This window comes from Passer montanus, unplaced genomic scaffold (genome assembly GCF_014805655.1).
Source record: "Passer montanus isolate IOZ18808 unplaced genomic scaffold, ASM1480565v1 scaffold33, whole genome shotgun sequence".
Classification (NCBI taxonomy): domain Eukaryota; kingdom Metazoa; phylum Chordata; class Aves; order Passeriformes; family Passeridae; genus Passer; species Passer montanus.
The window spans coordinates 9363187-9507365 of record NW_024368041.1 but is presented as its reverse complement, the minus strand read 5'-3'; the positions used below and the strand labels follow the sequence as shown (position 1 = coordinate 9507365).

The 144179-nt window shown below is 43.6% G+C and overlaps 1 protein-coding gene and 1 long non-coding RNA gene across 5 annotated transcripts; one reads left to right on the top strand and one right to left on the bottom strand.

The window, feature by feature from the left end:
• Positions 1 to 39137: 39137 nt before the first annotated feature.
• Positions 39138 to 60938, bottom strand: LOC120505165. The gene is made up of 4 exons (XR_005628173.1): positions 59465 to 60938; positions 56201 to 56614; positions 49102 to 49403; positions 39138 to 41236 (listed from the first exon to the last, which is right to left on the bottom strand). It is a non-coding gene; the product is annotated as an uncharacterized LOC120505165 (long non-coding RNA).
• Positions 59100 to 138564, top strand: ST3GAL1 (ST3 beta-galactoside alpha-2,3-sialyltransferase 1). 4 transcript variants are annotated; one of them, XM_039715426.1, is made up of 8 exons: positions 59100 to 59413; positions 76455 to 76695; positions 112184 to 112988; positions 122789 to 122985; positions 126352 to 126531; positions 131346 to 131391; positions 133585 to 133704; positions 135121 to 138564. In XM_039715426.1, exons 3-8 carry the CDS (start codon positions 112677 to 112679, stop codon positions 135292 to 135294), a joined length of 1029 nt encoding a protein of 342 aa, XP_039571360.1. In that variant the 5' UTR covers positions 59100 to 59413; positions 76455 to 76695; positions 112184 to 112676; the 3' UTR covers positions 135295 to 138564. The 4 variants fall into 4 exon arrangements, with proteins under 4 accessions (XP_039571360.1, XP_039571361.1, XP_039571363.1 ...); XM_039715427.1 differs by lacking the exon at positions 76455 to 76695; XM_039715429.1 differs by lacking the exons at positions 59100 to 59413; positions 76455 to 76695 and adding an exon at positions 82520 to 82538.
• Positions 138565 to 144179: the final 5615 nt, after the last annotated feature.

The following is a 144179-nucleotide window of genomic DNA, read 5'->3' as shown; positions in this document are numbered from 1 at the left end:
TCATCCTCTCTCTATACTACTCTATCAGTGGGTAGGATAACACTTCCACATGGGCCAAATTCTAAGAATTTTGTCAACCACATATCGTGTCTACTTGGCCCTCAGAAAATCCTGTCAGCTCAAGACAGAGAGGGATCACAGAAGGAAAAGGACTTCTAAAGTTCTTGGATAAGCCCCAGGATGTTCATCTATTCACACAGATACACACACACAAACAGATGGGGTGACATTAGGACTATAAACTTAGAATTATAGAATGGTTTGGGTTGGAAAAGATTAAAGATCATTGAGTCCCAACCTTCCTGCCATGGGGAGGGACACCTTCAGCTAGACCAGGTTTCTCAAAAGCCCCATCCAACCTGGTGTTGAATACTGCCAGAGATGGGGCTCTGATAAACCTGTTTCAGTTCCTTACCACCCTCAAAGTAAAAAAATTCTTCCTAACTTCTAATCCAAACCCACCCTCTTTTATTTCAGAGCCATTACCCCTTGTTCTATCATTAAATGCCCTTGTTAAAGTCCCTCTCCAGTTCTCCAAAGCATCCCAAAACATTCCAGTGTGTATCCTGAGTGTGCATTCTCAAGGCTCAAAGCCTGTCCCTTACTCCCTGTGCTTGCAGACTGTGTAAAGGCAGCTGTAACAAGACCAAGAGAGAGTAGACAATCCAAGTCAGGTTCCTTCACATTGGGATGCAGCTGTTTCTCTTTGCAAGGCACATATATTGTGGATGGCTCTATATTGCTCTGTGTTGGTTGCAATGAGAAGGGAGCTAGGCAATCCTAATCCTGCTAAATCACAATGTCACAGGGGCCAGCAAATTGCCTTGTTTTACTTGCATGTGTAAAGGGAGCTGTAACAAGACCAAGAGAGAGTGGACAATCCAAGTCAGGTTCCTTCACATCCATCGGGATGCAGCTGTTTCTTTTTGCAAGGCACACATATTGTGGATGGCTCTATAGTGCTCTGTGCTGGTTGCAATGAGAAGGGAGCTAGGCAGTCCTAATCATGCTAAATCACAATGTCACAGGGGCCAGCAGATTGCCTTGTTTTACTTGCTGTAAAATACACTGAGGTGCATTCAAAACACTGTTCGAGATTTCTTCCCGTTTCAGGCTTTTCATGTCATTCAAACAGGAAACAGATTAAATTGAAGCGCCCCTCTGTTCCACACAAAAACAACATGCAGCTAAAAATGACAAAGTCTGAACCTCCCCCTGTGCTGCACAACCCCACAGGTGGACTAATTTTCCTCTCAAAATGCATATATGAAAGCTCTAAAACATGTTTTGAATGGACATGGATCATTTGAAGGTAAAGGTACTATATGAAAATACCTGAGACAGCAGCTTCTACTTTCTGGTAATTGGGCAAGTTTACCAGAGGTGTTACTTGCTTTCCAGGAATTTTGGAAAACTTGTATCCCAGGGAACACAGTCCAGTAAAAAAAAAAAAGAAAGAACAGAGAGCATTTGGCTCAAGAGACAATATGAAAAATCCCATGAGGGGAGGTATTTTTGTTTGTTTCATTTGGGCAGAAGAAAAAAAACAGATGAAGTTTGTATTCAGTGCAAACATGATGTCAGTAGCAGTAGCCTACAGACTGGAATCCCCCCATGTGCTGTGTGAATAGTAGCTACTTTCTGTGTGTTACTTGATGCAATCCAGCTTTTGCTAAACAAAAACCACCTGGACAAACTGGTTACTGTTCACATTCTGTAGACATTAATGATTTATAGATATTGCCTACATCCCTCTCATGGTCTGTCATAGGATGGGTGTCAGAATGAACTATATACAAGTTTATTTTCCTCTATAGCAAAGCAAATTTTCTGTAGAAACATTAACAAGGCAGTTGCAAGAGAAGCTGTTCAGGTGCTATTTTAATGCTTGAAAAAATTAATGGTTGGCAAATAAAGCAGTTTTCTGCACACAGTTTGTGTCATATTGTTTAATGAATGTAGGAGAAAAAAAATGGTTCACTTAATGACTTGAAATCCTGAGGAAATTATGCAGAACTAGGTAGAAATCTGGATACTGTGGGCTGGAAAATGTAAACTCTGTAGCTCCAAGAGAAGCAATGAGAGTCTAGTGTTGGCCAAATTATCTTCAATAATAACTGAATCATGCTCAGCCTATGGCTACAGACAGACTTTAAGATGTTTCTGGTGTGATTTAGAAGTCAGTGTCAACACCATTCAGTTAGCAAATTGCTTCCTCAGCCTGTACAGGCCTATATGTAGGTACAAAGTGTAACTCTGCAGTGGTACCCGGGGTTTTCTGCCAGAGTCACCTCCAGGGTTAAAGCCCAAGGTGTGTGTATATAGACAGGCATATTCAATCAGATGTGGTGCTCTGGGGGCTTTCTGGAGTGCCAGCTGCACTGCAGGTCCCTCTCTTGCAGCAGTACCCTGGGTTTTCTGCCAGAGTCGCCTCCAGGGTTTAAGCCCAAGGTGTGTGTTATATAGACAGGCATATTCAATCAGATGTGGTGCTCTGGGGGCTTTCTGGAGTGCCAGCTGCACTGCAGGTCCCTCTCTTGTCGCTCCTGCCAGCTCACACAACCCAGCCAGTACTGCAAGCAGCATCCTGTTTCAGAGGAAATCCAGTGTGCTTCCCGGGGATGTGTGTCTGAAGTCAGAAAGAGACTGTGGAGAAGATAAATGAGAAAAGAACCTCAAGAAAGTGGTGCCGTGGTGGGTGGTTCTCTCCAGAGTGCCGTGACCTTCCCAAAAAGCATCTTGAGAAAGCCACCCTGGGGGCACAGGCACATTTGGGCTCACATTGAGTGATTTCAGCAGTTCTGGAATCTGGGGGACACAGTAGGAGACACAGGGCCTTCATGTGGGGTTCCAAGGAAAGCTTTATCAAGCTTCTCCATAATCTTCCCAAAAAGTATCTTGAGAAAGCCACCCTGGGGGCACATTTGGGCTCACGTTGAGTGATTTCAGCAGTTCTGGGATCTGGGGGACACAGAAGGAGACACAGGGCCTTCATGTGGGGTTCCAAGGAAAGCTTTATCAAGCTTCTCCACCAAAATGATCCACAGCCAAAGAACCACTCAAAGGGAGAAAGCAGGGTGTTTTATATAGATTTTGAGGGGCAGGGCAAAACACCAGGGCCAATGGGATGAGGGCACAGGGGTGGAGTGAAGGGGAAGGGCCAATGGAATACAATAAATCTGCATTTCACAACAAGGCATGCTGGGAGAAGCCTTTTTTCCTCACCCTAACAAGGGTGGTTATGGCTTGAGGGGTTTTTTCATCCAGAGAAGGGCTGTGTGGTCTTTCTTTGTTGGCCCAGTGGCCTCCACAAAGTGGTGCAGGGGTGCCTCTGCAGCTGCCATTTGAGGAGTGCCAGTGCTGAATTCTGTGCCAGTGTTGTCATTTACCTCAGCTGTACATTTGTGGTTGTGCTGCCTGGCTTCTTTCATTCCTACTGCAACTGCAGGCTGCTGAGCTGCTCCTGCCTGTCAAATCACTTCTTCCCAGGGCTCAGAAAGCTTTCAGTCCACGATAGGAGCCATGCCCATGCCCAAGCTTCCTTGCCACCGCTCTTGTCACTCCTGGGAGCAGGGCTGTCCTTTTACCAGGCTGCAGAGGGTGGAAGGAGAAGTGGCAAGTGGCCAAGCTAGACTAGATGGCATAGAAGGGGGGCTTGGCTGCAAGGAAGGAAAAGCTGAAACAGTCAGGCAGGAAGCAAAGTCTGGCAGCTCAAAGTGTAGTTAAAACATCAGCCTGCAATGATTTCTTACCTCACAAATATTTGACATTGCTTCCCAGGAGGGCAGATATGAGATATCCTGTGTTGTTTCTGACGAGAGAGAGGAACTCTGTTCCTGGTTGAATAAGCTGTGTTTGCTTAGAGAGAGAGAAAAAAGAGACTTTTAAAGCCAAAGCTGTAATTAAATGTGCAGCAATTCTGAGAGTATTCATACTGGTAAATGTTATTGACATTTCCGTTCTGCTTTTTCCAGCGGAAACAAATTATTAATACCCTATTGTTGCAATAATGAGTTCTTGATAGACATAGAATTTATTTTTTATTGTACTGCTTCAGCCCTGAATCTGTTCTCACAACTGAAAAATACAGATAATTTTGTTTTAGCATCACTGGCAGTGACAGATAGAGGAGCACAATGTGAGAACACCATGAAATGTATGGCAAAGCTGTTCTGGTACCAAGGAACACAAGGCACCTGTGCCAGCTGCCACCTTCCAGTCCCTGGAATGGGATGGGATGATCTGGGTAAGCTGTGGAAGCAGTAACTGAAAACCTGAGCTGAGTCACTAATGATCTAGAAACCAGTTTTTAAAATATTTCCCTTCCTACTCCAGGTAGTTGGTTAGATTTGGAGTTCCAGTTGCTAACTTGGAGCTCCAGGATCTACTGCCTCTCTGGTGCTTTGGTGTCTCAAGTATTCTACAAGTAGTTACTACACCTGTCCCCTGAGCAATTACAGGCTTGCTTTCTCCTTTACTTTAAGGTCAGTTGGTTTTCTTTTTTTTTTTCATTTTTCTAGGTACAGGTACTTTAGAACATTTATCAAAGAACTCTGGAAATCTGGATAACTGCTAAATTATACTGCTCAGCCTTTCTCCAGTTTACCACTAATTAAATGTTCTTATGATGCACTGGGACAATTATAATAATTGATGGGTTTTTAAAAGGAGCTGAATTGAAAATACTTTTCTGCTGGAGCATGCCTCATTGTGGAGCTGGAAAATGAAAGGAAATAATGTGATAATATTTTATCATATAAGAATATAGAAAATAAAAATGTCTCAAATAAAAAATACAAAATTCAGCAGTTTGATCTGACCAGCACAAATCATATCAGTAATGAAATGAGGGTTTTGTTGTTGTTGGTTTTGAAAAATATTTCATTTTATGGAGAAGCATGACTTGTATGGAGAATTAATGTCTTTTATTACATTGAATGATGCAGGTGGAAAAAAAATATTTCTTGGGCATGCAGTCCTTCATTTTCTTATAAAAATTCTAACACAGCAAAATAAATGTTATGTCAAAATCCAAACAGATTGTTTCCACTTCTTTGAAAACTAGACATTCAAAATCAGCTGAATTCTCCTTCAGCCTGATTGCCTTCATTGCTGGTTTGGAATGGAAATAAGTGTTACCTGGGGAAAAAAAAGGGTTTTCAATTCAGCCATACCAGTACATTAGGGATGAAAAATTCCAGACACCAGCTTTAGATCAAACTGGAACCCTCTGCCTGGCCACTGAGCTGTCTGCCAGCAGAACAGCCTCCTCATGCTTCGATCCATTGATTAGGATGTTGGCAACCATGATCAAATGGCCTGACTGAAGTGCAGCCCAGGAGTGTCATTCACACGGTGTCTGTGCCCTCCTGGGGCTGATGGACAGGGTGCTAAATGTGCCTTGGCACAACACACACCCTGACAGCCTCCCAGGCTGCTCACATCACTGCCTCCTTCATTCTGCCCTGGAGCACGGCTCTCCTGGGCTGCTTGGGAGTGTTTACACTTCCCTGTGAACAGAGGCCCCCAGTGTTTATCTACACAGTCAGAAATAAAGGCAAGCAAATAAAAAAGAGCCTGGGACTGTTTCCATCTGCTCTGCCCCAGAGCATGAGCATCCTGCATGCAGCACAGCTGAGACCTGCTGCTGCTGCTCGTCTCTGCTGGGAACAGCTTGCCTTGCAAGGGCATCAAGCTGTTTAGGAGCTGGTACCCACACCACACAGAAATACAAAGTCCTTTGTGCCTAATTTACCACTGTGCCTGGCTTTGAAGAAAAGTTGGATGTGGAGATTTTTGCACAAGGCACTGTTTTCTTTTATCATTTTCTTTATTGTGTTCAGGTTGATTTGAGGCATTTCTGGAACTTAAAAATCCCAAGAAGGAATTTTTTGCTCATTTTCACTGTCTCTAATTAATAACTTCCTTAGAGGGGAAAAAAAAAAGAAGAAAAAAAAGGAAAAAAAAAAAAAGGAAGATTAAAAAAAAAGAAAAGAAGCTTGGAAACTGTATTTCTCTGTGCATTGGAGACTTGTTTGACACAGGTAAGACATCACTACCTGGCTACTATAAAGCTGCATGTATTAATTCTTATTTCCTCTCTAGTCCAGACTCCTTTAGGGCACCTTGGGAATAGCTGGGGCTCTAGAAGATCACTCAGAGCTACTTGCAAAATGACTTGTTAGCCATGCTGCCCTGATGACCACACCCCAAAGTAATTTTCCTCCTGTTCCAGGTCCGTGTCCTTTGCTCTCCTGATGTCGTGGGAAGCAAGAAATAACAGCACAAACTTGCCCTGACTTGCAACCCTTTGGGTTGAAGGCAAATTGAAACCATCTTTGTTCCATGAGGCCTCGGCTCCTTTGGATGGACCATCTCTTACTGTGTTTCTTTCCATGTGCTTTGAAAGCTTTCCCCAGAGATGCCAGAATATATCAGAAATAATTACTAGTTTTAAAGTGATGTATATTTTGGGTTTGAGCAATGCAATTCAAACTGTATCCCACAGCTTTCCCCCGGAAACAGATGACAAAATGTGTGCAAAGTGCAGCATGAAGGCACTGCCAGGATCCTGCTCCAGTGGGTCTGGTGGGCCTCCTAATTAGCAAGAAAAATTGCTGAGAATGAGATTTTGGTAGGTAAGCCTGTCTTAGTGCTGGTGAGTATCTGTAGACACAACTGTGCAGAGCGCCCTGTGTTGCAGAGGTGCTGTTACATTTGCATTCAGTCTGCAATGTTATTTACATCTAAAACTCAGCTCTAAATTATTTCTGGCTGCCCTCTCTGCTTCAGGAGAACACGTGGATGCCCTTCCTTACCCACAACATTAAACCACAGTCAGGGACTGGGCAGTGCAAATGTGTTTGGCTCTCATTTTGAGGTCCCCATGGTTCATGGCATCTGAAGTGATGTGATGAGTCCCCCAGCCATAGGGAATGCAGCAGATATTGTTTGACCAACCTAGAGGCTTGGAAAGGGAACAAAGTAGCTGTGATGGGAAGAAGGGAGGAGGAGAGACATGAGGAATTGCAGGTTATTTCTGTGTAGAAGAGATGGGCACTGTGCTTGAAGAAAAAGCCGGTACATACAGAAAAGGAAATTATGGCACAGTTTTGAAGAATTGAAGACATTCAGGGAGGTACACTTAAGACCTTCCTCTTATTCTGCTACATGGTGCTAATGCCAAGGAGGACAGATGTTAAAAATGTGGGTGCTAATATTTCTACTGCTGTGTGGAAATATGCAGCTTCTTGTTCTCTGAGGCAACTGGTGAGGACAGAACTCAGCAGGTTTTCCTGGAGCAGACCCACCACACTCATGGGCAGAGCCAGAAAATTTCTCTATTCCCAGTCCAAGCTTCAAATCAAGAGACACTAGAGAGAATATAGGCGCGTGACATCCTCTCATCCATAACACATCAGAAATTTTAGTGTGTAACCTAAGGTGCCTGCTATGTGATAGAGAGAAAAATAATGTTGGTTATGCTTTACTGAAAAAAACCCACACTTTTAATATGTTTGTTCTGTTCATCTTTACTTAAAAGGAATAAAACCTCAGGGATAATGGGGACTGCCTGCCTGTACAGAGTATTTTGTGCCTAATTAATTTTATGTATGGACATGAGCTGCTTTATCTGCTAGATTAGGTATCAGTTCTAATGTAACATTTCTTGCTTGTAGTTTGGGGCACAGGGCACCATTTTATTAGCTATTTTAGATTGCTTGTTTCATTTTTTTATACTTCAATAAAACTTCTGGCATAGTTGCCATTTTCCCTTTTCTCATAGTTGAACAGACAACAATGTAAAGTTTTCAAACAAAAACCCTGGAGGTTTTACTGAGCTCCCAAAGACGAACAAAAGCAATGAGCACAGTCAGACCTGTCAGCAGTCTTGTTTTGTTTCAATGATCACTCCACCATGTAGAATTCTTTCCGCATAACAAACTCAAAAGAAGCATCTCCCAGAGACTCTCTCTGACTCCCCCAAGAAGTACCCTAGGAGAGGTGGAACAAGATTAATGGTTTGTACCTTACCCTTAAAGAGAGACTGGTGATTACCTGGATGGGACCACAGAAAGCACTGACACTCAAAAATCTTCCTGCAGCCATCCCACAATCTCTGTGCCAATACCCTTTTGAGGATAAGCCAAACCCTGTCACTCACCGAAAGGACTGAATAGCTCAATAACAGCTTTTACTTAAACTCCAATACATGGAAAATTGTGCATAAGGAAAACCTGATGTCCAACATCACACAGAGCAGCAGCAGAAGAGTCCAAAAACGCTGAGACCATGGCAGGCCAGAGGAGGCCCTCCTTGCATCCAAGCTCAGCAACAATTTCTCAGAGACACACTCACACCACTTTACAAACTGATCAAAGAAAGAGCTTTGACATCAGCAGAGCTTAAGGGCTTGGGCTGAAACTGAGCTTCAAATGCTCATCTCTGAATTGAGGACAATGAGGTAGTTTAGGAAGCAATATGAGCTTGAATATGATACACAATGTGATATAGACTTAACCTAAGAAAACCAGAAGAGCGGCAGAACTCCCACTGTATACAAATTACTGACTCTATATATGCCAAGTATGACCTCCAGCTAGGATATAATAACCAGCTTTCATGAGCAGCACTCATTATATTGTGTCCATTATAAAAGTGCAGCTACATGACAGTGCCATAGGCTATGATGTTCTCACTTAGAAGAATTTCAATTTTCTTCCAAGAGACGTCTCCCTTTTGCAGGCTTATTTTGTGCATCCTGTGCTCATTTTTATTTTATGGGATGGGATGTGGGGTACATTTTTGAGGGTTTTTTTCTCCTAAAGAAACAAAGGAACTGCACACAAAAAAAATCTGTCTTGATTTGGGAGGAACAGCAAGGCAAGGATTCAACCAGTGTAAATCAGCATGATGAACACCAGCTGAGGACTTTTGCCAGACAACTATAAATCTGCTGGATCAAAGTGTTTGTCAATGACCAAAAAATATCTCACAGAAATGGCCTGGCTGGCCCTCTGTTGACACAACAGAAAGATATTGCTAAATCAGCAAGAAACCTTGGATTTGTTGTGTGATGACTTAAAAGTTTTCTCAGTTATTCTCTCAGCTCTTCTTCCTAAGTGTGAGATAACTCAAGGAGCACAAGTATCTGGCTAAGGAGTGGGAGAAATACCTGTGGGATTTTGGATAAAATACTGAATGGGATAGGCAGATCCAGGCAGTCTGGCACAATTTATCAGCTGTGAGTTACTGCACTTCATCTGCTCCAACAGGGCCAGGAAGCCACAAAGACACCTCCACATGCTGCTAGGTCTGTCTGAAGAGAACCTGCAGATCTCTACCATATAGAAAGCTACATCTGACAATCTTCCTCAGCACCCTTCCTCCAATGGTGTGGAGATGGAGATAAGGGAGAGCAGGATGCCGCTCATCTAACCCTGCAATACCTAAAAACAGCTGGACAGAACAGCATCTCCCCACTGCCTAGTTCCTTCTTATTAGCCATAAAGGAAGTGGAAAGGAACAAACTCCAATAGTTTTGATGTTTTGATAAAGGTCTGAGGCCTGGCAGTCACTTTCCCTAAAGAGATAGGTGAGTTCATGGCCTATATTTTCACAGTGTGGGGAAAAACATGAGGAAGTCTTCCCCCAGAGAGACAAGACAAGCAGGTTTCCACTCCAGGTGCAGTAGCTGTTATCTCTTGGTCCAGGCAGATACAAATATTCTGTGATGCATCTTGCACTGAAGGCAAAGAGCCCTCCTGAGGACTCTCTCTAGGATTCTAAAGTTTTCCACACAGCCAAGAAATATTGTCCAAGGCTGCCTTGAGGGCACATTCCTGCAAAATCCAAGGCAGAGTTCACACCAGTCCCTGTCTTCAATATCACAGCAGGGAACAAGTGCTGCTCAAAGCCTTGACAGGGATGGTAGCTGGGTTAAATCTGAGGAACAGATTTCCCAGACCAGCTCACTGCTGCAGCCCCCTGCTCAGCCTGGCTTCTCTGTGGGGCTGTGGTGGGTCTGTCTGGGCTGGAATTAACCTTCCACACAGCAGCCCTGCTAGTGCTGTGCTCTGTGTTTGTGGCTGGCACAGAGCTGACAACACACCAGTGTTTTGGCTGTTGCTGAGCAGTGTTCCCACAGGATCAAAGCTTTCTTTTAATTCCTCCCTCCAGGACCCATAGGCTGGGTGTGGACATGATCCAGGGCAGTGACACAGCCAGAACAGCTGACCAAGATGACCAAAAGGCTGTCCCATACCATAGGATGCCATGTTCAACAAAAAGATCTTATAGAAAGGGTAAGATCAGGGCATATGTTATGAAGGTATTTGTGTTCCAAAGCAACCACTACACGTATTAAGATCTTCTTCCCAGAAAGCAGCTGAACATCATATGCTGATGGGGAGTAGTGATTTTTTTTTTTTATGTCCTCTGCTTCTATACTTTGTTTTCTTTTATAAAATTGTCGTGACCAACAAGTTTTTCAGCTTATTTTCTCACCCTGTTCTGCTGAAGAGAGGACTGAGAAGGGAATTGGGTGGGCACCTGACAGACACACAAGAGTAACCCACCACACAGAAGATGTTGTCAATGAATGGTGCCAAATCTTCACATAAAAAAAGGTTGTAAAACGTGAAATGGCCAGTGGTGAATGAACCTGTCAAAGAATCAAAAAATCGCTACAAAGGAAGAAGGAAAGACTAGAGAAGGTGGTCTCACCTCTAAATCATCAGTAGTAAAGCCATTAATGGAGAGTTTGTGGTTTTCTGGGTCATTGCTGATTGGAGAGTTGCAAACAGGCATGTTATAGAGATATCACATTGTTGTCTTCTCCTCTCCAGGATGTGAACCTTTCCCTGCCTGCTTGGTGGTCCCACTGACCTCTCTCTGCCTGGCTTGTAGGACACATCCCCAGATCAGATTTCTCTGTTCTGTCCCATGCTAGCAGCCCTTGCCAAAGTATCCCAGCAACAACCATACAAACTGGGGAGTGACGGGAAGACCAGAGAAATTGTCTCACACTCCCTGAGTAATACCAGTCCTTTCTTGCAGTCCAAATTTCCAGCTAAACATTTTTTTGCCAGTCTCTACTTTTCTTTAAAGCCCACTATTACCAATGCAATTCAGTTTTTCTGATTAGGCTCTGTGTGTCTGTGTGATTTGTACTAACAACCTCTGAACCTGCTGGCCAAAAATATTGACAGATGTCAGAGCTGTGAAGTTCTAACACTATGAAAACCCTGTCAATCCTTCCAGTGAGAAAATCTTGGCATGAGGCTAACCTTAATGAATAAATGCTTCAAAAACCTTTGCTGGGCCACTGTTGGGTTTTTATTTCACTCAAGTCATCTCCTTCTTTGCAGCATGTTTGGGTAAGATTTTGTTTTTCCTCACTGAGCTAAGAACTTGCTTGTGCAAGTAACCCTGTGAAAATATTAGGAAATTTTCATTATGGCAACCTTGTGGAAGGACACCCCAAAGATTCCCCATACTCTCTACAGGTGATGTCAGAGACATAGAGGTTTATATTATGGTTTTTGGCTGGTCTACCCATCTCCTTCATGCAGGAGGATTTTATTTACAGACTAGGTGAGATGGCAGACCTTTAGCCCATGGCTGACCATTAGAATTCATGGTTGATTCAGGACACAAGATGAAATTAAAAACCATTTCCAGTGTTCCTGAGCTCTACCTCTCCTACATTTCCCATGATGGTTGTTACAGCAGTACCTGCCCTAGTAAAAAAGCATCAGCTGGGGGTTCACTAATAAGTTCAAGTGCCCAGGAGAGGTGTGGGAGGATGTGCTTGTTGCAGGTATCTCCTGTCTCCAGGAGGAAACACACCAAATGCATTTCAGAAAAGGTCTTTCCGTGCATTAATTAGAGCAACACTGAGTCATACATCTCATTAAACTGCTGACAGAGATCAGCAAATACTTCCTTCACAAGCTTTTGACATCTTCCAGGGCTGCAGGTAACAGTACAAAGAGTACATATATATACCCCCTCTTTTACTGAGAACTTCTGAGAACTGTGTTCTGATGGATCTAAATGTTTGATGTCAGCTTCTGCAGGATTAAACATGGAGGCTGGATCCTCTTCCCTGTATCCAGGACAGATTCTTGGGAGCTGTAAGTTTGATGCCCTCCCCATCTGTCCTGGTGGCACAAGGATGTGAGTGCAGTGGGATGTTTAGTTGGTAATGTCCAATTCCTGTAGATTGTTTCAATCCAATGGCAGGAGGGAAAAAAAGGAGGAGAAAAAAAGGCCGTCAACAACATACCCTCAGCACTCTTTAAGTGATAGTGTTTCTCTATATTTAAATGCTAGGAGAAGTGAAATGCAGATTTATGAGTCTCAGGCCTTACTGATGAAATTAACCCCACTAAATCTTCCAGGCTGGCCAGAAGGTGAGGAATGCTCCTTCCTCACACCTCCTCTTGCTACTGCAAGGGGAGCAAAGGAAGGAGACTCACTGTCCCTTCTTTAATCCTGGGCTGTCTGCAGTTTCCTTAGCTGAAATTCTCATGTCAGATTTGATGTCCTCTTTGACAGCTGGGAGATTGTAAAACTGCTTTTCCTAGTGAAACATCAGACTGTCTTGAAAAAACTTAAATTTTTCAATGGAAAAAAAATTCATTTGACCATGTCTATTAGAAGTTTTTTAAACAAGTCTAACAAAAATAGAAGCTGGATTTGGTGATTTCATTTCTTATACATTTTAAACTTCTGCTTAATTTACAGAATGAGTGATATGCTATTATGCAGAAACTGAGGTCCATGTCATACCTCATTTAAGATTTGGTTTAGTATTTTAGGAATCATGAAGTTGTCAGTGTTAAAAAAGAGTATTTTCATAATGGGCAATAATGTGCTCTTGAGTCTCATAGGGCAGCACTCATCTGTGTGTCCCCCACCCTTTTTTTCTTCTTATAAGTCAAAGCACAAGCTAGACAGCCTAAGTTTCATTTCAGAACATCACAAAACTCCCTTTGGCAGACAACTTATTCACACCAGAGAAAAAGCACTTTGCCAGGTTCAAAAATTAATTAAAAATGCCTAATGTGACTCAAGAAATCACACACTGAACCCCTGTGATACATTTTTAATGAAAAAATACTCCTGAAATTCATTAAATGTTATAGATTTATACCCTCCAAATAATTCAAAGCAACATCTCCAGAACTACCAATGATCTAATCTCCCAAACTGAATATTATATGAAATAAGGCATTTGACATTCAGTAAATACTCCAAGATATTGTTAAAAAAAACCTAAAAAACCAAAAAAACAGGGAATAAAAATACTGGTAATTAGGAAGACTGAAGGGGAATATGCCATTTTATATAAATCAGAAATATTACAGTTCACAAATAATTCAGTGCTTCCATTATTTCCATTATTACACTTTAAAGGTTTTGTAGAGTGTGCAGTGCTGCTTGCTACCAAATAACTCCACCCCAAATGCAGTTATTTGGGATAGCAGGTGTGGAGTTTCTGTATTGATTTGGTACAGGATGACAGCAGCTATTTAGAAGCAATAAAAGATCTGTGAAGTGACTTGTGCTCCAAATTGACTGTATTTTTTGATGGGTGTCTTGAGACACCTTGGAGGGACATGGGTTTTAAGGATTCACCATGCTCAGTGCTCTCTCAAGTGTGTCTGATAAAAGAAATTGTGTACCCAGAATTGCTAATGAAGCTTTGAAGACTTGGAATAGAAATGTGCATATTAATCCTTAAAAGGGCTCCATTTTTAAGTCTAGCATTGCTGTCTTCTTCTAGAAAAACATCAGTTTCTCACCCTGAAAAATCATGTAATGTGTTTTTTATCATTCATGTTCTTCAAAAAATTAAATTTAGTACTTAGATTCCAGTGTCATTGAGGGGTTAGATGTGTCTTTTAAGGAATCCTTTAAAAATTTGGATCCTGGTTTTGTTTTGGCACCAAGAGAAGCAATGAGCATCTACAGGAATGAATGGAACTCCCCTCACTGAACTTCAGGGGATTCCTTCCATGACACCCTGCTCCCCAGCACAGGGAAAGGATGCATAAATGAGGGAATGAACTGAACTCCCCTCACTGAACTTCAGGGCGATTTCTTGCATGACACTCTGCTCCCAGCACAGGGAAAGGATGCATAAATGAGACTTTATCACAGGAAAAGACAAATATTTGCAAAATGTGGCCAAGATGACAATATTTGGGAGTTACATGCTGGCTGCAGGTGAGTTACTGGCATCACACTCAGTATAAATGGTCCCTGGTTAAACAGGGCTTTGCAGCATCTGTCAGGGTTGCCCCTACACATTCCTGGGCAAAGCAGGGCAACGAAAAGGGGCTTGAACATATTGTTTCCTTAGACAGATGTAGTGCTACCCTCTGCCCTGTTTTTGCTGCCCATGCACTTTTATACATCAGTCTTGCACTCCAGTTAAAAACTGACAATCCAGTAGAAAATCCAGAATTCCTGGGAATATTTGTCTACGTGTATGGTGTTCCTTTTACTTTCATGCATATTCTTCTCTTTAAAATGTTGATAATATCCAATTGAAGCCATATGTTAAAGATAACTTCATGTTCGTCATTGCTACTGCTAAGAAAGCCCAGGGTTTGAAGTGATTTTAAGTTCTCCTGTGTAAAAGATGACCCATCTGGCATTTAATCAAAAATCAAAATTTTTATGAGCTATTATGAGTCAGGAAAGTGAGAAAGAAGAAAACAGATACATATACACAGTGGCTTGCAGCATGTGACATGGGTTGCAGTCAGGCTGGTGGAACATCCTGACCTCAATGATGTAAGTGAGGCCACAGAATTTAACCCATGAAATGGCTAAGATCAAAATGATAAAGAGTATAGGGGAAGAAGAGAAACCCCCAAACACTTCCCTTCTCAGAAGTGGTGGGACAGGAAACTACTGGGTAAAATTTCACCTTTCACTGCAGCAGATGCAGCCTTGCTGAACATAGTGACAATAGTGAAACTGTGCACAGTGTGCATGAAGGGCAGTATGTGCCATTAGCTTAGTAAATCCAGGCATAAGAGAGAGGTAAGCAAAGGGGGGAGAAGAAAATAGAAATACAATTCCCATATGTCTGGAAGTAACAATTTTTAACATTTATTTTGAATAGCAACAAAAAAAATCACCCTAAATCTTCCGCATTGAGTCAAAAGAGCAAGACTCAACTTTTTCTGCAAGGAGATTAAAGAACCATCACCAAGAAGGCAGAGCTGTTGTTTTTGGCCTCCCACAGAGTGTGAAGCAACTTCTCAGCAGGCAGGGCACAAGCAAAGCCCAACCCACCTGGTCTGAGAATCTGTCCCTGCTCCCACCAGGGACCTGGACAAACTTCCCTCCAACCTCACACTAAATCCCAGGCAGAGCTGACCCTGCCTCCATGGCAAGCAGTGGGCATTAAAATTCCCAAGATCTCAGCTGGCTCTGCTGTGTGTTTATGCCAGCTGGAGATCATTTCTCCATAGCTTTCTGATCCAGAAATATTCAAGTTTGTAACTTCTTGAAATCCCCCTCCTCCTATTGAAAAATGGCATTTTAAAACCCATTTCCTTTATCTGGAGGCCTCTGTGGGTTTTGAAAACATGCCATGGGTCTAAAATATTTATTTTAATGGTTATTGTTTTTTTACTGAAACAAAAGTCAATTTTCACAAAACCACAAATGTCTGTGGTCACTCAGGCTTACTAATACTTTCCACAAATATCTCAGACAGTAGTTAAAATACAGGAATTTGTTTTAAATCCTGGCACCTGAAAACAGCTGCTGTGATTTTTTGATATTTTTCATTAATTGCTTGTGAAAAAGAAATTGGATGCAGTCATTTGCAGTATTTCTTGAAGGTTCTATCAGCCTACCAAGTGATAGCAGATTAATAATTGTGGAAAATTCAGTGCAAATTGACAGACAATATTTAATTAGCTCAGAAGGTCACTTCCTAGAGTCAGGTATTAGAGGAATACATTGTTTATGCTGCCTGAGCAGGACAATGAAGGAGTGCTTGTTGCTTTGCTGGTAAACAAATGTCATTTCTGGGATGAAAAAGCAAAAATCTCTACATGGAATGGAGTGGGCTGTGCAACAAAGGATGCTGGCACAGCCCGGCCCTGCTGAGCAGGTGGGAGGGCAGTGAGCATCAGTCCAGGCGCTGAGGGAAGTGTGGTGGTGGCAGAGGACACTCCAAAAAAGGTGTCACCTGAGAGCCCCTGGTGAAACCCTCATGGCTTCTCCTTCACCCCAGCTGCTGTAGGCAGCAGGGAAATGCACTTCCCAAGAAAGCAGGACTTGACACAGGTGATTGACTCTGGGCTGTAAATCCTGGGAATCCTGCAATGCTCTGTTGCTTCAGCTTGAGCACTAACCCAGAAATTGAAGTGATTTATGGCAGTTTCTTGCACAAGACAGGGACCAGGGGCTGAGGAGCCCCTCTTGAAGGAATCTGGGCTGAATGCAAAGCTGCTGGGGGTGCTGACTTGTTCAGAGCAGATGACCATAATGCTCTTTCACAGCATTACTGATCCTCAAGCTTTTGTTCACACATCATGTGGTCTTCATGACGTTTTTACTTTGTGTTATCCCTTCCTGTAAAACTGAGCTCTAAAAGCCTCTCTTGTTGTAACCAGCTGCCCTGGGTTACTGCAGGGAGAACCCCTTGGGAAAGAGCAGCACATGATCTCTGCTCTGGGCAGATGTGAAGGTCTCAAATTTGTGCCTGCGTCCACCACAGCTGTGCTGCAGCTGCCACCACCAGCATCCAGCACTGCTGTCTGCAGCACACCAAAAGGGACCCGTCAGGGAGGATAGACTGAGGCTCAGTTTGAGCTGACAGCAACATCTTGGACTGATCTTGGGCTGAGAGGGTGCTTTACTTGAAAACTTCCTGTTGAAGAAACTTGTTATTCCCTTCACTACATGTGCAAACAGTTCTCATGCTTCTATTTCCAGCAGGCAGCTCCCACTGTCAGCCCAGTGCTGCTGAGCAGAGGCTGCCACTCCACAGAGCCAGTGCTGCAAAGTCTGTTAGTCAGAGAGGAGCCAAGGCCTGGCTGGCTGTGAAAATTGAATTGTTTCATCATGCCTGAAGCATGGACAGCTCTCTCAAAGGCATGGTATGGGGAAGAATGTCTCTGCCTCTGGGAATCTCTGGCTGCTGCCTATTCATAAGGAATCTTTTTCCATTTATTTTTTCTTTTAAAAAGGAAAAAGTGCAGAGCAGCACATGCATTTCTACAGCCTGAATCACAGAACCACAAAAAGGCTAAGGTTGCAGGGGACTTTGGGAGGTCATCCAGCCCAAACCCCTGGCTCAGGCAGGGTCACCTACAGCCAGTTCCTGAGGACTATGCCCAGATGACTCTTGAATATCTCCAATGAGGTAAACTGCCAGCTCAGCCTGGGTAATCTGTGCCAGAATTCAGTCTGCCTTGCAGTAAGGAAGTGTTTCCTGGTGTTCACAAGGAATCTCCTCTGTTTCGGTCTTTGCCCATTGCCTCTGGTCCTAGCACTGGGCAGCATGGAAAACAATCTGGCTCCATCTAATTTGCACCCTACCTTCAGGTATTTATCTGCATTTATAAGATCTTTTTGAGCCTTCTCTTCTCCAGGCTGAATAGTCCCAGTTGTCTCAGCCTTTCTGCATATCAAAAATGCTGCCTTGCTTTAATCATCTTCATGGCCCTTTGTTGGACTCTCTCGAATATGTCCATGTTTGGCAGCTCAGCACTGGATACAGCATTGCAGATGTGTCTCAACCATTGCTCAGTTGAAAAGAAAGGTCACATCCCTCATCCTGCTGGCAGTGCTCTGCCTGATTAAGCCCAGGACACCATTGTCCTCTCTGTTGCAAGCACACATTGCTGGCTCATGTTCAACTTGGTGCCCACCAGGACCCCGCTGTAGTCCACAGGTGATTTCCATCTGTGGTTTCCATGCTGTTTTCCACCATGAATTGGTGCATGAGGTTGTTCCTTCCTTTTATAGAATAACTGATCCCATCTTTCAGAAATTACTTCTATAAGTAACCTTAAAACAGAGAAGAAACTCAACAAGAGGCAGAATAAAATGCTGGGGAAATAATGGAGCATCACTGAGGGCATCCCTGCTGGGGAACAGAGAGAGTGAGGAGCACAGAGGAAGAGAGGCTGTGTCCCTTTCCCTGCCCTGCCGGGTCCTTTCCAGTGAGCTGTGGTAAGGCTGCAGCCAGACCACTCCCTCACAAGAAATGACATGAGGTTTGCTCCAGGACAAAAAACTTGAAGGTCGTGAAAGTTTTCAGCACCCTTCCACTACTTGCTGAGATTTGCAGGGGTAGAGCTGCCCCAGGCATGCAGCCAGATGGAAAAAAAAACAGGGAGAGCCATGAATATTGTCATGGCTATCTCTGCCTCGGAAAGTCCTCCTTGGAGCTGACTCTGGAGGAGTTGTGTACAACTTCCCTGGCAGAAAAGGTGTTGCTTTTCCTTTAAATAAAATATTTCACAAATGGTCATCAGTTTACCATATTACCAATTTTGAAGGCTTTTTTAATGTGAGAAAAATAGAAACAACTTTCACCTTTCCAGTACTTAGTCATCCTGCGTTGACAGATTAGATGAGTTTATATCATATTTTATTGTGCTGTGTATGTGTCAGAGCAATATTGCAGTAATCTGGGCTATAAACCCTTTGCTTTATCTTGTTTAATGTCCTACATGTTTGGGAGTAGAAATGTCAGTTTAGACCAGTCCAGAACATTTCCCATTAGTCTCAGTACCTCCTCTGGGAATGCTAAATGGAGTCAAGGAAGAGAGAGAGAAAAGAGCACAGACCCAGTTATAAATATAGGACATTCTTTTTTCTTTAACTGTGAACTTTTACACAATAAATGATGCTTTTTGAGTCTGGTGTGGTTTATATTGGGCACATATATTGTCAGTAAGAGGAACTCGAGTTTTCTGCAGGGAATTCCTCTGCTTTTATTAAGATTAAAAGAAATTCACTTATAACTATGCTTAATTGCCTGCTGTCTTGACATAACCTTTGAGAAGAGTGAGGGTTCCTCTTGCTTTCCAATAGCAGAGAATCCCCAGAGACTCTACTACCACGTTTTCCTTCATCTGCAGAGGTGTACTGAAAATTGAGGATAAGAGCTTTCAGAGTCAAGCTATGCTATAAAGAAGTTGAAAGCTGAAGACTAATGAGGCTTAGGGAGAACACCCTGTGCCTTGGTCCATAGATCTGAAGGGCTAAAAAGATCTAAATTTCTTCACTAAGTGGGGAAATTATGCCTGACCTATCTAGTGACATTATATGATGGAGTGACTGCAGCAGACAACAAGGGAAAACTGATTGATGCCACCTGCCTAGAGTTCTGTAAGGCCTTTGATACAACGTGACATGGTTATCTCCAAACGAAGAGACGTGGATTTGGTGTGGATAAGGAATTATCTGGATGGAGACAGCCAGAGAGTTGTGGTCAATGGCTCCTATGTCCAGGTAAAGTCTGGTGATGAGTGGTGTCCCTCCTGCTGTGTCTTGGGACTCTTCCATACCTTCCACACCTTCATCAGTGACACAGAAAGGGAAATAGAGTCTACCTTCAGCAGATCTGCAGATGACACCAAGCTGAGCAGGACAGTTGACACTACAGAAGGATGAGATGAACATCCAGAGGCACCTGGGCAAACCTGGGATGTGGGCCCACAAGAACCTCATGAAGTTCAACAAGTCCAAGTGCAACGTGCTGCAACTTTGTTGGGACAATCCCAGGCACAAGTTCAGACTGGAGGAGAACCCAGTGAGAGCAGTCCTGCAGGTTTTTGGGTTCCTTTTGGGTGAAAAGCTGGACATGACCTGGCAATGTATGCTGGCAGTCCAAAAAACCAGCCACATCCTGGGCTGTAGCCAAAGCACCAAGGGAGGGGATTCTGTCCCTCTCCTCTGCTCTTGTGAGACTTTCCTCTGGACCTGCTCTTACAGGTCCTCAGCACAAGACATAGACCTGTTAGAGCAGGTCCAGAGGAGGGCTGCAGCACCTCCCCTGTGAAGGTAGGCTGAGAGAGTTGGGGTTATTCAGCCTGGAGAGGAGAAGGATCAAGGGAGACCTAATGGTAGCTTTCCAGTACCTAAAGAAAACTACTAAAAAAGTTGAAGAGAAACTCTTTACATGAGCAGATAGAGACATGAGAAGGGGAAATAATTTTACACTTTAAAAGGGGAGATTTAGATTAGATGTTAGATAAAAACTTTTGCTGTGAGGCTGATGAGACTCGGGATCACGCTGCCCAGAGAATTGGGCATCCCTGCAAGTGTTTAAGACCAGGTTGGTTAAAGCTCTGAGCAACCTGGTGTGTTGGACTTTGTCCTTGCTCTTGGCAAAGTGGTTGGAAGTAGCTGATCTTCAAGTTTCCTTCCAACCCAAACCACTCTATGATTGTAGCTGAGCAGGCAGATGAGGCTCACCTGGAGAGGCAGAGGGCCAAGAGATGCCTGAGAGACACAAAGCAATTGTAATTTCATCAGTCTTCCTCCAATATCTAATAAATACACTGCCTCAATGGCTTTCTGTAAATGTTGTACCACTTGGTCCCCTGCAGAGATTTTTCCCCAGAGCTCTCTGCCTGTGCATGCCCTTCATGTGAGGCCACACTGTGAAAATGTCGATTTTCCAGGACACCTGCTGCTCAGGAAAGCTCTTTGCCATGGCCAGGCATTGTTCTGCAGCCTGCCCCTCTCAGGTGAGTGTCTTCACAGAGAGCCAGGCAGACTAAAACTCCCTTCAGATGTCTCCTTTTCCTCCCATGATCCAGTTGTTGAAGGAAGTAGGTTGCTCCCACTCACAACTCACAGGGAAAGGGAGAACAGGCTAAAAAATCTGAAGCTATAGATCAGACAAGGAGAACTGCAGCAGTTAACTGGATACCTCTGGTGACAGCTTAAGTGACCTAGAGAGACAGGTCTCCAGAGGCAATTGAAGTGTCTGCTGTCACAAGTGAAACATCTAAGTCTTAAGATATCTCTTGCATCAAACTTGGATCTCTGGTTCCTCTGTAGAGAGGTCAGCTGTGTTTCAAGCCACCAGAGAAGCTGCAGCAGAGACAGCGATCTGCACCAGGGGAGGCTGGAAAGAAGTGGTGAAGAGGACTGTGCAGAAGACAAAGTTGATAAAGAGAGATGGGAGATCAAAGTGAGAGGACAGAGGGAGGAGCACAGCAAACCAGGGCAAGAAACAAAAAGGCAGATTTGTTGAAAATGGGAGGGGACTGAAAGAAGATAGAAACTGGGGCAAGAGAGAGGGGTAGGGAAATTAATTGGAAAAGAGTATGAAAACGTGCTGCCTGAAAAAGGAGATGGAGAAAGGAGCAGAACACAGTGGACCAGAGAAGAAAACAAAAAATATTTCCAGAACAGAAATGTTTCCACAGAAATAACATGTAATTGGAGAGGGGTATGGACCTTTACTTGTCCAACAGTTGAATTAATAGAAAGATATGCCCTCCCCAGCAACAGTCCATCAGCAGCAAAAAGATATCTTGGGCCAAATCGTCATAAATGCTTCTCTTGTTCTCTTGTGCTACAGGAGAGGCACTGCCTCTCCTGGGAACAAAACAGTCAAAGCAGCCTCTTTGAGACTTGAGAACACATTTCAGCCTCATATTTCTATGGATTCAAGAAGGCAGGACAGAATGAAATTAAAGCCCCTTCTGCCCTCAGCAGGAACTAGCAGACAATTTTTCCTGTAGGGGCTTGGTTTCCTCCTAGCTCTTACACGCATCTGGCATCATAGTGGCAGCAGGACGATTACAGTTGATTGAACCCATTGCTATTCTGTGTCAGAGATGGTTTAAGGTCTTGCAATCATTTTACTCAGCACAGTTAGGAGGTGAATTACTCCAGGGTGGGATTCTTTGATAGCTTCAGTAGTTTTAGTTTTAGTAAGAACCTCTCTTCCCTATGACAGATGCTATTTCTGTTCTTTCTTCTTGTGAGCAAACCCTTGCCATCTTTTTATCCCTCCCCTTTCTTTGTAGTCCTGGTCAGGAGGTTGAAGTGAAAACCTCCCTCTCTGGCTCTGGTTGCATTTCTCCAATCCTTCCTTGCTCCTGTCAAAGACAGAGCATCCCAAAGCTTGTTTCTCTCCATCTAACAAATCTCATACATCAGTCAGGTGTGCCGACCTCCCATCTCCATTTGCTGTTGCCTTTATGCCCTTTTGCTCCTCTTCTCTTTGAACTTTGCTGCCAGGTACATACAGGAACCAAGTCATGACTGATAGAGCTTGGAGCCCAAAGCTTGGCAGATCTGTCTTCCTCCCTGTGCTGCCCAGCTCTGTGGCTGGAGGCAGAGCACATCACTGCAGCACAAGTCAAGAAACATCCTCCACTGTTGATTATCTGGTTAGAACTACCCAGTACCAAGAAGTAGAGCAGTGATGTCTACTCACTTCTTAGTTTATAGTCTCCCATACCAATTCTTTTTTAGGATAACTAATTACGTGGTGTTTTCCTTTTCCTGAGTTCATTCCCTTCACCCCAAGACTGCAGTAGCAGCTTGAGACACACATGAGCTAAGCACCACATCATCTCCCTCAGCTCCATTATCCTCTTTCATACTGCATCATTGTAGTCCAGAAATCCACCTTGCTGTTCCTCCACAGATATCACCCAACAGAGTAGATCCTATAGAAAAAATGTCAGTCTGTCATCTCAGTCTAGTTGAGGAATCAATTAAAATTTCAATGACAGCTGCAAGTAGCAAAGAGCACTGCTCAAAACTCCACCTGCAAACAAGGCTGAGCTAGAGCATGCCCTACAAGTTGTATGGTTTATCTCAGGCCTGGTACAGCAAATGTAGGTTGCATAAACATATTGCACAGCAATAAAGCCTTTAGTCCCAAATGCTACGATCAAGAAAGATGGCAACATAGTGAGGCCACAAAGAAGGAGGGAATTTCAGAATTAAGAATGGGACTACAACAAGCCACTGCTTTCTTGCTCACTCCCCCAAGTCAGTTAAAACTAAGCAGAAATGCCTACCTGCACAAACACCCTGGCCATTAGGTTTAGCTTTTCAACCCACCTCTCTTATTTGCTGGATCTAGTTTCAGACACTGACAATTTCTCAGCCATGTTTTCTCTCTCCATCTGTATAATTATTCAGGCTACTAGGTGCATCTGGTATAGATATACCTAGTCTTGTAATTATTAAATACTTAAATATATTCTCTTCATTACTCCTATTTTTTTTTTCCTGCAAAGGGATTGACATATAGAACTTATTGAAATTCAAATCTACAATCAGTTTAGATTCAGGTGCTTTAAGATGAAAAATCTTAAGTACATTGAAAATTCTGTCCTTCAATCTCTCTACAACTACAGTTATGAGGACTGTTTACTGATGGAAAGGAATCCACATGTATCCTGGAATGGGCAACAATAGAAATTAAATATGTCTCAAAATAGGTCATTCAGGTCATTATTTTGTTTTAAACAATCAAACAGACAAACACCACCACCCCACCAAAGGCAAGTCAACAGCAACCACACCAAATATCAAAATACAACAACAACAAAACCAAAACCAAAAACCCTACTAAAAAGTTTGCAGATCCTAAATAGAATTCTTTGTTTTGCTTCCAGTTCAGAGTAGCTGGGTGGCAATGACCAGTGCATCCAGCTTGCTGCAGCCTACAACGTTACACCCATTTTCTATGTGAGGACACTGAAGAACACATCAGATTTATAGTGCTTTGAAAGCACACACAGGAGATTTTTAATTACCAAGGCCCCAAAGGAGATATAATTGGTTTCAGAATTTATGTGCAATAAATCCTTCTGCTTGGTTATAAATATGTCTCAAAATAGGTCGTTCAGGAAGCGGCCATTATTTTGTTTTAAACAATCAAACAGACAAACACCACCACCCCACCAAAGGCAAGTCAACAGCAACCACACCAAATATCAAAATACAACAACAACAAAACCAAAACCAAAAACCCTACTAAAAAGTTTGCAGATCCTAAATAGAATTCTTTGTTTTGCTTCCAGTTCAGAGTAGCTGGGTGGCAATGACCAGTGCATCCAGCTTGCTGCAGCCTACAACGTTACACCCATTTTCTATGTGAGGACACTGAAGAACACATCAGATTTATAGTGCTTTGAAAGCACACACAGGAGATTTTTAATTACCAAGGCCCCAAAGGAGATATAATTGGTTTCAGAATTTATGTGCAATAAATCCTTCTGCTTGGTTATTTGTTAACAAGTTCTGTTGATAATACTTTGCAGTGCCTTTAGTTCCTCCTCTGTGTGTTGTGACAGTGAAGTCCAAGTTTTGTGTGTTGGACAGTTGGGGCATCATAACCCTGCAAACCTAGGTATGAAAAGGATGATGTCTCATGCTGAGGCCAGAAGATAATGGTTAGGAGGGGTCAGAGAAAAGTCCTGCATCTCTGCACCTTTCTGCTGTGCCATGGTCTGTACAAATGGTGAGGCAAAGGATCAGGTGTTTATTATTTTGGGAAGGCACATGAGTAGGCAGTGTTGGAAACATCCAGCTGTAGGAGGAATGGCTTGTTTTTCTGATTTTCTACTATTTCTACTGACTAGATCTGTAAAACAAGTCACATTTTTGCACCCCTGTATCTGTTCTACCATTCGGTCTGCATGAACTTCTCCAAGCAAGTCCATCTCACGAGCAACAGCTCTCTATGAACTGCTGCAAGGTGAGTCCATCCCACAGGCAACAGTGGGTACCTAAAGTGTCTTAACAGACACTGTCAGTCTGTCCAAGCACACCTGTCCCCTCCCGAAGACATTCTGAACCCCAGGAGAGAATGAACAGTGATGTTCACATGTCACTGAGCCCCCCAGGTGGGGTGAAGAGCACACAGGTCATTCTCTGGCTGCTCTCTCTGTAAGGGTTAGACAGAGCCACTATCACAGAACAAAACCATAGCAATCACAGGTAATTTCCAGGTGAAGAATGCTGTGGCTCATCATCATCATTACATCAGCAGGGAATCCCCTGGGGGATCAGACCTGACCAGAACACAATTAGATGACAAGGAAATCCTTTATCTGAAAAAGGGTTTATTAGGGTTGGTTTAAAAAAGAAGGTGCAATGAATTGTAAGGTTACATTCAAGAATGTTTTCCTGAAATCTGATTCAACAGAGGTTTTGATTATCATCTGTTACCAAATCACTTCTTATTTGTAACCTTTTATATCTATAGCATGCCCTTGCCAAATTTAGACTAGAAGATCACTTATATTTTATAAGAATATATGACAGGGCAGGCAAAAACTGGATTTTTATGGTGAGTTACAGCCTTAAAATATTGGAAAATAAATGGATGATAAAACCCTACCACTGCACATCTATCACTGCCACCCAGCCTAGGAAAAGGATCTCACTGCCTCGACATTGTTCCCTGCAGCTCTTTCTCCAAACAGCCCTTTGTGCAACAGGAACCATACTCACTGGTAAAACAGCAAGAATTTGACTTTTCAGAATCTAATTTATGGCTGCTAGTAGTGCTCTTTCACTAGTGAACCTTTTGTTTCACTTATGTTGGAAAGGGAAAAAATCATCAGCTTCTTGTGCTGCAGGTACATCTGTGAAAGAGGGAAGGGAAGGGAAGGGAAGGGAAGGGAAGGGAAGGGAAGGGAAGGGAAGGGAAGGGAAGGGAAGGGAAGGGAAGGGAAGGGAAGGGAAGGGAAGGGAAGGGAAGGGAAGGGAAAGGAAGGGAATCAGCAGAAATTTCATCTTTGTAGAAAGTATATTAGGGAAATAGTGTCTCCAAATAAAACCTGTGAGACCTTATTGGGGTATTATGAAGGACATGCCCTCTCTCATTGCCCAGCTGTGTGTGGTCCCTTAGTCTCCTTTGCCCATTCATTTTTAGAAGTGACATATGGCAGTAGTCACAGACTCTCCTTCAGTATCAAATGCTTCTTTTCCTTTGGTCTTAGAGATACATATTTTGAATTTGTTTCCCATATATAACTTAAATGACTGAAATGTCATTTGTCACTTCAGTGTGAATTGGGCTGGAAAGATAGCCTTCAGTCTCACCAGTGCCAATGAAAAGGGAAGGAGGACGTGCACAAGGCTCCCATCAAAAGACTCTCATACCATTCCTTGTAGTGCAGCTTTGCAATACATTTGGAGGTGAGGTGGAGATGAGACAGAAAGGTCCTGATGGGATTTATATTCAGCCTAGAAAGGACATAGTCTCAGAGATTTGTTTCTGTGCTGGTAACAAGAGAGCCTTGTTGTCATAGGTATGAACATTAGCAATGGCAAAGGCTCAAAAGGGCTGAAGCCAGATCAAGTGGTAATGTTGTTCAGCTGTATCAGCTGGCTTCTTCAAACAAAACCTAAGCCACCTGCAAAACTCAGTCAAAAGAGGGCACAGGAAGAAGAAAAAATGAATCTTGCTTAAGTAAAGTGTAATGTAAAGAAAACAAACCCTGAAAGTTCAGTCAAACACAAAGGCTAGGGGCTTTTACTGGACAGTTGTCAAATCCTGATCCTCTTTCACATCTACAGCTGCAAAGGAATTGCCAGGTGCTCTGACCTGTGCCCTGAACCACATCAGTGGGCATTGCTCACAGCGTGCGCCTCCAGCACCTGGACCAAGCTGATTTGCAGGAAGGTGAAGCTTAATCCTCTGTCTAATGAGCTGAAACAGCAGAGTGCTCCATTTCCTTCAGCCATAATCCAATTTCCACATATGGGATAATCCACTTTACCTTCAGACAATAATTTTATCCATCAAGGGTGAAAGAATGAAGCAGATCATCACTTTCCTGAATTAAACAACTTATTGGTCCCTAAAAAAGCCCATGTCCACATGTGGTCCTAGCTGTTGGCTGCTACCAGAGAATGACTCTTTGTGACTCTTCCTGTCTTTTAATGCATGTCTGTATTCCTGCTCCACTGTGATGTCACTGTCACGTATTTCCCAGACTCCCTTTTAATCTTATTTTCAAGAAAGAAGCTTGATCACAACCCCCTAAAGTAGATTCTGGCTCCTCACTCAACAGAGATCAGGATGTTGCTTTATCTATTTTGCTCAAGACAACTGGCAGAACTTTGTTTACATATTGGCTAAGAAGCTCAGAACCCCCCCGGATGTCTGAGGTTAAGGATGGGGAGAGTCAGTGCTCATAACTAACAAGATTATTTTATCCACCTGCCGTTCTCAAGGTGCAGACAATGAGAAGACCAGATTGCTGTGTGTCCTAGAGTTTATCTACTGCTGTTGTATAGAATTTGTACTGTGCGTCAGAGACTACTTAGAATAAAACAGAGGCACTCCTGTCTTCCTTTTGCAGAACAGGATATATCACTAGGGTGTGGGGAGTGATCCAGGACTTTCCCCTTCACAGAGTGACAATGGTTTTGAAACTTCAAAGAACTGTCTCCAAGAGGCTTTGCTGCAATTGCTACAACAACTAAGAAAAGGGGCTGCACCACAATTTTCTTCTTGGAAACAAACATGGATACATTTGTAGGGTGTGCTTTAAGGTGTCCAGGGAGAACTACATCTAGGTTAGTTCAGGCACTGCTTCTAGTTATCTGGATGTATGCCATGGTTTTAAAATCCATACAATACTTCTCCTTTGTGTATAACAACATGAGTGCAAGAAACAGCTCGCTGAACTTTGATTAAAAGGGAGCATCAAACACATTAAACTTGGTTTGGGGAGCTTTGGCATGAAAGTCTGTCACACAGTTGTTCAGATTCTTGCACCAAGTCTCAGCTGTTGATCAGAAAGTCACTGTGTTATTTTAAAACCGTTAATCTATGTCCTTTGAAGGAAATGAATGACTCATAAGCTTGGTCTGGGCTCTGTTTCTACCTAGTATGAATTTTTTTAATATTGAAACAACCCATAAGTTCTAGACAGGATGGCTGGAGATAGACTGAATCATGAACAGATATACAGAGATATGAGCTGCATAAATGTACACAGACCTGTATTTTTTTCTTCCATAATGCTCATTACTTCAGTTTCAAAGCACTCATTTGCTTAGCAGCAATTCAAAGACCTGGAAGATCTTTGAAGGAAGCAGGGAACAGGAGATTTAAGAAACTCCATTGCTGGAGGACATGGAGAGAATTGGTTCCAGTCACCTACTTCTCAGAGGAAGGACCATGAGGAGCATCATCTTAATAAGGAACCTATATAGTTTGCATTTTATATTAGCGAAATTACACTGCAGTTGGAGTAACTTAACCCTGTCCTGACCCAGTGTTGTTGTGTATGAGCAATGTGGCACACCAACTTAAAGAACAAGTGAGAAACTTCCTCCTCACTCCATGTGCCTTTTCCTTTTCACACAGGAACCTGGTCTACACAGAGTCAGCTGGTCCCAAAGCAGCAGTGGTGGAAACCCTGGCAAGAGTTGCAAGTGGAAGATTAGATTTAATTGAACGACATTTTGATTTGTAAAGATCACACAGATGGAGAAGCCTGATTTAAAGGAAAGCTAAAGGTCATGCACTACTTAGGCAGCAGTGGAATTTGTCCATCCTGCTAACTCTAAAAATAAACTTTTAAGAATGTAATAAAATTGGATTTAGGACTAGAGGCATTTTGTATATTTTGAAATGCTTATGTATGAGCCATGTGGGACAGATGTGCCTAATGAAGGGAACAAGGAATTTGCATAATGATTAAAAACATGGGCATAAACACTGTAAGTCTGCAAGATGGAAACCACATAGCTGTCCCAAGTTCACCTATAAACTAAGACAATGATTTCACTGCCCCTGATTTGAGACCTCTCAGCACCAGATCAGAAACAATGTTTGTAACCTTTGAGCAGCGGGTGCATATGATCCAATCACTGAGACTGAGAAGGGTTATAGGACCTCATCCATTGACTTCAAAGGACTTAGGAAAAACCCTTTTGAGCTTGTGTATGATTTTTTTTTCCTAATTAAATTCCATGATAGATAAGATTTGGGATAATGAAAAAACTTAATCTTCCACCCCCAAAGGACAATATATGACCCCACATCAGTTTCAATTAGTGTTACCAGGAAAGGCAAGCCCTTCTGAAAACCTGGCTCAGGAATACTGCTTTCTCTATAATGGCTAATGACCATGAAAGGGTGGGAATGCAGCTGGAGAGCAGACTCAGAGCACTGCTCAACTCATGACTGAGGTGGATGTGCTAAGTCTAGTGAGCCACAAGCCCTGACAAGTAAAGGCAGAACCCTGAGTGAGGAAGCAAAAGGTGTGCTTGATATGCTTTGAAGAAATATGATTGTTGCTAGTTTTAGCTGTAGCTGAAAAGCTATATATTGAGCTTTTGGAATCAATAAAGTTGGCTTCATGCATCCAAACCATGGAGTCCATCTCTCTATCAACTGCCATCATAAAAGACCTCAGAGCTCACAAAATTAAAACAGCTCTTTTTCTAAGAGAAATATTTACAAAGTTTCTGCAGCTTTTAAGCCATGCATGCATTGAGTGATAGTATGGATATCTTTATTTCTCATGCCTACTAATCTTGCTTACCTCCTTCTGAGCCCCAAGATTATTACCAAAGGCACCAATGACACAAGATTTGGTGGGAGAGTTGCCTGAGCCACCAGTGCAGGTGACACGTAAGTGCCACCTACCTCCTTGTAGGTCCTGTAGGTGATGAAAAAGTAGGAGAGCTTAAAGCAATTCTCACTGTCATGATAAAATACGAAGCAGTCATCACACGCAGTACAACCCCTTCCTTGAAGGTTATCAATCCAATGTGATATTTTGAGAAGACCAGCTGCTACAGAGAAAATTAGATATATTATATCATCAGAACAGACTTCCACCCTAAGGGAAGCATATTGTTACCAGTTGTTTGAGGAAAGAATAGCTTAATGCAAAAAAAAGTACTCTAAGGCCTTTTAATATACAAGCATGAAGTGAGGCTTCATCCTCCAAGTAAACACCAAGCCATTTTTATTCCCTATGCCCTCCAGTGAAAGCTGAGGGCCTCAATTTACTTGAGGAGCTTAGTGTGCATACAGAGGAGGGTTGCCAGTGTGGGGATGGACATGTGTTCAGAACTGAATTTTGTTTCTCAGAAGCAGAAGGACTTTTCCTACACAAGTAGGACTTACCCCAATCATGGTTTGAAACCCAGAAAGCAAATGCCAGTGAGATAAACTGGCAAGTGCTGTCTTTCAGCACACATTACTGTGGGAAGAAGGGTGATATTTTGAGTGGCATAAAACTGCCTACAGACCTCAAATATGCTTCTTTTTCATTGCATTCTAATTTGTCTATAACTGTTCAATTCAAGGAGTCACTTCACCATGCATGAGAGAAGTATAAATCAGACTGCTTCAGGAGCAGGTTTGATGTGAAACTATGCTTGAGGTCTGTGCAACAGAAAAGATGGGTTCTTAAAGCAATTACAAGTCCATAGAAACTATTAAAAAAAATTCACATTGTTGAGTGTGGGTTTGCTGCACAACCATCTTATTGCAGATCTTTCTGTACAGAGCCCAGGCATCCAGTGAAATGTAGATGTACATGGAAACATCTGGCATCTGAGAAGAAACCTGCAGTAATCCAAGGCAGGGGATCAGCCCAGTGGGACTTCTCTATGCCCCTGTGACTCTGAACACACAAAGCTCCCTTTCACTGCATCTGATCTTTGCCATGAAACTCACAAGGACATCAGTCTGGTGGCAAGCAAGAGATTGGAAGGCTTCCAGATTCAGAAATCATGGTTTTCATCCTGGCAGAAGCCAAACACAGTAAAAGCAGGCCCAAAGAAATTATAGCCAACAGGAAATTCCAATCATCCTTTGGCTATATCTATCAGTTATTCAGGGTCATAACCCAAACCCTTGTGTGCATGTAACAATTCTAGCTGTCATCTTCCAAATAATTAGCACAGACTGGATTTACGTGTTTTGCTCATTATGGGGACTTACATTTCATAATAAGCATTTTGCAAGCTCTTAGACTTCTAAGTAGCAAATTCAGAACTGAATTTAAGTTAATTCAAGACTGAAGGTTCCTTATATGGTCAAATTGTTTTAGGGTCTGTATCTGTCTGATTTTAATACAAATTACTCCCTTTGGATTTTGCTCTCAATGACACTTTTAGTGCTAGAATCACAAGAGAGTCTAAGGAATTCAGAGGGTGAACTCCTCAGTCTGTTTGGTTAACAGTGTCCCTACAAACACACAAAAGGAATGTAGAATGGAAAACTAAGATGCATTCCTGTTTCACTACTCATTAGTGCTGCTTTGGGGTGAGAATAGCTTCTCACTTGTGCTATGCCAGAGCAAGGTGTGAAGCAATTACCAAAAGAAATATCTTCTTTTAAAATAGAGCCATCCCATCTCCTTGCTAACAGCTCCCCAAAAATCTCTTCCCCTGGTCTCGTTGCTCAGGAGCATGTCCTGCATATACAAGCACACCAACTGGCGCCCTATTCACTTGGGACTGGCCACTTAATCCCCTTTGCCCTCTATTTTCCCACATTTGTTCCTCTCTAAACCAGTTATATCCTTCCCTTTCCCTGTCTTTGGTTTCTCCCCCAGCCTATCCCATACTAGGTCTTATGGAATCCCCAGCTGCTCTTCCTCCACATCCTACCATCCAGGCAGGATGCCTCTCCCAGCTGTGAGGTGAGCTGGGCAGCTGTTTCCCCTGGTAAGGGTGTTACCTCCTGCCCATGAAGCTGAGGCTCTCCTGGAACAGCCCCTGCCCAGTTTAGAGTCTTGTGTGTCTGACTGGGATATTGTGGTTCCTTGGCTTATCCTTCTGCCTGTGTGTGTAGATGAGCCTTCAATCACACAACATAATAGAATTCTTCCAAAATAAATCACATCAGATGAAAGAAGATCCTGAGGACAACCCTCTGCCTCTGCATCTGTAGATGCAACTTTTCTGCATGGCTTTGAATAAAACACTTTCTTGGTCTGTACCATGGGACATAACACACTGGGTGAAGTGGAGGAGGGTGATGATGTTGGGCACTTTTTTAATGGTTGTGCGATACTGTCAAGGACTTGGTTGAGAAAAGGTTTGAAGAAGGGAACACAGAGGGCTGTGCTTCATCTGGACTATGTTAGAAACAAAAAGGGAAGAGAGAAACACGACTGTTCTGAGAGAAGGATACTTTGTGGGCACGTGGGACATCTGTATTAATTTAGAGAGCACTGGAAAATCTTGGCTGTATGGAAGTGATCTGCACTCTCTGCATCATGGAATAAGCCTCCATGGGGGCATGGAACAAGAGAAAACAGAACTCTGGACCTGTGCTGCCAACAGCAGCCTTGCTGCCCTGGAGGGCTGTAGTCTGTCCATCTTCCTCATTGTGCTATCACACATCCTTTACCCCATACAGCACAACTGCCAATAGCAGCCTTGCTGCCCTGGAGGGCTGTAGTCTGTCCATCTTCCTCATTTGGGGCATTAAATGCAGGTATTGATGCTTGTTTCTTCTTCTCCCTTGAGGCCAAGGTAAAGCACTACTACACTTGCTGAATTCATCACTTTGTGCAAACTACATTTATATGACAGCAAATCTATATCACTTTCCCGTGTCCATTTACTCTGTTGTTCAGCTGTCAAGAAAAGGCAGCCCATGAGGTCCTTGCCAAAGGGCACAGCAGCTGCATCTTTCTCCTGGCTCAGTAGGATCCTCTGCCCTACAGAAAGCCAGACACCAGAGCAGAAGCCTCCTTGGGATTTTTCCTCAAAGATTTAAAAAAAAATAATAAAAAAAATATATACAATCCCCCCCCCCAAAAAAAAAAAAAAAAAAAAAAACACCCCCCCCCCCCAAAAAAAAAAAAAAAAAGAAAACAACAACAACAACAACAACAACAACAGAAACAACACCAACCCCAATGCCCCAGATCTCTAGTCTAATACATTTTTGGGGTTATTTCCTTTCTGTAGTTCATCTTTAACTTTTTTTAACTTTTGACAATCAATCTGGTTCCACTTTATATTTCCTGCTTTCCATAAGCCATAAACATGTATAAAGCAGGAAAATAAAAGGAATGGAAGAGGAAGATATGTCCCAAGAACAGGTACCAATGTGAGGGAGGGAAAATCTTGGTCTATCTGTGCCTTGTTATCAGTCAGGAGATGATAAAAAACATCACTGTGAAAATGGGCTTTGAGTCTAATGTAGTCTTTATAGGGGGATGGAAATAAAAGTTGCCCAGAATAGAAATCTGAGATTGCCTGATAGGTTTGGATTCAAAAGAGGTCTGGTAGACCTCATATTAACCTGAAGACACTTCTCTTCCTAGGGAATTCACAATACCGTAGAATTCTGTAGTTGTTGGTCACTTTGGTGTTTCCACACCATAACAGAAGAAGAATATGGTTTAGTGTTTTAAACAGTGCAACCAAAAGAAAATAAAGATGATGCTGTTTGTAGTGAGTTTTGTTAGAAAATGCTGATTTGAAATATCCATGGGAATGTATTCATTGCAGCAATCTTCCATTAAACTCTAAACTTGCATGGTACCTTTGAATTTGGAAGCCACAGGGGGTCCCAAGGCTCTCCCCTCTACTATTAGGTATTAGGGTCTGTAACCAAGTATCAGTTCCCAAGTAGTTCCAAATCCTTAAAAACTTCATCCTGGATTTTGGTACCATCCCCAATTCTATCATAAAAGTTTGGAAATCACGGGCACCCCAGGCTGACAAGGGATTTTCAAACCTTCTGTGTTATCTGAGGTGGATGGAGGAATCTGGAAACTGAGACAATATTCCAATGGGAAGGATCAGCAGCAAAATCCAATCAGGCTGAAGTTGATTAACTTGAGCATTACCCTAATATTTACATTTTTTATGAGGAATAACATGTCTGGACCCTGCATTGTTAAATCCATCCTATGCACAGCCTAGAGTTATTTGAAACAGTTAGTTTTAATTAGAATTCAGTAAGCATCTCTTCACAATTTTTCTAGTAGCACTTTAAGGGAGAAGATGCTGGCAGGACAGTAGATGTTTGGTTGTGGATTGGAAACAAACAGATGTGACCCAGCAGGCTGCTGATCCCTTTTCCCATTCCTTGTTATCTTGCCCATGTCTCACAGCTCAGCAAAGAAATCCTGCATGGATGGAATGAGGCAGAATTTTACTGGTGGCCAAATCTCTTCTTATGCAGTGAAGAAGACTCAGAGACAGCTTTTTAAAGTCATTTTTTTAGTGAAAGTTTAATATCTAAACATCCTGAAAATTTGTCCTAAGCTAGTGTGAAAATGAGCCTTAGTCAACCCAAGTTTAACTTTGGCTTGCTGCAGCATACAAGGGAATAGTTGTAGGCTCCAGTTTTAAACAAAACAATACAGAAGTCCACAAACCTCAGCTCTGCTCACAGTGTCCTATTTACTCCTGGGATTCCTGTTCTTCCCATTTTCATAATTAATTTTCTCCACCCACCTCACAGCAGCAACACTGTCAGGTGTTGGGAGGAAGCGCATTTGCACAAAAGCTACACAGCACTGAAGGATGATAGCCCTTGTCATCTGAGACCAAGCAGGAGTGTGGAGGCTCAGTGGGTTGGGACAGTCAGACCCTTCCCCAAAGCTCTTATGATTAATGAAAAAAATTTTATAAATGTGCAAGCATGTTTTTTTGTTATAGTTGTCGTTGGTGCTGTTTTTGTTTGGTTGTTTTTTAGAGGTTTTTGTTCTTTGTACTCCATCTTGGATTTGCCATTATGGTGACCCATGATCAGTGCAGAACTCCCATGCTAGGACATTCAATTCTTGCCTTCTTCCATCTTCTCCTTGCAACTGTTCATCACAAAAAGCTCATCTCCACACCCACAGGAGGCACAAGAGATATAGGGGAGTCCCAGTACCCCAGCCAGAGGCACAAACACCTGCCAGGGCTGTCCAAAAGGAGCTTTGGACATAGATTGGCATCCCTGTTGTGGGCAGCACCTCTCTGGGTCTCATTGATTGAGAAGGGTCTCTGCATGGGAACAATATCTTTGGATTGTGCAAGGCTTGTTAGGGGGTGCTGAGAGGGATAACCAAAGGCAGGGAAAAGAAAGAATTAGCAAGGATTAGGGAGGAACAAGCATTGGAAGATAGATGGATACGGGGATAAAGTGGCTAGTCAAGTGTAAACAGGGCACTGGACACTATGCTTGCCTGGCCATGCTCTGTGCCTCATGAATGCTATCTCTCCTGTCTTCTCAATAAACACCATGTCAAACCTCAATTAACCCCCCTTTTTCTGTGTGAGAGACTCTCTGCTTGTATATGGGGACAGCTCCAAGTGCAGCAACTTGGAACAGGACCAGGACCCATGGCATTCCCATGTCAGTGGTGCAGGGTTTGGAGTCTGTGGTCACCAGGGAACCTGGAGCTGGACCAGCCAGGGAGCAGATGACATGGCCTGGGAGCAAGTGGACCAGCAAGCCTCTGAGGTCAAGACCAAAGGAGTCTGGAGAGACCAGGGGAGTCCCAGAGAGCTTTCTGTGTGAGCAAGTTGGTCTGTGATAACAACTGAACTGGGGCTGTGATCCCAGCGACTGGCATCTCCAAGTGCCAGCACTGGTGCTTACTGTGTTCATGAGTGCTCTCTGTGTGTCTGTAACCTGCATGTCCAGGATTTATGTGCCTGTGTAAATATATGGTGTGTAGGTGTGCCCTCTGTGTGTGTGTACCTGCAGGGAATGCATGCCCAGGGATGCTGCTGGGAGCTGGGGCACGGAGCTGTGCCAGACTCTCCTCCTCCTGACTGCTGGATCCAGCCTGCCCCAGCAGCAGCCACTGCCACTGCCATGACACCTCTAGGCACAGATGGGAAATGATTTCCAGCTCTAGGCACAGATGGGAAATGATTTCCAGCTCTCTCAGCCCAACATCACTGCCTCAGCAGAAAGGCCACGGAAAGAAGGAAAGGGAGGGAAATGGAGAGCCCAGCTATAAACCCCAGGATGCTGTATCAGCTGTATCCATCAGTCCTGAGTCTGTCTGATCTGTGGATTCCATAGCCCGTCTTCCCTTTCTCTCTCCTCCATTTACATCCCACCAATCTCCTCTCTTCTGAAGGGAGAATGTGTAATTACTCCTCTAATCTAGACAACATTTTGCTGCCTTCCTCCTTCCTGCCTTCTCAAACCTAACCTGTGATCAAATCCACCCACCAAAGTCAAATGTCTTTCCAGGGATGAACTTTCACACAATATTGGGAGCAGTTTTCTAGTTTTGTGGTTGGTGAGAATAAAAAATTAATGTGGGTTTGTTTTTTTTTTTATCCTGTGTAGAAGCATCAGTCACGCATTGTGTGTAGACTAAATTCACAGGGTCATAGAAATTAGAGACTGGAGAGCCCAGGGGAGGGAACTGCTCCAGCTAAGGAGCTGTGCAAAATTGTACTCTGCATTGCATTAAGGTGAGGAAGGTCTTTGAGCATTCCTGAACTGTCATGTCATCCTTGTTTTCTTATCACCTTCATCCTGAAACACAGGTGTGGGCATTGTCTTTCCCACAGAAAGTAGCTTATTAATTTTAATGAGCAAGGAAGATATGTACTGTTGAGGAACAAGCTCAAATTAAAATATTATTATTATGCAATCAAATATGGGCCTTTCACAGTGACATTTAAAGAGCAATGTCCTTATTTTTAATTGAAACCTGCACTAAACTGGCTTATGATCCATCAACATCCCTGTCTGAGGATCTGACCCAGATTAGATTTATTTGATTCTATTCTCAGGCTATTATATACTCTCCCATTATGGATCGAGTCTTAATGCCAATCAAATGGCATTGGAAAACCTCCAAATGGTTTCAGCTGAGTGGCAATGGCCCTGTTCAGACCATGTGCTTAAGGTCAGTGTCTGCTCTCAGGTATAAATCCAGCAGAATGTCACTGAAATCAATTGAGATATAGCTGATTTATAGAGATGACATTGGCAGTAGCAATTGACTGCTTCCAAGAACCTGTCTGTGGCCTCAACTCAGCCCTGGGCTCTCAGGATGCTCACACAGGTGCTGAAGTCAATGCACTAGAGGACCTGCTGTCTAGTATATTCTCACTCTCCTTTGAGCTTTTTGGTTTAATTTTCTGAAAAAAACAGACATTGGGTGCACTGATTCTGGGGTGGAACATCATGATGTGATTGAAAAATGCCAAGTTTGCTGTAAATCCATCGTCGTATGTTCACCCATCTCTGTGCAAGTGGGAGCAACAGGAAGAATGTGTCCTCCTTTCCTCTGCCACATTAGCTGAGGGGCAGCCAAAACATCCCTGAATTTCTGTGTGGAAACCAGGACTTGCCCTGTGCTATGCTGCTCCCACCATCCCACATCCTCATTCAGCCCCTGCAGAGACCCTGGAGATGCCTTCAGAAATTCCCTCTCTTGCATGATGCCTCCTGCAGACTTCCCAGCATGGGGTGTGACTTTGCTGCTCACCTTGTTCATGTCCTGAATTCACCCCCACTTTGTGGATTTAAAAGTTCAGCAAAAGGGCAGCCCCATGCAAAGATTTAGAGGGTTCCTAAGATACAGCTGCAACAAATCTTTTACTCCCACTCCAAGCAGCAGAGGTCTGGACATAAGAAGAAATGGACAAGGAGGAAGAAAAAACCATTTTCATTAGCAGTGACTTGCTGACGATGTGGTTTCTCTGTCAAAACCTGTGACCTGAATTATCACTGCCTGTGCTGCTGGAGGGTTTGTTGGAAAATGGATAGCTTTGCAGGCAAAAGAAATCAGGCTTCTGAACATGACATTTTTTTAAATAAAAGAAAACAAACCGACTTCCTTATATTGCATATAAGCAAAGAGGACATGATCAGAATACTCTTGATGATGAATCAGGCTGCAGAGTTCATCTGGTCCATGTGAATTACAGGTCAGGGATGTTTCAAACTACCTTCATGCCCTCTGCAGATAAAGCCCTCCAAAATACATTCTCCAACCTCTAGTTATTTACATGCTGATTGAGTTTGCAGTAAGCTGAAAAAAACTCCCAACCAACATTCAAAGGAATGTCATGGCTGGGGGCTGTCCTCACACCATCTCCCATTTTGTATGAACATCATCCCAGTGGAGTTCTGCAGCTAGCAGAGGCTTAAGGCTTCTGGCAGTCTGAAGCCCTCCCTCAGATGACATTCCCAAGTCACTGCCAAAATATCAGGGGTGGAAGAACTTTTTGGGCAGCTGTGAGCATGACAGGTGTATCCTGCCCCGCTTCTGGATGAATGCACTGCCAGGAGGACAGTGCCTCAGAAATACAATCCTTTTGGTGGTCTGAAGGACAGAATTGTGTAAGCTCCTGGACAAACTCAAACACAAAAACAAGACAACGCTGAGTGGCCAGCAAGGCCAAGTACAAGGTCCTGCACATGAGTCAAGGCAATCCCAAGCACAAACACAGGCTGGGAGAAGCATGGATTGAGAGCAGCCCAGAAGAGAAGGGCTTGGCTGTGTTGATTGCTGGAAGGTTTGGTGACCTGGCAATGTGCTCTGGCAGCCCAGGAAACCAACTGTGCCCTGGTCTGCATTCCAAGCAGTGTGGGCAACAGGTCAAGGGAGATGATTTTCCCCTTCTACTCTGCTCTGGTGAGACCCCACCTGCAGTGCTGCATCCAGCTCTGGGGCCCCCAGCAGAAGCAGGGTGTGGACTTATTGGAGTGAGCTCTGAGGGTGAAGATCAGGGCCTGAAGCACCTCTGCTATGGATAAAGAGGCTGATATAGTTGGGGCTATTTAGCCTGGGTATGAGAAGTCTCTCAAAGGACATTAAAACATCTACCAGCAACTAAAGGAGGCCGATGAGAGAGCTGGAGAGGAACTTTTTCCATGGGCAGATGGAGATAGGACATGTAGCAATGTCTTTAAACTAAAGGAGAATAGGTTAAATTAGATATTATGAAGAAATTCTTCCCTGTGAGGGTGGTAAGGCACTGGAACAAGATGCCCAGAGAAGTTGTGGATGCCCCATCTCTGGAACCTCTGCCATCTTCAGAATATTTATTATTTATGCCAATATTCCTCTTCATTTTCATTCTTTTCAATGTTGTAGTGGGTTGACTTTGGCTGAACACCAGGTGCCCACTCTATCACTCCCTCTTCTCAGCAGAGGGAAAATAAGATGGAAAATAACTTATAGGTTGGGATAAGTCAATTTACTAAAGCAAAAGCAAAAGTTTACATGCACTGAAGCAAAGAGACAAAAAATAATTGCATTCTCTACTTCCCACCAGCAAGGGATGTTCAGCCACTTCCCAGGAAGCCAGACTTCTGCATGGGTGGCAGTTTTTCAGACAGCAAATATTGTAAATAACAAAAGCACCCTCTTTGTCCTCCTTTTCTTATCTTTTATATTATAGCTGATTTTGTACGGTATGGAATGTTCCTGTGGTTAATTTGGGTCTACTGGTCTGCTTGTGTCCCTTCCTGGGATCTTGCCCACTCCTAGCCCCTTGATGGGGGGATTCTGGGCAGACAGTGCTGATGCTGTGCCAGCTTTGCTCTGCAGGAGTCAAACACTGCTGTGTAACCAACACCTTTCCATCTATCAATGCCCAGCAGAGCACCGTTAGGGCTGCCATGGGAAAATGAACTCAATCCCAGACAGACCCAATAAAAATGCTTGTCTTCCTTCTTACTCCAGAGTTCCTGGATTAGTCAGATTCTCCTTTTTTATAACACTTCTGCAAACATGTGATTAAAGGGGAAGTCAACACCCTGCAGACACAGATGAGTTTAGGCAGTCAGAGTGGCCAACAAGCAGAGTGCTTGACTGCTCCCCTCCCAGCCAAGCTGGCTTTAAGTTGGCTTGTATGAACCAGAACTTTGTACCTGTGTTTGCCCTGGTGAGTATTTTTTGTTTAATTTTTTTAAGAATAGTGGGTGGGTTTTTGGCAACAAAATGAGGAACCTAGCTGGCCTCAGGTAAGTTCTTGCTTTCCTCATAAAGAACAATTCATTCCACCTTTATCAATAGGTAAAAGCTCCTAAACAAACATCACCAGTCAGAAGGGGAATACTCAAACCTGCTAAATTTTTCTATAGCAACTTCAATTTTAGAAAATGTGCACATTACTGTAGAAGCTTTTTCATACTTCTGGTTGGTCCTACATGGCTCAGTCTTGTGCTGCGTAGATATATCCAAGTCATGTCTGAAAACACCACATCAAGTACAGAAAGCAGGCTGATCGTATTAATGGAATCTTCCAACCAGATAATCAGTCCTCCTGAAAAGCAGGATAAAGAAGCCAGGGAAGCCTGGCTGCCTCGTTCAAGACTGTTGCAGTTTCTCTGTGTGGTCCTGCACCGCTCTGCATAAATACCCCTTGAACTTACAAGCTTCATTTATTTGCTGAAATTAATGCAACAGCATGCAGTTACTATGGTGATGTGGGCTCCCTGACTATCTTAGGCTAAATCCATACCCACGTGTGAGCTGGTTCTTGCAGTGCCTGAAGAGTGCTGGCTCTAGAGCACAACCAGACTGGAAGCCAACGTGTAGGAAAGGCTGGGTGATCAGGGAATGTGGATATCACTGACACAGAGACATTGGCTCTGCAGTAGCTATGGACTTTGTTTGGGTGTCTCCACGTCCCTGCGTGCTCCATGTATGGAGGGGACAAGCACAGATGACCTTTAATCTTTATGAAGAAAACAATGACATAATTCGTGTCTCCCAGCCTTGTTGCTCATGTACTGTGCATGATGCTTTCATTTTGCCAGGCTCCTGCCTTTAGAGACAGGAGATAAGGACAATTCTGCCTTATTCTCTTGACTGCAAAAGGCAAGACTTTCAAAGCAGGTGGAATTCATGCAGTGACAAGGTCCTCAGGGTCTCTGAAATACCTTGAATGCTGTGACATCTTTTGTTTCCAGGGCTTCAGGGCATTTCACAGATGCACAGTTCTGTCACTGGTCTTCTGCATAAAGAGCTCCATTGGTAATTACTAGAAGCAAGTAGGGAACTTCCAAGAGCTTTAACAATTTTTCTGTGGCTGGGAAAAGGGTGCATTTAATCAAAGCTGTGGTTTGCTGTGAATTACCCACTCAGCTGTTGATGGTGACTGGCTTTACTCTGCAGCTTGTTTGTGTTCCCTGGAGCCTTGGATACTTCTATGCTGCCATGAGGATTTTATCTTGTTCAACCTTTTCTTCAGGAATAAATCTGTGTCCAGTAGTGTCTCAGTCAGCAGGCTTGTCTGCCGGGTGCAGCTCCCCATGACACACAAAGTTGTGCTGTAACATATTCTGGAAAAGAACAAAGTTGCTCAGATGTGCTATAACAAAGATGGTTTCCCTGCTAGGGTGGCACAGAAATGTTTGCTCTGTTGAGAGATTAAAGAACATCTGCAGAGTTTTCCGCTGACAGGAATGTGTCACTTCACAGTTGGCTGTTTGCAGAAGTACCCTGTCATTACCCAAGCACCCTGCCTGCAGCTGTGTGGTGCCCAGGGGAGGAAAGAGAAGTGGGCTCCTTGCATAGTCTTCCTGGCAGATGACTTACCTGCTGCTTGGAGCACTAATCAGTGTCAGAACAATAGGAACTGCCAGGCTGGAAACATATTTATGGGTAGATTTTGCATTGTCTCTAGATGCAGAAATTTTGGTAAAATTAGGGGGGGGGGAAAAGAAAAGGGGAAAAAAAAAAGAAGACTCAGGGATAAAGGGAATTTATTTGCCTAAGAAGTTTGGAATCAAAGCTCCCATTTTCTTAAGTAACTTTAAAAACCACAACTGAGATCCATGGATGTATTTGAGCTCTTTTCTATGGAAAGTTGTATCTTTGAATGTTCTTTCTGTTCCCACTGAGTCTGAAGCTCTTCAGGTGGTCTCCAACACCTGATGCAGAGAAAGGAGGGGGCTGTGAGCTGCAGAGAGTTCTTCTTGGAGACCTGTGATGACAAAATGCTCATCCATGGGTATTGTGAAAAAGGAGTGTCTCAAGCTGTTTTGATGCCTTGAGAGGTTACCTAGAACAGAGGCTAGACAGTGTTAAAGGAATAAAGTAGGTATATATTAAAAAGGCCTTCAAAAGATACACCTTGGGCAGCAAAAGAGCTCAGCCAAGGCTACACCCAAGATGGACAACTGGTCATGAGTTTTCACACTTTTATGTTTTGGTCATTTACATACTGGGTTAATTATCCAATTACAGCTTCAGGTTATGCGGTACATCCTCCCAAATTTCTCTCCTCAATTCTCTGTTGTTTGTACTTTTTGGGCCTGAAGCTGAAGTGGTGTTCTTGGTTCTTGGGCTGGAAAAGGATTGTTTTGTCTAGCAAAACTGTGAAAAGAACTTGCTAAGACTTTATATGAAGTTCAGAGTTCTATACTAATGCACTACATAATCTGGAAAATATGAAAGCTAAAACTTAAGGCATCAGTTTCAAAGGTCTTTCCTGGAGATGGGAGAACCATGAGAAAGTGGAAACACTGCAAAAAGAGAGGTTTCAACATATCAAGTTCTCTAGCAACATCAAGGCAACAACTTTAGAATAAATTTGCAGATTGTTTTAACCAGTCTACAGCAGCACAGCTATTTTGCAACAACAAGCCCACTGGGACAGGCACTGATGCATCTGAGCTTTCAGCTCTGTCCCACCTCTGCATTTTGAAGAGAACTGTCTCCTATGAAACTTCCCTCTGCAGAAGAGGGACAGCTGCTTAACGTGCCATGCTCCCTCACACAGGCTTTCCTCTTAGCCTTCCTTGCTTTGTTTTTCTTGCAAGGAAAGAATTATTTTAATGCCATTTAAGCTGAAGGAATCTGGCTGCTGTTACTGTGTACGGTAATTCTGCTGCCCTTCTGGCACAGCACAGCCCTTCCCAGGCCATGGCAGCCAAAGGAAAAAGAGAGGGGAATGAGATCTGGGCTACACTGAGGTGATTATTTTAAAAAGCTCATTGAACAGACCATTTGGCAGTACAGATGTCACCTGCCATTAAAACGGGAAAGGAATTTGCTCTTTTCTCTAGAACACAGCAGTGGGGTTTGCCTCATTGAAATGTAATCCAGATAACTGCCTCATTCAGGATGTACTTCCAATCTGCAGTTTTTGCAGTCAAACAACTCTGTTTGACTCCTTAGGTAAACAAAGACAATAAAATGTTCCCCAAAATAAATAGGAAGCAGACTTGACCTCAAAGATAAAAGACATCCTGTGTAATCATGCAACGCCTCTCCCCTTATCTCTGTATGTCCACATTGTCTCCTTGTGATGTGCACAATCACCAGTCCACACCACCAACCCAGTGAGTTGGGTAGGTATGTTTTTTGTGCTCACTGGCCAGTTCAACTCACCCCACTTCATAGCCATGACAGTCAGAAATTCAATGGAAATGCTCTTTTTTGAAGGTGTAGGAACTAGACTACAGCTAGCAAGAAAAGTAATTAAAACCCAGATGCAGCAGTTGTAAGGCTGTTCAAGGGTGTGATGCTGGAGAAATTAAGGGCAGAGGATCCCTGAGTCAGTGAAGGCTTAGATGCTAGCAGGCATTATGTAGGCCAAAAGAGGGTAAATAGTGGCTGTAAGGCCAGCAGGAGCCTTTGTGGTCATCTCTGCTGAACTCCTGCATGAGGTAGAGCAGCGTTTCCTCAGCGCTTCCCATGTCAAGCACACGGCTCCTGCCTGAGCATGAGTCCCTTTAGGAGGGCACAGAGCCAGCCTAAACTCTGTCTTGGGTAAAGATATCAAGGGATGGATAACCCCACTGCCCTCGAGAAGGAGATGGTAGAGGAGGAGCTTGGATTTGGCCTGGAAATCCTCTCATCCCACTGCTCTCATGTCCTAGCTAGGACTAACACCCTCTAGGCCCAAAAATTGGCCTGGCTGCTGCCTCAGAGGGCACATATTAGGCCTTGAGCTTGTTCAGAAGTTAAGCTGTTAGTTGATGTCTCTCAATCGAGAGAAAAGGCTTCACACACAGCCCTAAGGAGTCAATCCTCTTGGAGGAGCAGGTTCCAGAGGTGTTCCATCCCTCAGCACTGCTGAGGGGCAGAAGTTCATGGCCCCCTCTCATGGCTGCAAGGAGCTGAGTGTTTGTGTGGGTCACTGCCAGCATCAAAGGTGGGACAAAACCTCCTTGGTGTTCACTTTGACCTTCTGGTGAAGCTCTATTTTCCTTTTTCTGAGAAGTTTCCAAGTCTCACCGGGGTGAGACAGTGTTAAAACCAGCCTTCAAAGATGCTTAAGCACTGAGTGAAATATGAATCAGGACCCACCCTCTATCCCAAAGGCAGGTTTAGCTGGCAGCACACCTCCCCTCTTTGTGCTGCTTATTCGTTGCCTTGTTGTGATGAACTTTCACCTTACAAATATATTTAGATTCACTTTTCAGACACTGTCTCTCATTGGATACAGTGAACCTGGAGCTGTACACAGGAAGTGTAAGGCAAGTTGTAACTCCAAAATACCTCACATCTGCATAAGCAATCATGCAAAAAGGTTGGTTAAAGGTGAATTCAAGAGCTCCAAGGCAAAATCTGTTTGGGCTGCAGATGTGTGATGTACTTAGAACCCTGTGCTTTGTCTGGTTTCTGCTTCTTGACTTCTAACTGAGCATCTGAAGCCTCTCCTTAGATCTTCAGTATGCTGTGATCTGCAGGCATAGAACCTTGCCTGTTCCATGGGAACTCCCTGCAGGGCTACCAGTCAGCCCACATGGCTCCCAAATGTACTCAAGAGATCCTCATTGATTTTGACATTAATGCAAAATTCAAACCAGGTGAATCATTCCCAAATCTCCAAATCAATGTTAAAATATATTCAATATTGTAATACATTTTGGAATGTTTTGGGTTGCATTCTGGTTTCTGAACCTTCAGGGTGCATTCAGTACATGTTCCTAGCAAAATTAGAAATAGTGTATATATAAATTAAAATACAATTACAATACATTTACATTATATTTAAATATTATTATATAAACATTTAAGTAGATAAATGTTAATATAATTAATCAAAGCTAGAAATATTATTTAGAAATATTATTTTTCTAAATCCTAAGATATTGCCTTGCATATTTTTTCCCTGTGATAGTGTTAACTTTCTTTATAGCAGCTCATATGCTGCTGCTGCGTTTTGGATTTGTTCTGAAAGCCAATATTTTCATTACTGCTGAGGAGAGCTTTCATAGAGTCCAGGGATTTTCTGCTCCCCACCCCACCAGTGAGGAGGCTGTAGGGGAACAAGGAGCTGGGAGGGGACACAGCAGGGACAGCTGACCCAAACTGACCCAAGGGATATTGGAGACCATTTGGGGTCACACTCAGTGTATAACCTGGAGGAGAAGAAGGAAGAAGTACATTCAGAGTGATGGTGTTTGTCTACCCAGGTAGGCAGATGGATCCCAGCTTTCCTGGGGATGGCTGAACACCTGCCTGCCTGAAATGGGGAATGAATTCCTTTGCTTGGGCATGCAGTTTTTGCTTTACCTGTTAAACTGTTTTTAACTCAACCCACGAATCTTCTCACTTTTACCCTTCCCCTTCTCTCCCCTATCCCACATGAGGGGATGAGCTGACTATCAGGGTTAAACCAAAACACCCTCAAAAAAGCTATTTCCAGAAATGGGGGATTTCAGTGAAACAGCAACACTTCTGTTCACTGTTTGCTCAAATAGTGGCAGTGATTTCTCTCCCCTTCAAATTTTCTTAGGGATGAAGCCTTAGCACAGATCAGTTCTAGAACTGCCACACAAATATTGCTTGTTACATCCATAATTTGAATGCTGGGTATTCATAAATGACAATTCAGCTTTCTAAAACTGAGCACTAAAAAGTAAAAGCTATTTCCAAAAGTCCATGAATAACTTGCTTATGCAATAACATCCACAAATCCAGTGTCAGAGTTAAACTTTGAATTCCACAGACTTTAACTTGCAGAAACACACTCAGCCTCTGAGTATGCTACCTTGGGAGATGAAGATCCATCTGAAAAAGTCTATAAATTTGAAAAATAACTCTCATAAAAACTAATGTGATTTATGTAAGCACATTAAGAGTAAAATACCCTGAACAGTTGGTTTAAGTGCTTAGACTTCTTTAACTTAATATTTCCATATGGTTGCATTGTAATTTTAGAATTTTTTTTGTTGCTTCATACTCTTCTTTGTTAAATTTGAGAAACAAATCAAGGTACTGGCACAAAGAAATTAAGCAACAAAGATGCCTCCAAAAAGTGCTTGATTGTTCCCACATGAAGCAATGATTCTTTCTATAAATTCCCCTATCCTCAAGGAAACATCATTCCAATTGTCACAGGGTTTGTATGATTTTCTGTGAACAGACAATCATCAACATTTTCTGATATAAAAAGTAGGAAAAAGTGAAGAAATGAACAAATTACATCTATTTTTTTAAAGCAGGATTACATGAGCTAAGTAAAGATTAGTTTCAAAATGCCAGACATGGTTTGAATTCTTAGTGAATTGTTTCATGTTTTTAACACTTTCACATTTATCCCACAAGATCTTCACTTTTGCCTAGACTTTACTACCCCTGCAATGATCCACCACTAAAAATACTCAGTTTATCTGGAGCTCTCAAACTGGCTTCTGTGCTGTTTTTTAACTACAGCTTCCAAAGATCTTGAAAATGATTATTTAAACCAGCACAACACATTGTGTCAACCTTCTCAAACCAATACAAGCCCACATTATATTGATTTAACTGAATTTGATTCCTACCAACTAAAAGTAAATTGATACAAATCACTTTTAGAGCAATGTGGAGCTGCAGGGGAGTGGTGTGATCTCACCTGCACATCTAGGCTCACTGACTGCAATAGTGTACAGCAAAATTCAAAAAGAAATGTCTTTTTTGAGGGGAATTTCTCTGCTGCAATTCATTCTTCCTGTCCCAGTAGAACATGATAAGAACAAGTGATAAGACAAAGTAATAAATGTCACCATGAATTTGCTTTCATTATCTGTATCAGACCAGTTCATGCGTAAAGAGGAGGTAGATGTTCAGATGACAGAGCAAGTGTTGGCTGAAACTTGGCTCTAGGATGGCCTGAACATCTGTGGGGACACAGAGCTAAGTAAAAATGGCAACATTTGTCCAAAAGTGCTGTTCATTTTCCTGGAAGTATCTGCAATCAGAGCTAGTAAGTGAACGGGGGGAAGAACACAGGGATGGAGAGAGAACGGGCAAAACAGAGGGGTGAGGCAAACAGATGGAGATAGGACTCACCTGAACTGCTCTTGCAGCTTTTGGTGGAAGACCTCCATAAGGAACAGCAGGATTCTCTTGGGAAAACTTCTTATTTCTCCCAGCCAGAAAGGCTGGAAGTTCCCCCTCAGCCCTACATGCCACCCATGCAAGTAGGCAACATATAAATATATCAATCATATTTATCAGGTGAGAACATTCCAACCAGCCTTTCTTAACACAGAGATAAGATGCTGGGCAAGGATAAAGGATTTTCATTACACTTCTTTCCTTCAGACCTAATAAGCCACAATGGATTAATGGTCAACATCCCAACACTTAACACACTTTGTAACTTTGTATGAATTAAAGGGAACCTGCTGAGATACACAAATGTTTTGGCATTTGTTGCAGAGAGTGTGTAATTCTTAGCATGTTTTATTCAAGTGACAGAGGAAAGAAAAGCTATCAAGAATGAATTTCTGCTTTATAACTTGACAGATGTAAGAATTTATTTAACAATAAAACACCTGGCAGCTGTCTGGCAGGGCTATTGGCTCAGCCTGGTACAAGTAGATATAGCTGAATGGCTAATGGCTAAACCAAGCTGGATGGAAGGAGCTGAAACATGTGATGCAGCAACGCTTTTTAGTATCAGAAAAAGGGGAAATAGTTACAGAACAAAAATATTAAGATCAATAGTTACATAATCTGCTCTTTTTCCAGGGGACCACAATTACTAAGGCATTTTCTCATCTGAGCCACATGCAACTCATTAAAAGGGTACGATCAATAACAAGCACAGACTGTGGACTGCATAAGTATTGAAATACAGCTCTATGTCCCTAACCAGATTTTCAGTGAGCTGCCCCTGTGTGCACCCCCAGCACTTGAGAGTGAGTCCTCTCATGCATAGGCAATGACACCATGCATCTGCTGGAGATCTGCAAAGCCTCATCAGTGTGATGTGCAGAGGAGGATGCCAAGGAAATGATTCAAACCTGGGAAAATGCCTTAGTCCAAAAGTCAGACTCATCTTGCCTAAATACAGAAGTCTGTAATGCAGGCTGTGATATGAGAAGTAGCCAGCACAGAGTTCCTTGACTATTGCTAGAGAAATAGGAATGCTGTGAGGGACATTTATCCAGTCTGGTTTAAAGATTCACTCTGGGATGAGATGAACTCTCGCTGTGAAAGGGCTCATTGCTCTGAGCTGACTCCAAGGGGATGGTGACTAGTGCTGTAAAGTCATCTGTTGGGTAGAAGTGCACATCTGGCCACAGAGATCCATGTGAGAGACCAAAAAAGTTCCATCTACTTAATTCATCAGAAGCAGGTTGCAATGCTAACATATCAAGGAGACCTTCATGTAAAGACAGTTTTGTTCCCAATGGGCATTGTTAACAGCAGACAGAAACAGGAATTAACAGGTGTAGGCTGAAGCCAGATACATGCAAGGAAAATACAAAGTGAACGGCTTAGTACAATGAATGAAAGAAGCCACTGCTCAACAGTAGAAAAGGCGGATTCTTGATCTCTGGGAGCCTCCAATGTCTTTATGAAACATCAGTGCTCCAGTTCCACTTAATATGGATTGAACAAATAAACCTATTAAACTGAATAAAACTGTGTTGCTCAATAAATCAGACCAGATCAGATTACTTCAGAACGTCTGGCTGGTCCCTGTCTTAAATTTGTTTTAAAACCTGCATACTTTTCTATATCTAACAGTCTTCTCCTCTGTTCTGCAGGGGAAATAAATAAACACATAGAAATACAGTAGGTTCTTTCATCTTTAGAGAAGAGATAATACTTTTCAAAAATAACTGCATTCTACACAGCCACGGCAGTGAGCACAAACATTTCATCTGCAAAGGCAGGAGCAATTTTGCAAGCCAAACAGAGTAAGTCACCTGAGCTGCTGCCCCCAGAATCAATGGTTCTTCAGTCTTGTACTTACCCCCGTATGACAAATGTAGGTTAGAGGGGTTGGGTCTGTTCAGCCCCCTCCAGGTGGTACTGGCGTCCATAACCACCTGGTTTCTGAGATAACGAGAAATATTTGCCCTGAGCTCTGCATTGCTGGCTCAGTTTAGATCTTAGAGAATTCAGTAGAACATGTTCAATTGCCTCATGTGAGCTCCTCTGACTCCTTTGTGAAGCAGAGTTAGAGCATCACAGGGGCAGCTGGGAGGTGATGCATGCACTGGGCTATGTCCTCATGTCTTTACGCATTGTTTCTTGCTTTGCACATTCTCCGTGCTGTAAAACAAGAAATAGTTTTGTAGAAACAGGAAGCTACTGTTCTTTATGTAAGGAAGTGTGGGTCTAATGTATTAAGGCAGGTTATTTTCTCAAACAGGAAACCATATAATATATTTTTCAGGAATGCATCAAGCCCCATATGCAAACTTCAGAGAATTTGTTCATCCTTGCATCTTTTTGACTTTTGATATCATGGTTACCAACATTATTTTAATTTACAGCCTGAATACCTTCACCTGCACATGATACTCTGTTCTTCTTCATCTGCTATACATCCTCCCTTCCCTGACATTTACTTCCCTATCAATCAACAGCAACAGGATCCCACCACAGCTTTCATTTTACAAGGTTGAGCAAATCTCATTCGCCCATTTCAGGGCTTCATCCTGCCAGCAGCTTAAAATCATCATGTACATCACAATCTTTCCCCTCCTACACTGGAAGCAAGTAAAGAGCTCTTATCCCAAGGCAGATTGTTTTGTAATTTCTAAGGGTGAGGTTCACTCAGTTACCTTGCCCAAAAGGACATCTTGACATCTCCCTCAAATTAACTGCTTTCCAGCAGTTAATCTCTCAGTCCAGGTTACTCCTTCTACACAAATCTAGGAGAGTTTCCAATATGAATGATTCCATGGTTCTGTTCTGGGCTTTATTTGGATGCCTTCTCTTCCTGAGCAGTGGATGCACCTATCTTGGGTGACATTGCAGCCCGCCTTGTGTAGGTGTGCTGTGCAGCACTTGCTCATGGAGGTGTGCTGTGCAGAACTTTGAACTATACTGGACGTGAACCTTGCTCCAGGGGTCTCTTTCTGCACCCTGGCTGCAGGCACAGCCTTGTACATCAATTGGGCTGCTGCAGCAGTGAAGGTGAGCAGTTCAGCATTAGGAGAAAGCCAGTGGGGGGTAGGGGTCCAATCCAATGGGGTTGTAGGAGATTGGGAAATGTTCCCATGTATCCTTAGGAAGCTATTTTGAATCCACTTTTGCTAAAAGCACCAAAGGTTCTGTCTGCTCCTTCATAGAACCATAGTTTGGATTGGGCTGGAAGATCATATTATTCCAACCCACCTGACATGATCAGGGAAACCTCTCTCTAGTTTAGGTTGCTCAGATTCCCACTCAGCTTGGACTTGAACACTTCCAGGGACAGGGCATCCACAACTTCTCTGGACAACCTATTCCAGTGCCTCACCACCCTCACAGGAAAAAAAAAATATTTACAGTACACAGTCTATATCTACTTTGTCTCATTTCAAAGCCATTTCCCCTTGTCCTATCACTACATGACTTTAGAAAAAGTCCCTCTCCAGCTCTTTTGTAGCTCCTTGAAGTCCCCAAAGGGGCTGTTTCATTGACTTTTCTTATTTGGGCTGAACAACCCCAACTCTCTCAGCCTGTTTTCATAGGAGTGGTACTCCAATTCTCTGATCATCCTCAAGGCCTTATCTGGAATTCCAGTAGGTCCACATCCTTTTCACATTGGGGACCCCAGAGCTGGATGCAGTACCCCAGGTGGGATCTCACCAGAGCAGAGCAGAGCAGAGCAGAGCAGAGCAGAAGGGCAGAATCCACTCCCTCACCTGCTGCCCACGGGGCTTTGGATGCAGCCCAGGACACGTCTGGTTCCTGGGCTGCATCCCGGCACATTGCTGGGTCATGTTCAGCTTCCCATCCATGAGCACCCCAAGTCCTTCTCCTCAAGGCTGCTTTAGTTCTGTTCATCCTGCAGTCTGTGTTTGTGCTTGGGATACACCATGCTTAGCACACACGGACTCTGCACGACCAGTCTGGTTCTACCCTTTGCCCCCAAGACAACAGCCATTTATCTGGCTATCTTTTTTCCTGCTTTACTTAAGTCCAGGTAAACACAATATATTATATTAATTTTTTCCTGAGAATAATTTCTTGTCTCAATAAATGCACAAGGTAATCTTTTTTATTGTCTCTCTGATAAATATAGATTTGCCTTTTATCCTACTTTGTATTTATTTCCGGATGATAATTTTTTTTTTCCTTCTAGATTTACTTTAAGAAATCACACTGTATTAAGCTTAGATTAATTGCTCCCTGGTTTTCTAAATCTTTTTTTATTTCCTATTTCTTAGATGTAGGCTATACTCTGAATCCAGCACCCATCTGGTTTCCACTAAGACCATTTTCAAGTCTTTGAAATCTTTTGTCCAGATCTCGTATGTAATCATTAAATTCCTTAGTTTACGCAACTTCAGTCTTCTGCCATCAAGAAAGTGTACTCCAAAGTGACCTGTGATGACAAGATTTTCTCTAAACATTGATTTGTTAATATCACATCTAAAACAGCATTGCAGGTGACTTAGTGCTGCTTTAGTGAGGCATTCTGCTAGCTTTTGCACACACAAATAATGTGACACAGATATTTTCTAGGCAACCTCTGGGGTATTGATTTCTAAACATCTTTACGTTTTTTTTTCTTTAGAAGCGTTTCAGCTGGTCTGTCCTGCACTGAGCTCCAAGCTGTGGGTTAACAGCAGAATTTCAGAATTATCCCTGCAAAACACTCACCATCCCTCCTTGGAGGGATTCTGCTCATACCATTTATTCCTTCCCAGCCTATCTCAGTAGCTGGAATGGACTGAAAAGTTATTTTAACCTATATATCTAGCAAAAACATACAAACTTTTTTATCCTACCTGTGTTATCATATTGCTTTTCTACCATTCAAAATAAATGCCTACCCATACCAAATTAAGCTGCATGAGTAACATCTGCCAGGTGTGCTTCAGTGTTTTATTCACAATTTTCTCTGGGAATGAAGTCCACCTGCAATTACTATTTTGTGTTATTTGTGTTTAAGTGAATACAGAATGTACAGCCCCTGGTATGTGTGTGATGTCCTTTGAGGAAAAGAATTTGAAAACTGCATGGTGGCACAGCTCGTGTGCTTCTGTGACATTCAGGAGAGATGAAACTGTTAGCTGGTGCTGATCAGACAAGCACATAAGCCTGACTTTTAAAAGGTTCTTCTGTGTTACTATATTTATTTTGTTGGATCCACAGAAAAATGCGTTCTTGTCAAAATGTGTCTTTAACAGGCTTTGCTTGCCATTCTTCTTGTGGGCTGGAAATTCAAACAGAAGCCTAATAAACACTTCAACCTAATCAACAACATTTATTTTCTGGGTCTAATTTCACCTTCTGGTTTATTCCTGACTGTCCTGGGGACAAGTGAAATGAAATAAAATTACATTATGCTAATAACTTCCCAATCACTTAATGCACATATTTTCAAGTCTGTGCTTGGGAATAGATGGTACTCAAGGCATTGTGAGATCCAGATGGCCAAAGGTAAATTAGGTTTATTTTACTTCTGTGATGTTCTGTAGGTGACATCTGAACTGCAAAGAAGGGTCATTTATATTGGAGATATTGAATGTGCTACATGTGTTCAATCTGTGAAACACAAAGTCCACATGGCTGCCTCTCTTTGCCATGTAGCTGCTTACCTTTATCCTCATTTTAGGTGCTTATGACATGTCTTCCTTCTGCAGTAAAATATTTATGGCCAATTGCTTTTGTATTATTTTAATCTTCCTGTATCCTGACAGAGGTAGAATCATAGAATCATTGTTTTAGGTGCTTACGACATTTCTGCCTTCTGCAGTAAAATATGTATGGCCAGCTGGTTTTGTATTTTAATCTTCCTGTATCCTGACAGAGGTAGAATCATAGAATCATTTAGGTTGGAAAAGACCTCTGGAATCATCAAGTCCAACCTTTGACTCTGCCCACTAAGCCATAAGTGCCATATTATCTTGTTTCTTGAACACTTTCAAAGATGGTGATTCCACTCCCTACCTGTGTTATGTTTTTTTCTATTATCATATCCCATCAGTGCCTTTTAAAATTTTTTTAAGTGTTTAGTATTCCTCTCAGGCTTTGTACTCTCCTTATAGCAAAACTTGCATTTATCCAAGAGTACAAAAGCGAAGAAGTATTTCATAGCACAGAGAGGTTTTTATGTGTTTGTGGGAGCTCCAGATTTGCTGAATATTTCTGCAAATCTGGCTTTTGGTGTTTACTGTGTGTTTTTACATGCTGCAATACTGAAAGGTTTCTCTGACTTTCACAGACATTTATTGAGAGCAGATTGTACCAAATCACAACCTTTACCCATAGCCAATGCTCCTGTATACAGCACTAATGAGTCCTAGCAGGTAAAAACACTTCTCTGTGTGATAGTTTGGCTTCATAAGAAATCTTTCTCTGATGTCACAGCTGTCTCTGATGTGGGCCTGCACCCTGGTCCTGCGAAACAGAGGCTGACACCACTGACTGTGTGTCAGTACCACTGAGCTCTTGCAACTCCTCACCATTTAAATTCCAAGAGCAAGCAGGGATGTTTATTGTTTCTCTTCTCTTTGCTCTTAATGCACCTCAGTGCCAGAGCCTGGCTGTGTGAAGCATGGAGGCTGAGGATGGCATCTAAAAGCCTGCTTTAAACCAGCACTCTTACCACTTGCTTTTAGAAGACTCTGGAACAAGGAAGACTCTGTGATATCTGTCAGAAGTGTGGGGTGTGGTTTCCAAAAAAAAAATAAAAATGAGAAGACCAAGCCAGACATGATAAAGCTGTGTGTCACTATGGCAAAGTCTACAGCCACCAAACAGCCTTATCAAGTCTGTTAGAACGGTGTATCAAGTGTTACTATTGCAAGTTATACAAAATAAGGGCAGTGACTCTTACACATTTGAACACAGAACATGATGAACCTCTTCAGTGGAGGTTAGGTAGGTATACATATATCACCTGTCATATGTACATAGACCATCTGTCTCTTCTGCCAGTCAGAACAAATAAATTGTGCACAGTCTGTCTGTGGTCAATCTTCTTAGATTCGTATCTATAAAGTTCAGAAGTATTTAATCTCTTTCATGTCAAGTCATACTGATCAATAGGTGTGTTCTGTATGGTGTAAAATAAACACAAATCAGTAGCTAATCTAAATATATAGATTACCAGTAAATCCCTTTTAAAGGGAACCACCTGTGTGGAGCTTGGTCCTGACCTGGGGGCATAGCCAGCAAGGTCAGTAATCACCCCTGCTCTGTTCACTGGGACAGGAACTATCCAGTGGCATTTTGGCCAGTGCAAAGAACAGTCCCATTCAACGGAATGAGTGGGAGAAGCTGGGGATGGGGGCACACTCCTGGATCCTCTCCTCTTGCCTCCCACTGGGAGCACAGTGCAGTGGTAGCACTTAGAATATCTTTTAGAGCAAGCCAACCATTTTTGAACGACAATTTATTTACATAGGCGAGGAGAAATAGCTTCTTGGCAACTGTGTACATGCCAAATGCTGATTTTCTATTTTAACTTCTAGACACAATGGCAATTGGCTTGTTTGAAAGATGATGGATTATGAACTGAAGGGAGAGCTAATGAGGGGGGAGCACACATGAGCCCAAATCTTCCCTTCCCCAGTTCACTGCCTCATTTACAGCTTTGTGAAACACTTGAAATTTGGTTTGGGCCCAAGAAGATTTTGAAATAACCAAACCAATTTATTTTTAGCTACAAATATGGAGTAACTTTAAAATAAAAATGAAAATCTGGACAATCCAGGAAAACAAGGAAGAGTGTGAGAACCAGTCAACAAGGTTGAAACTAAGGCTGCCTTTGAGCATCTGCAGGGTAGATGTCTCCTCCCTTTCTTGTTGCAAGCAGTCAGAAAGGGACAAGAAATGAAATCCATAAAAGGTTGTTATTCACCAGCAATTAGCTTTGCCTATTAAAACTGTCAGAATTATTCAGATAGTGTTCCTAGCACAATATTTAGGGACTTAACAGGAGATTGGCAAAAAAAATACTCCAGCCATCCTTCAAAAAATAACCCAAAGACAACATGCTTCATGTTTCCTTCTCCAGCACCACATAGGTCCATCCCTTTTGGAACCTCAGAGCAAACAAATCACAGCTCCTCTACCCCTGCCTTGGGATGAGGCTTCTTAAAATGGCAGATCCAGTTCTCCCCACATGGGGTTTACAGTGTGTGTAAGAGAAAAAAAGTTCTGCAGTTGCTTCATTCCTCCTCTTTTCTGATCAGTGCTGGTGATAATGGTTTCCGTGTTATGGCTTGCAGACTCCAGCATGCTGCTGTGTTGAAGCATAGGAGGGCTCAAATCTAACTCTTAAATAAAAAAGGTTTTGGTTCCAGCACAGCATGTTTGTAAAATATCTACTGACAAGTCAAAAAGTGTTCCACATGGTCTGTAAAACATATGTTAAAAATTATGCATCATAGACCAGCTTTAAATTATTCATTTTTAATTCCTTCAGCCTTGAAGGGCCTTTAAACATTGACTACTGCGAAACAATCCTGCCACTGAGGGAACAGCTATAAAATAAAAAAACTGGCTACTTAAAAATATAGAGAAAAATGCTTTACCTAGGCACAGTTTCTGAATTTTAAAATATGAATAAAGGTCTAGCTCCCCACTTGGTAAAAGCTGATACAGCTCCTTTGAAGTCTGCATAACTATCCCCCATCAGCAGTGAAAGCCCTGGCCCAGACTTTAGAACAGATATAGTTTCTCTACATAAGATGACAAGCAAGATTTGCATGGTTAGTTGAAAATATTCCATATTCACTGAGCTGTTGAGGAAATACTGTCTGTGAAACAAATCCTGGATTCTTTCCCAAAACCATCTAAATGACACTTGCTAGTGAAATGCTACAGCATGAGAGGATCAGATCCAGCACGCTGGGTTGGACCCTGCTGTAATTTTGATGGCATTATCAGAGAGCACTTGTTACCTCCACGCTCCTTGAGGTGCATCAGGGAAGTTGAGAGCATCTGAGGGAATTAAGTGAGTGTAACAGTGATATAAAAAGGAGAAATAGGCTCCACAGTTGCTGTTTCAGGTGGATTTGGTCTTGTTCTCTGCTCTTGGCTCAGCCAGGTGCTGGCAGAGATCTGCGGATCTTCTCCATGCTCTGCACCACATTACACCCCTGTTACTGTGTCATGCCTCCCTGAAGTATCTCTGGGGCAAACACACTCCTCTTCTGCCTTGATTTATAGAAAGGAGCCTTTCTGAGCAAACCCAGCCACTGCAGAGCTCTCTTCCATATCTCCTCCTTGCAACTTGTGACCAAGGTTGGTGTGGCTGGAGAGGTGAACCATATCCTATCTCTTGTGTGCTCCAGAGAAATGGTGCAGAGATGGGACTGAAAACACAGAAAAAAATATCTCTCACTCTCTTTCTTCAGTCACAGAATCATAGAATAGTTTAGGTTGGAAGGGAACTCAAAGATCATCTCATCTCAATCCCCCTGCCATGGTCAGGGACACCTTCCACTATCCCAGGTTGCTCAAAGCCCCATCCAGCCCAGCCTTGAACAGTACCAGGGATGGGGCATGCACAGCTTCTCTGGGCAACCTGTGCCAGTGTCAGCTTGATTAACTATTAATAATTAGGACATTCTTGGCTGCTGGGTTAAGCTTTCCTTGATCCAACCTAGTAAAACTTTGTATGTCGTATGATGATAAATCAGCTGTTTTACTAGATTCATTGCTGGGTTTTTTTGAGCTCATGGACAGACCAGGTGTGGTACAACAGGTAGTGAAATGCAGACTGCTCAGACTGTTCTTTCTCATCACTTTCTCACTCCGTCCCTCCCTGCAGAAATGCTTGGCAGAAATCCCCAAACCTGATGCACAACCCTATTACTGGTGAGCTGTTCCCCAGAGATTCTTTTTTGTAAACAGTCCCAGTCACTCACTATTATTGTGAAGCAAATGAAGCACCAAATTCAACCAATTTGCCTGAAAGTAGGAGAGTGTCAAGGCAAAAAGGTAACAGTGACACTAGCAGACGATCAAATTGGAGCTCCTCATCCCACCTCCAGCAAAGTGTCAAGCAGCTCCTGGGAAAAAGCACTGAACAGCTATTTAATAGACTGTTTCCACCACACAATAATTCCTTGTATTGATACATTCCTCGTAAAAGAAGACTAATGTGCACTTTTCTTTTTTTTTAATGCTCATTACTGTAGATTAAATCCCTTCCAAACTCTGTTTATGAAGGATATAACACTATGCTGCTCTTCAGGATCCAGAGGCAGGATTTAGTGATGGGGTGAGTCCCTTGAAGGGCTTGTTTGGGCTTATGCTCCCTAAGTAGAGAGCTCAGGCTGTCACAGGTGCTCTGACCCGCATGCAAATGTCTGCACAGCGCTGTACATGATGTGACACCAGTGTAAATCCACACTTAAGCTTTTACTAACATAACTCTATGGAAACAAGCTCGGTGGTGATTGATGAATTACAGCTCCTACATAGCACGTTACAGTTTCCACTGGAAGTACCTGGCGCTGGATTTAAGAACCCAACAATGTGGGCAGTTTCATTAACTAAATTAATCACCTGTAAACTCATCTGCTTCACAAAGGGAGTTGTGCACCGGCTGTCCAGCATTACAGAACATGTTTTTCAGAGCTCAGGAATGCATTCTCCCCTCTGATATGTGCTGTACATGTTCACTGTGCATATTTGCCTGCCTACGGAAGGGTGGAGGAGAGAAGATCAGAGATCATTTGCTTCTTTGGAGGTGCTACAATCCCCCCACTTCTAGTCATGGCCCCAGTCTTTACACATCTCATGGCTCCAGTCTTTACACATCGACACTAAAAAAGCCAGCATTATGTTGTTAAATAGTTTTAGCAGGCGCTTTATCACTTCAATGTATCTGCCTGGGGAATTATTTAATGATGCTGCTTTCTTTTTTAATTCTACGTTTTTTTATGGTCACCTTAAAAATGTCTGATGCTGGACAGAAATTAGAGGGCTGAAGTACCTCTCCTGTAAAAACAGGCTAAGGGTGGGGGTTGTTCAGCCCAGAGAAAAGAAGTCACAGGGGAGACCTTATAGCACCTTTCAGTATCTACAGGGGCTGCAAGAAAGCTGGAAATGTTTGTTTGTTTGTTTGTTTTCCCAAGGGAATGTAGTGATAGAACAAGGGGGGAATGGCTTTAAAATGAAAGAGAGTAGGTTAAAGTAGATATTTGGAAGACATTCTTTCCTGTGAGGGTGGTGAGACACGGGACCAGGTTGCCCAGACCAGTTGCAGATGACCCATCCGTCAAAGCGTTCAAGCCCAGGCTGGACGGAGCTCTGAGCAACCTGGTCTAATACAAGGTGTCCTGTCCATAGCAGGGGGGTCGAAACCAGATTATCCTTAAGGTCCCTTCCAACCTAAACCATTCTATGACACTGTGAATATCGACTATATGCTATTTTTATTCGCGATGCCACATAGGTTTTCTGCCCTGAGAAGCGCCGAATTTCTTTCCACTTTCCCTGCCGCGATCACCTTTGCGATCCACGCAGCCCAATTTCAGACACAGCAGTTTGGCGAACACAGACATTCCTGGGAGGTGACTCTCTAGGGAGGACCCGACGAGAGCCGGATTTCATCCCGGGGCGAGTCCGGGTTCGCATCGCACCTTTACCCTGCACACCCCGAGGGCGCTCGGGGCGAGTCCGGGTTCGCATCGCACCTTTACTCTGCACAGCGGCCGGGGGGAGGCGACGGAAGCGGGATGGGGGCAGTGATGGGGGCAGTGATAGGGGCAGTGATGGGGGGGTGGTGTTTGGGGAGTGAGATGGGCTTGATGGGGGGGTGAGATGGGGGTGATGATGAGGGGAGGGGATGAGGGGGTGGTGGTGGGGGGTCCGCCCCTCCCGGCCCGGCCCCGAGGAGGAGCCGGCGGGGCCCCGCGCCGTCCACGTGGCCGAGGGCGCGCTATATGAGCGGGCAGGAAGCGCCGGGGAGGGAGCGAGGGGAGGGACGGGGCGCCCGGAGCGGCTCGGCGGGTAGGGCCGGCACCCAGACGGACAGACACACAGACAGCCAGACACGCAGACAGCGCGGCGGCAGCCACAGCAGCGTCCGTCCGTCCGTCCGTCCGTCCGTCCGTCCCCCCGGCCATGGGGCTCGGCCGCCCGCCGGCCCCCCGCACCTCACCGTGAGTACCGCGGGACGCCGTCCCTCCCTCCCTGCCTTCCTCCCCGCTTACCTGCGAATCCCCCGCTCCCCGCTGCTGCAGAAGGCGCGGTGGGAGCCTCCCAGCCTCCTCACTCGGCTGTTGAGTTGTTGGGGTTTTTGAAAAAATTATTTCTGTGATTTAGAAGCAGGGGCGGCCGCGGCGCTGCTCGCAGCATCCCCCGGCGCTCCGGAGCGGGGAGGCTTCTCCCCATCCAGCCGGGATTTCCCCACTGGAGGGAGGCAGAGGGGAGGCGGCGGGTGCCGGGGTGGGCTCCGGAGGAAGGGGCCACCTTCGGGCGATGCTCGGGGGGCGACAGCGCCGGGGAACCCCCTCCAGCTGCCCCAGGGACCGGTCCTGCCCGGCGCAGACCTGCACCCTGGCTGGTTCGTGTTACTGCTGTCTCCCCCGGGAAGGCTGTGTGCCGGAGGAGTAAAGCCGGGGTTACTCCGTTAGAGGGCAAAAAGCAGAATAGCTGTCTTAGGTATCCGCTCGCACATTCCTCCTTGCAGAATTAATTTCTAGAGGAGCATAAATAACTACTCCTCGAGGTCAGCCGTTTGTTTTTATTGTACTTGGTATATTTATCCTAGTAGCAAACATCTGTCCCAGGTCCTTAGTGTGATTGTGTGTAGCCTTGGCACAAATGAAAACAAGCCAGTTAAAAAAAAAAAAGCCTGGATGCATATTTACTCGTTTGAAGCACACAAGATTTTTCAACTCTTTGTGATGTTTGGGCTTGTATGTATCTAATATACTGAAATAACTGTTTCATGCAATTGTAAGTCTGAATTATATATTTGTCTGCTGGGCACATATGTTGAAGGAAAAACCTCCCTAATTATGGATCTTTCAGAGAGATTGGAAGGGTGACAAAGCCCTTGTAATCTTTTGGGTCAATTTTCATAAGCTCCAAAAGCTCTCTTTGAAAAGGAAATTAAATTTCAGTGTACAAAAGGGACAGGAGATTCAAGGATATAAAAAAAGAGTCTCTTATTCTACTTTGATCTTGTCCTCAGGAGTTCATTTACTTTAGTGCTCTTCAGTGACACAAGTTAAAATGAAGAGTTGCCTTTAACTGGAGTCTTCCTGCCTCTTGGCATTTCGGGAGGTACTCAATTAGCAGCACGCTTCTCCGGTACATTATTTACACAGCTTCGGCTGGAGGGGTGGCTCTGTGTGAAGCATCTGCTTGGAAACACTTGGCTTGTCACACCCACAGCATCCTGTGCCACCCATGGCAGCCAGCACCTTCCACAAGACAGTGTGTTCAGCCCTCCTCAATTTTTGTGTCCCAGTGCAGAGCTGGCAGTGCTCTGCCCACTGTGCCCAATGCCTCCACAGAGCTGCTCTGGTGTCAGAAGTTGGGGGTGGCCCTGGGCTCCCTTTCCTGCTTTCAGCAGAGGCAGGATGTTATCTGCAGGGCACGGCTGTGCTTAAGGTCCTTTCTGGACCTATCTGGGAGCCTGACAGTTTCTAATCTGCTCGAGCACATGTCCGGGGGGTGAAGGAGATGGTTGGATGTGAATAAAAAGAATGAATTTGTTTATTAGTTAATAGCGTGTGTTTTCTTGATTATCCTGGAAACAACACAGTCCGGGCACAGGTCTGTGGTGAACTTGGTGTTCTGTTCCTCTGCTAATTTCTCACTTCATTTACTCTGTTTTGGTGCTGCTATAGAGTAACATTACTGTGTCAGGAGGTTTAAGGGACCTGTGCCTCAACAAAGTCCCAGTCTATGGTTCTGCCAAATCAGCTTTGAAGTTACCACGAAGTTTTTAAACTACAGTTCTGCTAATACACATTTATTTTACCTTTTTGCTTAGCAGTGTCTAGAAGCATTGTCTCTGAAAGTGCAAAAGAAGAGAGAAATTGTACTACTTATTCTTTTGGCTCACTCTCTTGGTGCACAATCTGATTCTGCAGGGGAGACAGCGAGTTGCCCTGTTTGTAAGAATTTGTTACACATCTTGGCCAGAAACAAACTTGAGACCTTCTTTACAGCTTTTCTTCCAAACTTCATTATACTGCTAATGGTAACGGCCTCTCAGTTGAGGAAGGTTGCTTTTCAAACTAAACATAATTTTATGTAAGTCTTGGTACGTGCTTATCAATTTTCTTTTTTTGTTTATGTAAAACTAGGAGCAGCTTGAGAGGAAATTAAGGTCGTGCAGATGGCAGTTCCCTCTTCTTGGTTATAAAAACCTCTTTTATGTCAAGTGAGTTGAAAATGGTGCCATTAAATGATAGTAGAAATAAATTTTTACTTGGAACATCTTTTGCACCTATTTTCAAAAGCGTAGTGAAGCAGAAACCTGCTTTTAAAAAGCAAAGGAGAGAGAGCAAACTCAGCTCCACAGCATATTTCAAGTACTGTTAATCCCACCACCTGGTGGAGCTTTTCATGGCTCTGGCTGAGGGAACTCTGAAAAGGATGCATTTTTTGTCTTGTTTCAACGCTGTCACATGTAGTTTCTTCAACTTTTTTCTTTTTCATACCAGACTTAATTAATTTTCTGATGTTCTGTCTCTTTTATTCTTTGCAGAAGGCAGCATAGGACTATTAGTGTCTCATCTGAAGCAGCAGATAGATGAACTGGTGAAGTCGGGGGTCAAGTTTTTACCTACAAGTATTTCTTAAGTGAAAGAATTATTTTTAATAACCAGCCCCTCTGCCAAGATACTCTGGTGGAACCTTTCAGTGCAAGCCCAGTTAGCTTTGTACTAATAATATCTATATTTTTATATAAATATTACTATAAACTAGTTTTATTTACTATAAAATATTTGCTGAACAGCCTGTGTTCAGTCAAGCTTGCAAGGAGCAGAGAGGCAGATATATTTTCAACTGATTTGAGATTCCTGATATAGGCCATTAAAACATGGGAATGGGTTCCAGGAATTAAGGTGAAGTATGGCAGAGATACTTCACCCCCTCTGCTGCAGTTTTGCCTGGCTGCATCAAAGCCTGTCTGTTATGTTTATGGTGTGCCTCCTAACTGAAAAATGAAAATCTAATCACAGGTATGCAAGCTGAAAGTAAACTCTGGGGTTATCTGCCAGCTCAAAATTCTGAGGAATTGCTTACAACAGGGAGAAAGCTCCTTGACCCATACAGACATTTCCTGTGCAAGACATGCAGCCTTGCAGGCAAAATGCTCTTGTAAATGTTTGTATTGCTCTTTTTGCCCCAGTGCCTGTGGCAGCAGCCAACAGACCATGGAGGCCGTGGCAAGCCTAGGGATGTGACAGCTCCCACCTGCCTCTCCAGTCCTGGCAGGAATGGTGTGCCTGCTGCCACTGGTGGGATGGACAGCTGCCTTTGCAGCCCATCCAGAGCCTGTCTGCATCCCTCTCTGGGCTAGCTTGGGATTCACTGTCCAGTAGGTGTCTGCTCTGTATCGCCCAGCATATCTGCTCCAGAGGGCTGGGAATCTCCTACCAGGCTTCAGGGACCTTGGCTTCTCAGCCAGTCTCTGAGTGCTGTTTGATCTGCCCTGGAATATCTGTCCTTGTCTCCTGACACCTGGTGTTGTATTTGAGACTTCAGGAGGGTGGGTTTGATGTCCAAGGTATCTTCAGTGGCACCTGAAATGTGTTTGGCAACTGAATTGGCCCTGTGGGAGCTGTGTGTGTTTTCTGGGCACAAACTTCTATCTTATGAAATAGATAACCTTATCAACATAAGTGGTCTCTGTTCAGGATGTACGTCTGTTAGTTGTTCAAAGTTCTCCCTTCTTGTGACCCATCTTGTCCTGATAACTGCTCTGGGCTGACCTGGCACTAATGAACAGCAGCCACAGGGGAGCTGCTGTCACCCTTCTGGTCACCTTTCCCGCTCTTACCCAGCCTTCTCTTCCCACTGGTGCCAAGTGTCCCATGCTCGGGTTTGTAAGTAGCAGTCACTTGTGTAAAATGTCCTATAAAACTTTGAAAAGCTGTTTTAAGTCACAGCCCTCTCAAGCTGTGAAATAGCTGTGGAATGTGGAAAATGGGGGGCCTTGACAGACAGGGAGGTTTTTTAAAATAAATTCCCCCGTAGTATTGGTAAAAGCTTGCTCTGAAGCATGAGTTAAGATTAGGAATGTCATCGATTGTAAAGACTGTAGTAATTGTTAAAATGCAGTTCTGGGTGAAAGGAGGGTGGAAAGCAATTCTTTCCTGGCTTTGTTTCACTTTGAACTGCTTGTGATTAAGTTGCTTCATCTGGACTGACGTGCATGTCCTTCCTTGGGGAGAGGAAGATTTGTGCCCTGTGTATGAGATGACCAAACCTGTGAGCAGAGAGGAGTTGTGCTATTTCAGGAAACCTGTTAACCTCATCAAGCCACATCTGTTTCTCTGGGCCAGTCCCACAGCTGTTTCTGCCAAGCAATTGCAAGGTGTCCTGGAATGCAAAAGAGACACAACATAAGTGGTTGAAATCTTCACCTGGTGACAAATGCTTGAATTGTAGCTGTCTTTCTCTGAGGACATAATCTCAATAGAAATTTTTGGGGTTTTTTGTAGTAACTTTTCCATCTCTTTGGAAGTCCTTTGTCCCAGCAGGACAAGGAAGAGCCTGTGGGGGACAGGTTAGAGCCCACAGGGTCCAAGCACAACATTTCCCACCTTGCTGTTGCCTGACAGAGGACTGCTGCTGGCATGGAGGTGACCACCCATACTCCTGGTATCCCCAAAAATCCTGCAGTAGACTCCTTAGCCATCCTTTTGGAGGATTGTTCTGCAGAGTAAAAACTGGCACAGTGACACTGAGTTATTAAGTGTGGTGCAATTTTAAAATGTCTCTGGACTATATAATTGCTACTGACATTTTTCCAGGAGCCATGGAATTCTGGATTTTTTTTGTTGTTGTTTTTAGAGCTTTTGTAAACCAATACAAAACAAAGGTTTTCCCTTTTAAAGGACACTGCATTATTTCTAGAGGCTGGATCTTCAATCAAGGACTTAATCTTACTTATCTGAAATACTTTGTGTGCTGACACATCACAGTGCTGTACCAGCTCGAAAAAGAAATCTAATTCTATCAAATCTGCCAGCTCAGTTAATATGACCCTGCCAGGGAAGCATAAGGCATCACCTCCAGTTCTTTTAGGAAGGCATCAGATTCCCACTGCCAGCTCAAATTCAAAGCACAGTGCATGTGGCCAGATTTGGATTTTTTAAAAATTTTTCTAAGGTACTTCTTGCATCCTGGCATGCAAAACCACAGAACAAATTGGAAGATGTCATCTGAATATTTAGGTGGAAACATAGCAGTTTGAGTCCTACAGACAGTCCTTTGGGATTAGTCCTGAAGCAGAGATGTGTGTTATTCCATCCTGAGACTTTTACAAACTCCTGTGTAAAGGGCATGGTGTAGGGCTACCTGCAACCTGAATCAGAGCTGATCTGACAGTTTTTGTCTCTTTTTGACACTCTAGAGTGCATCCAAAGCTGTCAGGACACCCATGCCTGTATCTTTAATTCCTTTAGCCTAATGGGATATGGTGATGCCTTCTACGGAACCTGCAGCCTGCATTACTGCAAGACTTTGTCTGTAGATGCTGTTGCTCTGTGCACCTAATCTTTCTTTTACTAGAGCTTCACTTAGATTGTGCAAATTATCTGACTTAGTTTTTTTTTTGCTGACAACACTGAGAAAATACTCATTTACATTGAATTGAAGCAATTTTTAGTAATACAAAGGCAGATCAAAATAATTATGGTTTTGGAAAGTGATGCATTGTTGCTTTTAGATTTACTTTGTCTGAATTCCATGTCCATTTCAAACCGCTCAGGTAGTCAGAATCACTCATTTTGAAAGAAACAAGTTTGCCTTCAGAGATGTCAGAATGATTCCTCTGAATTTGATGTGTCCTGCATTGTCACAGTTTGTCAGCCAATGGCAATACTGATGTTATAGCTGAATCTGGGGTTTTGTTTCTTTTCTCTTTGAAACTATTTTTGTAGTGAAGTTATTATTCTTTGGAAGGTTTACCCTGTTTTTCTCTTCAGGGACAATTCTATATATTTCAAGTAAGAAAAGGATCTCTCCTGTTCCTCAGTCTGGTGCTTATTAGAAGAATTGGAACTCTTCCTTCTTGATCTCCCTTCTCTTTTCAGCTCCTGTATCCTCTGCTTTCCCCCTTTAGTTAAAATCTGCCTTTATTGAGAAGCATTGACTTTATGATCAGGTCTCCTGTGGCTTCACTCTGCCTGCTAAAACAGATCTGCTGCTCTTCTCAAGCAGCTGGCTTGATTCTAGCCTAAAAATTTAACCTGGGAAGAGAAAATGAACTTCTGCTTGCCCACTATCAAATGTTCAGCTTCATCCTTCAGACTCTGATACTGAGGGCTGCCTAATACCTCCAGGGGATCAAGCAGTAGCACTGGTGAGAACACAAAGCAGGTAGAAACTAAATTTGCAGGCAGGACATTGATGCATGCACAGCAGCTGAGAATGCCACAGCCACTGGAACTGTGTGAGTTGTCATGGAATCATAGAACATCCTTGGTTGGAAGGGACCCACAGGGATCATAAAAGTGCAGGACATCCCAAGAATCCTACCCTGTGCCTGAGAGTGTTGTCCAAATGCTTCTTGGGCTCTGTCAAGCTCGGTGTTCCAATTGCTGCCCTGGGGATCCTGTTCCAGTGCCCAGCCACTCTCTGGGGAGAAAACCTTTCCTGGTATCCAACCTAACCCTCCCCTGATGCAGCTTCAGGCCATTCCCAGGAGAAGAGATCAGTGCCAGCCCCTCCTCTTCCCCTCCTGAGGAAGCTGTAATTGCAGTGAGGTCTCCTCAAGGCTGAGCAAACCAAGTGACCTCAGCTGCTCCTCATGGCCACCCCTCAAGACCCTTCACTGTCTTCATAGCTCTCCTTTGGACTCTTCCTAATATTTTTCTATCTTTCTTGTGTGATGTTGCTGTTGTGATGTTCTGATGAAGTTCTCTCTTGTGCTCTGGAGACTGCTGTAATGGCAACACAGAAATACAAGGGAAAACTGCATTATCCTTTGTAAAATACCAGGAGTTAAACAGACCCTTGCAAAAACTTGCTTAGGAAGGCAATATTGAAATGTAAACTGACTCTTACAAAATATCATATGGAAACCAAAATTGTCTTTTCTGGTGCTAAGAGGAAAAAAGCAATTTGGGATGGCAGTGTGAGGATGCTTTATAAGTTTGGTAAAAGGCAGCTCTCTTCTCTTGGGCTGCTGGAAATGCCTATAGTGTGGCTTGCTGGTGTATGTGGGGACTCTGCAGTGGATTCATGGAGAAAATCTGGGCAGGGCACACATCTGTGGGGTCAGGATGTGGCTTTGCTTCAAGATTGTAGCAACAGGCAAAAAGATGTCAGTTCCACCAAGGTTATTCTGATGTCTGCCATGTGGCGATGTGAAGTGCCCATGGAAGCATCAAGTGTGTGTGAGATACTGAGAGCTTCTTCAGCGCTTCAGGAGAGTTTTTTCTAGTTTTCATCTTCATTTCTCTCCTTCCTGAGTAGATACTGAAATGTTCTTTACTCCTGCTCTTCAGGATTTTTTCCCTGTCACGCTCTAACCCCCCAGACAGCAGCTAAACCCCACACAGCCACTCTCCCACATTCCCTGCAGTGGGAGAGAACTGGAAGGGTAAAAGTAAAAAACTCACAGGTTGAGACTAATTTAATATGTAAAGCATAAGCTGCACGTGACCAGCAGAGCAAACTGAGGAGTTCATTCATCACTTCCATGGGCAGGCAGTTGTTCAGCCATCCCCAGGAAAGGAGGGCTCCATCCCACATAATGATGAATGGGAAGATAAATTCCATCACTCTGAACGTGCCTCCCTTTCTTCTTCTGCTCCCATCTTTGTCTGCTGATCATGATGCTGTATGCTATGGCCTTGGGTCACCTGGGGTCAGCTGTCCTGGCTGTGTCCTCTTTCAGCTCCTTGTGCACCCCCAGGCTTCTCGCTGGTGGGGTGAGGAGCAGGAAAAGCCTTGGCTTTGTGTAAGCTCTGCTCAGCAATAATGAAAACATGACTGTGTTATCAACAGTGCACCCAGCACAAATCTAAAACACAGCCCCCCCCATACCAGCTACTGTGAAGAAAATTAACTATCCCAGCCAAAAGCAGCAGAGTCCTTCTTTGACACGTTCTTCCTCTCATCCATTCTTTTTCCACAAATTCTCCTTGCTTGAAGAAAACAGACTGTTCCTGCAGCTTCTACCAACCCCCTTCCTCCCCCAGGCTTTGTTCTCTGTGTGCCGGGATCAGAGTGAACCAAGACAGCAGGAGACCAGGAACACTTTAACTTTGCATCTGAGGACAAGTGTGTGGTTTGGTAGGACACACTTATGGCTGAGAACTTGGACTGAAGGCCTGCCCCCTCTCAGCTCCCTGCTCCAGACTTTCTGGCTGCAAAGGACAGTATTTCAGTTTCCTGGAGGTTCAGTTCAGCCTCTAAAGTGGTTGGAGATTCCAGTAAAGATGTAAACACTGCCCTTTTGACCAACAGCTTGATTTTTGAACTACAAAAGTAATGAGAAATCTACCACATGGAGAAAAGAGCTTTAGAGAAGTGACTCGCTCTTTGCACCACTCATTGAGTGGTGCAGTCATCAAAGATGTGCAAAAACACAGCTGATGCAATATAAATCATCCATATTTCTGTTTTGTTTACTACAATGAGGTTATCACCATAGTGCTACAAGGATGGTGCAGTTTGGTGCTCTATACACGTGGCTGTTCATGAACTGCTTTTGCTTGCCTGGATCGTAAGACTTAACAGAGGAACATAGTGTCATGGACTCACTGTTGCTGTCACAGCAGATTTTCTGTTAAAAAGTATGCAAAAATAGATATGCAAAAGTAAAAACTGCTTCAGACCTGGAGTTACAGAGAAAAAGCTTGTATTGTGGTGGCAGGATGTGTGAAATAGCAGCAGCTTCACAACTTTGTGATAGAACTATGAGGATGCTGGAGCACAGCTGTCCTGAATCCTGCTGTTAAATCCATGTCTCTAGAGTTCAAAGACAAGGCTATTGTGTGGGACAGTGTTTCAAATGCTGTGTATGAGTTCATGCAGATGATGCCAGTGGCTCTTCCCTCATGCCATAGCATTGTAAGACCCTTGTATGCCCATTGCAGAAGGCCACCAGATTTGTCAGGAACAATTTGACATAATGCTCACAATTCAGACAGTTAATTACACTGACAAAAGTTGTGTGTTAATGCCCAGGTAAGACATTGACTTGTGTTTCTCCAAAAGTTCTGTAACTGTTGTGTAAAATGCCCAATCCTTCAACCAGAAATTACTTCAAGCAACTACATAACTGCTTGTGAGGCCAAAGAGCCTCACAATGAGCAGGAGATGAAACTGGCTGTTAAAAATACAAGGTTACTGAAAAACAAACAGTAATTGCAGAAGTGGCTGAAACACTTGAAAGCTAACTGGTTGTGAGGCCAAAGAGCAGAGGAGCAGGAGATGAAACTGGCTGTTAAAAATACAAGGTTACTGAAAAACAAACAGTAATTGCAGAAGTGGCTGAAACACTTGAAAGTAGCAGTGAAATAAAGGCATTTAGGGTAAGCTGCTTCTCCCCAAGGCCAAGGTCTCCTGTTGATACTGAGCTGAGTATTGGCAGAGGATGTTGCTATGGAATTGCAATTAATTTTGGAGTGTTTATAATAAAGGAAAACGATGGAGGTCTGTATAGAAATGAATCAGTAGGTTGGAATTACCAATCAAACTCCTCTGGAGAGGGATCTCTCTGTTTCACAGAGCACCAGAAGAGGCTGCTTGTTTCCTCCTCTGTTGCCACCTGACCTGCTGCTGCTGTAGGAGAGTGGCTCATTTGCTGAGTTTTGTTTCTGCTGTCTTAGAAGGATACACACTTTTCCTTTGCCTGTAAGTGGTCTGGGTAAAGATTTTTATCATAGAATCAATTAAGTTGGAAAATATGTTTAAGATCATCAAGTCCAGCCATCAAACTAGTACCAACGTAATGTTCACCATTAAACCATCTCCTCAAGTGCCACATCCACAAGTTTTTTGAACAGCTGCAGGGATGGTGACTCCACCACTCCCCTGGGCAGCCAGTTCCAATGCTTTACAACCCATTTCATGAAAAAAAAGAAAACCCCAATGTTAAATTTAACCTGATGCAACTTAAGGCCATTTCCTCTCATCTTGTCACTTTTTACTGGGGAGAAGAGACCAACCTCCACCTGGCTATGACCTCCTTTTGGCTGGTTGTAGAGAGAGGGAAGGTCTCCCCCCAGCCTCCTTTTTTCCAGGTTAAACCCCCCCATCTCCCTCAACTGGTCCTCATAGGACTTGTATTCCAGCCCCTTCACCAGCTATATAAAGCTAAAATTCTATCAAATTAAGACAAGAGTGCTCAGTGTAGCTACTGTCTGTACTGTTCCTTGGAAAAATGCTTCCCACACTCCAGTGACAATAGCCCTGTATCCCCTTGGCTTAAAATACTCAAGTCCTGTCTGTGGTGACTGTCATCACACTAATTGAGAAACAATCCTAAGAACTTTGCCCCATTTTCGAGTTACTATCTTGAAAAAAGTGCAGTTGTCTTATGGGAACAAGCTGGACCAAGAGTTATGTCTCAGTGCAGCAGAAAGCACTCCTGAGATCCTCCTCAGGCAAGCTGTCAGAGACACCTGAGTTTTCTTTTTTTGTTTGTGCTTGTGAATTTTTAAAGAAGCATTGCTCAAAATGTCTTTTTCTGACTTATCTTACCCCATGCAAACTTAGAAGTCCTCTGTATTTTATGTAATAAACCCACCAGGCACAGCTCCATTTTGGAAAACAGCTTTTCATTAAGGTGTAACTCTCCCCTGCCTTGCTCTCAGAGGCACTAACCTCACATTTGGCATGTCTCTGAATTTGGAAAATAGTATTATGAGTCTGGCTGCTGTCTGCCAGTACAATTTTTACACCTTTACTGTCTTGCTTGGAAATTTAGTGGCTCTGATATGCAGAAGGTATCAGTGAGGAGCTTCTCATGGAACAGACTGGAGCTGGAACAAGACCCCAAGGCAACTTGCTGCACTTGCTGTGGGAGTTTCAGGCTTGCTTGGCAGAGGGGCACATTCTGAGGGTGGATCACCAGGGTGGCATTTAATCCTTCCCACTCCTGGAAGAAAACAGGTGGCTTTGCAAGGATGAAACTTGGTGCCATTGGGTCTGGTGCCACCTGCTGTGGCAGCTGCTGACACCCTGCTCACTTAAACACTGGCATGTGGCCCACTGCCCCCTGTGCCCAAGGGTTAAGGGGAAAACTAGGAAAGATTTGCTTGTTTTGAAAAGTATCTATTTCAAAGTCCTTCATCTCTACAAAGGGAACCCATCCAAATTTGCCTTTGTTACTTTTGTATCTGATCAGACTTCAGTTGACAACTCGAGTTCTTGGAGGTGGAAATTCTGTTATTAGCACACTTTTTTCTGAATATTAAAAATCTCTTGCTTTTATAGCTGTCAGAACCAGTCTTTCAGCTCTCCCCCTCCAGCTGCTGTGCTCTCTTGTGAGCTGATTGCTACTCCTGGGCAGGTAAGTGTCGGCATTGTTTTGCCTGGCACCAACAATATTGACTTCCAAGGAAAGGAGGGTGTTTCTCATTCTTGGATCAAGTCCTGTGGTTTGTTTATGATACTTTCTTCTGTCAGGAAAAAATGCTGCATAACACTTTCCCCTGTCTCCAAGAGAGAATAGGGTCGTGCTCAGTAACCTTGAGTGTAGACTTGTCGTGTCTAGTGAGCTCATTAGAGTTTGATCTGCTCATTACCTGGAGAGTGTTGAAGGCAAGACCAAAATATTTCAGAAATCAGCAAGGGCAGCATGCTTCCCTCTGAGTGAGCATGGGAATGTTTTTCAGCACATGTATTTGAATTGATTGTTGAGGCTGACATCTGCTTACTGAGGTTTACAAAGCTTGTGGCTTCTCATAGTCTGTAAAACACATGGCATTTGTATGAACAAGCTTGTCAATGGTAGTTCCCTTACCCAAAGCCAACAGGACTCTCCCATCTGTGTAGCAGAGCCCTTTCCTTAGAGCCATCAGTCATCACTGTCTAAGAGTCTAGCTGAAAGTGAGTAAAAACAACGTTTTCTTTCTTGCTCTTCCCCAAGGAAATTCTTTCACTAGTGTGACAGCCCTTCCCAGTCTACTTATAGCTCTTATTGAATTTCAACTTCCTGTCCAAGATTGTTGGGACATGAGATGGTTAACAAGATGTAGTTCCTGACAGGCCACAGGACAAGAGATCCTTGTCAGCAGTACATGGTGAAAGATTTCAAACCTGGTGAGTGATCTTTAGGGCATGCAGCAGGCACCCAGAGAGTGTCTTAGGTGTTGAGAGTTAAAATTGGTTTAGATTTTTCTCAGGAGGTGAAGAACAAAGCCATAGCACTGGCATTACCATGGAAGATGTCCTTCAGCCTGCCCAGTGGGCTATTTTAGGAGGCATTAAGTGATGTAAACATCATGGCAGAGAGACTGAAACACTTGTTGTGCTTTAAACCCAGCCAGCAACTAAACACCACTCTCTCTTCCCCCACCAGCGGACTGGGGGGAGAATCACAAGGGTAAAAGCTGGAAAACTCGTGGTCTGTGATAAAGACAGTTTAACAGGGAAAGCAAAAGCCATGCACACAAACAAAACAAGGAAATTATTTCCTAATTCCCACGGCCAGACAAGTGTTCAGCCATCTCCAGGAGAGCAGGGCTCCATCACAGGTAACAGTGACTTAAGAAGACAATGGACATCACCCCAAATGTCCCCCCTTCCTCCTTGTTTCCCCCACTTTATACAGTGAACAGGATATCACATGGTCTGGAATATCCCTCTGGTCAGTTGGGGCTGAGCAGGATATCGCATGGTCTGGAATATCCCTCTGGTCGGTTGGGGCCACCTGTCCTGGCTGTGTCTCCTCCCAGCTTCCCATGGACTCCCTGTCTTCTCACCACCATGAAAACCACCCAAAACACAGCCCCATACTGGCCCAAATCAGCCAGCACTCCGCACCAAATGGAGCAGTGTTTGTGCAGGCTCATGCTGTCCTTCTCAGTGGGTAACTTCATAGTTCCCCATCACTTGTGGGATTTGTATCTTTATCTAAAGAGAATGGAGATTTGTCACTTGGCTTCTTTGACCAGGATTCTCTAAGTGCACACTGAAAACCACTGTGCTAGCAGGGATGCACCACACCATTGTGAATGGCAAAAGTTACATCCTTTTGGTTTAGCTGAACAGAGATGAACTTTTCATTGAGGTGGTGAAAAGGTGGTTCCTGAGCTGACCTAAAAATAAAGAAGTTGCTGACTGGCATGGTCAGTCATTTTCAGTATATTTTCATTGCTTGACCTACCAAAGGAGACAGTGGCAGGGAAAGGACACAAGTAACTTTCAGATGTCATTGCATTAATTTGTAGCAATGCTGGAATTTCCGTTGAGATGCTTCCAAAGGATGCTGCAGGCATCCGGCAAAGGCTCTGCTTGTTCTTTCCTTTGATATATGCCCAGAAACAGAGACAGATGCTGTAAAATAGAGTAATTAAATGTGTTGATTTCTTGTTAAAATGGTTACTGTAGTTAATTTCATAGTTTGGGGGTAAGGGGGATCTTTAAACATATCTTCACTCTGCTTGTGTAATTTGAAGGTGGCCTTTTTTCTCCTTTTTTGGTGTCAATTTGTGGAGGTTTTTTGGGTTGGGTTTTGGTTTTTTTCTTTTTAAAGCACAAGACTTATTTAAGAACTTTGTAGACAAAAATATTTTGCAATGCCAAAAATCTTCTGCAGTGTGTTCAGAGCAGGGCATCATTTGCTCTTCAGCTCAGAGTGCTTTAGACAGAATGGGAGAAGGACATGAAAGAGAATTGTGTTGTGCTTAGCAGAATTAGAATAAGCCCACAAGCACATGGTTGGTACTTTTTAATTCCAAGAGCCTGAATCTGATCTCACTCCTACTAATCTCTGAAGGGATTATTCCTGATTTACACCATCCTGAATGAAACCAGAATCTGGCCCTGAAAGCCTGTTTGTGCTTCAGACATTGTCTCAAGGCAGCTGACCTGCAAATATGAAAAGGAGACCTGAGTTCCTGTGGGTTAACTGTTTAAATTTGTCAAGCTAAGTTGACTACAGCTTGTTTAGCAGGGAAATGGCACTGCAAAACCATTTACCTCTATTGGACTAATAGGAGGTAATCAGAGGGTGCTCTTTGGTGCAACACAGTGCTCTGCATTTGCATAGCATCTTTCATCTGAGGATATTAAATAACTACTTCATTGCACTTCTGGAAGCTGTTCAGCCAGACAAATCTCTTTAATGACCTGCCACGACTCTGGTTGCTAGCAGTGAAGCAAAAATAAGTTAGTACATTGAGTCTCTGGTCATGAGTGGCATCTGTAAGAAGAGGTCTGCAACCTAGAACAGTGTGAAGCTGTTAGCTGAAAATACTGGGGTTTCTGGAAAAAAGGCTATGTCATACTTAGCTGCTGAGAAGAAAATAGATTTTTGTTAGCACAGGTTCAGTTAGTGTTCACTGAGACAGGTACCAAAAGCAAATGTACAATTTCAGGGTGGGAAAGCACAGGTTGCCTTTAAGTCATCATACCAGCTTCTTTATGGCCCCAAATTAATATTTTTTTGTTCATGTTTTGTTTGTCTACATGCTCATTTTTAAGGCTGTGTTTATAATGAGATTAAGGGAAAGTTGAAACACCTTTTCATGGGGCTGCTCTAAAGGAAACTGGTAAATTATTATACACCTGTGCATATTCTCAAATGAACAGGTCATGTTTGTCATTCTGCAAAGCACAATTTTGGTGTGGTGACACATTTGCACAGTGTTTGAACATACTAAATGCAGCCATTCAGTGGGAACCAGATGGGCAGCCTCATGCAATGGCCCACCTATTTCCTTTTAGATTTTGTTCTTGAATTCACATTCCTTATTAACTGTCTCTTTGCCATGTCAATTTGAGAGGCTTCAACAGTAGTTAGATGACTGTAGAGGGTCCTGTCTTTATGGACTGTAGGATGCCTACATCCCATGATTCACCCAGCACAATGGGAAAAACACTGAACCTCTGGGACACTTACCAAAAAGGCTCACTACAGGAAGATTTTGCTCACCCTGGTTCAGTTAACCCATGCGAACATCTGCTCCTGCTCTGGAGATGAGCTGCTTTTTCCTTTCCAACTGAAAGCTTGGTTATGACATTAAATATATTAAACCAAATTTGACATGCACAGTCATTTATCTGGAAAATACTCTTAATTTTCCTTGCAATAAGTAAGAAAGTCTGCTACTTCCTCAAAGGTGTATTTAGTTTTATTTCTAGTCACTCCAAGTTGTTAGCTATGGCTGATGTAAACCCTGCCTGTCTATCAGGAGAGACTGGAGGAACTAATGACTGTATTCTTGAGGTGAGACTTCATTGAGTCAAGCTGAAACAGCTGGTGAGCAAAGCTCTGAGGAGTTGGCATTGGAATAAAATACCCAATTGGCTTTGTGTCTACATTTTGTTCATATGAATAACCCAGAAAACTCTAAAGTGAGATCTCTGCATTTTTCTGTTTTCCATAAAATAGTCATCCTCAAGTCCACATCTCTCCACTTTTCTATATTTACCTGTTATAAAGGTAAATACCAGAGTAAGTGCCATGTAAGCAAATGTGGGATTTCTGGGGGGAATGACAACTGGTTAATCCCTCACTCTTCAGCAAAGATCTCCCTTCCTTCAGTCTTGCCTCTGCAGCAATGTCTGTGTCAACCTGGGTCCTCTTCAGTGAAAAAGAGTGATACTGGCCCTTCCTTTGAAGCTTTTGCTGTTTGATTGAATCCAATTCTCTAAAAATTCTCTCCATCTATATGCTTACTGCTATAGGGTAAGAGACATTTTTCCCTGTCTGTGTCTGCTCTCAGCTGGTCCCTATTACCACAGCAGATGTAAAGGTGGAGGAATTTTAAAATACACCACATAGCAGATATAAAATCTACTGCTTTGCTGAACTGGTTAATGTTGCTTAGCTGACATTTCTGCAGTGTAGGAAAGGCTGCATATTACTGGCCAAGCACTTTGTAATTTTCTGTTATTTCTAAAATGGATGCCAGCAATTGGAAATATTGAGTAATTTTTAATTGAAGTGATATGATCAGTGGGTGATTAGTTTTTGGAGTGCCTTGGATGTATGCTATGTTGTAGAGACAAGCCATCTGGAGCAGGGCTGTGGTTTAGCTGCTGTAATGAGTACCCATGGACTGCAGTGCCAGAATGACCAGGTTTATTACATCGATGAAGATCTTGAGTAATTCAATTCATTTTCACAGATCTAAATGAACTAAAATGAGAACATAATTTGGCCTGAAGTTTTAGTTTGATGCTCTCAATTATTAAACCAAGGATCATTGATGCATTTTTTACTATGCTTAAAATAACCAGCCACATCAAATCAGGCTGTTGAGTTCCTTCCTCTGCCTGCAGCTTTTACCAAATTTACCATGGCCAGGATTTCACCACACTTTGCCTGGATGGCCAGTGTGACTTCATTAGCTGCTTCTTGTATTTGCTGCTCCTCTGACCTACAAATATCACACTCTGCCTCTGACCCTGGGGATAGGCTGGCGGCGAGAAGAATCCTAGAAACACAGAATGAGTTGTGTTGGAAAGGACCTTTAGAAATCACCTAGTCCCACGCCCCTGCAAGGTGCAGGGACACCTGCCACTAGATCAGGTTGCTCAGAGCCCTGACTGTGCTGACCTTGAAGGTTTCCAGGTGTGGAGCACCCACCACTGCTCTGGGCAGCCTGCTGCAGAAATGCTCTCACCACTGGGGATTGCTGGGCAGAGTCCCACCATAAATCTCTGTTAGTCACAAAGCTTGCAGCTTACACTGCTGCAGGGTACCTGTAGCAGCCCTGGGTTTTTTGCCAGGCTTGTAGCTGCTGGACTTAATTAATCCAAAATGAAGACTGATTTGTGCTATCGCACCGAAATTAATCCTCCCTCTTCTTGAAATTTTCGTTACAGAGTCTTTTCGCTGAAGTCTGATCAGTCATGGTGATGTACAGCCCTGAAACTTGAATGTGAAGTGCTGCTCTGTATTCAGTGCATCGAGGGGTGTTTGGAGCAGTGAGGGTTACTTGAGGAAGTGACTGGAAGTGGCTGGAAGAAAAAAAAAAGCAAACAACCTTTGAGAGTGCTTTGATCTGAAATCAAGTATCTGCACCAAGGAGGCAGAGTATTTTTAGGAAGAGGGCACAGGCTGCATGTAAGTAGATGCATTCTATTTGATGTGCCAAGATCAAGGTGTTGGAGTCTTTAACTGCTCATCTGGCTAATTTTTCCCTTCTGTTTTAAAATTGTTTTTCCCACTTGTTCTGTGAAACATTCTTATGCAAAGCCAAGTCTCCTGCAACTCAAGCAAGCTTGTTTGTAGCACAAGAGCAAAGAGGTGTCAGAGTTTTGGTTTTGCATAAAAACACATCACTTATTTCCTTTTTTTTCTTCCCAAGCTTGTTATTAAATGAGCAGCACTTTAATGAAGCATTTAATGGAGAAAACAAAACAAAACAACTTCTGTATCCTCTAGATTGTTCCCAAATCCCTGAATGAAAAATTATTTAGAGATTAAAACCCTTGCTGTTTCCTGTGTCATTGCAAAGCAATAATGAGCAGAACTTGAAAAGCTCTTCTCTCTCCTGGTTTGGAGCACCAGCCTCTATCACAGCATCAAACAGCCATGCCAGCACTTTTTCATGGTACCAGCTGATTAAGTTTCATAGCAGATTCTCCCCCAATTTAATGCTGCTAATGACTATGTGAATGAAACTTACAATATAAGCACAAGTTTGAAATCTCAGCTTCAGCATTGCTGCTTAAACAATCTGTACAGGAAGAGGCTGTTGAGAATGTAAGCATCAGTTTAAAATTGTCAAGTTTTTCAGTTTTTACTGCAATTTCCTCAAAGCCATGCAATCCACAGCAGACCCGGGAATAAATTGCAGGAATTGGGTTCTTGCTGTAAGCAGGGACAAGTGGCATGCCCTGAGCACTGGCACATGATGAAAAAGCCAGTAGTCTCTCTCTCAGCAAGATGTGAGTCACTTGGGTAATTCCTGTTTTAAACAGCAGAACTGGATTCATGCTTCAAGCAGCCTCAGACAGCCAAAGAGGAATAAACTTCAGGTTAAAACCTTGTGTTTTGTGTCATTACCTTCTTCTCCATCCTTTTTGCCCCTGCAGTGGCGGGGTGTGAGAGGGTAACAATGGGAAAGAGAGCTTTGCTGCGTGTGGGAATAATAAAAACCAGCTAGGTCTACACTGTGAGGTCCCAATCTTCAGCAAGAGAAATAGAGCACTTGTCTTGCCTTCTCATGTACAGGAAAGAAAAACAGGCAGGTTTAGATGGAATTTTAACTAAATGGTTTAGGTTTTGCAAGTTGCAACCCTGTAGCCTTTAATGTAGTGGATGAGAAGAATGAGTGGCTCATTTACTGTGAGGGTGGGGAGACACTGGAACAGGCTGCCCAGAGAAGCTGTGGATGTCACATTCCTGGGAGAGTTCAAGGCCAGGTTGGATGGGGCTGTGACTAACTCACTCTAATGGAAGATGTCCCTGACCATGGCAGGGCTTTGGAACAAGAAGATCTCAAAGGTCCCTTCCACCCTGAGCCATTCTGTGATTAATCTTGGTACACAGCAGATAAGGTTACAGATGACAGGACTTGATTGACAGTGTGCTGAGAGTAGATGTCCCTCAACAGGACTTGCTATCAGCATGGGAAAGATGTGGGACACTGTTGGAGGCGTTATCCAGGTGGGATGCTGCTGCCCGCCTGCCTGCCATGAAAGCAGAGGTGGGACCCAGCCATGATGACCCTTGAGAAGAGAAGGGTGCAGGAGTGAATCAGGTGCAGGAATCAACCCAGGTCAACCCAGGTGCCCCAGGGGATGGGAGTTTGGTGAGCTGCCAGGCCCAAAGCAACTGCAAAGGTGTCACCCTTTTAAGCAGAAAATTCCTTGGTGGCCCGAGGAGTTTCTGCTGCCCAGGCAGGTCCGTAAGCTGAGGTGCTGTACAGTCTGCAGTGACTCTGGTGACCACTCAGAGATGTTATTCTCCTACTGTACTTGACATGCAGTGATGGACAGTGGAGGGAGCTGCCACCATGGAACTCCTCTTCTCTGGCAGGATGAAACCTGCCACTGTTTTGTCTCTCTCTCTCCTCCTGGTCCCAGTGCTGGGAAGGGGAGGTTGAAATGTGGCAATTGTACCATGCCAGGGAAGGTGGTTTCAGGTTTTCAGGGCTTCCTGAACATTCCAGCTCCAGTACATTTTGTTCCCAGACAGAGGGGAGGTTGAAATGTGGCAATTGTACCTGTGCCAGGGAAGGTGGTTTTAGGTTTTCAGGGCTTCCTGAACATTCCAGCTCCAGTACATTTTGTTCCCAGACATGTCTTTATTCTTCATTTTTGTGGCTTTTCAGGCAAGGCTGCTCAGAGCACTTTCCTCCTGGGTGTCCTGGGTTGATGGTGAGGACAGAAAGGGACAAGAGAAAGCTGTCAATTGGAGTCAGTGATCAGAGGAGCCAAGAAAACAAACAGCTAGGAAAAACACCTGGCTTCTGGGACTTATTTCCTTAAGAAGCAAAGTGGAGAGCAAAAACATGTGGGATGACTTAAGATATGAAGGAAAACCATGCTCATGTTTGGTGACAAGCCCTGCCTTTCAGATCTGAGGGTAGGGCTTGGTTTCTCCATCTTGCTCCAGGGCTATGTGGGCACATGTGGCTCTCATGGCCAAGACTCCCACTCCATCTGCCCCTTCTCCTCACTACTATCTGATACAGCCACTGGCAGAATCAGTACTGGGAATAATACCCTGCTGCAACCCCATAATGTAAAAACAATCTTGCAGAAATGAGACTCTGAGGGAATTGAATCTTAATTTTCTTTTAAGAATACTCCAGTTTCTCTCAATCAGGAGAAGACTGCTCTCCTTATGAAATGAAAGGCATTGAGTGCATGGAGAACAAGCATAGTACAAGGTGAAAACAGTTCCTGTTCCTTATGGAGGAATGAGAGTTTTCCTGTGCTAGAGCTTCCTTAGAGTGCAGATACTCCAGAGTGCAGATGTTGGGCACATCTGACAGAGTGCAAGCATCTGCAAAGTATATGCTGCTGTCAGACCTGGTAATCTGTCCTCCTTTTATGGGTCACAGTGAGAAATAGATACTTTAATATGTCATTTGTCTCATTTAGAGGAGGCATTGGAAAATAGGCCCTGGAGGTGGGACTTCCTCTGTGCTGACAGTTAAAGAAGCCTTGATGACTTGCTCAGGCATTGAGGTGTGACGTGAGATCCTCTTAACCTCTTAGCTGGGGATGCAAGGGCCAGAGGGCAGAGCCTGGGGTGTCTAAATGAGGGAGCTGATGCTGGCTCTGTGGTTACCTTCTGTGGAGAACTGAAGCACCGTAGTGCCCATCCAGTAACCTGGTGGGAGACTTTCAGAGCCAAAACAGCACTGAGTTGTCTGCACCTTAATGAAAGTCAGTGAGGGCCATGCTGCCTTGCTTCTTTTGTGTCATTAAAAGAACGCAAACCAACAAAAAAACATATATATGTATATATATATGTGTGTGTGTGTGTATGTTATCTTTTGAAAAATATCTAACATGTAGGTGTTCCTTTTAGACAAATGTGAAAGAGATGGAGAAGCTTCCTTATGGTCCAAAATGAATAGGATCTGCTCCTCTTTGTGTAGGAAGGAAAAAAAAAAAAAAAAACACCAGCCTGTCTGAATGAGATGTGTCCTGCAGAACTAAGGACCCAGACTCTTTTGCATAAAACCTGAATACATGAAACAGAGTCAAAACCCAAATACTCAGTTGTGCTCAGATCCATGGCTCAGCTGAAAGTTGGTGGGTGCCTTCCTGCTGCCTACATCCCCTGTACACTACCATAGGTAGGTGGTCCAGACCGACCCCATCCCAAGTGCCCACACGTGCAGTGAGTGAACCCTTTTCAAAGTGGTTTTTTCCCCATGAGGAAACAGCTTCCTCAAGTATTTATTACTTTACCATGTCCCTTGATTGAAAGGATACTATGAGCCCTCTGCACAGGGCAAATGTTAGGGTGTTCTTTTTTTTCTCAAATGAAAGAATAGCAACATTCAACTTCCAGTGGAGTGGTGATGCTTCATCAGAGTCTCGTTGACCCTGAAACTTGCTGCTGTGCTGTAGTTTTGAGTAAGCCAGGAGAGCAGGGTTTCTGATACACCAGGTGCTGTGTCTCATGTTTGGGCTGCATTGCTGCCTCCGTAGGGGTAAGGAGGAAATGGCTCTTCCTGCCTAAAAGAGCCCTTTCATAATGTTCTGGTGGTCTTTTGGAACACCAGCTGCTGGCAATAACCCGAGGATGGAAATTTCTCCTGAACAGTTGTCATTTAAACTGTTTTCCTTTGTTCACACTGCTCAAATGCACTTTTCTGATGATTTGTAGCAGAGGATTCATTAGCTCCTTTTTCAGCAGGACAGCCCTGCCATGCATGCAAGTCAGTGTTGATATTATAACGCATTTGTCTTTAATTTGATAGCCCGCTGCTCTTACACACGTCCACTGTCATTGCAAAAGTGTGCTTTTTGTTGGCTTTTGTCAGGAAAGGATGAGGGTATGCAGAAGTAAAATTTATTTAGGAGAGAATCGTTATTTCTGTTCTCTGTTAACAGCTAAGCATGTAAAAGAATAAAGCCAAAAATACTGGTCAGTCACAGAGAAGTAAAAGGAGCAAGGCTTAGCAAATGCAGCTGAGGGATGTGGAAACACGATTCATTTTCAGAAGATTTTGTATTGTAATTCTGCATCACACCTCTGGCTCTCAACACTCTGCTGTCTGTCTCTCTGTGTGTTCAACTCATAATATTCTGATTATTTGCCACTAGCTGGGCAGCTATAGCCTTAGTTACGGTGTGATCTAAAATCCCCTGAGACACCAAAATACTAGAAGACAAGGAAAGATGTTGCTAAATAGCACATGATTTAGCTGGAAAATCTTACCACAGAAAGCCTAGATGTCTGCTAGAGGCACTATTTTCTTAATTACCTGATTTCGGATACTTAAGGAACTGTGTAAAAAGAAACAAAACGAAGTTGTGGGCAGTTGTTTGAGGTCTAACATGACTGTTATGGATGATCCTTAGATTTTCAGATGCTTCCAGAAAAAAAACAGGCAAAGAAACCTCTACTGTATTCCATTTTAGCATGTTGATTATTATTTTATTTTATTTTATTTTATTTTATTTTATTTTATTTTATTTTATTTTATTTTATTTTATTTTATTTTATTTTATTTTATTTTATTTTATTTTATTTTATTTTATTTTATTTTATTTTATTTTATTTTATTTTATTTTATTTTATTTTATTTTATTTTATTTTATTTTATTTTATTTTATTTTATTTTATTTTATTTTATTTTATTTTATTTTATTTTATTTTATTTATTTTTTTATAACTCTGGAAGCTTTTGAATCAAAAGTTGCATTTCAAGTTGGGGAATACTAAGTCTCTTTCGGAATGATGCTTTCCCTATTTGCAAGGTTTTTTCTGAACCTCTAATGAATATTTGACTTTGCAGAAAACCCCAAATTACCATCCACCCACGTACAGCTTTGCTCCGAGGTGGCTCTCTGGTGCTCTGAGTGCCCTTTCTCAGTGCCAGGCCTCAGGGAGTCACAGCTTCCCAGCACAAAGCACTTGCCCTGTAGTTCTGCTTTTGCTTTGTTGTATTCCAATTCTTTTAACCTTTTTTTGCCCCTCTGACCTGCTGCTGCTGACCTTGCTGAACCTCTTCCTGATCTGTATCTTATGCTACGCTGAAATATCATGCACAGGAAGCATCTGGCCGTTCCTCTGCTGTATGGGACATTCTTTCAGCGGATTATCTCTGTTTCATTCTGCTTCGTTCTGGCACAAAGCCTGCAGAAGTCATTTGACAGACCTAAGCTCTCTGCAGATCCAGATCATCCATCTCTCAGCACTCCTGAGACACCCGTGATTCCCGCCGCGTCCACTTGCTCGGAGCTGGCTGCCGTGGGGACGTGGGCATTTGTCAGGTTTGCTTTTTCCCCCTTCTCATTGCTTTGTCAGTCATACCCCCTAGAAAAGGAACTGCAAGTTGCTAGGAGAAGGTGAAGCAAAATGTGCTCAACTTTGGGAAGTGTGTGATGGAGATGGGATTTTTTAAACATCCACTTTTCTCGTTGCTTTGTCAGTCATACCTCCTAGAAAAGGAGCTGCAAGTTGCCAGGAGAAGGTGAAGCAAAATATGCTCAACTTTGGGAAGTGAAGTGTGTGATGGAGATGGGATTTTTTAAACATCCACTGGCAATATTCGTGGTGGCAAAGAGGGGGTGTATTTCTCACAAGTTTCTGGCTTCTGCACTTGCAGTTTTCCCATTGAGAGAGAAGTTAGCTTTGGTTTCGCAGGTGCAAGAGGAAACAAGTATCTGTGGCTTCCTTCCGATTTTACACTGGCTTTTCGTTTTTTCAAATAAATTTGGCTCGACTGCTTTGCACAGCCCTGGCAGGTACCCAGCCCACATCGTGTTTCTTTGTTGAGTCAACAATAAATCCAGCCAGAGGAGAGCAGCTTAATGGTCTGTAGTAATCATCCATCCAAAATCCTGGCTAAAATCTTCATCTCTCCAACCTGTGTAGCTCCTTTCCTCCCAAAGGGGAACCATTAGTGTGTGTGGTGGGTTGTTTGAGGGTCCTTGTGCCTTGGTGTGCGTTCAAGGCTAGGTTGGGTGAGGCTTAGAACAACCTTGTCTAGTGGAAAGTGTCCCTGCTCACAGCAGAAGGCTGGAACTGGGTGATCTTTAAGTATCCTTCCATTACTTTAAGTATCTTTCCCCAAACCACTCTGATTGTTTGTCATGAGCAGTGCAGGTGATGTTGGTGCAGCGTAAAATGGCTGGGACCCCTGGGATCCCCACATCCCTGGTGAAGTATGTGCCTAACATGTCCCCTTTTGGAAAATCGGAGAGCCTTCATTTGGGATGTAATACCTTTTTCCAGGCTATAATATAATCTGCTCAGTTCCAGATAAATGGGTTTCACTTTGATGCTGCAGGTTTTAGTCCTGTGCGTTATTGCTGTGTTGATAAGATTAATGATGTTGTCATGGTCATCTTAATAGTGTTTCACTAAAATGCTCCTTTTTGGGTTGGGTAGCAATGTGGGAATCTTCCCTTCATGTTTTAATATTTTTTTCTAACTTTCCTATTAGCAGGATAAGCACTGAAGTGTGATTCCCAGTGCTGAGGCCAGAAGGTCTATTCAAAGAATTCAAAACCTCATAGCTCCTGAGGGCTTACTGAGGGATGTTTTAATATTTGGGACTGCACCAAGCCCCTCAGAATACAGCTGCAAGGAACAAAAGCCTCTGAGAGATGTACTTATTCATTACTGTGTACAGTCATACATTATAAAGTTTAATGCTTGCCTGCAGACTGGGTGACAGGGACTCCATTTGCGCTGTGTTTGCCTCTTAATCATCACGATAATTGCTTCTACATCATCTCTAAAAGGCAGATTAAGTCCAAGCACAACAAAACCTCCCATGGTATTGCTGCTGAGATCTGCCCAATAAAAGCAGCACTGGGTTTATTTTAAATTTTTTTTGAGCCAAGGTTCTTATTAACCTATTATCAAACCATGCACTTACTTAAAGACATTATTCTTCTGCTCAGTGATGAAATAAACCCCAAAATCTCACCAGGGAGGTCACCCAGGTACCTGCAGATGAGGTGCCTGAGCTTAGCAGCAGTTTGCCAGGTGCTGCTGGTGCAGAGCCCTGGAAGCAGCATTCATTAGCAAGATGCTGTTTGGCTGTGGCAGCTTCCAGCCAGGCTGCGTGGCATGCTGGTGGCTGTGCTGCTCTCAGCATCCTGGAAATCCTGAAGTGAGTGATAACTCTGTGGTCAGCACACGAGCAGAAGCAGGGCAGACATCCTGATGGACACCAGACGGTGCTGCTTGGTTCACAGCACGGTCCTTGTGAACTGCAAGAATTCATTTTCCCTTTCAGGGCCCCTGAGCTTCAGTTTCAAAATGAGAACCATATTTTGAGCTCTTTGTTCCGGCAGAAAATCAGCTCCTCTTTCCTGCTGAAACTCTCTCAGTGCTGCAAAGGTGTAAAAATAAGCCAGGCTCTGGCTCATGCCTTACGTTTAGTGTTTTGTTATTTTTTTGCCAGACTGGCTCTTTGGTGGGCCCCTGTGCCCCGTGCAGGCTGTGGCTGAGCAGGGGAGGTCCCACAGTCCTGTCACTCTGTGCTGAGTGTGGCTGCTCTCGCTGCCTACAGCTCCTTCAGCTCTTTTCGTGTGAGATGTCTCTCTTCCAAGTGAGTAAACCACAGATGCAACTTTCTGCAAAATTACTGACTTTTACGCAACACTTATGGCTCCCTGCGAGGTTTCCTCCTCCGCTCCCACTGTGCTGCTTTTCTGAAGGCAAATTAAACAGATCTATTCCAATCTGACTGAAGCCATTCAGTTACTTAAACAGATTGACCTGACTTGGTCTTATCAATTTCTTTAATGAGGTGTCCTCTGCAACTTCTGCTTGGCTTTTCTCCATCCTTCTCATTAAAAAATTTATTTTAGAATCTCTTTGTTCCAGGTGGAGTCATTGCCAAATATTTGCCTGCATATATACCTGACCCTTAACTCCTAATAATGCTTTAATTTTTATTTTTAAAGCTAGCAAAGGCATGAGAAATCACCTTGCTTGTAGATGGAGGATTTGGAAAGTGAGGAGCAGCAGTGAAGAGGGTACTTCTTCCCTCTGGCTCCATGGAAATAACCCTGCATAATATAAAGGGTTTCAAGATTAAAATGCTGTTTTTTTAACCTAGGTGAGGTGTGTTTTTATGATCACCTTTTAAAACCACAGCAGTGATGGATTCCACCCAGGCTGGAGGGGTAACAACTTCCCATTGAAACTTCCTTATGAAATTGAATCTTCAGGATCAAATGGTTGATGTCTGAAAACCTTACCTAAATTGTAGGGGAAAAAAATCATTGTTGATGTACAGAAAAACTGGTGTCCTTCTTTGGGATGAGGTTTTAAAACAACAGCAGTGACAGATTCCACCCAGGCTGGAGGGATAACAACTTCCCATTGAAACTTCTTTATGAAATTGAATCTTTAGGATCAAATGGTTGATATCTGAAAGCCTTACCTAAATTGTAGGAGAAAAAAAATCATTGTTGATGTACAGAAAAACTGGTGTCCTTCTTTGGGATGAGTTGCATCAAAACCAGTTGGATTAATCCAGATTTACGCTGATAAATCTGGACTCTGTCCTTGAGCATCTCTGCCTGGGCGCATCTTCCTTGATGCTGATGGTCCTTACCCTAAAGCTGTCAAATTGGCTGATGTTAGGAGATTGATTTGGTCTTTTTTCTTGAGCCATTAAGGTCATTTATGTATTGTACATCAGTCAAGGCCAGATCCTCCATGTGCATGAAGTCACACCTGTTTGAAGGCCTTCCTCAGGCTACGAAGAGAGTGCCTGTTTTGTACTCCACATCCTTCAGCTCAAGCCTTCACCCAAAAGTACCTCCCAAGTTCCTCCTCCTCTCCAAAAGCCTAACAACCAGTGCTGGCTGTGTTCTTTAGCCATTGATTATTAATCCTTCAGGTGTAAGCCTGAGCAGAGCCCTCAGTGGTGGGAAGGGAGGCTGTCCTTCAGTCTTTCTCTCAACAAAACTGACTTTCTGCAGAAGCCTGTCTCATCCATGTGTGTTGGGCTCCCAGTGTGGGAGCTCTAAGGAAGCACAGGCAGAGGGAGGGAAATGAGTGATTTTTGGGATCCTGTTGTATGCAGCCATGAGGTGTAGAGCAAATGCTCTCTGTAAAGATGCAGGAGGGACATCACACCAGGTACTCTGGGAACATTACCACTGCTACTACTTTGGTTTGGTTTTTTTTTTTTCTTTTATGACAAAGTCTCTGTAGAGTACAACAGGTACAGTGTGGGAGCTCTAAGGAAGCACAGCCAGAGGGAGGGAAAAGAGTGATTTTTGGGATCCTGTTCTATGCAGCCATGAGGTATAGGGCAAATGCTCACTCTGTAAAGATGCAGGGACATCACAGCAGGTACTCTGGGACCATTACCACTACTACTACTACTACTACTTTGTTTTTTGTTTTTGTTTTTTTTTTTCCTTTTATGACAAAGTCTCTAGAGTTAGGTGCTGGTGTGGGAAGAGGGCTGCTGATCAGGAAAGTTAGATGCACAAGTTTGCAGTCAGGCATCCTCTTGTTGTCTCTGAGTCTTTCCCTCAGCAGAGTCCAGAGTTCCATCTGAGCTGACCAGGTTTAGCAGGAACTGGTTTTACCTTCATCTTCTGCATGTTTTGTCTATACCTAGTGGGGGATGGTTCCCAGCACCACTGAAGTGTTTTGTTCTTTCATCCTGGTAGAAACAAATCCAGTTTCATGAGAGTTGCTGCAGAAGAAAAGCCTTCTGCTCTGGCAAATAAACCACCTCTGCTCCAGTCGCTTCTGCTTCAGACACACAGCCTTGCTGCTGACAGTATTTCCATCTCAAAAGCACAGTTAGAAGAGCAGGGCAGGGAAACCCAAGATATATCTTGCAAAATACTTAAGTTCTATGTAAAAATACATCTCATTCCCAGACAGAGAGAGGAGGAGTGTGTGGCTGTGAGCCCTGGAACTGACTGGGATGCAGGGAAGCGGGGACAGCCCTGTGGCATTAGTGGGGACGCTGTGTTTGAGATCCCAGCAGCATGCTCCAGCCTCCTGGCTGCAGAGCTCAGTCACAGTGTTTGTTACTCACTGCTGTTGGATTTTTATAAAACTGATTCAGCAGAGCATTTGCATCTGCACTATTTAAGGGAGCGGGGAACAACCCTGTGGTTACAAAGTTAGATGTGTGCTTAAGTGTCTTGCTGAGCTGGTGTTAATTTGGAGAAAATAAACAGGTGTTTCCTGGCTTGAGTCTGGGGCCAGCATGTGCCGCCTGATTAGATTTAGGATGTTTCAGTTCTGAGTGCCTGACTTAAGATACCTCAACACACAAATTAATTAAAAAAAAAAAAAAAAAAAAAAAAAAAGAAAGAGCATCTACCAGAAGAGCAGAGCCTTTAATGGCACTGAACCATATACAACACTGATTTGCAGAGGGTTTTTCAAGGTGTGCTGTCCAAGTAGTTGGATAATGAATGTAAAGTTGTCCAGAGGACCATGTATATTGGATTTGCAGACAGTATTGTTGAGCTGTGGTCAGGCTGACCACAGACAGACCCCTTCTGACTCAAATTATCAGGTAGCACTCTGCATGGAAGCCACAAGAGTTTGCAGAAGGTGTTTTTTTGTGTCCTGTGTGTGCCAGTGGGCCTGATCCTGCATTCCTGTGCTGGTTCCGAGAAACTGATCATTAAAATCAAAGAGGTTTTTGACTGACTAAGAAGTTCAGACTGTATTGCTGTGGATTTTAGTTTCTGCCATTCATTTTCCTTTGATTATAAGTACAATGCTTTATTTTTGCACAGTGTAATATTTTATTAAAGGCACATTTGTAGCTAATAACATTTATGAAGAGGCAGCTTTGACTGAAACTGCATCTGAATGTCACTTGAATAATGAATGGGAATACCATATATCCATTAAAATTTGAACAATGATAACTGTATGTGTGTTAGAGTCCCCTTTTTGATGGATATGGCCAGCAGCCATTAAAATACAGTGAGAATTCTTGTTCACAGTCCCACAGTGGCTGATAATAACACTCTTGATAAGAATTTGCAGCTCAAGACACCAATTTTACAAAAGGGATTTATTGCAGCTAACAGCAGCTCTGAAGATTAAATGTAACCATCATTCAGTTCTACTTTTATTTTATTTTTTTTTAAGTCTCACATATGTAAAGAAAGGATTGTACTTCCCCTTCACTCTCTGGAGTTGGTTTCCTGGTGGCCCTTATTAAAAGTTACTCACTTTTTGAATATAAAATGTTAGCCAATATCCCCACTGGTTTAAAAGGAAAAAAAACCCAAACTTTTCATCCTATTTTTAACACAGAGGGTTTGTAGAATTTAGAAATAGATGTGGCCTACTGGGTCATCTAGTCAATTTTCTACAGCCCTCCATTATTTCTTGCAAGCCTTCATGTTTCTGGGCTTTTTAATGTTTATAGATGCATTGCTGCTACAGCTGTTCTCCAGCTCAGTGATGTGTGGATGTCACTGGGCTCTAACAAGGAGACTCTCATGGCACTTTGAAGTTGGAGCAAAAGAGGGAAAAATCTTCTTAATAGAATCTATCCCAGAAAGTGACTTTGCTTAGCTTACAGTTAATATGGGGTGCTTCAAAAAATGTATTAACTGTAGAGTCTTGTAACTGTTTTCTTGGACCTACAAAGCTGATGCAAGAGGCAGTGTAGTGCAGTGGCTGAGATGACTGACAGATTTATATTCTGCTTTTTGACCTTCAAAAAGTCACTTAATCGAGCTTTTCCTTTCCCCCCTCATCCCTTCTGCAGAGCAGGGTTTATCTGAGCAGAAAGTGCTTACTGAGCACCCACTGAACACCTACTGTGCCAGGACCCTGAGCTTTATCTCTCAAGCCTGGTCAAATGCAAAATAATAAGTTGGTCTTCTGAAGAAATGAGTTGTTGAAAGAATCATAGGGGCTTGGATTTTCAACTGGCACAAAAAACTGGATTTCTTAAGGATTTGGCAAGCTGAGTTTGGCTTTTCTTCTATAATTATGGATATAGTTTGTTGACTTTGCTGATTCTTTACCTCCATTCCTGTGTTCAGGTCCGATCTGGCAGCAGGAGCTGGAAGGCTCACATCCTTGTGCATTAAACAGGATGCAGTGCCTAATTGTTATCTTGATTAAATTTGGTGATTAAGTGATCTGTAATTGTGTGTAAGCTCAGACATCCCAAGACATTGCTCAAAGCTGTGGTGACTGATCATCTGGTCAGGGTTGGGGTGGCACTGTGTTGATTAAATCTTACTTTAAGGAGAAGTTGGTTCACATCTCTGCAAGCACTTAAAGCTCTGTGGAATTTTGCTACATTTCTCTTTTGCTGAGCAATGTGTAAAAGTACTTCAAGTGCAAGTCTAGAAAAGTAATAAATGTCAAGAAAATATCTACAGAAGGATGTATTTCTAAAACATATTAATGGCTCCTTGTTTAATTTAATAAGACAGAAAACTAACACATTCCTGATAAATTTCTGAAGTAAGTACAAAAAACCATGAGAAAATAAATATATGCCAGCATCATAACTTCCTCTTGATGACTAAAGCTATGGCATTTTTAAAGCCAGGGATGAAGCAATTTTAGGCGTGATTCAGTTGAAATCTCTGCCTTTCTCTGTCCTCTCAGAATAAACCACCCATGCATTTTAAATTTTGCTCCTTTCATATGCCATGGGATATTGATAAAGTATGATAATAATAAAAAAGCAATGCCCCTTATAGCAAAGAAAAGGCAGTCTGGTAGTCAAATGTTTTGCAAGCTTGGTGCAGCTTGGGCTGAAAGACTGGAATATCACCCAGTAATAAGTTTGAGGAGATGAAATCCACTTGGATAAAAAGTACAGAGCTATGCAACTTGACAGGCTGAGTCCTAAAGGGCAGCAGTCTTGGATCCAATAGTCTCTCTCATTTTGAATAATTGCTGTGCAACACAGAATCAAACATTTATTGCTGAGTACAGGTGCATTTGCTCTCCCTGGTGACCCTCTATAAGCAAATGTGCAAGACGGTTTTATTACCAGGACTGCAATTCACACAAACTGTTTGCTTTAGAGAATTAAATAAACCCAGACGAAGGACAGTCAATACTGTTGTTTTACCTTCTTGCATTTAAATGCTGCCTTCTGGATGGTTCAATAGCAAGCTGGAAGACAGAGGGATTCTGTGTAGTGATTCATGTGAGGAAATTTACCTTTGAGGAAAAGCCACAAGAGCACCAAAATCAAGGGGTTGCTTTGCTGTAGACAAATTCACAGTATCACCTTCATTTGAGCAGGCTGCTGTGATTGATGACTAGTGGGAATTTGGTTGACTGGAGAAATCTTGACTAAAAAAATTGTTTCTAAACTGGAATGGCCAAGCAGTGGCAAAGCTTTGATTTTGCTGCCAATGCAGCATCTGAAGAGTGAAACCATATTTGTGGCTGTGGTTGAAAGAGCTTCTAGGAGACATTTGAACCCATGCCATGAATTTTTGAGCTAGGAGCATTTTTCAGTGCAAGGGGAAATGATATCTCAGAGCAGCCCTTGCCTGGGAAGGGGCTGTGATCAGTCTTGCCTTTGGGCAAAGCCTTCCCTGAGACCAGTATCTCTTCAGTGCAATTAAAGGAAATAAAGGCATCTGGTGCCTGGCTTGTAGTGATGACGGCACATTGCAGGGCTGTGGAGGGACATTAGGAGCTATTTAAAGTGCCAACTAATGCCTTATTTGTTATTTTACTGTATTCATGCAGTGTTGACTATCCCTTGCTAGGACAAAATTAGACTAAGCAGAGTTGGCAAGGTAAATGCCTTTGGTCTTCTCCTTTTTATCAGCTTTATGACCACAGCAGGGCTAAGGCATCCCAAATCTTTGTTGTCTTCATAAACCCCTGAGAACTCCATTCAGAGATACAGATCCACCACAACACCCTGGACTCTCAAGCCCTGTAACTGCTTGCATTCAGATACAGGCTGGTGTTCTGTCCCCAGCCCTGAGTTTTGTACAGTGATAAGGCAGAGGAAGAGAGAAGCACTATAAAATACATATTGGATGTGATTGATAGCACCTCTTGGAAGCAAGAGTAAATACTGAAATGCTGATTTATCTTTCCAAGACCAACACCTGGGCTTTTTATGGGACTTGGACTAAGGAACATAAACACTGGGTGACAGCCACAGTAGGACTGACTATTCAGGATATACCTCCAGTCTATCCAGTTATTAAGAGCCAGCACAGAGCAGTGCAGAGAAGCCATCAGAACCCTGCAGGAAGTCCCCAGCTGTTGCAGATCTGCTTATGGGGCAGGGATGAGATCTCCTAGGGCTCAATCCCAGCAAGGGTATTTATTCTGGGGTGTTCATCCTCTGCAGGGTTCAGGATCAGTCCTTCAGCCCCATGGAGCACAAACATCACAGGCATGGGATGAAAGCCACCATGGACCATTTTCTGTGTCTAACCCTGGGTTTGGAGCAACAGGTTTTGTCCTGAGCAGATTTAGGCAGAAGGAGAAGTGTCTTCTCAGCACTCTTGAGAGTGATCTGGCAGAAGATTCTTTGCCAAAATTTTCTTTGTAATAATTTGTGAGATAAATAAACTGAGGCGTCACACACAGCCAAATGAAATGGAAGCTGTGGCAAAGCTGGTCAAGGGGACTTTCTCTTTCAAAAACTCTTGAAATGGGTGACCCAGACTTTCAAGACAAAATCTTTGGCAAGTGAGTTCAAACTGAAGAAATTCTCTTATTCAGTCAAAAGCTTGTGCTTCTTGCCAACACAGTAATGTGCTGTTGGGACAGGTAGAAAGGGCTGCTTTCCAAAAATAAGCAGACCTTATGCAACAAGCTTAGTTATATTAATAAGTGAAAAACGGATGTACTATTCATTATCTGCTTTCAAATCCAAGTAGACAGTCATACTGATGATTACTGATTATTTTTTTATTCTTACACAGAGAAATGTTTGAGGAAAAGCAGAACTCAGTCTTTAACATTCTTTTGATTCCACACTGGAGCTTGGTAATTGATGAAAGATGTTCCATGTGTTACTTGAATTTTTTTCTGTTGGCTTTGTGATCTGAACTAGGTCTGACAAGTTACATCAAGAGTCCTTCACAGGACACTCCCTCTAGCAAGAGTAATACCCTTCTTGCAGGACCTGCTTCTGGAGTTCCCATTGAAGTGAATGGACTTGATGTGGATAGACAGCATGTGTCTCTATTCTGTTATTTTGGGGGGTTTTGTCTTGATTCTGTTGAATATAGGAGCTGTCCTTCATGTAATGTCCACTGTTATAAATAGGAGCAATACTAAAATTCATCCTTAATTGTTTTTAAAAAGGGATTTTGGATAAAACAGCTGGTGAAAATAATTTGAAAGACTCAGCTGGCTTTCTGTGAAGTTGGAGCAGGCTCAAAATACACTGACAAGTCCAGCAGTGAAAAGAAATCTCTGTTGTCAGCTGATGTATCTCTTTCCTCTGCACTGTGTTCTCACTGTCTCTCCTTAGGCACTGAATTTCAGTGTCTAAATTGGGAGCCCAGTACATGAGAATGCAAGTCTGTTGGGTTTGCATGGCAGGGTTTTGGCAGTGTGGGGACTACAGGGGTGGCTTCTGTGAGAAGCTTCTGGAAGCTTCTCCCCCATGTCCAGCTGAGCCAATGCCAACTGGCTCCGAGATGGACCAAGTCCATCTGCAGTGCTGGTAGTGCCTCTGGGACAATGTGCATAAGAAGGGAGAAGAGTTGCTTCTCAGCAGCAGCCAGAGGAGAGAGGAGGGAGTATATGAGAGAACAGCTCTGCACACCCTGGGGTCACTGGGTCCTGGAGGATTGCACCTGTGGAGGGGTCCTGCAGACCTGCAGCCCGTGGGATGGACTCACACTGGAGGAGTCTGTGGAGGTTTGGCTCCCTGAGGAGGAAGGAGCAGCAGAGACAATGTGAACTGACCACAGCCCACATTCCCTATCTCCCTGCACTGCAGGTGGGGTAGTAGGAAGAGAAATCAGGAGTGAAGTTGAGCCTCAGAATAAGGGAGGAATGGGGGAAGATGGTTTAAGATTTGGTGTTATTTCTCATTGTCCTGTTCTGATTCTCAAGTTCAGTCTGTTTTGCCTGTGATGGTAACAGTGATCTCTCCCTGTCCTTATCTCAGCCCAGTTTTCCACTATAATCTTCTCCCCTGTCCAGCTTAGGAGGGGAGTGACAGAGGGGCTTTGGTGGGCACCTGGCATCCAGCCAGGGTCAACCCAGCACAGTGAGGCTCTCCACATTTCCAGTGGCAGGAGTGAGACTCTGCACTCTCTGCACTCAGGGGAAGAATTTAACTCCAGAATTACAAGTGTGCATTGAAAGCATGAGACTGAGGCTTCTGTCTCAGAGATGGGCTGGAGCTGCACCTCCTGGCTCTTGTCCTGGGTGCTCGTGGGGAGTGACTCAAGAGCTTGAGCACCTCCATTCACCTGCCCCATCACTACAAGGATACTTACATCACCCTCTGCAGGAGTACTGCTCCTGCATAAGCAACCTGCTGTTCATATCACACTAAGCACCCAGCTCCATGTCTTTGCAACCTCAGTGGCCTGAAAGGGGTTGTGCAGGTGTGAACAGCTGCATGTGGCTTCTCTGACCCAGAGAAAGGCAGTACGTGAAATTTGGGCTTGTATGCCTACATGGACTTCCACAGCTAGAAGAAAACAAATAAGAAACAAGTTGTTAATATGTTAATATATGTGTCACACTCAGAAATGCTCTTGAATAGGGTGGCTGACAATAGCAAGGACTCTTCTAGATGCAGGTGGAGGCAGCAGATAACTGTGGTGGCTGGTGCCAGGCAAGGCAGCTCCTGCTGCCAGGGCCCAGCATGGAGCCCTGTGGCTCCTTTGTAGGCATTGCCATGGGTCATGGAATCACAGCCAGGGAACCAGCTGGTAGCTCTCTGCCTGCAGCTTTCTTTATCCCATAAAGAGTTTCAGATGCTGCCCCCCGCTCCTTGCTTTTTAGCAGATGACATTGAAGGACTTTCACCTTTTTACACCCATTTTTTTAAGGTTTTCCCTGCTTCATCGTGTCATGGGTGACACCCCTGACACCTGACCACTGACTTCGGCACCAGCAAGATTTTCATGGAATCATAGAGGCATTAAAATACCTTCAAGATTATCAGGGCCAGATGTCTTTTTTCTTGTCCAGAAACCAATCTGTGGCAGGGCTCCCTACAACCCCCTCCTCCCACTGCAGGCACCAATTCCTCACCCCACCCCAAGGCTGCTCCATTCTTCTGCCTGAGGCACCAGGCACATCCTGACCCTGGGAACTGCCACCCTGCCTCCCTGCTCAGCTGCCCTTGCCAAGCAGGGCTGCAATCTGGGCTCCATTCCTGAAGCACAAAGCAGCTGGAGCAGCTCAGTGTTACCCTTTCTAGAGAGCTGCTGCTCTCACCTGGCGCCTTGCAGCTAATCACAGTGACAGCAGCCATTGTTTATTTTCCTCCATCCTTGTCTTCCTTGTTTTATGGAAAATTAGAGCAGGCAGGCAAGCCATCCATCAGCCTATAAATGCTGCAGAGTCTTTTGGCTTTGTGCTAAATAATTGTGCATTTTATTGCTATTTACACATTTATTTTCCGAGGCAATAAAATACAAACTGCAGTCCTCAAGACTTTATATTTTGCATCTGTATCGCAGGAGCCACACAGGTTTCAGCAGCAGCATGCAACCTGCTGCCATAAATTCACTTTCTTATTTTAGTAGGTCTAACATTTATTTATAATTAATGTCAGAGACCTTACACAGGAATGCCAATTATTGATTTTTCTTTTTTTAAGAAAAAGAAATTACTTTTTCTTATTACCGCCATAGCAGCACAATCAAATTGCAGAGGTTAATCTTGTCCACAACAGTGGAAGAAAAGGCTCTTAAAAACTGAGCTGGTGGTAAAGTTATAAAAAGCATCATGCAACCCCTTAACTCTGGAGTTTGTATATATGGAAATTATTGTGTGGGGGCAGGGGACAGTAATTCAAATTAGCAGCTCTGCTGGTGTCAGTGTGGGAATAGGAAGGATCTCGAGCAGGGGCCATTGTAACCACTGCAAAATGAGAGCCTTTGCAAGGGACAGGGGTGCTCAGTGTCCCAGTGCAGCTGGGGATGGGGGCACCCAGGGTCTCTGGTGGAGCCCCAGACTCCACTGCTGTGCCTGCAGGTTTGCACTGCCAGCAGTGCCCTGGGCTGCAGCACTTCCCATACAGTGCTTGTCCATGGAACTCAGCTCCACTTGCCACAGTCACATGCACACGGATGTGAACTGGACCAAAGAAGCCTTGAAACATGTTTTTATGGCTTGAATCTCCCATTACCTGCATAGTGCTAAGATATCTACCCATGCATTTCTAAACTAAATGGCCATTATCAGGAGCCTTTGCACAGCTGGTGCTTCTCCTTCAGTCCAGCTATGCCAGGAAATCTGCTGAGGGAGGCATCGGACTTGGCAAAGAGTGATGGGAACAGCAGCCAGCTCCATTTTAAACTAATTTTTACCCCTGGCAGGGATGGCTGCCTAACAAGTGTTCAGAGGCTGAAACACAGCCCTGAAAAAGCTGCAGGTTGGAGGTGTGCAGGGGCTGCAGAGGGCAAAGTAACGAGTCTGCTACTGCACCAGCTTCCCATTCTGATGATTTACTGTCAAAATACTGAGCAGCTCTGGGAGAGGGAAGAAATGGAGTTAGGATCAGAGTTGGGAGCCAGGGATGGATGTTACATTTCTACCTCAAGCTCTGTAATGGTGAGAAGAAGCTGGATGCCTGCAGGCTCACTCACCTTCCACATCTGCAAAGCAGAGCTGGCACCAGTCTTGTGTGTGGTGGTATTTGGAGGGATTACCAAAAAAAAGGGCTTGTCATGAGCAAGTTGTCATGGAGGTTGAATAACCTGGTTATTTTGTGCCACCTTCCCCTCCAAGGAGTTCTCCCACAGCAAGTGAACGTCATTGGATCAGGAAATAAAACCAGAGGTGATCCGTCCATCTCTGTGGCACCTTCCCAAAGAGCTCCATAAACAGCGAGAGAGCCAGGCCTGTGTCAGCTGGGAGGGGCATGATGTCTGCATGGATGTGGCCAGAGATGCTGTCAGAGCAAAGCTGGATGTTGCTGAACTGTGTGATTCAGTCTGAGGAACAGCAAACCAATCCTGAAGGATTCTGCTCTGCCTGCCTGGGGGCACTGAGTGGCAGAAGTTGTGGAAAACTGTGAGGTGTGGATTCTCAGTGTCTCTGCAAACTCATACCCCAAACATCTCATGTGGAGTACCACAAATGGAAGCAGTCAGTGCTTTGGCTGTTACTTGTTTGTCCTTGCACAGCCACAAATGCCACCTGAATTCTGTCACTTCCATTCTGAATTTTTATTTTTTTTTTTGTCTAGCACTTTTAGGATTTTTCTTTCTTTGCTTGCTCATCAGGAAGATAGCTCTATTATCATTTCTTAATTAGCTTGGTATTTCTTCACTCATCCAAAGATGTCTGGACAACTTGAAGTAACATGCAACACTTGTCAGCCGAAGGCTTTGCACACCAGGCCTAGATAGCCTGGGGACAGGAGAACATGTGCTCTCTCAGAGCTGTATTGTGTGGGCTTGGGGCAGGTATCACCCACAGGAACCTCACCTGCACAGGGGGGATGTTGCTGACAGGCGTCTGGACATGAAGGAGCTTTATTCTTGCCCAGTAGCACTGGTGGGGCTGCAAAAACTTCTTGATTTGCTCTGTCTGCTATGACAGTGCTGGGGGGCCTGGCCACCAAACGTGCAGCTCACCTCCACGGGTTTTGTAAGGTTGTTTCTGAAAGCAAATCCTGTTTTTATTCTGCTTGTGTTGAATAAGTTGAGCTGTAAATCATGTTTCACCCCATGGATGCTATTGCAGACCCAGCCCTACTTTTTTGAGTTGGAGAAGGCACCAAACCCATCCAAGGGTCTGTAAGAATGGGACAAGGTGTAATGGTTTTAAACTGACAGTGTTTTGATTCAGACTAGATATAAGGAAGAAATGTTTATGAGGAGGGTGGTGAGACAGTGGCACAGGTTGTTGAGAGAGGTTGTAGATGCCCCATCCCTGGAAACATTCAAGGCTGGGTTGGATGGGGCTCTGGGGAAGCTGATTTTCTTGAAGATCTCCCTGCTCATTGCAGTGGAGTTGGACTAGATGACCTTTAAAGGTCTTTTCTAACCCAAACCATTCCATGATCCTAATAAAAGCTTTTGGGAGGAAGAGGGGCAATGTCTCTCCTTTTTTATCCTTTGCCATAGAAGAGGAGTTTTATCTCAGTGGGAGATTGGTTTGGACCACCAGAAGTTTGGGCATCCCTGTGTGCCTCCTGTCCCCCCTGCACGAGCAGCATGACCCACATAGGGGTTAATTCCAGCAGTAAGCCCTGTCAGCAGGTCAGTAAACCTGCTCCCACACCCTTCCTGCTCCCTGCTAATCCAGGCCAATCCTCTTTCCTGTACCTTCTCCTGTTTCTTCCATTACCTTGAAGTAGAAAGGTGAGGATGAAGGAAAGGAAGGAAGTTGTGGAAACATGCTTTAGCTATTTTGGTAGCTGCATGAGAGCAAAACCAGCCTCCCTGGAGTGCAGCCTGGTCCCTGCAGTCTGTGGGCTCTGTGCAGATGTCTGTGTGCAGTCTGCCCACTCTACCTGCTCCTCCACCCATGACTGCCTGGACCATGGCATCCCAGGACTTTCCCTAGCTTTCCCAGCACAGTCATGTCCTGAAATAGGCTGAGCTTATTTCCCAGGCTGCCTGTATCTAAAATCAGGGGGACATTTCCTTCTGGGCTCATTTAGTCTGGAGAAAAGGAGGCTGAGGGGAGACGTTCTCTACAGCTCCCTGAAAGGAGGTGGTAACCTGGTGGGGATCAGTCTCTTCACCCAAGTTACAAGAGATAGAATGAGAAGAAGCAGCCTCACACTGTGCCAGGGCATGTTTACAGGTGTATTTATTGGATATTAAGAAAAAGTTCTTCACCACAAAGGCTGTCAAGCATTGGAACAGGCTGCCTAAAGAAGTAAGGAAATCACCATCCCTGAAAATATTCAAACAACATATGGATGTGACACCTGGGGACATGGTTCAGTGATGACTTGACAGTGCTGGCTTAACTGTTGGACTCTGATCTCAGAGGTCTTTTCCAGCCTGAGTGATCCTGTGATTCTTGCCCCCTGCACTGCTGTGCAAGCCAGGGTGCAGCTTCAGCTCGTAGACTCTTCAGGGGTACGATGCTCTGAGGTGATCCCAAAGAGTTTGGTTTTTATTCAGCACTGAGAGGATGGCAGCACAGTGTTTCATCTGCAGGCTGGGCTTCTTTCAGTTTCCTGTTTCAGTCCTTTAAGACCGTTAAATAAGAGTTTGGGGAAACACAGTTTTTGCTGCTGTCTTATGATCTGGTAGTGATAACAAATCACTTAAGAGAGGCAAGACAACTTCCTGTACTGGTTGTTTGTGGAGAAGGAGTTAAAAAGTCCTCTGTTAGTTATGTGTGACTGGTTGGCACTGCCTTTGCATGGGAGGAAGCCTCTCAGCACCTCACCCAGCTGAGCCTCCCACAAGTCTATGAACAAATGTCCAGGATTAGAGCCAAACCATCTCAGTTTCGGGTGTCAGCCAGGAGCTGCACCTCTCTGAGGGGTGAGCAGTCTTTTCCTTGGCTGCAGTTCTGGCTGGTAGCTCCATGAACAGAAATGGCTGCAGGTATTTGTAAAACTCAGGAAAGGCATGGACTTTGCCTCCATGTGCTGTCAGTGAACCTCACTGCCGTGTGTCTCTGCACTTTCCTCACTGAGGAGATGAGAGATGCACCAGATCTGCCATGCACATAAACCAGGGCAGGAACAATGAAATTCAGAAGCAAGAAATACAGGAGGCTGCAAAATGAAAACAATTTCCATCAGCTGCCAGTTTAGAAACATCCTGGCAGCAGTGATGCTGGGAACTGGAAACTTGGAAACTTCATCTTTCAAACAAAGAAACTTCATCTTTCAAACTTCATCTTTCAAACTTCGTCTTTCAAACAAAGCAATCCACTGCGGGACAGCAACGCCTGGTATCCATCCTCTTCTCCTGAGGATGGAAACTCCCCAGCAACAGCACTTACCAAGTACTGGACATCCCCCTGTAGCTGAGTGTGACAACACTTCTGGGGCTGGGAAGTCACGTCTCATTTTAGAAGAAATTAAAAACAATGGTGCTCTTCAGCTGATGCATCTCCTCCATAAGAAGTCATAGGTCAGTTCTCCTCTGGGAATGTCTAAGTTCTGTTTGGAATGACTTCCCTTTGGATGCTGTCATTATTTTTCAGCATTCACTTTTTATTTTTGAGAAAGAGAGGCGTAGTAGAAAAAGACTAAAAACATATTACCCTGTTTAAAACCAAGCCAAGCAGAACAGCACATTTCCCAGAGTTTCTTGGTATACATTTCCTTTCAAATCTTAGAGAGACTTTAATTAAAAGTTTCTTTTTCCTTTCCTTAGTAAAGGCAAAATACAAATAAAAATCTTGTAGCTGCCACTTTTAAAGCAAGCTTTTGGACACAAATTGGTGGCTCATTTAAGAGAAAACCCAAAACCCAAAGGCTCTGCTGCCTATGGTCACTGGGGACTGTTAGTTTTTAACTGTGTGCCCATTAAAACTTGCCAGGAGCTTTATTTCTAGAGCAAGTGGTGACATTTTAATAAACTCCACTTTTAAAGTTACCATGAATTTTTTCATTGGAGTGAGAGCAGGATCCCACATTCATTGCAATAGTCATATGCACAAAACCTTGCACTCCCAAAGAGAAGGTTCCCTGTCCCACTGAAAATGGAGGGATGATTTAGGTGGGAAAAGACGATTGCAGTGAGTGTGGGATCCTGTTCTCAGTGTTTGAATGGGAGGTGTGATCTTGAACCCAAGGACAGATTTTAGCTTTTGATGTTGCCCTGCTGTGGGTTTTGTGCTGACAAAGGGCTTTTACATTTATGGTCACTTCAGGACAGTGACACTGAGGCTAAAGCTGAGGTTTCTGACAAGCACCAAACCAGCACATGTTGGACTGGTGTTTTGTTTTATTGATGCACAAGAAGAAGTTCTTGGCTTTCTAATGTGTCACTAACTAGAAAGTATTATTGGGGGAAAGTCAACAGCCAGGGTTTCCCTATCCTGATTCAATAATCAGGAGCCCAAAGGACAGAGATCTCCACTCTGCCACTCTTTGTCATGGGTAAAAGGGTAAAATCAGGGTGATGTTTCCACAGCATCTGGCCTGCTACAGATTGATTTCTTGGTAGAACGCTGGCTGCACTGCAGAGAGCAAGACCAAAACAATATTGAGTTGGTCACCACTTTCTTGTGTTAAAATTTCTCCTTTTACAAAATCAATTATACCATTTTAGAATTGAAAAATGAAGTTCTAAATTAATTGAAGCTTCCTCTGCTAATTAATTTTGTATGGCTAAGTGATAACTTTGAATTTCTCTTTGAATGAGGAAGCCCTTAAATATTCAATATTGCTGGTTACCTTAGCAGACTCCCTGTTTATGTTTTAGCCATCCAAGTAAGACAAGTGGAAAAGATGCCATAGTTGTGTTCATGTCTATGTGTGTTTCTCCAGCGTTCAATTATCAGCATCCAAAACCTCAGTATTACCATTTTTAATGCAGTTCAGGATGCCCAGCTGAGTGCTGTATGTGCTGCTCTGATGTATGCAAATCCATTTTGCATGCAGCTCTTGACATATTTTCATATTCAGGATTATGGGAAGCTTCTTGTGTGCCACTTTGATGTATGCTAATCTTTGTTTCTCTAAAAACACTTTAAAAAAGTCCAGACAAGTAGACAACATTTCTTCTTCACTGAAACCCTGGGTTTTTTTCTGTAGCCAGGCTCCCACATAGTTCAGAGCAAAGCTTCTACCAGTGGTGTGCTGAAGGGCCATATTCATGTGCCCTGCTCTGGGCAGCTGCTTGTATCCATCAGGTATCAGACAACCTGAGATCCAGCAGTCCTCTGGATGAAAGGCAGCCTCAGTCATTCATTTCTTTCTTGACTGTCACCTCTGTTGTAGATGCAGGGCAAAAGCTGGAATGGGAACCTCACCCAGAGGCTGGGTGATGTCTGGGCTGGTGGCAAGAGCACACAGTGCAGCTGGATCCAAATAGGTCAAGTACACCTATTAGGGACATAAATGATCAATCAATTAAAGTGGCTACCTAATGGATTTGCAATTCTGCCTTGTAACACAGGATATGAATTATCAGACCTGTTAGTTATATCTCTAATATATTTTATTATTTATGGACTTCTTGTAAACTTTTTGTGGCTGCCAGACTTATCATAGTATGCACAGCAGATGAAAACTTGGAAGTATTATTTTGTTCTTGCAAGGTTTGTAGTGGGTGCCAGGTCCAGACTATGCACAGATGCTAAAACACCTCTGAATTTAATTGTGGGTAGTTTGACACCTTTGTTTGACACCATAAAGACTAAATGTAAATCTGAGGTTAATGAATTAGAAAATCCCTGTGGTGTCATTAAATCTTCCCCAGAGCAAGCTCAGTCTGTGCGATGAATAAATGTTTAATGCAGTGCTGTGTCAGGTGGAGCCATCGATTGTGAGAGAAACGCTCTTGGTTTAACAGGATCCCATCAGCTGAGCTCTATTTAACAGCCCCACAGTGCCAGCAACTGCTTGGTATTGCTTCAGGGCCGGAGTTCCAGCAAGGAGAGTCAGAGGTGCTCACATGGGCACAGAAACATTTCTCCTAGATTTTCCTAGAGTTTTGGGATTATTGACAATATCATCAATATCATCATGACCATCTAATCTTTCTTGGCATTCAGAATTGTAATGCCATGACATCCCCTGCAGTGCATTAATCACTTAATATCAGAAATTAATGTTTCTCACAACACATTCTTTGAAGTCACGAACAACTGTATTTACAGCCACATACATTTCCCTACAGCTTTAACCAAGGAACAGGTTGGTGAATACTTTTGAGCTGGATACTCATAATGGTGTAGCAAAACATCTGTGGTTGGGCTCCATTTTTTATTGGGATTGCATGGCCAGGTTTTGGTAGTGGGATTGGGATTGGGGCTACAGGGTTGGTTTCTGTGAGAAGCTTCCAGAAGCTGCCCCCGTGTCCAGCATGGGCACCTGGCACCCAGACAGGGTCAACCCACTACACACCTTTAGTTCAGAGTATTCTACAATCTGAAATAAACCTATATCCTCACCTATAATCCTATAAAAATAAATGCAGCTACAGGATTCACTTTTCAGTAGTTTTAGTTTGCATCTGTTTCTACTACTGCTGCTATCTTTAATTAGTCACTGTGTACTTGAATTACATGAACGTAGTTTTCTTACTGTCTTTATTAGCAAGACTTTAAAAATAACCCATAGTCATCCTAACATTAAGCTAACAGTAAAAAAAAGAGTTGATTTTATTTTCCTTTCTCAGACAAGGAGTAAAAGGAATGCTTTGTATTTGGACAGTGATGGTGGTGGTGGTGGTTTTGTTTTATTTTGAATTTCCAAATGTTTTGCTTTTGTTTAAGTACCAAAAGTTACACATTTTCCAGAAAAAAAACTTTTGCAAAATGAAAAGTAATTTTCTTCATTTAAAATGTCAAAGATCCTTCTTTTTGAAAATCTCTTAATACAGAAAATCAAGATGAAAAATAGATTTAAATTTGACAAACTGATTTGAAACAAGACAGAAATAAAAATAAATTGTGCTTGAGAAACTCCTTACCAGCTCCAGTTCTAGATTTGTCATATCATGAACCACTTAAAAATTCTACTAGGTGCAAACACACATAGGTGTCCTGGAAATCCCTTTGATAACTCTTCTTTTCCAAGCAAAGAGCAGCAGAGCTTTGATCACAGCCTACAAATCACGTAATGGCATGGGAAGGATGTGGAAGCACCAGGGCAGTCTGTCCACCATGGACTTTGCTATCAAAGTTTGTCAACAGGAATCAAACAGCAATTTTTATGTGTCCAGTTGTCTGCTTGGATGTTTTTAAAGAACTCTTTGAAGTAGAGCAATTCACAGACATAGAGTGAATAAATCTTAGTCAGTGAGTGAATTTTAGTTTAGGATTTTTACCATGGAGTTATTCTTTTCATTGTCCCACCTTTGGACTCTTGGCATGCAGCCCAAAAAAATCCCATCCCAACCCGTGGTGAATATTGGCCCACCACAGAAAAGTTCTCATCCAGTAGGTTAAACCTATCTGTCTGTCCAGCATTGCAAACTACAGGATAAGAAAGGAAAAGAGTATTTTTTAAAAACTTGTAATAATATATTTGCCATTTAAAACATCAATGTGTCTGTGGGAAAGGTGATTTAGAATATATGAAAGAAAATGAAGTAGCCCCAGGGAAGCAGAGGTGCTATTTTCTGATTAATGGAGTGTGTGCAAAGAGGTGGGGCTCCTCCAAAATCACTTTCTAGCAAGACAGGGGCTGTGGAAGACATTCTGACCAGCAGCTTCTTTTTCCACTGTTGTTTTTCAACACATCACTGGTTGACCTGGCAGACTCCAACCTCTTGGCCATAAATGCCACTTTTCACAACTTGGCTGGACAGTTCTGTCATTCCAATGCTCCTATTTTGTCCTGAAAATACTTGAACAGAGGATGGAGCCAGAGGAATGGACCATAAACAGGTCAGCACTGGAGCTGCATGTTAGGTTTGAATTCATCAACAAATTCAGGCCTTTTCCCTGGCCTCTCCCAGTTTATCTCATGGTTGTTTCCTGGTATGAGGATGAGGCTGAGTGCTCCCTTGGCACGGTAATGACCTGGAAAACTTCAGACCAAGCTCCCACTGGCAAGCTGTGGTGCATTACCAGTGTGCTTTCCTTCACTGAACCTGGCATGATACCAAGCCTGGCTGCAGTAACAAAAGGCCATTATATAAACAGTGACTTACTCACACTATGGTTCCCAGTGGAAGTAAATTGATCATGAGTTTATCTCCATGGTCCCAGACATTCATGTGTTTCTGGGTGATAAGTGATACCCTGGTGAATGCCATCCCTGCAGAGCTGGTGCCACCAGTGGAGGGAGCTGGGCTCTCCCCATCCTTTCTCTCCACCACAAACCCTCCTTTCACCTCCTCTCTCAGGGCTGGAAGTCAGGTGCTGTGTGAGGAGATGGTGGTAGGGGACATGAGGTTTATCAAATAGGAGGAATTTATTGGGATAATAGAATGGATCATCAGCATTTTTTATTCTTAGAGTCACAGATTCACAGAATCTTCATAGAATTGAAGTTTGGGTTGGAAAGGACCCTTAAAGATCATCAAGTCCAACAGGGCCCCTCTGCCATGGGCAGGGACATCTTCATCTAGATCATTTTGTTCAGAGTCCCATCCAACCTGGTCTCCAACACTTTCAGGGATGGGCATCTAGCATCCTTCTGGGAAACCTGTTCCAGTGTTCCACCACTCTCACTGCAAAAATTCTACCTTGTATCTAGTATAAATCTTCCATCTATTAGTTTTAGATCATTTTGCCTTAGCTTGTCACTACAGGCTGTACTAAAGAGTCCCTACTTTTCTTAAGCCCCCTTTAAGCACTGGGAAACTGCTCTGAGGTTTCCACAGAGGCTTCTCTTTTCCAGGCTGAACAAACCCAGATGTCTCATCCTGTTCTTCATAGGAGAGGTCCTTCTCCTCAGATCTGCTCTCAACCTTTTCATCCTATATTGATACCTGGGGTTGCCCTTGTTGAACCTCATGAAGGACATTTTGAAGCCAGATAATCTTTCATGGCATTTGCAGTCCCATTCAAAGCAAAATTTCCTACTTGGCCTGAAGTCATGAGTACACAGTGTAGCCCATGGAGGACAGCACAATTAATCCTGGGTATTAACAGTGTGATTTCTCCAGCCTTTGCAGGAATGAACTCTTGGAATGCAAGGGAGGAGGATGTGGTGGAGGAGGAAATGTCTTCACCATGGTGGGAGGTGGCAGGGATGGCAGTTCTCCACACCCAAGGATAAGAGCAGACTCGTGACCTTTTCCAAGCCAGATCCTCCAGCTCTTTGTTCAAACATTGCAAGGGAGTTTTCATTCCCAGACCACTCAGCAACAAGTTTTATAAAGTCTGCCAAGATAAATACTTATTTTGAGGCAGCAGAATGAAAATTCCCCACTCAAGTTTCTTTTGATCCCATTCACATCTAGCACAAAAACGTATTTGCTTACCCTGACCTCACAGACCTGTTATGCATGCAGGCAGGGCAGGCTGTGTCAGAGTACCAGGGAGATTCCCTTTTGACCTGGCCAGCCCCAGCCTGCTGCCAAACTGCTCACTGATGAGGCACAAGTGGGTAATGATTTTTTTTTCAGATCACTGGCACCTAAAATGCTGTACAGGTTACGCTCCATAAACCATCTCCAGTTTTTCTTCTATTCACTGTGATGGATGAAACACTGCCCAATAGCTGGCTTCACATTCAAGAAGCACGGAGGAGCTGCTGCATTCAAATTTTTCTGAAGCTACTTTTTCTCATGGCTTAAATGCTCCTGAATGCTTTTGTTTTCCAGGCAGTGTTGATATGATTAGTTTGAGTTGCTTGGAGTGGACATTTTAATAAATCTGAGAGCAACTCAGATTTACCAACTACCTTGCCTGATTTCAATGCTGCGATGCCATTTGATACTGGCAAATGTCAAAAATATTGTCAGAAATCAAAAACACTCATAAATCAAACAGATTTATGCCTCTCAGCATGGTCAGTGATGGGGCAGAAGAGTTACAGATCATTTTCTCCCTGATTAAATGGCAGGTGAGACTTGGGTTTGCCTTTCTGACTGTGAGCACACAGGACAGCAGCACACATGCCATCTCTGTGAGGATTTAATGATGGACAGGAGAAAAGAGACAGTGAGCTCTGGGAGACAAAACACAATCTGATTTTAATTAATCATGGAATGGTTTGTGCTGGGGGGGACTTTAGAGATCATCTGTTTTCAACCCCCCTCTGCTGTGGGCAGGGACACCTTCCACTAGACCAGGCTGCTCAGGACCCCAGTCAGACTGGCCTTGAACACTTCCAGGGATGAGGACTTATGGAATCCATAATGTAATTAAGGGATGGATGGATGGATGGATGGATGGATGGATGGATGGATGGATGGATGGATGGAAGAAAGGAAAGGGATGTGGCAGCTTGTGTTTTTCCAGAATTGTGTCGAGTGGTGGCTTTTGGTGCCCTATAAGGGCAGGGCTCACCTTTGCCTGCCAGAGCATGGAACAGGCTGCGTGTCGTGTGGTGGCTTTTGGTGCCCTTTGCCTGCCAGAGCATGGAACAGGCTGAAGTGGCAGAGGCTGTGCTGGGGCACAGGCAGCACGTTCTCCATGAGGACTTCAGTGGCTGGTGGGACTGACCTGCTGGAGCTGAAGGGCATGGAGCAGAGGTCTGACAGGGGATCCCAACAGCATCTGGCTAAGATTCACCCTGTGCTCAACTCTGACTGCCTGCCAGGCTGTCCTGTAATTCACATTCTGTTTCACAGAGCAAGAGCTCAGAGGTCCCTGGTGAGGTGTCAGACCAATGAAATGTTCATTTCTAAATGTCAGACAGCTCTGGTCAGGGGGAGGCAGGCAGTGATGAGCCTGGGTAGGGCAGACAAGCCTGTGGTTTGGAGTTAAACAGTTCTCTCCATTGTTTCTCTCCAGGCCCAGCACAGACCTGGGGTGTGAATTTATGTGTGTTTTTCTAGGGATGTGTTTTCTGTTGTCCTAGAATGAGATCTTTCATGGCTGCTCTGGGCCCTTGTGGGTTCAGTAAGGCAAGATTTAACCTCCCAGGCCAGGGCTTTGAGACCAAGGGTTGCTCAGGTAGTTGCTCACAAGAAGTGTGGACAGGAAAAAAGTCCTCAAATGGCAGAAAGGATGCTTAGGGACATACTGTCGGTGTTGCCAAATTTATAACATTATAACTGTCAGTGGCTTAGCTGAGAAACTACTTAATCTCTGTGGGTTTTACAGGGCAGGAGTCTGAGCTGTGTTTCTGAAAATGGGCACTTGCAGTTCTGCCACTGAGGCCTTTCTAGCACAGCACATCCTCTTGAAGCCAAAATTGCAGCAAATCTTGAACTTACTCCTTCAAGTGTAGAGTTTCCAGCTGTAAAATACTGTGGGATGTGCAAAGGTTGTGTGAAGGCCCCCATCAGTCGTGAGAGAGCTGCAGCAGGTCACGCTGTCCTTTGCCTGGCAGGGCAGGTGGATATGTGAGTTTTGAGTCTAAAGGATTTTGGGACCTTTGAGCTGTTCAAGGCCTGCATGGAACACTGGCAATGTCTCTGTGCTGGGGTGCTGCTGTTCCCTGCTGCCTTTGTGCTCTTCTGCCTGACCTGCTGAGTCTGGAAAATGCTGGCAACTTCAAACTAGAGAGTGCATTTTACACCAGGGTTTTAATGTGAGTTACAGACCAGAAAAGCTGGATCCTGAGCCACCAGCATCTAACAGGGGCTAACAAAGATCTCCTCAACATGGTGCTGGTACAAAGCAATTCTTTGCATGGAGAGTAGGCATCAAAAAAGGGCACACTAGGGTTTTAATGTGAGTTACAGACCAGGAAAGCTGGCTCCTGAGCCACCAGCATCTAACAAAGATCTCCTCAACATGGTGCTGGTACAAAGCAATTCTTTGCATGGAGAGTAGGCATCAAAAAAGGGCCAAACACATACTGGGACATTTACAGTGGTGGGGGATGAGTGGTAGTAGTATGGTGATTTTTTTCTCAATTTTTCCCATTATTATTTTCTTCATGCATTTTGTCTAAGGCCCACCCATTAAAAGAAATAAAAAATAACCATTACACAATGGTTACTATTAACTATTCATATTGTGTGGCTGACCACACAGATGTTGTGTAATGCCCAAATGCCCTTCCCCTGCACCCCATAAGCTGTTCCATGCCCAGGGCAGCAACATACCTGAGTCCCAAAGGCAGAGTTGACTCACCTGGGCGAGTTTCATGCCTCAGGCTGAGGCTGTGCAGGGCCAGCCCTGGGAGGGATGCAGGCAGGGTGTCCCTTCTTGGAGTTCCAGTTTCAGGTTCCCACCTGCCCTTGTGCCCCCAGGCTCCTTTGGGCTGGTGCAGTTGATGGCTCCTGGGAGCAGCTCAGCAGGGCATAATTTGGGTTCCCCTTTTCCTTCTGTGCTCCTTTGTGGGTGTGCAGATGAGCTTTTGTCAAAGAACCTGACAAGTGCAGTGAGAATACATTGCATTTGTGAAAAAAATACTTCCTTAAGGTGTTAAGAATTGCTTTATATTAGTCCATTGAACCGATGTGTTTTTATCTTTGTTAATTACCAGAGTGGCAGGGAACCAGGGACAGTCTTCAAATTGTGAGTTTAAAATGCAAATAAAATCTATCTTGTCTTGTTTCCTTCTTCCTAAAACGTGAGAAGATAATGAGGATAATCACAATTGATTGATCCTGGTATCTTTTACAACGTTAAACGTAGACAGAAGATTAAGCTCGACTCTCAGGACCATTTAATCACGCTGGACCCACTTCTACACTCAGGACAGAATTTGGAGGAACCTGTCTCTTCTTCTGGATGTGCCTCTCTGCTCTTCCCGGGACGTGACCCTTTGCATTTTCCCCGCCCTGCACATCACATTTATTTATCAGCATAAATAAACTGCCCTGGGCTGCACAAAGGAGCCTTACACGGGGACAATGACATGGTTAAAAGAGGAGGGAGTGGGAAGGTAGCAGGCAAAATCCAGACCAGAAATAAGACCTTAAGCACCCAATCACTTAAGGTAGCTTAAGCTGCTGCCTGCCTGGGCTGAGCTGGGATCTCTGCGCACAGGCACGGCTGCAGGCATGCAGTGCTCAGCTCTGTTTATCTCTCAGGGGAGCGTAGCTGGGAGAGGGCTGGGCACTAAATCTCCCCACCTTAAGTCCCCAGAAATTGTTTCTGGGTCTGAGGCCAAAATAGCCTGTTCACAGATGTGCTAATGCCGAGGTCATGCTGGGGATGGTGATAAGGACTGTGGCTGGTGTCCTGCTACTTGTAATGCCTTAATTTAACTATCACAAGGAGAATCCAGAAGTGAAACATTCCCAACAGCTGGGGTTAGCATCCCTGCATGGTTTCCCACACCAGTCCCTGACCTTCCTCTTCCCACTACCTTGGTGAATCCTGTGGAAATATTTTGCAAATATTTATGCATCTTGTGTGAGCAGAGGGAGAGAGACAGACACAGGTATAATCTGAGATGTGGTACAAGATGTTGTGAAGAATAAAAGTAATGATGTCTGTGTTGGATGTTCCAGGTGTTTTAAGCAAGCAAAAAAACAAACAAACAAAAAAAAAAAACCCAAAAAAGCAAACCCAACAACAACAAGTCACACTGAACTAAAAAAAAAGGTTTTACATTCATTTCAGTCATCCTTTTCCTCAGGCCCTAAATCAAATATATAGACCCTGTAGCCTTTCTGTCAGCATATATATATATATATGTATAGTGTGTATGTGTGTGTGTGAGCATGTGTGCATGTGTGTATACATTTTTATATATATTTCTATCATAAGTATCTATAGGAAGCATGAACATTCAGAGAAAATTGTAAGTAGTAAGAATTAAAAGACAGTATCCAGTGTTCACATCTACAAGGAAAAAGTGCCTTAGGAAGTCTGGTTTCTTACCTTCCTATCAAATGCTAAAAAAGACAGGCTGATTAGGAATTTGAAGACATTGTAGCCCACTGTGTAAACATTGGTTTGGGTTTCTTCCTCCTGGATTTATAACTATAAATTTAACCTTAGCTGAGCTACAATAAATAAATAAATAAATGTGGCAAAGTGGGTGCTTGTTTTGGAGGCCAGAACTGTTTTATCGACTATACTCCATTTTCTAGGCTTTTCCAAGAAAGGCTGGATAATCCCTCTCCCTTCTCCTCTTAAAAGCACAAGAGAAGAGCAGGAGCTGTGTTTACAAATACTGACTTGGCCCAGCGCTGACAGCAGTGGGGGGTTGACCCGCCAGCACTGCAGCTCTTGAATTATCCACTCCATAAATGGAAAATCAATTTGCTTCTGGGATTCGGCATGTTTTCAGGCTTGTTAGAGGATGTGTTTTTGTTTAGGCTCACAACCACATCCAGGCTGGAAAGCAAATGTTTCAGGGCTGTTGTGCAGCACAGAGAGCAGCTGGCGTGGATGGGCTGTGCGCTGGGGCTGCTCCCTGGGATCCCTTTCTGGCACAGTGGCAGCATCCCCAAAGCATCTCTAAGGTTGGCATTCCTGAATTTTACCCAGGAATACTTCAGAAGATTTCTGGTCAGTGTAAAAACTTCCCTCTGCAACATTAAAGTGAATGCAGGATGGGTCCCTGATTTGCTGGTGCAAGGAGCCCAAGCAGATGGGGTTAATACAGCCCTTTGTTATCCTGCCTGACCCACTTGTCAGCCCTTGAGCTCCTATAAATGCATGTGGAGGGGCCAGACTTAAAATAAATCTCGAGGCATTTGGCAAACAGCAGCTAATTGAAGGGCACATGCTGCCCATCATGTGCTGAGGAGGAGAAACCTGGGGCAAAAGGCTTAAAAAAATGAGTTTTGAGGTTCCTGTTTTCGGAACTGGCTGTGTGGGACTCTGTCAATATTTACACAGCACCTCTAAAATCCAAGCTGTTTCCACGGTGCTGTGTCAAACCCTGTGGAAAAGTGGTTTGGCCTGGGGCAGCTCCTGCAGATCCCCAGGAGAGGAGCCAGCAGGAAAGCTGGGGATGCTGCAGCTGCGCTTCCCTCCTGTCAGGATAAACAGCACATTTGGGTGAGGCAGTGAGGGGGGTCCTGCCTCTATGCCATGCACAGAAATGGGTTAAAATGGTGAGGTTTCATGATAACAGTTGCACTTTTGCTGGGCTGAAGCCTGAAGCTGAGAAGTGAATGAGCTTCTCTCACTGGGCTTTCATTTGTTCATAAATTGCACATATTCTGACATGGTTGCTTCTCTAATTTTTTTCTTCCTACCTTTTTTTTTCTTTTTTTTTTTAACAAACAAAACAAAGAGTGTTATTTAAGCAATGGCACTTTTGGGACTTCTTGTAAACATCTGAAGTTTTATAAACAACGAGTTTTTCTTCCCACAAAACAATGCCTGTCCCACAATGGCATTCCCACACAGCACTGGGGGATGAAGGGATTCATTTTATGACTTTTATAAACTTGTTTAAATCACTGCTGCCAGGCAGGGAACGCCAGGAGGGGAAGGGAGAGCAGCTCTGGGTCCCTCTGTACCTCCAAAGCAGCTCCCTGCCTCTCTGCCTAGGTTGGGGTCAAGCTGCTATCACCTACCTTTCCTTGACAGAAAAAAAGAGCAATTTTCAATGTGAAACAAAGGCCATTTATACTTTGATTTCCCCTGTTTGTCCCAGGACATGTGAGCTGTTTTTGCTTGGCTTTCTCTAATCTCAAATCCAATCCCAATCCTTAAATTAAACTGATTGAGGAAAGAAAGAGAAAAGAACGGATCCATCTTCCTCCCCATCCTGCTCCTCCCTCCTCTATGGGGTGCTTGCTGTTCGGCTGTTCTGAGTTTTGAATGCTTTGCTACATACCTTGTGGCTATCAAGGTCAGCCTGAAGGAGGGAGGTGACTCATTGTCATTCAAATAGCTACAAACTGTAATACTATTCAGGCCAGAGCAGAGCCAGGAGGCTGATTCAATACAAAGAGACTCTGTCCACAGGTCGATGCTCTGCCCTTTCCAAAATTTTACCCTCACACTCCTCAGAGTGCAAATACCAGAGCAGAGCTTGAAGCCTGGGCTGCTGTTTCGAGGGCTCTGACCGGATCAGAAGTTCTGGGATGGGGAGGGAAAAGCAGAAAAATTAGATGGGGAGGAATGAAAAAAAAAAAAAATCTGACCATTTTTCTCTCTTTTTTTGTCTGTGTGTCCCTAGGTTGCAAACTTCTCTCCATGACTTATATGGACATTGGAGCATGGCTCTCTGATGGAATGTACAAACCCAGATGATCCAATCCTTCAAGAACAAAATTCCAAGAAAAAGAATACAATTCTTTCTACAATTTGCTTGTTTTCGTGTATGGCTTGCTCTCACACACAAAACCTGAGTTTTAATTTCTGTATGCAGAAAGACAAGGGTCTGCCTTCAGTAAACCCTCACCAGGAGAGGTGAGCAACAGGGCACACAGAGGTGGAAGGAACTTTGAAGCACTGTGAGAAGGTGAAAGGAAATACCCAGCTTGTCCTTTTTTAAGCCCATTTGGGAAGATGAAGCTTCTCCCTCATGGCTGGAAGTAGTGGAGTCAATCAATTCAGCCTAAGCCTGGGGTGGTAACTGGCAGGCACCTGCTGCAGCCTTTCCTTTCTGCCTTACATTGGACCCTGCACTGCTCCCAGCCAGTGCTGGGGGCAGAGCCCGAGGGGCAAAGATGGTTGTGGTAAGGAGGAGGAATGTGAAAATGTTCACCTTCGCCTTTTTGCTCATCACCGTGACGTCCTTCCTGCTGAACTACACACACCAGGTGACCACCACCACCTGGGACCCCCGACACCTCGTCGTGCAGTTTTCAGAGCACGTCCAGAAACTCTTCAAGTACCCCAGGAGACCCTGCAGCTGTCACACGTGCATTTCGGAGCTGGGCCGCTCCCTCTGGTTCGATCAGAGATTTAACTCAACTATGCAACCTTTCCTGACCTCACAGAATGCCTTGATCCCAGAAGACAGCTACAGGTGGTGGCTGGTAAGTGGGGGGTGTGGATACAGCCCAGGCTTTGGGTGACAGTGTTGATGTCAGGCTTCCAGGGTGCCAAGCACATAGAAAGAGATGTTTTCTGCCCAAAGCATTTGCTGTCTCAGCTGACAAGGAGGAGGTGGAAGGAGTGGGTGTTTGTGCTGCTGTTTAGCTCAGAGGGGCTTGGACTGCACATTCACTTGCTCCCAGCTAGAAAAGTTCCTGACAGAGTTAGGTGGTAGATCCAGAATTTGCAAATGTCAACACTGTAATTTTCTCCCTTCTCTTCCAAAGACCAGGCTTCGTAACCCCTCTGTTTCTGCTTCAAATGGGCTTTTTGCCATTCATCAAGGTGGATAATCAAACTAATTGTGAAGTGTGTGATTCCCCCAAGGAGCTCTCCCTCCATAAGATATGTAAATAATTAGCAAGATTAAATGAGAAATTATTAATTCCATGTTTATGAGAACATTCTCTGTTGTGGCTGATGGTGTAAAACAGATCCAGAAAGCTCCTGGGTGGCTGTGGGTCACTGGGAAGGAACAGCCCCAAGTGTATCCTTGAGCAAGGTGTTCCAGCTACCCCTTGAAGCCTGATCCAAGCATCATGAAAGCGAGTAGATGCCTTTTTCATAAAGCACAGAAAGGAATAAGATGCCTCCTGTTGTTTTGCTTAACAAAAGCCTCTTTTATGTTCTCTTGAAATAAGACATCAGTTGTTTGATTTACTCCTCGCTGTGCTGCCTAGGTGGTAAAGTGCAGGTTCTTCTGCAACAACCCCAGTGAAATCACAGTTTCAGTTTGCACTTGTTTTCCCCTCTTCCAGAAAAATAGTCCTCTGTGTCTTTCTTTGAACCCACAACTGCCTGCAACTTGGTGTCTTGCAGCGAGCACAGCCCTTGTGGAATTCTGGGCTTTCAGACTTCCTCTGGCATCCTGAGGGGGCCTCTCCAATAGGCACCAACTATTGCAGTGGGGACATTTGGGTTTTGGAGGGGATGTCAGGTGCTGTGGGAATGAGGCTGTAGCAGATTTATCACTTCTCACTCCACTGGCTGTTGCATTTAGTGTCGAAAAATCAATGCCACTGAACTCTGACATCTTTAATTATGTAAATCATATCATTGTTTTATGGTGAGGCCCTCCTTTTTGCAATGAGTCTCAAGTACTCCAGGTCCTGTATCTCTTCACCTGCCCTTGGCCGTGACTTTGACTTCCCATTGATTGTGGTTTTTCTTGCAGCTTCCGGACACTTTTCCCTCTGGTTTCCGTGTTTGTTGTCTGGGCTTTGCTGGAGCATTGAGCAGGGAAGATGGCAAGCTCAGGTCTTTGTCCTTGCCTTGGCTTGAGGTTTCACCAGGCAGCTGGGCTGATCTAACTGGGTGTTTTCAAAGGAGTAGACATAGCCCAAACTGAGCTCAGTAATGAGAGGATGAGGTTACTCATGGACACCATGAGCAAAGCCACTCTGTATTCTGCACTCAGTACTCACTAATTTAAGCATGAGGTTTGAATGCATTCTCTCTTAGGAAAAAAAAACCTAAAAAGAAGAAAAAGCTTGGGACTCAGTACAGAAGTCTGAATATGTAATGCTCTTTCTTGTAGTGAAACAGAAAAAAAAAAAAAAAAGAAGCAGTGCTTCCTCAATTTACAGAATCAGTTGTTGGAAAAGACCTCTGAGATCATGGAGTCCAACCTGTGACCGAACACCACCTTGTCAACCAGACCAGGGTACCATGTGCCACATCCACTCTTCCCTTTAACACCTCCAGGGATGGTAACTCCACCACCACCCTGGGCAGCCCATCCAATGTTTAATCACCCTTTCTGTGAAGAAATTCCTTCTAATGTCCAACTTAAACCTTCCAGCCATAGTTTTAGACTGTGTCCTCTCATCCTGTTGCCAGTTCCCTGGGAGAAGAGACTGACCCTCACCTGCCCACAACCTCCTTTCAGGTGGTTGTAGAGAGTGACAAGGTCACTCCTGAGACTCCTTTTCTCCAGGCTAAACAACCCCAGCTCCCTCAGCCTCAGTCACCTCACAGGACTTGTGCTCCAGACCATTCACCAGCGTTGTTGCCTCTTCTGGACTTGCTCCAGCACATCAATGTCCTTCTTGAAGTGAGGGGCCCAGAACTGGACACAGCACTCAAGGTGTGGCCTCACCAAGTGTGTTAAAAGTTCAACTCAACCTGAAACAGATCCTTTCAGAGGAGGTTTGTTTCTTTTTCAGCAAAATGAAAAAAGTAGACTTTCAGAACAGCCAAAAGTCTCCCCTCCCTATCCTGAACAAAAGCTGTTCATTAATTTTCAGGGCTGTCTAACCATGTTTTAGTGTTTTCATTCTTTTATTATTCAGATCATGTTCAAAGAGAATACACCACTTCAGAATACAAAATCAAAGCAATTTTTTTTCAGATGGTAAAAATAAATCTTCTAAGATTCCTAGACTTTTTCAATATTCAACCAGGATGTGTGAAATATTTTGATGCCGCACATAACTGCATTGTGTATTGGAAGTTTTTACTCACTGAAAGTCTTTGCCCTAATATAGATGAAGAAAGTGCCCTGACTCATGTGAAAGATGATTTTGGGTAAACCCCAGGCATGATGTGGCCTCACCTCCTCATTGCAACTGATTCCTTATGCACATGTTGCTTTGGGTAAGCTTTTCCAAGAGAGTGTCATTTCTTCAGTAAATACTTCCCAGGTGCATCCTGAGGGCAACTCCCTTTTAGCTGTTCATTTTTAGGCTCATCTTCAAAGCAATTCTGAGATTTCGGTCAGTCTTCAAGAAAACATTGCTCATGGCCATGTTTCACTCGTGTGTGCTTTGCCAACTCAGTAATTTGTGACTTTTTGCTATATTTGTACATAAAAGGGAGGTATGAGGAAACCTGAGATTTCTCGAACTTCTTTTGCAGGGGAGGAATGACTGTGTGTTCACTCTCAGGAGCTGATTTCAGACAGTGTGGTGAGAGACAGACTCTTTATTACATGGCTGTGACTTCCCTCCCATGGGGAGACCCATGTGATGTGCTGCCCTAAAAGCAGGCACAGCCCTTGCCTGTCCACCAAACTCAGTCTGCCCTCCCTACCCCTTAACCCTGTTGCTGTAGATGTGGATAAGTGCTATTCATCCAAATAGTACTGCAGCATTAGTATCCCTCAGTACGAGATCAGTGAGTACTGATTTCAGAGCTTAATGATCAGTATTGGAGACAAAGGGACATTTGGGACCAAAGAATGGGGTGGTTTCCCTTGCTTACAGCCTTTCCCATGGCTGCCAGGCTGCTTAATGTTTTATTTGAAGAATATATAGTTTGAACACTTTCAGCCTGGTAGGATGTGAGCTTTAAAAGAAAATATTCCTGCTTTCTGTGAATAAAACTGTGTGTACTGGATTTTGTGCTACCACCTGTGCAGCTGGGAAGGACAGGGGGGAGAAGGTCAGTGCCACCATGCCTGCAGTGGCTCATCTTGCTGCATGGGGCAGGGCTGCTCCAGAAAAGGCTCTGAAAATGTACCTGGCTTTCCTTTGTTCATGGAAACAAGGGGGATGTTGTCAGGATTGCTCGCTGCTTCTCATTTGCTTAAATATACACAGCTGATAAACTGTCCCTTCATTATCAGGCAGCAAATAATGGCCCAAATTCTCCCACGTACACCCCTGCAGCTGCTCCGTACTTCTTGTGACTTAAAGTTGAATTGGAATCCCCTGCTCTCAAGGAGGATCTGGGCATTAATAACAATTCAGGCTGTGAACATTTTGTTAGAAATTTCTTCCACCTTCCCTCCCTCCCTCCCTCCCTCCCTTTTCTCCCTCCTACCTGGCTTTCCTTTGTTCATGGAAACAAGGGGGATGTTGTCAGGATTGCTCGCTGCTTCTCATTTGCTTAAATATACACAGCTGATAAACTGTCCCTTCATTATCAGGCAGCAAATAATGGCCCAAATTCTCCCACGTACACCCCTGCAGCTGCTCTGTACTTCTTGTGACTTAAAGTTGAATTGGAATCCCCTGCTCTCAAGGAGGATCTGGGCATTAATAACACTTCAGGCTATGAACATTTTGTTAGAAATTCCTTCCACCTTCCCTCCCTCCCTCCCTTTTCTCCCTCTCACTCTTCCTGTCTCCTGCCTCCTCTCTCTCTCTCTTTCTCCTCTGCTTTCCCTCATCTTAAGCTCAGGGACTGTGAGAGTGTTTTTTCCAAGGTAGCACCTGGTGTTACGTGATACATTCCTTTCTGTTTATATTTTCTTTCCCACCTCCCTGAGCTGGTTCACCTGCAAGCTTTCCATTGTTTTACCATGACACAAATGCTGTGGATGTTCTCACTAAATTTTGTAACCCATATATAAGGAAACATGGCAAGAATTACAAAGCACAGCGTTTATTTATAGTTTTCTTGTTTTGTTCTAAGGGCTGGGTACATTGTTCTTGGTGGTCAGAAAGTATAAAAAATAGGAGATCAGAACCTGTTGTTCTAAGCCCAAATGCTGAGGTTGATGGATTGAAGTTGTGATAAGTAAATTTAGGCTCAGAGTTTCCTGGCAATCTTCTCTGTAGCACATTGTTCATAAACTATCATGTTATAAGAACTTTTATCTCGAGTCTTACAGTGTTTGAGGGTTTTGCATTTTCTTTGGAAGAAAGCTCAGATCTTGGGGCCATGTCAATAGCGTATCGAAAAGAAAATATTAAACTCATTATGTTTGTTGGAAAAATGTAATAGACAGCTTAAAAATTTGCTTTCAGCCAGTGAACAAAGGGAAATCCCCACCCAACACACGTGCTGGGGAAGTTGAGGCAGCTGCACTGATTTTTAAGGCAGCAGCAGAGCTGCTTGGCACCTGAGTCATGCATTTTGAATGCTCTCTGAGGAAAATGTGTCCAAATACTTTGATCACCAGAAGTTTCCTTTGAATCTGGGATGCCATCTGTGACACTTGGAAAGCAATACTCAGGGCTCAGCACTTTGAAGGTAGCATGTAGGTACCAGCTCACTGCAGAAGGGGGTACCAAATCCCAGTGCCTGGCCCACCTGCACTTGAGCTGCTTGCTTGTAAGTGTGACATTGAGACCAAATTTGGATATATGGGAAGAACCTGACACTGAGCCACCTGTCACCCTCCATGGCAGCTCCACATAAGTCCAGCTGGGCTGGAGCTGCTCCTCCTATGGTGAGGACAGATGGATGTGGAGGTGGTCCAAGCCCACAGGTCTCTCTCAGCACAAGGGTCAGAGTAGTGTAGAGGTGACCCATACCAGCCATGGAAGTCAGAAATTGTACAACTCAGCATATTATTGTGTGATATTTACAGAATGCATGCATGTATATGTTTATATTTGCAGATGTAAATTTTTTGACTACACAGATCATTAAACAAAGCCCAAACTCTTGACAGTTCCTCTATTCTTCCCCTTCAACTCTCAGATTCATAGTAATTGAAGGACATTAAATATAACAAGAATAAAGCCATATTTTCCAGACCAAAGAGGCATCTTTAAAATTGATGATTTCCTTTTAGGCTCTCCTTGAGTCTGTAGAACAGAGAGTACCTGGATTTGCCCCACCAGACTCTTGCTAGGATTAGTCTTGTAGCTGGAAAGTGTTACATGAGTGTTAATGCCTCCAAACTGCATCAGTGAGGCAATTAGTAGCTGGGCAAAAGAGATTGTCATGGGGCTTTATTTGCTCTTTATTTCTGAAAAAGAGTTAAAAAAATTAGAAAAGCCACAAACCCCAGTACTGCTAGCCCAGCTTGCCCCAGGGCTGCCTCACCAGTGCCAGCTGCTGCCACATCCACAGCTGTACCTGTCTGCCCACCACAAGGGTTCTGCCTTGGTCAATGTTCTGTCTGCATCTACATCACACCCATGACTGCAGGCTCATCTCTTCTACCTGCTAATCATTTGGGGTTTTGAAGCTGTGCTTGATATGCTGCCAAACTTGGATGCACACCAGGAGAGCTTTCCTTTGAGGTTCTCCTGACTCCTTTGAGGCCCCAAGATAAGAAGGACATGCATGGAGCAAGTGCAGAGGAGGCCAGGAAGATAGCTGGAACACCTTTCTTGTAAAGACAGACTGAGAGAATTTGGGTTGTTGAACCTGAAGAGAAGGCTCTGGTGAGATTTTATTGCCAGCTTTCAATATCTAAAGAGGCTACAAGAGAGCTGGACAGGGACTTTTCACAAGGGCATGTAGTGATAGAGCAGGGGGAATGCTTTAACCTGAAAGAGGACAGGTTTAAGATTAGTTATTAGGAAGAAATTCTTTCCTTTGAGGGTGGTTGCCCAAAGAAGTGGATGCCCCATCCTTGGTAGTTTTCAAGGCCAGGTTGGATGGGGCTTGGAGCAACCTGGTCTAGTGGGACCTGTCCCTGCCCATGGTATGGGTATTGGAATGAGTTGATCTTTAAGGCCTCTTCCAACCCAAACCATTCTGTGATTCCATGAGTGCAGCTGTGTCCTCACCACTCCAAGCCATTAGCTCTGAGCAGCCTTGGCTATATCCACACTCCCCCTTTGCAACCCCTTGTCCAGGTTTTGGGTCCTGCTGCTTGGCAGTGCTGTCAGTGTGCTGGCATTGGAGAGCCCTGTGAAGCCTTTGGAGAAGTTCAAAAAAGCAACAAATCCTTGTCATCCTTAGTGGGAGCATGCACAGTGATGAGGAGGTAAGGCTCTTCATGGAGAGCTGTTCATGGGTGAAGAAAGGGAGTGCATGAACTTTGAGGATTCTTTTTTCTTGCCTTTTTTTTTTCCTTGCTTGCTTTTTTAAAATAAGAAGATGCAAAACCCACTTCTGTATGTGAAATGGGGAGTTTCTAAGGCTGGGAGACGATTTAGGAAACTTCTCAATCTGAACTCCCAAATAAAGTTTTTAACAACCTAGGGTGAGAGTTGACTCTCAAGTGACATACAGATATTTTATGGAGGGAAGCTGGACTGTTGAGTAATATTTTATATGCGGTCACAAGATGGGTTAAGATGCTTTATGATCTTGGGCAAAAAGTTGAACTGCTTCTTTAGACACACATATTACTTGCACAGACTTCTGAGAAAAGCAGCCACTTCACTCAGGACACAGGGGCCAAGTATTTCAGTGTAGTTAAGGCCACTTGTAGCAGCTATATCCATACACATGTCTCTGTCACACATCTACAGCACCTGGAGGGAGGATGCTGTCCTAGCAGAGCCACGTGGCACTGCTGTGGCTCTGCCTTGCACAGCATGGCAGACTTTCACTCTGTGCTTTTATTGATTTCCGTCTGGGAAAGGCCAGACTGGTGGGAGCTTGATGAAGAGGAGGGAAAAAAAAAAAAAAAAAAAAAAGACAACAATACTCAAAAAAGAAAAGGACAAAAATTTGGTGTGGGAAAGTGAACTATAATCGGCTTGTAATTGTAATGCTATATAAAATAGTCTTTTTTCAATAATCCAAGCAAACATTGTGCAATAAGGAACTGGCTGCATGTTAAGTTTGAACATTTATAAGCTGAATATGCCTTGGAGTTAATCAGCTTTGTTGCTTCCTCTTCTCTGTTTTGCTGAGACGTCAAAGAGTGACCAGTGTTGATAGAAGATTAGGGCTGAAATTAATATTTCAATCAGATAATCATTGGGAAATCAAAACAGAGCACTTAAAATGAGTTAAGGACAGATGTCTCATTGTATGGATGTTCAGCACACAGTGCAATAAGGTCACCACCGTATTTGACGTCACTGAGAGAATTTCTAGCATTAGTAATGGTCTTTCCCATGGAAGTTGTGTACCACAGAGGGATTGTAGGACAATGGTGTCCTGCTTTCAGGTTGGTGTTGGTTCCCATCTTTCAGCTTAGTTGCAGTAGAGTTACTCTAGACAGGAGCATAAAAGAATGGTAGAAGTCTGAGCTCTGTAAATGGAGGTGCCTATCCAGGATGTTTCTTACCATCTTAGTGCAGCAAAAATGCATCACTACTCCAGGCCTTTCCCCTTTCTGATGCTGTCAATCTGGACAAAAAGAAAATGTAATTTAAAAAGGGCACTCAGGTACTTGGAATTTTCTGAAAATTGCATTCCTGTTCTTGAATTTTCTCAGGAAAAATGAGTTCAAGAATAAGATTTTGGTGGGGTTTCCTTTTAATATCTTAGAGACACTTAAGAGTCAGCTCATCTTTACAGAGAAAGAGAGTATATATGGTATATGCAAATGTATGTTCAAATTACTCAAAATAAGTTTATTTTTCAAAAAAGATTGTATTTCACTACATACACCTGTACTAGACTCTGTGGCATCTATGAAGTCTCAAATTATTTTGAAGGCTGCAGGTTTTCTAACATTGTTTTCTCATATTCAGAGTAAGACGAAGTTAGATTCGATGCATAAAGAACACACAAGAGTTTAGGTATGTGGCCATGTGTTTGTTGGATCACACACAAATTTAGAATATGACCTTTTTTATTTGTATAACTGAGCCTTGCACTGAATAGTGACATACACAGTTATAATTATAGTGCTTATCTGGTCATCCTAATTACTTTGCATCCTAATCACCTTGTGCAGTCCATATACAAGGACTATATACATATATAGATTAGGACGGATTAGTGGGAAGATTAAGTCTGTATGCATTTCTTTGTCTTCTTTGTTCCAAGTTCTCAATGTCATCTTCTAGCTCTGAGCTCCAGAGACCTGTTGTTTGTTTCAGTGCAAATAAGGTCCTGCAAAAAGCACAGAATTTAAACAAAAATTACAGCACTGCACCTGTTGGTGTTTGTGTGAGAGAGGGAGATAGCAGGACAAATTAACAGTTCCTGGTGCAGTCAAGGGAAACACATTGGAAACTAAAGCCAAATTAGTCCAGGCCATTCCTGGGAGTCGTGGGAAAAGGTGTTTCTCTTCTCTCCCTCCCTGACTTTCCATGCCCTGGGCTGGCAGAGCAAGACAGAGCCTTTTGGCCTTGTGCTGGAGCCGTTCTCCTTTTGTGAGCTTGGAAGCAAGTGGCACCACGAGGGTGAGCAATGCTGTTTGTGAGCACGCCAGTACTGCCAAGCTCTTCAGTAAATCTCAGAGAGCTGAGCCCCAGAGGGGGAGTGTCTGACCATCACCTGCCCTGCACCTTCCCCATCCAGCCATTGTTTCCACCATGCACCACAGAGCTGCTACAGAACAGTTCCCTTCCATGGCAGCAGACACAATGACCAAGGTCCGGGTGGTTTTCTTCATCCTGGAGGGGTTTTTTTAGATGATTATAGATCTCCAGCCCTCAGGGCTAGCTCTAGTAGTTTGTTATTGCATGAGCAGGTGGTTCCTCTACAGTTCACTTCCCGTTTCCCACTCCTGGCATATGCCAAAATTTGTGGCAGGGATATCAGCCACTTCTGTCTACCATCAGCTCCCCTGAGACTTTTCCAACATTTATAGGAGAGTTAAAAGAAATCTTACACATAAATAAATAAATCTTACACATATCCTAACAGAAAATACCTGACCCAGAGTGGGTTTAGGCTTATAGAACACCAGAGGAACATTTATTCTGCTCAGGCCAGCCTCGGGGAAAATACTTCATCTGTTCTATCATGCTAGATAGAGGAAGTGTGGGAATCTGATGAGGAGGAGGAGGAGAAAAGGGAAGCCAAGTTTAAAAAGTTAAGGAGTTTTCCACTTGATTTTTTTCACACTTTGGCTCCCAACACGGAACCTTGTACTGCAGAAGGCAGTGTCTGTGGGTAGATGCTCTTTGAGGAGACGTTTCAAGCCATCTCTAGCTCACAGAAAAGCTGCCTGTGTTGGTAACCTGGAGTGCTTTTTTCTCCCTGGCAGAAGCTGCAAGGAGAGAAAGCTCCCAAGAGTTTGAACGCCACCCTGGCAGAGCTGTTTGGGGTCATCCCTGGGGACGGGGATCCTCTGCAGGAGCGCGGCTCCTCCTCCTGCCGGCGCTGCGCCGTCGTGGGCAACTCGGGCAACCTGCGGCAGTCCCAGTACGGCCAGGACATCGACTCCCACGACTTCGTGCTCAGGTGGGCGGAAAGCACCCAGCTACAGCTGCCTTTGCTGTCTGAAATTCACTGGTGCTTGGGGGGGACAAGTGAGTAAAGAAGGTTTCAGGGTCTGTCTAGTGAAACCCGGTACTTAAGTCTGAGTTTCAGGGGAATGAGCTATGTGTGTTGGAGATGTGAGCTCATGTTTTAGCTTGGGCGAAAAAACATCAATAGGTGTTGATGCTGGAGCTGGTTCTGCACAATCCGTAATTGCCTGTGTTAAAAATACAGGAGAAAAAAGATTTGCACTTATGAGTAAAAGTTATTTCTGCAGCCAATGCTCATGAGTGATCTTTAGACATTTAGCTGACTGTATTAGATTTGACTTTCTTGCACTGGTTCATTCTTAAGCAGTGGTAGGGTGGGGAAGCCAAAGACACTTCAGTGGGCAGGAGTCACCTGTTTGGCTGCAGCTAATTTATAAAGGATGGCATTGTTTCTCCCTTTTGAGGCAACAAAGTTGGCTACTTTGTTCCACTGAAAGGCAAACAGGAGTTAGGTAAGCAGAGTTTATCATCCAGAAGGCAGCCAAAATATCTGGACTAAGTTCATCTCCACCACGTCATCTGCCTTTCACACCACAGCTGCCAGCATGGTACAATTTGGAGAGCAATAAAGGTCAGGGAGGGAGGGATTGCTCTTGAAATGCCACATGTGGGATTATTCTCTCAAAAGCAACAAAAGCCTTAGTAGAAAGTTGTGCACTGAAGTCAAGAACAAATCACAAAAGATCAACACTGTTTGAACTGTTAAGCCACCTTGGCTTCTGATGTGGCTTGAGCATGTCATAGAGTCTTCAGGTGACACATCTTCACAAATCATTTCAGGAGCTGCTTCCTGCATGTCTTGCTCCCTGCCAACAGTACCTCCCCAAAGGCACAGGCACCAACCTGGCTTTCAGATCCATGAAGGGAAAGGGAGAGCCCTCAACATTATTCCTACAGGTTGTAAATGTGGGACAGCTGCAAATGTGGGAAGCTGTGGTACTTAATTCAGTGTCCTTCCATATGGAGACAGCCCTGTTCTGTGTGGAAGACAGCTGCAAATGTGGGAAGCTGTGGTGCATTTATGCTTAATTCTGTGTCCTTCCATATGGAGACAGCCCTGTTCTGCGTGGACTTTCTTGTACTGCCTGTCTTACATTTCCAGACTCCTGCAGAAAAGACCTTGCTGGACTCAAAAGCTGGTAGTAATAACTAAAGAGCAACACACCCAGGTGCATGTTTCTGCTCCAAGGCCCTGCCCATCCCATAGCCAGCCATCCCTGGTAAGGGCAAAACTCTGGGTGACTTAATGACTCTTTCAGTCTCACATTTATATTGCAGCAATCTTAAGCCAGATCTGAAAGGATTGAACAAGGTTTTAGGACTCACCATGGGAATTTGTGCAGAGAAAGTGACCCCTCTTTGGATCAAACACAAAATCTCACAAAATCTCTGGACACCTGAAATTCACTTCCACATGCTCTGGCAATACAGCCAAGTGCAGAGGAGAGCCAAGGAGTCTGAGGGGGCTCCTTTCCTTCCAAACAGCCCACTTCTATTTGTATAACTATCTGCTTTCCATCAGAAGGAAGTTCCTGTTTGGCCCTTCCTGCTGAGACTGGGTGTGAGCGCTGCTTTCTTTTGTATGGCAACAGCAGCCTCACTGTGGCTGGTAGGAAAGGAATATGAACCCAAGGGCAGATGTAAGATGACCAACATGTCACCCTTGGTTTTGTCTTGATGGAAAGAAAGGCCCATGTTTTATACCTTTGACTGATTAATCTCAAGGCAAAACACAGAAAGTGTCACCCTTGGTTTTGTCTTGATGGAAAGAAAGGCCCATGTTTTATACCTTTGACTGATTAATCTCAAGGCAAAACACAGAAAGTCCTGTGCTTTTCCAGTGTTTCTGCACAGTATGGTGTGGGTCTCTGGCAGGGAAAGCAGTAACAGGGAACTCAGTAACAAATCCACGAGCTGGCAGGATATTCTAACTACACTAATAACTCCCTTGAAGGGAGTTAGAAGAAACTTAAGTAATTCACCTGGGGGAGAACTGCAATAACACAGCCTGGCATAGACTTGATAAACAGATTTTGCCTCTCCTGTTATCATTAACCAGGGCAGCATGTTGTCTGGCAATGTATGATGCTCCTCATTACCTCGTCAGCTACATCCTTCCTTGTCCTCCCTGTGCTTCTGCCAGGAGCTGAGATAATGTTATTGCAGGGAAAAAAAAAAAAAAAACATTTTGCTCAGAGGCAACTGAGGGCTTTCTCCATGGTTTACACAGCACCATGGATTCATACAAGTTGCTTCAGGGATCTCTAATGTGCACTGTGCTGCACCACAGAAATATGCAAATCTCCGCCACTGAGGAACTAAAGCATCAGGGAGAGAATTGCTGATGTGTTCCCAGATTGGCTTTCAGAAGTGAACACAGGCATAGAGGCATTTCTGCAGTCCTGAGTTCAGAAATCCCCTCTCTGTTCCTGTATGGGCCACTCATTTAAGAGTTGGACTCAATGATCCTTGTGGATCCCTTCCAACTCGAATGTCCTCTGATTCTGTGAATCTGGGATACATCCAGCATAAGGTAGGGTAGTCCTGCTTGGCCAACACGTCTTAACTGAGCCCTGTAGGCCCTGGGCAGATCTCACTGCACTGACTCCAGGGTTAAAGCACCCCATGTGTGTGCAGAGTGACCCTGAGTATCTGTCGGATTTGGAGTACATACTGGAAAGTAAAAGTAAGGTTTGAGTAAATGAAGGGTCAGCAGCAGGTCCTGTATTTGTCACTGTCTTTGTGTCTATTTGGCACTGACTTCTGTGCCTTTTTGTGGGAGAACCATAAGGAATATTTGCTGCTTCTCGTCACACATGGCATAGTTTATTGCCCTGACCCTACACATACAAATACACCTGTATGGATAAGGGGGAAGTGGAACTGCAAGAAGTCAAGCTGATGTATTTCAGGGCAATGTTTTTCTCACCAGCTGGAGGATGCAGCTTTAGGATGAAGTGAAATGTCTTCTCATGGACTCGCCACTCTTTTGATAACTGTAAAGTGAACACAGGGATGTGCTCAGAGATACACCTGCTTGGTACATTCCTGTTCAGTCCAAGGAACTCCACATTAAAGCTGAGCTTTCATTTACTGTTCAGTCACATGGGTTATGATCATTCCAGCTTGCCTGAGGACCCCTACACCTCTCAGGGCTGTCTGAAGACCCTGCATATAGCACTCCTCTTAGTGATGGGACCATATTCCTGCACCTCAAGCAAATGACTTGGTGAAAACTCACATGTACTTGTGCTTACCTAATTCCTCTTCTGTCTCAATTCTTATTTTTGGGCTGCAGAATGAACCGTGCCCCCACTGCAGGCTACGAATCAGATGTTGGGAGCAAGACCACTCACCACTTTGTTTATCCTGAGAGCTACAGAGAGCTGGCAGCAAATGTGAGCATGATCCTGATCCCCTTCAAAACCCTGGATCTGCGCTGGGTCGTCACTGCCCTCACCACAGGCACCATCAACTTGTGAGTAAGGGCAGGCACAAGGGGTGGGAGCTCCATACTTCATGTTGCTGTAGAGATGGTAGCCTGTGTGGGGCAAATCCCTGCTTCTGGTAAAGCCTAGGGGTGCTTTACTGGGCAAATCCTTGCTTCTGGTAGCCCTAAACACTTGATTTCTAGGAAAAGCTTAATGTTATGGGTGCAGTTGTTGAGGCAGAGATGGAGATCCAGTCCCTTACATCCCCAGTGGTGTCAGAGAAAATGAAAAGGGGAGTTTTTGCTGGTGGAGGTGACCAGTTTGGTCAGAAGGCTTGTGAGCTTTGGGGTTCAGTGCCTCATGTTTGGCTTTTCTGCTCATCCTTTCTCCTCTCTGGTTCCTTGGGAGTCAGTACACTTGCAGAAGAGGATGAGGAGGAAGAGAGAGCTGTGCAGGCTGCTCACCTGAGGCAGGGAGAGCAGATGCAGACCACAGCACTTAGTGCCCCATCCAGAGGATGAGCTCCCCTGGACAGGCTGGTCAGGATGTTGGGCTGTCTTTCCTGGTGGAACATGACTGAAAACTGTGCAGAGGAAACAATGTTTTATGTGTCTTAGCCTTAAATTCAAGAGTTCTACTTGGCAATGATGTGGCACACTGGAATTTATTCTCCAGTTCTTTTTTGAGTGCTGTCAGAAGTAAAGGTTGTCTCCTGCTAGATTTATGGCAGCACCAGAATTAGAAATTTGATCAAAATGCATGTTTCCTCTGGAAGCCTGCTAGCAGATTCTTTTCCTTCCTCTAAGCTGGCTTTTCCTAATCCAGAGAATGAAATACGTGACATTTGTACTGTGTGTGAGGTTATTTGCTGGATGTGAAACCACAGCCCTGTGGGGTTGCTTGATGACACTGCTACACACAGACAGCAAGAGCTGATCAAATTGCTTTCCTCCAGAGAGAAGTATTTCAAGACACTTAAACTTTTTTCCTAATTTCAATGTCTCAGAAGATTTAAACTTGGAAAAGTGTGTCTTGGGCATGCTGACTGGGTGTAAGACCCACTTCGCAATTTTGTGACTCTTTGATGAAAAAACAAAGGAAGTTTTTCTCTTAATTTTCTTTTCTCTCTTTGTACATACATTTTAGATTCTTTTCATTTCTTATTAAGATTCCCTTAACTTGTAAAAAATCTGTGTTACCTTGCATGCTGACTGGGTGTAAGACCCACTTCGCAATTTTATCACTCTTGGATGAAAAAACAAAGGAAGTTTTATTTCTTCTCTTAATTTTCTTTTCTCTCTTTGTAGATACATTTTAGATTCTTTTCATTTCTTAATAAGATTCCCTTAACTTGTAAAAAATCTGTGTTACCTTTTTTTATCACCAGCATTTTATACATACAGTCATAAACTGGCTTGAAAAAATCCACCTTCAAGACACAGTCATAACTTGGAAAAATCAGTACACTTAGAAAGGGGTACCACTCACTACAAGTCATTAAGGTGCTGAAAAGCCTGTCCAGAGAAGGGTCTTGGAAGTGGGGAAGGGTCTGCAGCACAAGTCTGATGAGGAGCAGCTGAGGGAGCTGGGGGTGCCCAGCTTGGACAAAAGGAGGCTCAGGGGGTCCTTCCCAGTCTCTCCAACTCCCTGACAGGAGGCTGTAGCCAGGTGGGGCTTGGTCTCTTCTCTCAAGTAGCAAGAGACAAGAAAAGAGGAAATGCCTCAAGTTTCAGCGGGGGAGGTTTAAATTGAATATCAAAACCAATTTCTTCACCAAAAGAGTTGTCCAGTGCTGGAACAGACTGCCCATGGGAGTGGTAGCGTCACCATCCCTGAAGGAATTAAAAAACATACAGGTGTGGCACTTAGGGACATGGTTTAGTGATGACTTGGCAGTGGTGAATCAACTGTTGGACTCAATGCTCTTAGAGGTCTTTCCACCCTAAATGATGCTATTGTTCTATAATTTACATGGGCACATGTTTTTCAGGCAGGTCCACTGCCTGTCCCTGTCCAGGAGAAACCTCTGGGTGCTTCTTGAACTCTGAGCCTAGCACTGATTTCAAGTGAGCCCTTAGCCTATAAGGAAGATATAACTGACCACAATGCAGTCACAGCACATGAAAGGGAAAACACCTCTGCTTAATAAATTGCAGGATATATTATATATTTATAATTAGGTTGTATACATGGGCTTGGTAAGCATCTGGTATAAATTAGTGTGTGAGTATTTAACCACATGAAAGAAATACCACTATTTTAAGATATTTGCCATACTCAAAACAGGGAAATTGCATAATTAATAAGCTGGAATAATAAAAGAAGAAAATAATAAGCATACAAATCATAGCAATGTACATAGCATAATTTTACCCTTGTAGAATTAACCTATGAGCATGCATTAAAAACACAGTGTCAGATAATGGTATAAAGAAATTGTTGAGTGCACATTTTTAAAGGGGAGAAAGCATGAAATAAAAATAAAACACATTTGAAAGTCAGTATTTTAGAAAGGAAAAAGTACTTATCTCCTTACCCTGGTCTGCTCGGGCATTGTTCCATGTGCACAGCTTGCATAGTGTCAGCTGAGTTTAGGCTAACAAGAACCCAAGTGTACTCATAGCTAAAAAAGATAAGCATCCTGTATTGGTTAGACTTTTACACAGTGTTTAATTTTCTGTATTTCAGCCAAGTGAAAGAACTTCCTAAAACTCAGAACCTGTGAGTTAAACATATTCTTCTCTTAGTATTATCATAATTATTACATTTTTTATTATTCAAAACAAAAGCCAAACTTCAGATTGCCTTAATATTAGCTTCAATTGACAGCTGAGTGATTCTCTCAGACATTCTCAGTCCCATTTGACTGATGTATTTCCATCTAAAAACATCTCTCTAAGTATTCTTCCAGAAGAGACTAAGAAATGCCTTTTCTGGGATAGGAAACTTTCAGGATCTATATATTTACCCTGGTTGCCTTCACTTGCAAATCTTTTAGGAATCTGTATGGTGAAAAAACTGCACTTTGTTTGGCAAAGACAGTTACTGTTTTCCTTAAAATGTTACGTATCTTGGGCCAAGGGTTCAGCAAATGTTTTGTACAATGAAATGAATGTTTTGTACAGGGACAATGACAAATTGCACTGGAGCCTGCAAAGTGGCTCATGGAAGATGTTTCCCAGGTGATGTTACACTGCCTGTAGCCACCTCCATCACAGGTGTCACTGTGCCACCCCTGTTGGTTCCTCCTGGGTCACTCATTCCCTGGCTGCCCTGCAGCCCAGGTTTTACATGAGCATAAGAGCAGAGGTCTTAATCAGTGTGCCAATATTTTCTTTCATTTTATGAAACTCTGCAGCCACGTGACAGCAGAACTTGGGCATTCTGAAACGATGAAGTAGATCTTGGTTAAAATGACTAATATGTCACCTGGCAAGAGCTCCAGCAGTCTCCTGGTTAGATCAGAGATGTCCACAAGTACTGTCATGACACTGCATACTCTTTGGTCTCCTACTGTATCTATCCATGAAACTCGGCCCTCTTGTTTCTTCCACATCACCTTTTTAGAAAAGATTAACTGTTTATTTATATGATATTAAGGAGATTCTACTAGCAAAGAAGCTCTTTTTGTCTCCATGAGCACAAAAAGGGCATGGGATCACCAAGACAATGTTTACTGATTTGCTGATCAAGGTCAGGCATGGGCTGCAGCTGCAAGGACATATTTGCTGAGACCAGAGTGAGAAGTCTGCATGAGTGTCCCTTTCCCCAGCAGCATCACCTCCTAGGAACACTGGAACCACCCAGCACCTCTGTCACTGCCTCCAGCCCCAAGCACAGATGGCAGGGCAGGAGAACATTGCCAGGTCACCACTGGTTTGGGAAGATTTAGACTAAGTTTTAGAAGTGATGATGTTCTGTGGTTCAAAGAAAATAAAACCTTAACAACAGGAACCTTGTCACCTAAACCCAAGTGAAAGAAAACATTTTGACTGAACTAATGGAAGGCTTTGTTGGTTTACCACAACCCATCTAAAAAGTGTGCAGGATATATTTTGGGATATACTCCAGTTACAAGGCCAGCTCACCTGAATTTTTTTATTTGTAACAAACTCAGGATGATTTTTTTCTTACAGTACTCATGATGAGCTGTGCAATGCTGGCACACACTGTGCATGAGATACGGGGAATAAAAGTTTTTTTCATTTTCATTTTTTCATTTTCATGACTCATGATTTTAACCCAGTCATAAGGTGTAAGTTTTATGCTGGAAACTGCAGGAAGCCTTCAGCATCATCACCCTGGGGAGGAGGGAAATAGCTCTCTGAGAGGGGCTGTGTACTGGGAATGTCCAAGTTCCATATAACCACAGAGCTGGTGAACTTTGCTGCCGCCGACTCTGAAAATCATGTGGTAGCTCCGAGTATTAGGAGAGGAAAAGTCTCCCCCTGGTGGGAGAAGGTTTTTCTGCCATGAGATTAGATGGAAAGCCTTTCCCATCATCAAAGAGCAAAGACTGCAACAATAGTGATCCAAGAATTAGAAATCTCGAGCTCCACATAGTATTGACTCTACAGTATATTCTCAACTAAATCTTCGGTGTCCTACTGTCAATAATTAACTTGAATATTTAAGAATGTAATCGTTTCCTATAAAATTGCTTCTGTGGCAGCTCAGATTTTTTCCTGCTGTGTTACTTAATTGCAGCCTCATTTTACAACAACTTCTTGAATTTACTACTTTAGAATAATTTGAATTTATCACTGTATGTGAAGAATATTCTTTCTTTGGAATTACATGAAAATACTAATAAGTTGGGCTTTTATTTATCATGGTGCTGTCTTTCTTTTTTCTTTAACAGCACATATGTTCCAGTTCCAAGGAAAATCAAAGTCAAAAAAGAAAAGGTGAGCAGTGCTGCTTTGTGGATTTGTTCTGCTATTTTATTTGTAGGTCTTTTGCCTGTTTGGGAGACTGCAAGAATCCAAGCAAGCCCTTGACATTCATAAAAAGTTGCAGCCAAAATACAGACACTTTAAAAGGCCCAGCTAAGCTAAAGATTTGGCTCCTGTGTGCCATTTAGGCCATAGATCAACCACTAAATAACTGTGGTTGGAAAGAAATTGCTTTTGTGGCTTTGCCACTGCACAAGCTCTGTTCTGAAGGTTGCAACACTTCCTCTGGTGCTGCTCAGGAGCATTAAAAGTGCAGCATTGTCCTCCACAGTAACTGCTCTGTTCCTACCCATTGCAGCCATTTGTATGTACTGATACTGAGGAGACACTTCAGAGGTTTTCTGAAATAATTGTAATATTTGAACACCGAGGATGTTTCTGACTCCCAGGTCAGTTCCTTGTAATAAGGAGCTAGGTGAATTCTGAACAAATAAAGCTGTGTGTTTCCAAGTCAGTGGAGAATTCCTGGTGGTAGGCTCTTAGCCCACAGCTGCAGTAATTACCTGTACCCAATTAAACAAGCTGGGAGGCTGAGCTCAGGCCAAGTCCAGGAAGGCTTTGCTCCAGGTGTATTACAGGTCTCACAGGCAATGCTCAAGCACAATGTTCAAGCATGAGAGTTCAGACAGGGACAGGCTGGAGGCAGGATTTGCCATGGGGCAGGATATTAATTCCCATGGAGGAACTTTAGCCACTGTGCAAAGACTTTTTTTGTTGTAGCTGCATGGTTTGAGGCTATAACGAGGCAGGCTCTTCCTATAACCAGGAAGAACCTCTAGCTTCCAGAAAAACAAAGGTCTCATTCTCTCAGCCTTTGGAGAGACTAATTTTCTAAAGTACAGTGTCTAGTCCATCAAGGGCTCTTAAAGCATGACATTAGTTCCAGAACATTAAAATTGCAAATTAAAGCACACACCTTTCATTCAAGAGGCCAGGTTTTGCCAAAGCCTTCAGGTGAGACCCTGAACTGGTATCAGTTTCTTTTCCTTTGCTTCAAACCATGGACCTCTAGGGTGCAACAAATAATCCCTTAGCTCATCTTACCTGTTGTGAGGTGCATGATAACCTCTGCAAAACCCCTGTGAGAAGCAGCAGGGCAGGTTGTTAAACTCACATCACAGCTGAGTGGCAGCAGCCCAGGGTGAGATGCAGCAGCTTCCTGAGCATGAGAAGAGAACCCTGTGTTTCTTCCCACACTGTGCAATGCAAAACACCTTGTGAGAAGAGATTACACACAGATGCAATATCAGCAATTAACCTTTGACTTTGTGAAAGGAAAAGCCTTGCAGCTAACCAGATACCACTGAAATGCTGTCACTCTAATTACAAACGCAGCGTGGAGGGAAAAGTCTCTGTTTGCCTCACTCAGGAGAGGGGGTTCTAAACCAAGGGCTCCTACCAGTCCTTGGATTTACTGTACTCTCAGGTCTTATCTTAAGTGCTCTGTCTCTGGGAGATGACCTTTGTGAGATAAATAAATGCATTTTATGTCTTATAAGAAAAAAACATACAGCATAGAAAAATGGTGTGTTTGAAAAACAGGATAAAAGAATCATCCATGACCTGATGGGCTTCCTGATAATTTGCATTTGGTCCTTGGTTTCCTTGGATCTGCACCTACAGAGATAACAAGACATGGCTGGCACATGGTGCAGAAGAGGCAGTTGCTCTTATGTTCTCACACAAATTGATGGGAAGTGATGATCTCAGGGGTCTATTCCAACCTAAATTAATCCGTGGTTCTGTGAAACATGTTGTGGGATCTCATGTTTGCCTTGTTCAGGACTCCAGCTCCCCAGAGCTCACCTGCAGGGTGCTGCAGGGAGAGTTGAATGGCTAATGCCTAATTTTCATCTCACTTGTGCTGTTTCATACCCATTGGTTTCAGTAGGAATCTCCAAGATTTACATTACTGTACGCAGGAGGGATATCAAGACCAAGGAAGGGCTTTTGATACATAATTGCACATGGGAAATATTTCTGAATGCACTTAATATGGGACTTATTCTTGCTTTTCATTTGCCTTTAAGGAATAACTATTATTCCTTTCTTACCTGGTCCCCTACCCCAGTGTCCTTTAGGAATTATGTGCTACCATTGTTTTTTCCATTTTACTAATGAGTCTGTGTCTCCAATTTTGCCTAGATCCTGGTTTATAATCCAGCTTTTATGAAATACATCTATGAAAACTGGCTGGAGCATCATGGGAGATACCCCTCCACAGGCCTTCTGTCTTTGATGTTTGCTCTCCACGTATGCGATGAGGTAAAGTCTGTCTGTGTGTGGATCTATGGATAAAAATCAGGACATTTCACTCTGAAGAGCCAGGAGCAACCCCTGGCCCCTCACTCAGCCGTTGTTTCCCCCTCTCCACCTTCTCTACTATTTACCTCTTCAGACATGTGCAGGCTCCTCAGAAGTATGCAGACACGCTCAAATGCCAGTGATGGATTTTTTTAATGTCAGCAAATTGCAGGGTTTATGATGCACTCCAGGAGAATATAATTAGACATAAACAGAGATTCCAGCTGGTATCAAAAGACATCTAAACATAAATGGTATCTGTGCCCATCTTGCTAGTGAAAGTTTGGATTATGTTTTGTCTCCTATTTTCAAACTCAGGCTTGTAGGTTTATACTGTAAGTTGTAGCAAGTGCCTTTGCTCCAGCAGTCACTTGGGGAAATTCCCTGGTTTGGGTGATGTGAGGTGCTCCAAGGCGACTGGAGACTCAGCTAGTTATGGTAAGGCCAGATCAGCCCTACAAAATCCTGCAAGTATGGGCTTGTCAGCATGGGGCATCAAAATCACTTTGCTGGCAAAACCCCTGTCCTGTACACACATCTGCTGGTGAGAGTTTTCGTCCCCCAGGCCTGTTTTGCTTGGACAGGTGATGCAAATACTCCTAAAGATACGGGAAGAAACTCTATCATAGTCACAGCAGATTGGCTGGAGCCTGTTTTCTGGTAAGCAGGCAATAACAGGGCTCTGACATTACCAAAACCAACGTCAAAATAGCTCATATTGGAATGGACCTGGGTGTGGTTGGTTTAGGGAGCTGCTTTGGGGCTATGACCCATTCTAATCCAGCCAGAGATATCACCACTCTCAGTTTAAATAAATCAGTGGTGATATTTGGACTGTTACCATCAGAGGAGATAGGCATAGCCATCAGCAAACGAGCCTTTGGGAGGGAGTGGCTGTAGCTGTGTACACAGGCAAAGAACATAAAATCCATCTTTCTCTGAAGTAGCTGCAAATATCATATAATAAGCATATAAGTGTGGTCACCATGGGTCATTATTTGGAAAATCAGGACCAAACAAAATTTTTTTCTACTTTTTGTGGAAGAGGCATTCCCATCCCAAGGTACGGATCTGCTGAGGTCAATCATGCTTAAGGGATAAGAATGCATTTTTGTGTTGCTAAATAAGAATTAATGGATAGAAATCTCTTGTTCCCTCTGAGTTCAGGTCTGGTGGTGTCTCAGCATAGCTTAGGATGTCACATGCCTTGGGCTGTTTCTCTGTGCTCGTGCCATGCAGTAGAAGAGCTCAGGACACCACTGAGCACCTCAGGTGCTGCTGCCTGTAAATACACTGAGAAGAAAGAGTTTCTTCAGCATTTCAGATGAAGAGCAATTGCTTTCCAGTCCATAACACTTGTTTTCCCTTCCCTCCTAGGTGAATGTGTACGGCTTTGGAGCAGACAGCAAAGGACACTGGCATCATTACTGGGAAAACAACACTTCAGGTGGGGCTTTCCGGAAGACCGGCGTCCATGACGGGGATTTTGAGTTCAATATAACTTTGACTCTTGCCTCCATTGAAAAAATAAAATTTTTCAAGGGCAGATGACCCTGGCCACGGGGACAAGTGGGGGCTGCAATTTCCAGCATGCAGCAGAACAAAGCTCAGTGAAGATGATCTGGGCACCAGCCAGGTTTGAATGCGTGGATCTGCGGTGGGTTTGGAGCATCTCACGCCGCAGGGATGAGGCCGAGGCTTCCAAGCTGCACATGATTTCCCTTCTTGGGATAGCTGGGAGCTGCCAATCAGCTGGAATAAATTAATCTCTGCTTAGGCTCTATGGCTCAATTCTTGAATTACTGATGAAAGATCTGCCTGTTGCAATTAGAGGAAGCCTGGGCACAGGAACTGTGTCTGTGTGTCTGTTCTCTCCTCGAGCAAGGCAGCAGATCCTTGAAGAAGAGTGAAAATGACTTCTGGGACTTGGGATCCACTAAGGCAGCTGTGAACATCATAGTAAGGATTACCTCAAAGAAATGAATTCACTTCTGCTGTTGATCTTCTTTTTGAACCACCTCTCCTCTGTTCTCTTATTACTTCTGTTTTCATGCTGTATTAAGGAAAAACATGATGAAGTTACCTGGAGGAGGAAATACTTCAACCATTGCCTCATTTTGCATTGATAGTGTCTAGAAAATATGAATCAAATCATCTCATGTATTATTTAATATTGCTTCCTACACAGCCATAATGATGGAGAAAATAATACTGAAAACTCCAGGAAAAAATGGCCTTTTTAGCCACTTGTTTGTCTCATTTGGTTATGTGTAATTTTTTGTGGTTTTTTGGGGGTGTTTTGGTGGAAAATACTCTGGAATGTTTTTTATTTAATCAGTTTAAAATTGGAAAGTGGACTTTCTTCAAGTCATTTATATGTGCCTTTTATAATTGTGCAACAAATGTGATTTTTTTTTTTTAAGATGACAAACCCTAAATTAAACATTTTTATAAAAGGGGGGGGGAAATTAACCAAAGTTTAGCTTCTGTCTGGTATGCTTTTGTAGTCAAAACCAATAATAACAGCTCCTATATTGTATTTGAACAAACACAATCAAGACAATTTTTGAAGGTAGCTTTTACCTTTTTTTATGGGAATATATTCAAAAGTCCCAAGGAAAATTTTCTTCTCGATTTTTTTTACAAGTTTAAAAATGTGGTATCTCTTTACAAGGTCTCTATTTGAAATGGAAAAAAAAAAACCCATGGTTTGGGATATTAACTCGTTATACACCAAGAATTTTTTGCTCTGTAGCAGCACCTACAAATACACAATCTGTACCAGCTGATCTTAGAGTATGAGACAGACTTCAAAATCATGTATATCTCTGGAGAAATGAATATATTGATGTCAGTACCTCCAGGCAGTGGAGTCACAGATTTTTGCTGGAATCAATGCATTAAAGCTTCAAGGACAGATAAAGTGTAAATCCAAGTTCAGTCAGTGAAGAATAGAAAACTGTGGTCTTTTGTTCTCAATATGATGAAAACAGGACTCATGGATTATGGATCCACTTTCAGCCTTGGTGAAACCAGAGGAGTTCTTGCCACAGACTTCAAGGGACTTTCGATCAGGCTTGGGAAAAAATGGCATATTTAATTTTTAGTGTATCACATTGGTTGGAGTTTATGACAAAAGAAATCATAATCTAAATGTCCTCTCTTCTATGCACCAGTTGTGGCAGAATGTCCAAGCAGATGAGTATCTGAGCCAGTGAAAGCCCTTCAGCAGTGATGTGCTTCATCCAAGATTTATCCCCTTGTCTTTTTGCACCAATTGATACCAGTGAGGTGCCCTCCAAGGCAGCAACACGTGGCACAGTGTCCTGGGCAGCTGGAATTTTGGACCACAGCACCACTCACCAACATGAATTGCTTTACCCACGTGAGTATTGCTGGACTCGTGGCTCATAAAGAGCCAAGAATGCCAAATTTCTGTTGGGAATCAAGCTCCCTCAGCTGTGTGACCCTTCATTGCAGCAATATGGAAAGGGCAGGATTTTCAAATCCTTGAATCCTCATGATGAGACCTGTTCACAATCCTCGTGTCAAGAAGCCATTTCCCAGCAAGAACTGACCTGCATGTCACAGGTACAGCAGATTTGATGGGCTCACTGTCTTCTACAAGTCCTTTGTGAAGGAATGAAGCATTCCTGCCTGAACCATGTTTGTTTGCTTTAAGAATTCCAGCTTGTTTAAATTGCTGTTAATCAATATGGCTCTTGTGAGATGCTGCAGAAATACAAACAAAGCAAGTTTAAGAGGTAAAAGACTATGTGTAAGACACCAGTCCTAGCTTTACAGTGTGGCTGGATTTTGGAGCTTCAAGTACTTTTCTTTTTTCCCTCATGGACAAATTACAATATTAGTAATTCAGAAACATTGACTGCTCTTTCAGTCATTTTTAGAAAGACTTGGAAGAAAACTCATGGTGGTTAAATCCCCTTGATGTTTTGTTGTTTTTTGGGGTTTTTTTTAAATCACAGGGGTCAATTTGGAATCAAAAACAGTGGAAAAAGAAGCCAGCTATATTCTAGCCTGTGTTGTTCTGAAAGTTTCCTTTTGCTGTTCTAATGAAATTTCCATTTTCCCCTGAACATTCTGCCTCTGACAGCACATATAAAACCTCATGGCTCATACATGCAGATAGATTTAGTGTCATCATCATGGAACAAGTTGCAATTCCCATTTAATTTTGTTGCCAACAGCTAGCAGTAACTGTGTACCACTGATGTTCACTTTTCAGAGTGTAAGGAGAGCAGAGAGTGGATCTCTCCAGGTGTAGGAGGAGGAAGAGTCTGTGCCATCATGTTTCTATTCCAGGGGAACTTTTTCTAGAGTCGTTTAGGCAGCTGACTGTTGTGTTAGAGTCTTGTCTCAGTTTCTCCACAATTTTGCTGCTCTTTCAATTGCCTTCAGAATCAGGAGATACCAACAGATGATGCTGAGGGAAGAATTAATTCCCACTGGCATTGTTGAAGACTGTTTTCCTGTTAGAAACTTTTTGGGTTTATTTAGTTTAAAAGAACCAAGGAAAACATTTAACAACATGTCAAGGCTTCAAACTCTTGGACTGTATTTGCCACCACTGCAAAATCTCTGAAGCACTCCTTGAGTGTGTGTTATGTTTTTTACCAAAGCCAAATCTCTTGAGCACTTTTTTCCTCCCATGTCCAGGTTTTCTTTGTACTTTTCTCTGACTACACGATCAATTTTGATTTTTTTCTCTAATGGTGGGAGTCTCACACAATCATTTGTTGACATTTTATTTATTTAATTTTTCAGTATATGAATCAAAATAAATTTTTTATTGTAATCAAATCAAAGTGTTTCTGTGCACCCTTCTTTTTCCACAGTATTTTCATTAATTTCTAGGACCTCCTCTGTCACATAACAGTGTAATGAAGCTTATTCCACTTGCTTACACCCATCTAGTCATACTCAATGATCTTAGAGGTCTTTTCCAGCCTTTATAATTCTGTGATCCCTTGGGTGACATGGGTATGTTTCAGGCTGCTTGTGGTCATCACACTGCTCACTTGGCAGCTCTAGGCCTCTAGAAAAGAAGAGAGAAGAAACTGAACTTAATATGCATGTGGTCTCCTGATGGATCTATGCTCTATTTAAGAGATAAATAAGGGAAACAATGTAGACTCAGAAATCAGTGACTTGATAAAAAAATTCTACTTGCCTGACCTGGCTGAGATCTGGGGATCCAGCCCAGGTCCCTGTTTCCAGGCCTGCTGAGGTCACACAGGCTCTGCAGTCATGGCTGGCTGAGCTGTCCATGAGAGGAACCCCTCCAGGAGATGGATCCTGTGGTCAGGTATCACTGCAGCAGGTCACACCCACATCTGCATGACCATGGCTCTGCATGTGGAAACACCACCTTGGCTGCTTCTCATGGACCTCATCAACTGCTCACTTTCCTTGTCTGTCCTTTCCTTTTCATTGTTTAAGGGACTGAGTAAGGGTAGATGGTCTGGCAGTGATGCAGGGTGCCCTTTGAGGATGAACTTCAGAGGATCAGGTTCTCAGAAACTGCCTGACACTTTGCTTTGCAATCCAGGCTCTAGACGTGCTGCATCAGTGAGGTATTAATGGACACAGCCCAGCCAGAATCACACTTGTTGAAAATAAGTGGGAAGTAGAGACACACAGGCCTGAGGAGCTATTCCAGTCACTTCAGGTGCAGAGGAGGTGCAAAGCATTTGCTCCTCTGTTATCCTCAGCAAAGCAAAATAACACCAAGGAACAGCTTTCTTAGAGCTCATTTTGTATTTTGCTTCACGTCCACTCACAAGAGGTGCAATGCAATGCAGCTTCCAGGTCTGAAATTATTTTGTCAGGAAAGTAATTTGCATAAAATTACAATCTGGAAACCACTTGAGACTAGTAAGACATGCAGCAACAACAGTGGCAGCATACAGACAGATGGACCAACCACAGGACTTGGACAGAGGACGTTGCTTGTACCATCAAATGAAGGACAAAAGGACCCACAGGGGAACTGTATGGCTTCAGTCCATGGCATGGGTTCCTTTGATGGCTCACAGTCAGAATAGCAATTAAACCCAATGAATGAAAAGGCAAAGGAGTCCCTTGCCACCCTTAAAAATCTGATTTCCCATGTCTTTTCTATAGAATTTGAGGGAGTTGATCTCATTACATTTATTGTCTGCAGGCAATATGAAATAAAATAGGGTTCACACAGTGAAAAGTTCCTCATGGTCAGGTACTTGTATGCAGAGGTAAATCTCTGTATTTTCAGTTAAATTTTCTCCTGTAGGAAATTTACTATGTTGCTCTACTCCTTAGTTCATAGTTTCTAAGGTAACCTTTGGCTGGCAGACTATAAATATATCCTTGTGGGAGTTTGTCTGTCCCCATGACATTAACACTCCTACTAAGACAGAACATTTTCCACAATAATTGCTGTTTCCATATAATCAGAGACTCCAGAGTTACACAGCAACTACCAGCTGGTCTCCCTGTCCCCCCAGCCCCCAGATCAGTGAGGAAAGCCTCTGAGCTGTGCCACAAACACTGCATCCTGCAGCACCAGGGGTTCCCCCAAGGATGCCCCAAACCAAGGGTCACACCACGGAGCCCCTTATGGCCGTTTCTTCCCATGTGCATTTTTGTGTTCCTCTCCTTGCTTTACTGGGGCTGGCCCCAAAGAGCTGCCACCACCCAGGGAAGCTGCACATTGCTCCCCCAGCCCCACCCCAAACCCACAGTCTGGAGCTGGGGGTGTGAATGGACTGGCCAGACTTGAGCTGTGCTTTGAAGTGTTTTTTTCCAGTGGTTTTTCTGGTTTGCAGCCACATCCCATGCTCAGCCTGTGCAAAGACCAGAGTGGGTTTCATATGGTACAAAAGAGCAGAGTGATTTCATAGCATCAATCACAGAACCAATCATAGAATCATTGTGTCCTGGGGGGGGCTTTATGATCCTGAATTGTATCCCCATTCAACTGGTTAGCCCAGAAATAAGTTGTGTGCCTTTAAAACTAGATCAAAGAGAGAAGTGGGGGATAAAGAAAAGTGGTGAAATTTTTTTGCTGCTATATTCAAAAACATGGAGATGGTTGGATAGAATGGTTGGATTGGAAGGGACTGTCAAGATCATCCAGTTCCAACCCTGCTGCCATGGGCAGGGACACCTTCCTCTAGACCAGGGTGTTCTGAGATCCATCCAACCTGGCCTTGAACAATTCCAGGGATGGGGCATCCACAGCTTCTCTGGGCAGCCTGTGTCAGTGCCTCACCATCCTCACTGTAAATAATTTCTTAATAACATCTAATCTAAATCTCTGGTCTGTTAATTTAAAACTGTTCCCCCATTTCCCACCACTATTTCAACTCCTCTTCCTCCTTTAAATGTTGAAGGATTCAGGTATCAGAGGGGGGTGAGTGTGAGCAGTTTTCCCAAGATGCTGATGAGCCACAGAGCTGCTGCCTGCAGAGGTAGAGCCACAGGAAAGAGGCGTGGGAGAAACTGATGGCTGATGTTTCTTCACTGGGGACACCAAAGAGTTGACTGCAGGGAGAAATTCTGCAAGCTGACAGGCTCTATCATCTGAGGGTTTGATTTCATAGGTAAGTAAGGAAATAGAAATAAACCAAATTAAAGGTGAAAACAGGATACATAAAAATAAAGCAAATGGATCTTTTGGAGAACCTTTTGAAGAAAAATAGTTTTACCCATTTGTTTGGTTCATCAAAGTAGGTGGGCCAGGAGTGAATTAGGCTGGTGATGTTTTTGGGCACACATGTGACTTGACCCTGGCCAGTAGCCAGGCTCCCACACAGCCACTCACTCACTCCCCACAGCCACCAATCCAAAGCACAGCACTGAATGGGTGCTAGGAATAAAACTAACTCCATTCCAGGCACATAAAAATAAACTCGATACTGGAGGAATCCCATAGATTCCAGGGGATCTCTGGAAGTCTGTGAACATGTATTGCCAACATCTGAAATAAGTCTAGGTCAAATTTACACCTAACTACCTCAATTGCTGGATGGTTCTCATTACCCATCCATCCCAGAGACATCCCACTGGAATCAGGTGAGATTAATACTCACAGGAAACTAGCTGAAAAAACTACAATCTGCTTCAGTAGGGATGCACCTGCGTCATTGGTAGCTCTTTACTTCTTGTTGCTTCTAAGGGCTGGAAAATCACTTCAGACCAAAAGCCAGGGGCAGTGAGAAATCACTGTTATGTGGCTGTGGGCACGGTGTTTGCTTCCTTCCTTGAAGGTGGGTGCCATTCCACCTGTCTGTGGTGGCTTCCTGTGGGCCAAGGGAATGTCACTGCTTGTCACCAGTTGCAGGTTTTGCAAGATGCCTTTACAGCTGAGCAGAGAGATCCAGCAGATGCACACAAATGAAGACAGAGCAGTGTTTTTTATTTCCTATAATAAGCAAAGGAATGGGAAACATCAGCATGCACACAGATTAATGTGCCTTTGAGCAGTGAGATGTGATTAACTCATTTCAGTCAGCGCTGGGGATCTCAGCACCTCATTAGCTTTTTCATTAATGGTTACAACTAATATCTGATTAGCGTCTGTTTTGCCAGTAATGAGTTCTCCTTCCTGATGGAGACAGAGTTTTCCACTGTGTGACAGTGAAAGGAAGAGGGAAGGAGCTCTCTAATCACAGCGCTGATGGGGCACTTTGCCATCAAGGTCTGACCCCACTGTCCTCCCACGCCCCCCTTACTGGCCCTGCCACCCTGGCACAGGCAAACGTGCCCTGTGCCAAGTGCACTCGGCCAGGCAAAGGGAGAAAACCCAATTCTGGCTCCTTCAGTCAGCCCAGGCCGTGTCAGTAGCTGGGACAGCCTCGGAGGGACTGTGCCCCTGCCTAAGGGGTACCAGGGGCAACAAGTGACAGGAGATGCACAGTGATGGGAGAAGGAACACTGGACAGAGCCAGGAAGCAGCAGCTGCTCTCACATGCAGTATTCAGTGCAATGATTTGTTTCCTGATAGATTTTTCTAATAGGCTTTAATAATTTCCCCACTAGAGCGTGCTCTTTTCCCATTCCCATGAGTTATCCCGCGGCTTCTGGAGCACTCTCAGAGCAGTGTGTCACATCACAGGCTCAGAGTGTGTTCCCTCCTGACACTTCTATCTTCACAGCTGTAAGGCTTGGGATTTATTTGCTGAATCTATCTATTTTGGCCTCTGGGGAATAACTAAATGCAAGAGCCCACAGGCCATGAGGGAGAACAAGACTGGGGAAGTTCTGCAAGGCTTCACACCCTAAGGGTTTATATCAGTGCTGCTTTCTGTGCACTTTTTCTTTCTGTTTGAAAGGGGACAGCACTCCCAGATATGTTGTGGATTTATTTTTTTTTTTACTGACCCTATAGAAATGCTCATAATTGAAAAAAAAAAAAAAAAAAGAAAAAATTTTTCCCTTGTAACCTAATTTCCTGATAAAGAACACATATTTGGGAGTCCTGGCTATGTTGTAATGGTACAAATCTTTTATTTGGGGATGTAAAAGGCTTTAGTTATAGCAGACAAAATGTCTTTTGTGCACCATAAAGGCAACTCAGTTATTTCTAGAAGGACTTTCATGTCATGCTACCAATATGATCAGCTTGTATAGTTTTGGGTTTATTTGTTCTCAGCTGTAATACCAAATGTTAAATGAGGCACAGATATATTGTAAAAAAAAATCAATGCTGTAAATTAATTATCTGGGTTCAATGAAAACAGAAGGTCTTTCTGGCTGCTGGCTGCCAGCAGTGTGTGAGCTGTTTGCCCAGTGCTTTCTTCATGATAATGGAAAGCAGAGTAAGGCTCATCTACCAGCTCTAGACATCCTTCCAGCAACAGCCAACTATTCATTCCTGTGGCTACATCAGCACTGCCCAGACTTAATTTTCTGGAGCTGGTCTCACCCAGCACTACTGAAGATGAGTTCTCTCCAGATGACTGACCATATCTGATATGATTAGCACCTAACCCTGCATCTCTTGTAGCCCCAAGTACTGTCCCTGTTACCTAAAATAATGTTATTCCTTAAACTCATGTATTTTAAGTAAAAGTATATGAGATAATGTAAGAGTACTGCAGCAGCACAACCAGAGTGGGATTCCTGTGACACGAAGCTGAATGTCTACACTGTGCCCCCAGAGGTGGCAGGGAGGGAATGCTGGACATTGCAAAGGGTGAAATGGCAGCAGGCACTTAAGAGGTGTATTCTGGGACATGTTTATATATGTAGATATAGAAACATAAAAGCAGGATATAATAAGATAGGTCATATCCCATTCTTGTGACCAAGGGCATGGAGTATGACTGTACAGCTAAACCTCACTGTCTTAGAAATACTGGATGGTTTCAAATCTGCTGTCTTTGGAAACAGTTTTTGGCTGATGCTGTGTCCCAGGCTAAGCCTGGGCACAGTCT

Coding starts and splice junctions, on each gene's coding strand:
- ST3GAL1 (XM_039715427.1), top strand. CDS start 112,677: ATGGTTGTGGTAAGGAGGAGGAATGTGAAAATGTTCACCTTCGCCTTT. Junction 122,986..126,351: donor TCCCACGACTTCGTGCTCAG/GTGGGCGGAAAG, acceptor TTTGGGCTGCAG/AATGAACCGTGCCCCCACTG. Junction 126,532..131,345: donor ACCACAGGCACCATCAACTT/GTGAGTAAGGGC, acceptor TTTCTTTAACAG/CACATATGTTCCAGTTCCAA.